The sequence below is a fragment of the Caloenas nicobarica genome, chromosome Z (assembly GCF_036013445.1).
Source record: "Caloenas nicobarica isolate bCalNic1 chromosome Z, bCalNic1.hap1, whole genome shotgun sequence".
In the NCBI taxonomy this organism is placed as follows: Eukaryota; Metazoa; Chordata; class Aves; order Columbiformes; family Columbidae; genus Caloenas; species Caloenas nicobarica.
The window spans coordinates 43,164,551-43,308,729 of NC_088284.1; the positions used below are offsets into that span (position 1 = coordinate 43,164,551).

General features: G+C 45.2%; 1 protein-coding gene and 1 pseudogene across 1 annotated transcript; one reads left to right on the top strand and one right to left on the bottom strand.

The window, feature by feature from the left end:
- The first annotated feature begins 10,984 nt into the window (after positions 1 to 10,984).
- Positions 10,985 to 22,274, top strand: LOC136002234 (neuronal acetylcholine receptor subunit alpha-7-like). Its single transcript, XM_065657107.1, has 5 exons — positions 10,985 to 11,054; positions 14,065 to 14,259; positions 15,527 to 15,613; positions 17,525 to 17,634; positions 21,753 to 22,274. Exons 1-5 carry the CDS (start codon positions 11,000 to 11,002, stop codon positions 22,272 to 22,274), a joined length of 969 nt encoding a protein of 322 aa, XP_065513179.1. The 5' UTR covers positions 10,985 to 10,999.
- A 3,268-nt stretch (positions 22,275 to 25,542) lies between these two features.
- LOC136002076 (metalloprotease TIKI1-like) lies at positions 25,543 to 94,916 on the bottom strand (annotated as a pseudogene).
- Between the last annotated feature and the right edge of the window lie 49,263 nt (positions 94,917 to 144,179).

Here is a 144,179-nt window from a genome sequence, read left to right on the forward strand (position 1 = left end):
ATAACTGGGCAGGAATTGAACAGGACTCATGGCACGGGGGGAGAGAAAATGCAGGTGGTCACTGGGAGGATAGGAGTACAGGTGTTGGAAAGCAGGGACTGGCACTGGAAAGAGAGAAGAAAAGAGGCTTCTGCGGTTACTCCTGTTTCCACCTCCAAGTACTCAGGGCAGAGCTGTCCCCTGGAAGGAGGAGGCAGCGGCAGCAGCAACTGCCCCAGCTGATGCTCAGGAGGGCCAAAAGCATGAGTGCTAAGTGAAAGGTGAAAGAGGGTGGAGGTGGTTCCTCTCTGGCCTCTGAAGCAGCCAGGGCCCATGTTTCAAGGCAATCACAGAATAAGGTGAAGCTGACAATCACCTTGCCTTTCCAAGCGGTGGCTTTTTGGCCTTGCTGCAAGCTTGTGTAAAGTGTCTCAGCATTCAGACCAAGACATCTGCTCCATGCCTGTAACCTGAAGACACACAGAATGAAAGCACTGACACTGGCATTGCCAGGGGCCCCAGGGGACACAGCTTGCCCTCCACCATCACTGCCCAGAAAAGGGGAGAACAAGCCCACCTGGCTGAATGGAACAGAAGTGCTTCCTCAGAAGCACTGGAGCTGGGCAGGCACCACCCAAGCATCCCCAGCTGTCAACGACAGCTCCAAGACCCACAGAGGATGTTCCTGGTGGGGCCAAAAGCCTTCCAGTGCCTCCTGACCCCTCAAACCAAGGAAGCTCAGTCCACAGTTACCCCTGAGACGGAAGGACAAGAGCTTAAGCCGTCTGTCCTCTTTCACAGCTACAACTGTCTCCACATTCAGCTCCTCAGTCTTCCAACTCCTCCCTCCTTCATGGCCAGATCCGGCTCCTCTGAATGGCTCTAGAGGCCGTCCCATCCACCTACCTTCACAGATCTTTTGTCTGCAAGATGCTTGGTCCTGAGCCAGTGCTGCTCACAGTGCTCCCAGGAGGTGGCTGAGAGGATCACTTCACCTTCCTTCACAAGCCCAAGGGCCTCATCAATGTCATGCACATCTTGGCTGCAGACTCAGAAGTAATGCCGCGAGCCGTCCCCAACACTCAGGAGGCTCGTGGCCTTGGCAGAGACCACTGGTGAGAGAGGGAGGGAGAAGCAGAACTGACACAAGGAACCTTTTCTGCTTTACAGGATCTCAGCTGTTCAGAAGTTAATCAGAAGCCCAGTGGGGACACGGGTCCTGAAACACATCTAGAAATACGCAAAGTTGACATTCACAGTGTGTTGAGAGTGCCGGGCATCTGACACAGCTGCCTGCCCCAGAAGCCCAGCAAGGCAAGGGGCTTGATCACCGCCTGCTCCATTGACATGCAGGCAGGTTGTAGCTGTCTGCTTGAAAAGACACGACAGCCTGCAAAAGCCTTTCTCACAGCTGTGAGCAAAACAGTTCCCCTTTGCCAAAGGCAGGAGAGAATGCAGCAGGGGAAAGGAGACCAAGCTGCTCCCACCTGAAAAAAAGGATTGCTGCCTCCTGCAGACATTCAAAGGCCCTAACACTTGATCTGACACCCACTTTGCCTTTAAGCTTCCTCTGCATCTGCAAACGCACACAAAGCCAGCAGTGCTGGTGTCCCATCCCCACTCTGACTGCAGTTGGCCACTAGAATGCTCACAGGAGATGCTTTCCTTTGGCACTAGCCCCGATGGGGATCCCCTCATTCCCCACCGCTGAGAAGCACCCTGTGGCAGGGGAAGGTGCCACAGATCTGCGCCTGGCACAGCACCCATACCTATCTTCAGGCCGAGGTTCTGACCCACACTGCTTCCATCCGTATACAGCTCCCAAACTGGGTTTTCTAAGGGAATATTCCTTAGATCTGCAGATGTGGCCTTTCTTCCTTTTCCAGCATGATTCCTTCTGCTGCTGCAGCAATATGACAGACTAACTTGTCATCCCCAGCATCCCCCTGCCCACTGCAGCAGAAGGAGTGCATAGCACAGAGCTGGACAACTGCTGTCCAGTATGCCTGGACAGCTGGGAGGAGGTCAGCTATGTGATGACATGCCTCCACCAGTTCTGTTACATATGTATCCTGCGGTTGGCTGAGAGCAAGCCCCAGTGCCCTTTCTGTAAAAGGAGGGTTAGCTCAATTTTGCACTTTGTGCAGGGTAATGATGACTTTGAGGAGCATGTCATCCTTCCACCTGTGGCACCATCACTTGTCATCTATCACCCTCCAACACCCTGGCCAGCAGCAGCTGCCGATGGCTCCAGTGGGTAGCTTCCATGCCTACATCTGGGCATTCCTCCTCCACGTCTACCCCTCTGTCCTCCATTCCCTGCTGCCCTGGCCATATCAGGAGCTGGGACAGGTCTTTGGGGATGCTAAGGAAACAGCAGCAGCACAGAGCTTCATCACATTCAGCCTGCCGTACTTTGGCCTGGATGAGGAGGCTCTGATCCAGCTGCTGCAGGCCTCCCTGGGCAGGTACATGAGGAGCTTTGTCCACCAGCTGATTGACACTGTCGTGCACTGGTGCAGTGGGGAGGGCCAACTCTGGATGGGCCTGGGGGATGGCCATGCTGCTGGAAGGTGAGAGAACAGTCCCATGGCTGCCCGTGGCCAGGCTGCCTCCCAAGGAGGGTCTTCTGCTTCCAGCTCAGCCCTTTGCGGGGGTCCCAGCAGCTCCCCCTCTGTGCCCGTTCCCACATACAGGGAGCAAGAAGAGCCAGAGGAGGCTGTGCCAGGGCCCTTGACACAGCCAGAACAGCAAACGTTCACCTGGATGGCCCTGGTGAGCCCCTAAGAGGATGGCCAGCAAGCTCCAAGAACACTTCCCAGCCCCCCAGGAAGCCACCCTCTCATCCTTGACATTGGGAGGGTACCTGAGGGACCAGCTAATCCAGGGCCAGGCCACAGCTGGGGTACACACCACCCCTTGTGGACCTGGCCCCGCAGATATATTTATTTAGCATTTAATAAAAGAAAATTAAAGCATGAAAACTGCAGAAAAAGTATCAGTATTACCATCAATCTCATTGGTATTGCTATCCTCACCTGTGCTGCTTTTCCTCTCTTTTCCTGGAGTTACAGCCACTGTTTCCTCACGTCTGCTGCATCCTACAGCCACTGGGGTCAGCCTGGCAGGAGAGGGCTTGCAACAGTGCATCCTTTGGCTGGGAGTTGAGACTTTGTTGTTGATAAGTCCTTCTACATGTGCCAAGTACTATTTTGTTGTATCTCCCTGAAGTCAAGTGCTGCCCAGTTCCAGATCTGCATTTCTGCAATTGGGCAGATGTTTCCAGCCAGGGGGTCTCCAAGGCCAGCCCATGCCCCACTGCTCATCACTCCAAGCCTCTCCTCCTCCTCATTGCACCCTCTGCCCCCCCATCTTGGGGCTCTGCTCTCCTACCAGCCTGCAATGCCCGGTGCAGCCTCACTATGGCAGCGCCCAGGTCCCTCCTGTGCGAAGTTACAATTTGGTGCTGCTCTCTGTGTCAGCTTAGGGTTGTACCATGCCAAGGCAGGAGATCAAAGAAGTTCATCAGGGGAAAATGCAAAGTCTTGCACCCATTTTCATTGAAACAGAAGTGGGTGAGTGTGCAGAAGAGGCAAAAGAGTAAAAAAAAGGCTCAAATGATGAATGTCATGAAATATGTTCAAGCCTTTGCTTTGCCTTTACCTTTGCCTCGATGGTGAATAATATGGAGTGGGCAGGTAGAGGAGCTGTCCCAGGGGAGCCAGGCAAAATTCCACAGTGGGGAGCCAGCAGCAGTGGGCAGCTGGGAAAGAGGGCACTCAGGGCAGTTCCCTGCTTCTGGTGGAAGTGATTGCAGGAAGGAGTGCATCAAAAAGGACAGGGTCTCCTGGCTAGTTTCACCTTCCCCAGCTTCTGCACTATTGAATCTCCCCAGTCACTTCTGCTGCAAGAAAGGGCAGGTACATGACAGAAGGACAATGTCACAGGTGCTTGCTGCAAGTTTCACTGGCAGCTGAGACAAAGCAGAGAGGGACACAAACTCATTTCTTCTGGGAAACAGCTCTAGAGGCACTAGAGTGCAATCACTGGAAGCACTGCAGACATGCTGTCTCAAGTTAGGTACAATCTGTGGGGATGTGAGAAGCATCTCCCAGGCAGCATGCTCCCCCTCCTTACTGTACACTCTCAGCTGTGTGTGGGGATCACAAGCATTTGCTTTGGACCAAGAAAAGGCTCAGAGTGCCTGGGAATGTGAGCCCCCAGCAAAGTAACCAGCCACTTCGTGTTTGGATTTACTGACCCAGCACTGAGCTGATTTGGCTCCTGGGGGACTGGAGAAGCACACAAGCGAATGCACTTCTCTCTCCTGGTGGGAAGCTAGTTTGATGCCTTGTTACTCTAATTGCCAAATCCATCAGTCATTGCAGGCTGTCTTTAAGATTTCATCCTCTTTCATCTTCTGCTTAGGAAGGATAGCCAGCCTATTTTTACAATGCTCACAGAAAAGTCTTTGGGGTTTGTTTATTCTGGACTATGTCTCTGGGAAACCTTGTTCCTGTCTTTCTTTAAAGGTAAGCTCATCTGTCACTATCCAGGTATTTTTGTTTGTGGTGGTGATGGTGATTTGGTTTGCTTTTCTTTTTTCTAAACGCCTGTCACATCCTACCCCAGTTCTATTTTCAGAAGGACTTGTATCTGCTTTTAGTAGAGTCCAGTTCTGGTCCCACTGAGTTTTGTAAACAATTTGAATAAGTTTGTGGAACTTAGAGTTCTGGGCACTTTTTTTTTTTCAGAAGATAAGGTGTGTTTTGTTTTGTTTTGTTTTGATGAAAAGTGAGTCTTTTCCACTTTCAGAAATGAATGGAAATGATTGTGTTTCAAAAGGAAGGTGTTCGTGCTCTCCTTTAAAAATTTAACCTGTGGTTTTTTTGAGGAATGGCAAAATATAACTACAGGCTGGACAGGATTGCTGTGAGAATCCTGTAGATGTATTAGTGAAATGGTATTCTACAAAGAAAAATGATCAGAAGAAAATTCTTATCTTTTTATGGGAATTTGGGAAGATTTATATTTGCATAATTACCCAGATTTACTCTTTCTTGGTTTGTTTTTTCTCTTCCAGCTTTTAGTATGTGTAACAAAAATCCTTCCAGACAGTGATGGGTGTAAGTTGGAAACATATAACATAAATAATAATGGGCTTCTGTAGTCTAAGCTGTCACCTGTGACCAAACTGTCTTCTGAAGTTTCAGCATGTTACAAACAAAAGTGGGAACTGTGTGATTCTTCCAAAACATGGAGGATTGCAAGACTGAAAATAAAGAACTTTTAAATGAGAAGGGAGGTTGAAATGGCCACTGCCCAGAAAGATGTTCAAGATTCTGCATGAAATGTGCTTTTATTGCTTCCTAATTGAAAATAAACTGCAACTAGATATTCAAAACCCAGCATATTCCATGTGTGAGGGACCATGTCATGTTACTTATGACTTATGCACAGAGAAAGGAGGATTGTCTTTTAAAAAGAAGAGGAAGTGGTCCCTCTATTTCAAAAGTGCAGGGGCATGGGAAACTTATTTATGTGTTGTTGCACTGGACTATTCATGCCACAGAGAGAATTCCTCATTATTTTATCTGAGTCTGCAAAACATCCATACATTTCAGTATTAGAGCTCCGCATTTCAGCTGCCTAATGTAGCAGTGGTATTGCAGAAAAATATTTACCCACCTTGCTAAATTAAGAACCTTGCTATCTTTGTAATACATTTCTGTGCTCCTTCAGTAGCTGAACTAACAGGCAGGTGGTGGCAGCTAGTTATTATATAACTCACTTTGTGTGAAGTCTCATCATGAGTAGTTGTGTACCCTGTAAATACTGCCTTTTAAATACTGAGTAATCACTAATTCTTCAGGGCAGATGCTTAGTTTCTCTGAGCAGCAAATGAAGACACAAACTGCTTCTATAAATAGTTCAGAGGATTTTTTGTTAGATGCTTTTACCAGCAGTTTAGAAGTATGCGGTTTTACAGACAACTGCTGATGCAGAATAAGATGAACCTCTGATTAAGGTGGTCTGTATTTGACCTCTGCTTTGTGTTTATTTTTTGTTATAGGAAAAGGAAGGGAAGGGAAGGAAAAAGAAAAACAAACCACCGAATTGTACAGTTGCTGCAGAAAGGAAAAAACTCAAAATAATCTTAGCATGTTATCATTAGCAGACTCTTTTAACAGTAAGCTGGACTGTCTCAGGATTCCTCAGTGCACTCATGGAAGTCATAGCAAGTCCATCATCATGAACAACACTCTCACATAGTGCTGAGTTATTTCAACAGAATATATAAAAATTTCTCAACTACTGAAAACTCCTGCAGGGCTGCTTGACAGGAAAGTTGTGACAATGACTAGGTAAAACAAAACAAACAAAACCAAAAAATATACAAACAAAACCAAAAAATATACAAACAAAACCAAAAATATACAAACAAAACCAAACAAACATACAAACAAAAAAACAAACAACAACAAAACATGAAGAAGTCGGTCATTTTTTCCAGTCCTTTCCACAACTTTTTGCTTCAACTTGACTCTGCTTGCACTAGTGCTAGGAGCCCCGATAGACATGTCAGTCATGTGAGATAATTACAGCCCTCCTTCCTGAAGAGCCTGGCGCTAGTGATGCTTTCCTGGGACATAGGACCTGGTTCTCAGCCTCCGTGGATCCCAGATGAAATCTCTCAGAGCCAAACATCCCCTTCCAGGCCAGATGCAATTCCTGAAGGAGCACCCAGAGTACGGAAGGACCCTGTGAGTCCCAGCAGCTACATAAGAACCTTAGGTGAAGCAGCTTGAAAATCTTGCTGCAGGGAGAGATAGGAAGGGAGCAATCAGACCCTTGCCTGCTCCTTTCCCTGAGCATGGCACAGTATGGGAGCCAGAGGGCAGATCACCCTGCAAGGGAATTTTCTCCTGAGAAACATGTCCTATTGACCACATGGGCACCTAGCCTTTCTGAGGAGGGTTACTTTCAGCTCAGTGCACAGGCACATGCTGGCTTTGAACACCCAACAAAGTTAAACATGCATTCTGATAGTTTCCAGTCAACCCATGCATTCCTGTTGCTGTGGTTTTGTGTCCTTTTTTTTAAACGAGGTCACTAGTGCCACACACGTCACACAGAACAGAGTCAGACCTCTTAATTTCTTTGCTCTGTGCAGCCAGATACCAGGGTCGTAGTCTGGCCATGTAGCTTTGAAAAGCCCAACAAAGGCATAGGCAACTCAGGACAGAGCCCTTCATCTGCAATCTGGTGGGAATGTAAGTGCTCAGCAGTATGGGACAAATCTTATTGGCAGAGGACACTGCAAGTGAGCTAAACAGCTAAAAGAAGTAAATTACGCGGTAACCCAGCCTGTCTTGATGTACCCAGTCTGTACAAAGTAGCTTTTCTTTGGCTCACTCACAATACAGAGTTGAATTCCTGTGCTACACTCATTTCATGCTTTCTCATAACTTTGCTGATTTAGGTGAACTTTAGTGATCACATCAGAAGAAAACTGGTGATCTCTAGGAGCAAATCCTCGCAAAGATACAGTTGTTGGTTCACTTCCATGCAAGCAGGTACTGCTACCACAGCAGTAGCATTGGCAAGACAGTCTCAAAAGGCCAGATTCTGCTGAAATGCTACAGTTTCACTCATGTGAGTTAGTTAGACTGAGGTGATACAAGTTTAGAGATCTGTGTAGCACAACGAACCAAGGCCGGTACTGAAATACCTGTATATGGAGTCTAAACTTCAGGCTCCATCTGGGTAGGACTGATGGAAGTGTGGTGAGCTGTGTTAATCAAACTGGTTTACTTCAAAGAGATACTTGTATTGATGTGGAGTGTACAATGTAATGCCTTTGGTAATTTATGTGGTTGGTGATTGAGCTCCACCTTTAGATCTCATAAATGTTACTAGACTAGAACTATATGTTAAAGTTAGATCATTTAGAATCTTTCATACTCTTAATTTGAGGTCTGAAGGTCACATTCGCCTCAGTTCTCTACATTGTCTATGTTGATGCTCTGAGTTGTATCACCCCACTGTGTGATACACAGTTTCAAAAATAACAATGCAGCTGATGCAAGTTTAAAATAGAAAATGTATGAGGACAACCTTCGCTTGTACAGCAGGTCTTTTCTTCCATATTGGCTAAAACTTCTAGTCAGCATGATGTCGTGGTTTGACAATAAAACTGTGGTCGATGTATTGTTAACCTCCTCTCCCCCCACTTTCCCCTTCAGCCCCTTCCTCTCCCCCCTTTCCACTAAGGACAGGCAATTGGGAGGGAAAGAATGCCAGTTAATTTCTTCCCAAGGGACCCTCTGGTGCAAGCCCGCAGGCCTGCTCCCTTGAAGAATTCTTGTTCTTGCCCGGCTTTTTGCTCCCTTGTTGTTCTCAGAATTGCTGGAATCCTAAAGAAGTTATCTTTTTTTGGTCCCTTTCACTTAGTTTCTGCTCTTAGAGTCTCAATGAATCTCCTCCTACAAACCCCAAATCTTGAACAACTTCTCCCATGCGCCTTCCTCTGTAGCTTTAAGCAAACCCTTGGACTGTCTGCATCACAATGAGATTGAAGAATTTTTTCACTGAGGCCACCATTACTCTTAAAATAGGTATATGGCTGACAGATAAATTGTGAGCTGCCTGATTCTGACAGCAGCCCCAGAAAAGCCTCATCAATTGCCACTGTTCCATCTTTGCATACTGTGCAAACTGCACATACTGCAAACTGTGACAGTTTTGCTCATGTCACTTCTGTCTTTCCTTTGAGACAAACAGCAGCTCTGCTTCTCACTTCTTTGAAAACATTGCAGCTTGCAAACAACATGTCTGGGTGCAAGCCAACAGTGTCTTTGAAAATCCAAGATAAAGATTGAGAGAAGAATCTTCATCCAGGTGTAGGACATTAATTCAGACATTCGGTGCATTAAATTCAGCCAAAAGATTATTTTTGTTTTGACAGTTACTACATCTTAACTTAAATATCAGCTTGCCTTTTCTTTGGTTTTTTTGTCATAGTGCGGATGAAAGACTTGATGCGACATTTCACACAAATGTGCTGGTGAATTACTCTGGATCCTGTCAATATATCCCTCCAGGTAGGGCACAGAAAGCATTTGTTTGCTTTAAGTGAATGTGTTGCTTTGAATAAGTACAAGCAGTTTTCCTTCATGAATGAAACCAAGATGTTTAGAAGCAGTCTGCGGAAATTTCACGAGCTGTGTAATTATGGGACTGAGCCATTTAAATAATTGATATCCTTTATTAGTGGTGTATTTCCACTTCACAAATCAAAAAATCACTGTCCTGAGCAGTTCTCATAGAACATTCAGTGACCTAACTGATGTGTGGTCTAAAGCAAGGAGGTATGCACCCTCACATCACGTTTTCAAGTGCAATCCAATTAGCTCTTTCTTGAGAGTGGACAGGCATAATCACAGGAGACCATGAGAGCAGCAGTACCTCTGCAATGAAGTACTCTTTGCTAAGTTGAGGCTACAACTTCAGCTGAAAAGACAAACTGAGACTGGTCTCAGCCAGGCAGGCTCGAATCTCAGCCTGCATTCCATCTGTATTGCTGCTTCAGTGCCTGTACTATCCAACAGCCAGGGCCTACCAGAAAATGGCTGTCCCCACAGTTACTCGCTCTAGTGGAGGAGAAATGCCCAAACTTTTTGTCATAGCTGGTGGCAGACTGACACCAAGCATGTCCAGAGGGCTCATCGGGGAACACCTGGGTCCTCCCTGATAGGTGGCCCTACGTTGATCTCTACCTCTGAGACACCTTAAAGCCTCCCTATAGTTTCTCTGTGACAAAGTAAGCCTGGGTAAGTTTGCTCTCCAGGGAGCCAAAAATGGCCAGAATGTAAACGGACAAATGAAGGGACATCCCAGAATGTAAACGGAAAAATGAAGGGAACCCAGCCATCCCAGAGCAGTAGTGGTTTTGCACATATGACTGTGCCACCATGCCCTCAGCATTTGCAGCAACAGGCAAAGATAGTTATCAAGGATCTCTGTTTTGGGGATTTTATCTTCAAGTGGCGTTACTGCAAAACACCAAATTCTGCTCAGTTAGTTAACCCAGACCTGGAGATCACATTAGTTGGTGTTTTTGGAAATACACAGAAACAATTACTGCAAATAGTTTGTCTAACTGTAGCACTGGAGATAGTTTTCCAACGAAGCAGAACCTACCTCTCCTTCACATGGTGCATCTGAACTGGCCAGCACGCACTGAGCGTATGAGGGAAGGTGAAGGCCTCAAAGTGCAGACCCAAAGGCGTGAGGGTTTGCAGGGATGACCCAGAGGCTTTGCCACCAGCTGCCAGCAATGCAGTCTGTGCAGATCGTCTTCCCCACTCTTCACGCCCTCCATGCTGCTGGACAGCTGGGGAAGTCTCATAGCCACACGTATGACCCTAAGAATGAAGTTTAGATCATCTATTAGTTTTTCGTGGTGGGGGGGTTTTCTAGCTGTTGGTGGTTTTCTTTTTCCCTCTCTCTCTGCTGAATAAACAAAAAAATGTATTGCAATAATATACAAGTATTAATCTCCTAAGCTGCTTAAAAGGTCACATCAAATAATAATAGTGGACTAGATATGTCGAGAGTAAAATTCAAGGCCCAGTTTAAAAACCAGCACCAAGCAAGCTTTAGCATAACAATGTATTTTCAAGGACCAGTGTACCTATTTGAGGGCCTGAGAAGGAACTCCTTGCAAAAAGCTTGTCACAGTAATTTCAGCCACACTGTGTAGTTATCTATGCAGTCCTTGCTCCTGCCAGGCCCTCCATGGTTATGTCAGATAGACTTTTGGAGAAGAAAGTTGCTCACAAACAGATAAGAGTAGAAATTATTTGCACCCTGCACACACTTGATTCTGATTGATTTCTATCCACAGGCATTTTGAAGAGCACGTTACATTGATGTCCTCTGGTTTCCCTTTGATGTGCAGAAGTGTGATTTAAAATTTGGCTCCTGGACTCACAGTGGCTGGTTGATTGACATCCAGATGCTTGAGGCTGATATTTCCAACTATATCTCAAATGGAGAGTGGGATTTAGTGGGTAAACAGGCTGGCCAAAATTTTTCAGTAGTCTAATTTTCGAAGTCAAATTCCAAATATACAGAAATAATACATATCAATGGGGCATAAAATAGACATACTAAAATTTTCTATGTTAAGAGGCAAAAATAAAAAATATTTTTAAATCACAGATCAGAGACAAACTTTCAGCTTCAGTCACTGAACAATGTCTGAAAAGACTGTGTTCAGGAGTAATTTCCTGCAACTGAGTACATAAATGAAACCTACAAGACCTGATGCATCTGAGCAATTTCTCAAATACAAAACTTGGATGGGTCTCATGTAGGTGCATGGAAGGCTACTATCAGATCTACTCTAACATGTCAGCCAAAAACTGATTGGTTTAAAACCCACTGTTTTGGCAAAATTGGAATGAGCTTTTACAGAAATGAATCTCTCTCACCCAGAAAACCATCGAAGTGTCTACCAGTTCACAAAGACTGCAAATAAATACAGGTCAGTATGCCTCTCTTCCCTTCTATGCTTTGGAAGATATTTTTATTTTTGAAAGAGGAATCTATGCCCAGACTGTTATGGAAACATAGGATGTCCTGCTTTGGAAGGGACCCACAAGGATCATCGCGTCCAACTCCCGGCCCCACATAGGACTTCTCCACAGTTCACACCAAATATCTGGGGTGTTTTCCAGACTCTTCTTGAATACTGTCAGGCTTGGGGCTGTGGCTACCTCCCTAGGGAGCCTATTCCAGTGCTCCACCAACCCCTAGGTGAAGAATCTTTTCCTAATATCCAAGCTAAACCTCCCTGGCACATCTTCCTGACATTCCCTCGAGTTCTGTCATTGGTTGCTAGAGAGAAGAGCTCAACGCCTACCTTTACTCCTCCCCTTGTGAGGAAGCTGTAGACCACAATGAAGTCTCCCCTCAGTCTCCTCTTCTCCAGGCTGAACAAACCAAGCTACTTCCTCATCCAGCTTCCTCTCCAAACCCTTCAACAACTTTGTAGCCCTCTTCTGGACACTCTCCAGTAGCTAAATATCCTCTTTATCCTGTGGTGCCCATAACTGCACACAGTGCTCCAGGTGAGGCTGCACCAGTGTGGAGCAGAGTGGGACAATCACCTCCCTCGCCTGGCTGGCAATGCTGTGCTTGATGCACTCCAGGACACGGTTGGTCTCTTGGGTGCCAGGGCACACTGTTGGCTCATGTTGAACTTGCTGTTGACCAGAACCCCGAGATCCGTCTCCTTGGAGCTGCTCGCCAGCATGTTGTCCTCCAGTCTGTATGTACAGCCAGGCTTGCCGTGTCCCAAGTGCAAAAATCTGGCACTTGCCCTTGTTGAACGTCATGCCGTTGGTGACTGCCCAGTTCTCCAATTTGACCAGATCCCTCTGCAGGGCCTCTCTGCCCTCAGGAGTGTCAACGGCTCGTCCCAATTTAGTGTCATTGTGGAAGTACTTAGTATTCCCTGAAGTCCTGTGTCCAAATCATTTATAAGGACATTGAAGAGTGCTGGTAGTATGATGGATCCCTGCGGAAGCCTGCTAGTGTCTGGATAATTATTCAGAGTGATATCCTAATGAGTTATTTTGAACTCATTTAGGTAGCTGTAAGTCAGAAGCAATGCTATGGAAACTACTAGAACTTAGAACTTGGAGCCCCCAGAAGGAGAGCTAGAACAAGGGACATTCCATCTTCCAGTCTGGATATAGAGACAAGGAAATAACTGGCAGTGAAGAACTGCAGAGAGTAGTTTTAGAGTTCAGAGCATTTGAGAAATATAACAATAAGAAACATACTCCTTATTCAGTTTCATGACAAGATGAAGGACTCCATTGTGAAGTCTTCCTCAAGCCCATCCATTTCAGTGCTCCTTTGTTGTGGTTATTTCTGTCCAAAAACTTTGCATATCTGATTAAGACACTTGTCTGTACTTTCACTGTCTTCATCCCTGACATGTCCTTATCTAGCTCATACAGCAAAAGCATTAAGTAGTACCTCAGCAAACCATGGCTATATCCTTTATGGAGACTTTGCCACGTTCCTGCCAAAATGTACACATTGCCACATCTTCTGTCACGTGCACAGAAACAAAAAAGTGGTGAGAATATTGGCACGAAAGATACAAGGTGCTGAGTTCTTCCTGCTCCTCTGACTTTTCCTGTGCTTCTGCAGTCCCGGCCACGCAGCATCTAAGACAGACTATTTCAGCTGGGCAACCATGGCAAACCCTGCCATACAGATATATTGTAGAGCTACATCTCTTAACTTGCAGATATGACAGACCTGAAACTTAATTTGACACCCCTTTCGAAAACTAAGCCGTGTCCTCATCGTTTTTCCTGACAAAAAAAGCAAATGTTTTTAAGAGATCGACAGAGAGATAAGAACCAGAAAATCTGCTGTATGGGCTAGTAAGCGTGACGTCAGCTGTTTGTCACCATTTTCTGTAGGCAGGAAGGCAGAATGCACATTTTACTGTGTAAATCTTTGGCCACTGCTAGCATATCTTTCCTTGTTGAGGTGGTATGCTCAGAGTTTTTTTCACATCTGGCCCAGATGATCTTTCCTCATTTAGCCATGTTCTAGTGACTCAGAAGACAGGATAACAAACCCTAGAAAACACGGAAGGGTACTAGGAACAGTAGATATCTTACACTGTTCCTTCAGATGTTTCTGAAGACACTGACACACTAAATGACCTTTGCTCATTTAACCCTGTAGCAAAGTATTGAAGCTTTCAAACGACACTGAACAGAGGAACATTATAATTTGTCCCCTTCAGTCTGTTCCTTCATGTGTGCATCATTGGCCGCAAGGGTTAGAGAATTATTTTTGCCTGGTAAATGGTTTGGGGTGTCTTTTTTTTCCTTGATCAATTGCCACAGAGCTTTTTCAAGCACTCTTCAATGGAAAACGTGTGGTGGAGGTGCCACATGTTGGATCATAAACAATTACTTCTCAGCTCATGCAAAGGGATATGCAGGATACCCATAACTCTCCTCTCTTCTCTGATATCCCTCTCTATAGGTGTCCCAGGAAAGAGGAATGAGAAGTACTATGAATGCTGTGAAGAACCATATCCAGACGTGACGTACACCATCACTGTGCGCCGACACACCCTCTACTATGGTTTGAACCTTCTAATTCCATGCGTTCTCGTATCTGGTTTGGCACTGCTTGTTTTCCTTTTGCCAGCTGATTCAGGGGAGATAATTTCTTTGGGTAAGTGCTAAAGAATTCATTTCCTTAATGTGCGCTTCCTATAAAATAGAAATTAGACACCTAGTGGTGCTTGATGAATTAAGGTTTCTCTCCAGGAGAAACAGAAGCACTTGTTTGGTTGCATAAACGAGGCTAACAACTTTCTGTATGGCATTCACACATCCTGCACAAAATACTTCTAAAATATTTTGGATTTTACCTTGATATGAGGCATAACTTGCCACTGGCACAGGCAGCAGTGATAGTACTATGTCATCTCTGTTCTGTTCAATAGTACGTCTCAATGCATTTCACAGTGACTAATTCTGTTTTTCAGATAGGACGTACTACGACATTGAGTGAAATGTTGTGAGCTGCAGCAACTGGACAGTGGATTTTCAACTTCCAAGTTCAGTTCTCAAACCACCAAGCCATGAGTCCCCCATAAATGCAAAGCAGTGACAGCAAAGGAAAGGCTAAATGAGATTTTGTGGTTTGTGTGTTGATAAAGACAGCAGGGCTGCTCCCAATATAAGAGGCAAAGCTGGAAAAACACGGGACGAGTCCAGGCAAGACCTAAAGAGTTAATCGTGCACAATTCCAGTCAGGATAGAGAGCTTTAAAAACACATGAAGATCCTTCAGTGTTAGCAGAAAAATCAGGGATGTGAGCAGACTTTGTTACAAGAAGTAAAACACAAGCAATTGGGTGTGCGAACACTGGCTATTAAAGACCAGGTGGAGATAAGAAAAATAATTATTTGAGCTGAAATACAATGTTGGCACAAAACCAGGAGATAAAGTTCATGCACCGACTTTGTGATTTCTCAATACCAGGGAAGTTAGGTTTTCAAACGCCTTCCCAGAGAACTTATTTTAAAAGAGGCTGCAGCCCTTGGGAAAGTGCTGAATAATATGCGATAGCCAAAACCTAGATGCATGTCTGTGAAAGTCTCTGTGGGTTCTGTTTGCAGAATGTTTTAGAAAAGCAATGTTGTGTTCAGCAATGTGTTGTGTTCAGCAAGCTTCATTTCACTTGAGAGGAAAGATTTCTACATTACTTTAAGAAAAGCAAGAATTTGGGTGTAATTGAGAAAAGATAACAAATAACATTGCAGCCAGAAATGCTCTCACTTTGTGGAAGTTCTCATCTACTTTCACAGACAAGAAGTCACAGGCTTGGCACAGCCACAGTTCAGGACAAGGTTATATTTAACAGCAAATACATCAGAAGAGCAGCTGCAGAGTTCATGTTCCTCATCCTTCCCCTCCACGTTCACTCCCTGCAGGTATCACTGTCCTACTTTCCCTGACCGTATTCATGCTGCTTGTGGCTGAGATCATGCCTGCAACTTCTGACTCAGTCCCACTAATAGGTAAGTTGATTTTCTCTGATCTGTGCACAAGGAATGATGCTTCTCAATAGTTGTTCAAAGATTATTTGAGGATTGACTCTTTTTGTTAATTTCAACAATGTCAGGAGTAAATCTCTTATTGGGCTTTACTGTTTGCACGTATGAAAAGAGCATAAATGAGGATTACAAAAACGCTCTGGAAACATCAGATAAACTGGTAAATGCAAGGATTGAGGGGACACAGAATCAACACACAACATAGGCTAAGCACCAAGCTGAAGTACACCAGTGCTCAGGCATGAGTGGGATAATGGAATTTTACTCAGCCCTGGCTCTAGATTCATTGCATCTGTCCATAAGGTCCCCTCCCCTCCTCTTCTGCATTCAGGATAATACAATCAAAATCCAGATCTATCACTTTAACAATTTAAAACAATTTTAAAATATACTGAAAAATATGGGATAGATTTTCACATTGGGAATGTGGGCCAGACAGTTGTTACATCCTCTGTTTTCATAGGATCATCCGTTTACTTCGCATGTTGTCTTAGTTTCTCAGCTGCGAACTGGAGAAAACATTATTCATTGGCTTTATAGTAGGACAGAGATCTTGGTTTACAAAATGAAGTATGAACACTGTATGAAAACTCAGAACTTTTAAAATTATCATCTCCCGAGCTGAGGTCTATGTTTGCAAACTACAAGCATGTTTGCGTAATACAAGCCTCCAAATCTCCAAATAACTTGGACATCTTCTTGAATGTCAACAAGACTCTTACATGTGACGCAGAGAGGAGCTTCCAAAACAACTAACAGAAATTCTCACTGAATATATACCTGAGATTCCACAGAGGCAGTTACAATTTTAAAAGCCCAAGCCTCTTTGGACTCAAAAGCAGAGTGTTTCTTTGCTGTCCCTTTCACTCTATTCTATGCTATGGAAAGCTAAGGTCAAGGGGATCCTTTTAACACTGAAAAATTCATTACTATGAACAAACTTTTTGCTGCTGAGGCAGTGGAAATTTGCATTAAGAAAAGGAGATGGAACGAAACTTGCTTGGAGGTTTATATTGAATTTTCGGGTTTTCTTGCAAGCTGTAGGAAGGAGTGCTGGGAGTGGAAAGTCTCTACCATTTGAGTCAGTGTTACATGCTTCACCACTTCACCCCGTTATACCACCCAAAGGTAATGCGCCCTGGTATTTTGTCACAGCAGCCTTCAAAAGTCACTATCCCTGTGAATAATTGCCCTTTAAAGTCCAGTGCATCAGCTTCAGTCCTGGCATGAGGAAGCCGTACTGACACTAAGGAGATACGGTTTTGATCTTCAGGTCTGACTTTCAAGATCTTGATTTCTTTTCTGTACGGCAGGTTTAAATTTAGCACTCAGAAAAAGTGTAGCTTGCTTTCATAGGAACCAAAAGTCTTGAAGGTTGAGGAGGGTACAGAAAAATATGCCTAACCCCGTGTGAGCAATGGCGGGGCAAAGGAGGATGTCTAGTGCCACTTACTGAGGGGGTCCATTGACACCATGAGGACAACATTTCCCTTCATCATCTCTGCTGGTACCGTGAGGCAGCCCAGGACTGGAAATGCTGGTATTCATTGGGTCTGGTCAGCTCAGGTTCTCACTGTTTTGGCAGAAGGCAGGAAACGGGTCCTTAGCAGGTTGCCCTACATTCCTCTCTGGGAAAAAAACCCAGCAGTTAATGACTTTCACTGCTTCTAAGCCCTTCCCTTGCTGGAGGGATCTGAGCAGATAAACTGAAATCTTTCAAGACCTCAAATGCTCCAGTGTGGAAGATCAGAGAAAAGGATGTTTGCATGAGAAGCAGTGCTTCTCAAATTTATGTGTCGAGACATGGCCAAGGAATGTTATTTGACTTTTGCTTGTTTTTTCCCCCTCCTAACCTACTCCTCCTTTTACTTGCAGCTCAGTATTTTGCTAGCATCATGGTAATTGTTGGTCTGTCTTTGGTGGTAACAGTGCTGGTTCTGCAGTTTCACCATCATGACCCGCAAGCGGGAAAGATGCCCAAATGGGTAAGTAACTTTGGTAGCAAATATTCAACAGCCTACTGAAAGAAAAAAATAATCTAAAAGCTATAGTAAACTACTTCAAGATGGGCAGAAGCAGTTCTCCATTAATCCGAAAAGTCAGATACAAACACTATGTTTGACAGTTAAGTTTGCTTTTGGAGGGAAGGAGCAAACATACTAAATTTGGTTAAAAGCAGAATATGTTATTTGATTTTTCTATTTAAACTTACAAGAAGGTGGTTTAGTCATGGCAGAGTAATCTTTCCCAGAACCAGCTTTGCAAGCGCTAACACCAAGGGCAACACATTTAGTATTTTTTCCAGCAGACAACGCTACTGATAAAATGTGATATTTCAAAGCACATTTGGTCAAAACGCTGGTCTCTGCTTGGCAGTTTGTCTGCTTTGTTCCTTACAAAGGTTATCACTGCATTTTGTGAAAGAGCTGTAATCTCCCAGAACAAAGGAGGTGAGGCCAATTTCTTCTGTTTTGCAGTTGTTCCAGTTATGAGCTGCCTCCCTGAGCTACTGGAAGATTAGGAACACAATACCTTAGTGTAGTGAGGGTGTTGAATACTGAACCCAGCTATACTTCTCACAGCTTGGAGCTTGCTGTTACTGCACTACCAGAAGAAACAGAAAGGAAATGCTGTTGGGCTCAGACTGAGCGTACTGAGGAGATGCCTGGAATTCTCTGGCATGGAAATGTGCCTTCTGCTGATCGCACATCCATTTCTCTTTGTGGAAAAAGTATTTTGCTGCCATCTCATCAGTTCTCAGTGCGTGAGCATGTGGATCCCCTTTTCTCTACAGCAGAAAACTCTATTAGCCCAGTGAGGTCTGACTCAAACACCAGCTGGCTTTCAAAAGGAATGTTTCCTTTAGATTTTCAAGTTGAAAGAAAATTATGCTTCTTTTCTGTCTCCTTTTCCCAAGAACAGATTTCCAATAATAGGTAAGCAAGCTAGGCTTTCTGTTTAGAAAAAGAATGAAAGCAGAGGAAGATACAAGTAGTCACAGCCAACTATCCATGCTGTTTTCACAGAAATCTGGTTGTACAGCATCCCCTTTTATTTCATTCACCACATTTGTCATGCTAGGCAATTATCCGGACATGATGTTGTGTCACATGGTTACAAATGTCAGCCTAAGTACAGAACAGCTTTCTAATTTAGCGTCTCTCAAAATAAATTACAGCATCAATGCAAATTAAAAAAATTAAAAATAACATCAAAAATTTCAAAAGCAATTAAGCATACTAACAATTATTACTTAAAGTGCTGTATCATTTTAAATCATCTTACTTTCAAGACAGTAGAGCATGCAAATTCTCGATGAACCTGTACGCTGCATGTAAGCAAGTTCTGAGGGCACGTATCTGGGTAAACATTCTTCAGATGTCTACGTGGACGGGGTCTGCAAGCAGCATAACAGCCCCAACGGACAATTTTACTCTTTTGTCTGCTTTTTTGAGAAGCCTAGACAAAACGGCTCATGTTAAATTTGCTCACGCACCCTGCAAGTCAGTTCTTTCTTACAGTCTCTTCTCCGGAAACACAGCATGCAATGAATTTTCACTGTTGAGGAAGCTTGTTCAATGACCTGACAACTAACTGGCATAGAGTTTAAAAATGCCATCAGAAAGCAAAGACTGTGGAAAGCATTACTCTGAAGCACAGATGACAGACTCCGAAATCTGTAGACCAGGCAAGCTGACAGGGCTAACACCTTAAGAGAAAAAAGGTGAATGAGGAGTTTGAGAGTGGATAACGTCAACCTGCTTCTGCTGAAAACCGAGAGTGTGGCATAAGAGAGGGATAGGGAAGACTAAGCAGAGAGAAGAAAGTGTTTTATGGGAAAAGGCAGGAGCACTCTGGCTCTTCGCTTTGTCTAAACAAGTTTTGTTAGGTTTCAGGCTTCTCTTTTGATATCTAAATCTTGAATGTGCACAGATTTGCTCAGGTGCTGATGCCCTTTATCAGGAGATCTTTAACTGGAGACTCTCTCCCTGGGACAAGGCTAGGCAGGTGGCTGTAACATGAGCTGTACTATGGGTAGCATAGTACATACATACATACCTTGATGGAGAGTGTCACAACAGGGATAAGCTGCTGACCTCTGCAGGCAGCTGTTACTTGTGTTCTTCCTTCATGGAAATCCAGATATGATAATGCAGGTAAGAACATACATTGATACTGTCATGACTGGGCTGCTTTCCAACAACCCACATGCTGCAGCTGTCTCTTGAATCAATTACTATGACAAGAACAGACCGATGCCTGAGTGTCTGTGTTTTCAAGGAAACAGAGCATTTGGAAGTTCAAGCTGTGTTGCTGTCATATGTGTATTTATTTTTCAAGGGAAATGGGTTATGTTCTACCTATAAATGCAATTTCCCTAACAAGTAAATACTTTGTATTGAAATAAAATGTAGTATTCCTGTAGAACGGGGCTTTTTCACCTCACATCTCCTTCTAGATCTAAGGCAGACATATTAACATTTTCTAATAAGAAAGTTTGTCTGTTTAATATTTTGGAATTTCACAGTACTGGAGGATAAATTTTTTCTTTTCCCTTTGCCACTGCCGTTGTTCCTAGCAATTAAGACTTTGTTTTTTGCCATGTGTCCATAAGCATTCAGAGGACATTGTTATTAAGTTAAATTAAATGTAGGATTGATTGTTTAAACTGCTGCATTATTTTTTCTCTTTGTCTATTCTGACCATGAAGGAAATAATGGAATATTTAAAGCCTAAGTGAAAGCAGGATAATATGAATCACAGCAAAATAGTTTTTAAGGATGAGGAATAAAAGATCCACTAGTGGAAGAGAAGCAGAAAAGCTCACAGAAAATGACACGGGTCACAGAAATGCTCAAAGTGCAGAGTTTAATAATTGTATAATCATCTTCCGGTCATCGATTTTGGCTTTTAATGTGATTATTCCCTCTTGTGGTAATTAGTGCCTCCTCCTTTCTGAAGCTATGCTTGTCATTAAAGCAGCAACTCAAAGTACTAGATGTAATTTCCCCATTCCTACATCTATACTGTGCAATCACAGGAGACAATTCATCCTGCATCTAAAAAAACCTTGGAGGCAAAGTGTGGTCCTGAGTCAAACATGGCCGAATTGACTGAAGCTGGATCCCACGGGGTGTCCTAAGCCGATGCTCAGAAGTTAAACCGGAGATCATGTCTGATCTCATTAAAGAGGCCCACATGTCTTCCTGAAAGGACACTCACAAGCACATTGCAAATGTCCATTTTGGATCCACAATATTTGCTGCCTTTTGCACAAGATGTTACTGATTTCCCAGCCTTTTTACTCCCCTTCACAGCAAAGTTTACAATAGGAATCACTCCAAGCTCAGATTTCAAACAAGATATCTGAATATCAGTCCACTGGGAAAATACAACATCCCATGTACATGGTAGAGCACTCTCACAATATGTCAGTGCACTTGTGCACAAGAATATAGGTGAATTACAGCAGTTAATAGCAGCATTCAGATTTTGAACTGCCCAAAATAATTGATTTATTTTTCTGTTGAAAAAAGCCTTGCTGTATTATGTGGCTGAACTCTTCAAAGAAGTACCAAAATGGATATCAAATACTTAAAAAAAAACCAGCCAAGGCAATTTAGATAGACATAATAGAGATGGTGGTGGGGAATGTGCTAAAAACAGCTGTTAGTCTGGCACATAGAGAGTTTTTTTCAGCAGAATCTAAACTTTGTCCTCCCCCACACCCCACAAATATTTACGTGTCTCTCGTTCCATACTATATGAGAAATGGTTGAAAACCATGCAGTCAATCTCCTCTGTTACAGATACCTTGATTTGTTATCTAAAAATACGACTTCATGTGTTGTCTTGTAAAGTGAGATTTTTTAATCTCTTTTTCTTTATAAGCTAAGTGGGCACTGAACACCTCTATGATCAAGACATGTCCGGAAAAAAAGTCATTATTGGGAAGAAAGAAAAAAACTAATTTGAAAGCAGATAGCTGGAGAACAGAGAAAGCAGTTGTGCTTTCTACAGGGCCATACAGAATAACTATACCAGTCACAAAGAAACTTGCAGAAAAGTTCCCTTTATATCTATTATGATAACTCTCTTTTAGGTTCGTGTCATCCTGCTGAATTGGTGTACTTGGTTTTTAAGAATGAAAAAATCTGGGGAAAATATAAAGCCCCTCTCTTGCAAATACAAGTATCCGAAGCACCATCTCAGCATAAGCAGCACAGAGACGAATGTGCTACCTGGGCACCAGTCCAGCAATGCCAACATGATCTATAGCTACCATGCAACAGATAATCCATGCTGCTCTCAGAAGAATGATGTGGGTAGCAAGCGTGGCAAGACTACTTTCCCCTTACCAGAAGATATTGAGCGTGTTCAAAAGAAAGCTTTGATGGATATTATTCCAGTAATTATGAATATCCTGGAGGAAGTTCAGTTCATAGCAACGCACTTCAGGAAACAAGGTGAGGGTGAAGAGATCTGCAGTGAGTGGAAGTTTGCAGCTGCTGTCATAGACCGTTTATGCCTGGTTGCATTTACCCTTTTTGCCATCATTTGCACATTTGCAATACTGATGTCTGCTCCAAATTTTATAGAAGCTGTTTCAAAGGATTTTGCATAAGGACTTCAAAGATGAGCACGATGATTTAAAAGTTAATTTTACCACTTATTTTACTATGTAGTTTAACTCAATAGAGAAGTGTACTTATATGTGCTAACATACACAGAAAATAATTTCACGAGGTAATTATTCCTTATGTTAGTGTTTGTAGTTACTGAATAGTAAACATATTAAGATCTGTTACTTTCTTCATAGACTAGTGCCACCTGTAATTTTGTCATGATCTGTGAAGAATAAGAATATCTGTGATAAGAATTCAAATCTAAAATATATTTATTATAAATTAACACTAGTATCAATGTGTTACTGTGAATTTGTGTACTTTTAGGTATTGTTAATAATTTAAATGAGCATTGATGACTATAAACTTTACAATATTTTGTTCTTTTCAGTATATTTGTGTTTTATCATTTTTGTTTGGTGTGCCTCTGACATTCACTTCTCAGATTTGACAAACATATCTCCACAGCTTTATGATGCTGCGTAGTGTATCCACGAGAATAATGTATCACCATGCTAGGTCTTACTAGTGCAGTGACTGGAGTGATTCCTCAGTAAATACGTTAACAGAATGTATTTTTCACAGAATATTACTTTTTTTTAATTAGAAAATGCTGGTCTCAAAGATGAAAAAAATGCATTGTCAATGCGGACAGTCATGTATGTCATTAACACCTACTTCTTAGCTGTCCCCCTGCTCAGCTGTTGCTGTCGTGTTGAAACTCTCCTTAATTTGAAATATCTCTGATCTCTCGGGACATGGTTGCCAACCTAATACTGAATAACTGTGTGTAAAAAGGGCAAAAATCTTGGCCTTATATATAACCTGTGGGAAATTTGCCACTGATTTCATTTGGCTCAGATTTCCTGTTTAGACTAAACTGAAGTAGTATTTTTTTTTAATTCTTTTACTATCGTATACAACTATTTTCAATACCACCTTCTTTCGTCTCACTACTGTGAATGGGAATGAAACTTCTGTTAGAATGATTTTTTTTTTGCCTGCCGATCACAGCAGAGCTACAAAAGGACTTGGTCTGATGGAGACACCTTTGCTCTTTGGGCTAACGCAGCACTTCTCTGAATGTTCACTAAAAGAAAACAACAACCTATTATCTGTGAGGATTGCATTAGACATATTGCCAGGCCACAGGATGCTGGTCTGCAGGGCACCCGGTTTGATCCACACCAACCACCTTTCAGTGGATGAGGAAAAGGCTGCAGACGTTCTGTACTTCAGCAAAGCCCTTGACGGTGTTTCCCACAGCACTCACCTTGAGAAATCAGCAGCTAAGGGACTCGATGGGTGTACTCTTTGCTGGGTAAAAAACTGGTTGGGTGGCTGGTTCCAAAGAGTTGTGGTGAATGGAGTCACATCCAGGTGGCAGCTGGTCATGAGTGGTGTTCCCCAGGGCTCAGTATTGGGGCCAGTTCTGTTTAATCTCTTTATCAATGATCTGGATGAGGGGATTGAGTGTACCCTCAGTCAGTTTGCAGATGACACCAACTTGGTTGGGAGTGTTGATCTGCTCAGTGGTAGGAAGGCCATACAGAAGGAGCTGGACTGGCTAGATCATTGGACTGAGGCCAGTTGTATGAGGTTTAACAAGGCCAAGTGCCAGGTCCTGCACTTGGGCCATAATAGCCCCAGGCCACACTACAGGCTTGGAGAAGAGTGGCTGGAAAGCTGCCTGGATATGGGGGTGTTGGTTGACAGCCAGCTGAATATGAGCCAGCAATGTGCCCAGGTGGTCAAAAGTGCCAAGAGCATCCTGGCTTGTATCAGGAATAGTGTGGCCATCAGGACCAGGGAAGTGAACGTCGCTCTGTACTTGCCACTGGTGGGGCCCCACCTTGACTATTGTGCTCAGTTTTGGGCACCTCACTACAAGACATTGAGATACAGGAGTGAGTTCACAGAAGGATGGTAAAGCTGGTGAAGGATCTAGAGAACAAGCCTTATAAGGAGCATCTGAAGGAACGGGGCTATTCAACCTGCAGAAAAGCAAGTTAAGGGGAGAGCCTTATCAACCCCCACAAATACCTGATATTGGTAGGTATTGGTCTCTTCTTCCAAGTAGCAAGTGATAGGATGATAGGAAATGGCTTCAATTTGCACCAGCGGAGGTTTAGATTTGGTGTGAGGAAAAATTTCTTTACAGAGTCACCATCCCTGGAGTTGTTTAAAACATGTATAGATGAAGTTCTTAAGGACATGGTTTAGTGCCAGAGTCAGGTTAATGATTGGACTCAATGATCTTGAGGGTGTCTTCCAACCAAAATGCTTCTATGATCTTCTCTGGTTCACTTTCATCTTCCCGTTCATGATTTAGGAAGAGAGATGAAACCTGCATCTGCACGTTTCAAATCACCTCTTGGGAATTTTGAAAGCATCCAGCAGTATGATTGTGAAGGTCTCCAGGCATTTTTTTTCTTAAATGTAGACTAGTTTGTGCTTATGAAACTTAAAATCATAGAATCATTTTGGTTGGAAGAGACCCTTAAGATCATGAAGTCCAACCAAAACCTATAAATCTAGCACTTAAACCATCTGCCTAAGAACCTCATCTATACCTCTTTTAAACGCTCCAGGGATGGTGACTCCACCACTTCCCTTGGCAGCCTGTTCTAGTGCTTCACAACGCTTCCCATAAAGAAATGTTTCCTAATGTCCAATTTGAACCTTCCCCGGTACAACCTGAGGCCATTGGACATTCAGGTGTATCCACTTTACAACACAATCAAACAGGTGGCAGAAACATTCAGTTCACAAGTCTTTACTCTTTTATTCCACTGTAGCAGGTATTGCCATTAACCTTATATATAATCTGGAGCCTGAAAAGGCAAAAACTAGAATCATTACCAGTACCAACCTCTCTTTCTCAGCTGTGCTCATATGACCAAAATAGTTTGTTCTAATACACAAGTTAGTGGTGTGTAAAACTTCTTACAAGGCACTGAAGGTGAATATATGTAATTTAGTTGGCCTCATACAGCTAAAAAACAGCTATGTCATAGTGACATAATCTCCCCAAAATATTATGCACTTACATGACATCATTCTTCTGCAAGAGAAGGATAAGTAACATCTTGATTAAAATATCTTCTCCTGTATTGGGCAATCCAGTTAATAGTGTCAGTAATCCAGATTCAGGAAAAGGAGGCAGTTTAAGAAAACGCAAAATAAGAAGTGTCTTCTATTTTTGTTTTTTTTCACATAAGTTCCTTTTCTGCTTTTTAAGGCCTGCAACTTGGCTCCCCCTGTGTTTCAATGCAGCCTTGTCATATGCAAAGTCGAAGTCAGTAGTGGAAGGAAAAGAGAACAGGAAAGCTGGTGAGCGCCGCCGGAATGTGTGTGAGTGTGATTTGACCATCTGTGGCCCCAGGTCTGGGGTTCAACTGTGATGTAGCCATTAATTATGCGGATCTGGGGAGGAGGGTCAGTAGCACTGCAAGGCAAAAGAAGAATGTCAGTCCAGACCCAGCCCGGAACTGCCCGACGCTCACAGAGCAGGAGGTAGTCAGCCTCTGTGCCATTGTCAGTCTTCTGGAATCTCAGGAATGGTCGCTCATACAGGTTCCATGCTCACCAAAGGACTGTATCCCCTCATAGGAGACTGCTGCCTTGTTCCTTTCTCACAGGTGTGGGCACCTCCAACACCAGCCCACATGGACAAGAGCTAAACAGTGAAGCAGTCTTAAGGGGGAACAGGAACACTGAAGAACCCGCTCTGTACTCAGGTCTACGCAGCCAGCCTGCCCATTGCTCACATGTAGTCAGGTGGGTAAGACAAACACATTTCTAGCACCTTTCAGCTAAGCAGAAAATATGCAAGAACAAAACAAGCTTTGTTGGAGAGGAGTGCTACTGCAGTGAGACTTGCTGAACACAACAGGAGTGAGGCACCTGATTTCAGCTCAATGTATCTTCTCCAGTCTTGCTTCTGTACGTGCATCTTAGCATGGATCAGACTTGTTCATATACTGCATGTTCTCTTCCACAGGTCAGGAATTACATTACATGACATATTTAAGGAGAGGAAAAGCCACTTCCAGAAATGCATCCTTGAGGCACTGGGAAAAGATCCCCATATCCCACAGTATCTCCCAGTGGTAACAAGGATTCCAGCGTGGTGATGAACAAGAACCGAATTAGAGCCTACATGACGCTGAACTTCGATTATAGCAACATGTGATGGAGGAAAGAAATATGTGCTCCAGGCTGCTAATACCAACTGCCCTGAATTGGGGGAGCTTCCACATCACAGCAAGTGAAGAGTCAGGAGTGTAAAATACTATACACGAGGTGTTCTCTTTGGAAGTGGATTGAAAGCCATGCTTGACCCCACAACTGTAAGGCGGACATACACCCCCCAGAACCTCACAGTGCTGTGTGGAACCAGAAGAAAAATTTGGACAAAATTCAAAGCAAGTCAACCTGCCAAATATAAAAAGAAAGTCATTTCTCCTACACCCCCTCCCCAGCTGCTGTGCACTGTTCTCGCCTTATTTTGGCCAGATGCATTAACACTTTTGGATAGTGAAGGGAATTAGTATGCTTTCTTAAAACACTTAACTTTCCATACCCAAAGGACCCCACAAGAGTTTCGAAGAGTAACTGGGGAGAAACCAGGTGCCAGCACATGAAAGAAATACAGCTGAGAGCTGATGCATATAGGAGCACAAACCAAAGCAAGTCTGCCAAGCTCACTACAAGACTGTATTGAATCACTTTAGCTGTGCCTTTTCTGGACATTTTACAGACATTTACAAGCACTTACAAGAGAACCATATGATGAGGCCAAGTCAACATGGGTTTATGAAAGGCAGGTTCTGTTTGACCAACCTGATCTCCTTCTATGACAAGGTGACACAACTAGTAGTTGAGGGAAAGGCTGTGGATGTTGTGTACTTAGAGTTCAGTAAGGCCTTTGACACTGTATCCCACAGCATTCTCCTGGAGAAGCTGGCAGCTCATGGCCTGGATTGTTGTACTCTGCGTTGGATAAAGCACTGGCTGAAGGCCGGGGCCAAAGTGTTGTGGTGAACAGAGACAAATCCAGTTGGCGGCTAGTCACGAGTGGTGTTCCCCAGGGCTCAGTATTGGGGCCAGTTCTGTTTAATCTCTTTATCAATGATCTGGATGAGGGGATTGAGTGCACCCTCAGTCAGTTTGCTGATGACACCAACTTGGGTGGGAGTGTTGATCTGCTCAGTGGTAGGAAGGCCATACAGAAGGAGCTGTACTGGCTGGATCAATGGGCTGAGGCCAATTGTATGAGGTTTAACAAGGTCAAGTGCCAGGTCCTGCACTTGGGTCATAACAACCCCAGGCCGCGCTACAGGCTTGGGGAAGAGTGGCTGGAAAGCTGCCTGGCAGAAAGGGATATGGGGGTGTTGATTGACAAACAGCTGAATATGAGACAGCAATGTGCCCAGGTGGTCAAAAGTGCCAAGAGCATCCTGGCTTGTATCAGGAATAGTGTGGCCATCAGAACCAGGGAAGTGAATGTCCCTCTGTAATTGCCACCGGTGAGGCCACACCTCGAATCCTGTGCCCAGTTTTGGGTACCCCACTACAAGAAAGACATTGAGACACTGGAGTGAGTTCAGAGAAGGGTGATGAAGCCAGTGAAGGAACAATGAGGAGCACCTGAAAGAACTGAGGCTGTTTAGCCTGGAGAATAGCACCCTCTACAACTACATGGAATGGGTAGGTGTTGGTCTCTTCTCCCAAGTAGCAAGTGATAGGACAAGACAAAATGGCCTCAAGTTGTGCCAGGGGAAGTTCAGATTAGGTATTAGGAAAAAATTCTTCACAGAAAGGGTTGTCAGGCATTGGAACAGGCTGCAAGTGTCCAGTCACCATACCTGGAAGTATTTGAAAGGCCTTAAGACAAGGTTCTTAGGGACATTGTTTAGTGCTAGATTTTAGGTTAGGTTATGGTAGGTGTTGATGATCCTGAGGGTCTTTTCTGACTGAAATGGTTCTATGATTCTATGATTAATTTCAGAGGAGTGGTCCATAAAGTAACAGAATGATATCTGTGTGTCCTATCAAAGGATGGGAAGGGTTGTGGTGGGTAATGACAATGTATAGGATAGTGTGAGACCTGAGTATGATGTGAATGGTACATGGAACAAGGGGTGGAAAATGTGCCGGTTTGGGCTTGAACGCTTTTAATTTTTCATCGTAGTACCTAGTATATGGGTATGTTCTGGATTTGTGTTGGAAAGAGTTAATAATACAGGGATGTTTTAATTATTGCTGAGCAGTGTCTTTCACAGCGTCAAGGCCTTTCGTGCTTCTCACACCAGTCCACCAGCATGTAGGCTAGTGACACAGAGAGAGGTCGGGAGGAGGAAAACAGGGACAGCAGACCCCAGATGACCACAAGGACATTCCATACCATATAATGCCATGGTCTGCATAGAAAGATGAGGGAAAAAAGACAGGTAGGACATTTGGAGTTATGGCAATTGTCTTCTCAAGTAACTTTAATGTATGATGGAGCCCTGATTTCCTGGAGCTGGATGAAAACTTGCCTGCTGTGGTCAAGTAGCGAATGAATTCCTTATTTAAATTTGTTTGCATGCACAGCTTTTAGTTTACTTATTAAACTAGCAGGGTTCTGCAGGGATCCATTTTAGGGTCAGTACTCTTCAATATCTTCATAAATGACTTGAACACAGGACTTCAGGGAATACTGAGTAAGTTTGCTGATGATGTAAAATTGGGAGGAGCTGTTGACACTCTTGAGGGCAGAGAGGCCCTGCAGAGGGATCTGGTCAAATTGGAGAACTGGGCAGTCACCCACCGCATGAAGTTCAGCAAGGGCAAGTGCCAGATTTTGCACCTGGGACACAGCAAGCCTGGCTGTACATACAGACTGGAGGACGAGATGCTGGAGAGCTGCTCTGTGGAGATGGATCTGGGGTTCTGGTCAATGGCACGTTCAATATGAGCCAACAGTGTGCCCTGGCAGCCAAGAGGGCCACTCCTGTCCTGGGGCACAGCAAGCACAGCATTGCCAGCTGGGCAATGGAGGTGATTATCCTGCTCTGCACTGGTGCGGCCTCACCTGGAGCACTGTGTGCAGTTCTGGGCACCACAGGATAAAAGGATATTTAGCTACTGGAGAGTGTCCAGAAGAGGGCTACAAAGCTGCTGAAGGGTTTGGAGAGGAAGCTGGATGAGGAGCAGCTAACTTGTGCTAACTGAACTTGGTTTGTTCAGCTAACTGAACTTGTTCAGCTAACTGAACTTGGTTTGTTCAGCCTGGAGAAGAGGAGACTGAGAGGAGACCTCAGGCTACAGCTTCTTCACAAGAGGAGGAGGAAGGGTAGGCACTGATCTCTTCTCTCTGGCAACCAGTGACAGAACCTGAGGGAATGGCAGGAAGATGTGCCAGGGAAGGCTTAGATTGGACATTAGGAATAAGTTACTCATCCAGATGGTAGTGGAGCACTGGAACAGGCTCCCCAGGGAGGCAGTCATGGCCCCAAGCCTGTCAGTGTTCAAGAGGAGACTAGTCAACACCCTCAGACACAGGGTGTGAACTGTGGGGTTGTCCTATGCAGGGACAGAAGTTGGACTTGATGATCCTTGTGGGTCCGTTCCAACTCAGGACATTATATGATTATAAACTTCCTTTATCTCACTCCATGAGTTTCCTCAGTCTCCTGATTCTCTCCCCTATCCCACCAAGGGGCAGAGGGAGTGAGTAGCTGGGTGCTCTTAGTTGCTGACTGGAGTTATACCACAATTGACTAAGACAGGACCTGCAGAGGTGAGAGCTTAAACCCAGGAAGGCTGGATTTCCCTAGGAACACATCGTGTCTGTGCCACAAGGTGGGGCTGTCAGCTCAGCCCACACCTGTCCAGGCAGCCCGCAGCGGTACTGTGTTCTTGTACATGTGGGCATTGGGGCAGAGAATGTGGTGGTTCCCCCTGCTTTACAAAGAAAACCCAAAGCACAGCTGGGGGCTCTGCATGAATGGCAGCTGCCTCTCTAACTTTCGCGGCTTTCCCTCTGCAGTGGAGGGTGCAGCAATCTTCCAGGCAGCAAGATGTCCAGTAATGCCATGGGGCTCACATGCTTTTTATGACTGGAAGAATACAGAGACTGGAAACACTGCATAAATATTGTCCAAATGTGAGGATCACATATGCCAGATATGACAGTTTCCTTATATGCAGAAGCTCTTGTATAAAGCTGCAAGGCTTTAATCTGTACCATTTACTACTGTATCCAGTTTTTCGTGATAAAAAGGACTACCATGTACTCACAATCTCTCAAGCCTAAATGCAAAATGTCTACATAATGCTTCCACTTGTATTATGCTTAATTTTCCACAAACCTAACCAAGCAGAAGAAGCTATTTTGTCACTGAAAGCACAAGCAGCCTTGAGTAAATGTTTCAGCAAGACTCATCGTGAGAGAGAAGGCCAGATCCTGCACTCAGCATGTGTCTAGCCCCTGCAGAAGCCTGGTGTACTAGATTAATCAGTTTAAGTTAAAGTCCAGTTTGCACAACAAACCCTCCTCTCTCCCCATCTATTGGCTATCTTTCTTCGAGATGAACCCAGAGGTCGTTGAACTGTCCCAGTCTTTGCTTCTTCTGATGCTTCTTTTTTCTGTACTTCCTGTCTACCTTCTCCAGCATGTCAATGTTTTCAGGGAGCAGCAGGTGAGGTGGGAGCCCTTCCTCCTCCTCTGTGTTCTCAGGGTGCGATGGCAGTGGGTGCTCCCGAAATGTGACATAGGGGCTGTGTGCTGGTGATGATGATGAAAAGGCTAATAAGGTATTGTGGGGTTTTCTGTTGGAAGAAGGAGGGAACATAGATAATATTTGAAAGGGCTTTGAGGCAGAATCCTTGTACAGATCCCATTAAGGCACATAAAAAACAGGTGTTTCTCCCTGACATGTTGGCTGGATGCTTATTTCTCTGCCTGGTGTTCCTGCCTCCTCTTTCTTAAGACAATATTCTGATCAAAATAGTTCTCTATAATGAAAAAAAGCCTTGGAAAAGAGGTAATTTGAAACTAAGGAAAGATAGTAGTAGTAATCTGGCTCAGGGTGGAATAACTCTTGGGAAAAGCCTTGCATATCTAGAAACAGACAAAAAGGAATTACCCTCAAAGACAGAGGAAGTCAAACCACACTCCTCCAGCCTGATGCACTGCAGAACACAGACCACACTATTCCCTTCAGCAATTCCTGTCAAAGCCAACTGACATGAGGGGCAGGAGGATGGGAAGGGGACAGGACGCCTAAGGTACACTAGCTGAAGGAGCCAGTCCTAGATCAACAGCTCTCACTGGTGGAGAAGGTAAGTAATAAACTAGTCCACAGACTGCAGCCGTGGATTCAGAAATACACCTTGCAAATTAACATCTTTGAAGGGAATAGCTCAATATACCAATAAGCAATAGTTGGGGCCATCCCATCTGCAGAAACTGGAAGAAGACTAAATGTGGCAATGCCAAGTTCACCAGCATCTCATTTTCTCTTTCATGAAACCAGATGCACAGACCAGCGAATGCACATCCTTTAAAAAACTTCACGTCAGGGGACATGTCTGACACATAAGAGACCAGAGCTAAAATTCCTACAGTGGCACTAACTTCTAGTGTAAGCATTTACTGTCTCCACACTAATCTGCAAAAGGAGACAATGCTGTCCTGACAGTCAGAGCGGCACACCAAGGAAGAGGAAATGGTAGTTATAAAGGGTTATATCAGAGGAGTATGGAGGGCAGAAGGCTGAGAAACTGCAGCTCTCCCACAGCGCAAAGAGAGCTTTGCACACACATTTATAACAAGTAATGTATAGCAAGCAGGAGTGGGCACCAGCCCTCCCATGAAGATTAGAGTGCCTTGCTGCCTGCAGCCTCCTCTACCAAACTAATGACCATACCATGCTGGAACTCAACATTGATACAAGCACAGCCAGAACGATCTCCATCCTGTATGGCCTGCCATTTATTTTGATACCTGCAGCGTCAGAACACTATTAACAACAGACACTCATATACATAACCCCCTTTACAACACTTCATGAAGATAATTCTTCCAGGGACAGACTGAGCAACTACAAGAAAAGCCACACAGATGCAAAAGCACATACTTCTTCCCCAAGGCCAGTTCCCTCTCCCAGCACAGCAGCTATGGCAGGAGTCAGGAAGTATCTTAATTACAGCTGTGATTATGTGACAAATATTTTTATATATATATGCATTCTAAAACCAGGAACAACAGCTAAAGCCTAAAATAAGGCAGTCGAGACTGAATGAACTTATGGTAATGTTTATAAACTCTTCTTCACACTCCTGCATGGGTAGAGCATCACTTTTGCTTTCCTTGCTTTGCCTCCACACTGCACTATGGGCATTCATCCCCTTCCTCCTGCAGATGGGCAGACCACGTCAGGAAGCCCTGCCTGCAGCTGAAACTGTGTGACTACTGACTGCACCCAGTAGTTCGCCTGTTAAAGGAAACATGCGCAATGACCCTGGGTCTTTCTGTGTTCCTACACACAGACATTTACAATATACCTCAGAAGGGACCTCCTGTTTAGCCAGAGCACAGGAAGCAGCAGACTGGGCTTTTCCATGTCAGACTACCTGCCCATTGCTGACAATTAGGAGTTGCATTCATGTACTTATGTGGATGAATCTTGGCTCAGTTTGTTTCAGTGTATGTAGTATTAATGATGTAGGACTGTGTCAAGAATCATAGCAAAAATACGACCTGCCAGGGTTTGAATCCCATGGTCTGAAAAAAGCAGCAGAAGTAGTGCAAAGACAAATGTGAAGCAACCAGAGCATGAGAAAAAGATCTAGTACTATTATTTTGCACCACACGGGGGAGCCCCTGGCACAGACCAAGACTCTGCACTTTGCCTCCTGCACAAAAAGGGATTGTCCTGCCTGAGAGCTCCGTATCAGAAATGCTGGGGGGGAACAGAGATGTAAGCAGTGAACAACAGCATGCATTGCACAGAGGATAAAGGGGAACAGAACCATAATTGGGATCAAACCTTTTTTCCATTGTGGTTTTTGTAACAGTGACTATAAGGAAGTTTGGGGATAGTTGGAGACACAAGAGCACATATTTTGCAAGAGTCTGGAGAAGGGGCGACAAAGATTGCAGATCCTAAGCTGGTGGCAAGAAGTCCAGGAAGAGGTGAGTCAAGAGCACATGTAATTTTCAGCAGAGTGTGGAGGAAGAGATTATTTGGCACTCTGTTGTTACTGAAACCATGGAGGTGCATAAAAGCCCCCATTGAGAGATAAAGGAGGCAGTAAGAGTATATCCCCAAGGATATGCAAGATGAATCAGAACAGCAAGTACCTTGGCTTAAAAATGCAGATGAGAGCAGGGGACATGAGAGCAATCAGTCGCGAGGACAAGCTTGCAAAGAGGCTGGTTGGATTCTGGACAGTCAGATCCCAGGCTGAGTGAGAATAATTACAGAGAATCAGAAATAGCAGTGTAAGAGAAGGAGAGTGTTAAAAGGCAGGGCAGTCAAACACTTAGAAGTGAGGAAAGAGGAGGCTGGAATCCTATGTGGCTTCCAGAGACAGGATATAGATTTGATGAACCAAGCATACATAGTTTATGACAATTTACGAAATAAACACTTACAGGGTGGGAAATACTTCTATTTTATTTTTAAAAATCCCCAAACAAAACACCAAAAAACCAAACCCAAACCAAATAAAATCCTGTTTCCAAACTGGCTCATGGAAGCGAAAAGCAAACTGGTGGGGAGAAGAGAGGGAGCTCAGCTTACTGTTGGGTATAGTTCTAGCTGCCACTACCTCTTCATGATTGTTTACAAACCCATGCTCTCAATGGCTGCTCAGCTAGATAAAAGCATGCATTACTTGTCGATGGCTTGTCCAGCTGGAGTGTGTTCTACCTCGTACCGTTCTCTCCTCAAAACATCAATCACTGTGTTGTTACCCATGAAGTGACCTGCGATTAAGAGAAAAATGATATCAGAACTCCATGAGCACAGGGAAAGAGAAAGAAGAAAAAAAACCGAAGTGTTTCCTCATCACATGAGGTGTTTCACACTCAGAGTAGGCAGTGCTTTATCACTCCCTGTCAGCATGCACCAGAAACACAGGATGTGTAACAAATTAACTTTCCCAAGGTCACTTCAATTACCACATGCTGCCTTTCAGAATGCGGATGTGACTGAAATCATTCTGGTCTTGCAGGCTGCCACATTATCAGGCCACTGCGGATTTCTTGGGGCAATAAGAGATCACAGAATCACAGAATATTTTGGGTTGGAAGGGACAGGGGTAGTGTCTATAGCAAGTTCAGACTAGGTATCCATCTCATGTGGACAATGTTGGATGATCTGTGTCCCAGTCTCAGCAACGAAAAGCAGTGCCAAGGCGGTCAACACACGCTTTCCTAATCGAAGTCCTTTAGGAGGAAAGTCACAAGACATAATAATAAACAACCTCTAAGGTGATCTATACTGTTAAAATAATTTTCCTCGTGCCAGTTTAAGAGCTTACAGCCTCACACATTTCCAGAGTGAGCTACTGAATAAGCTGCTCACATCACACCATCAAACACACTACCTCCCATCAATCTTCAGTTACCCTTACTCAGAGCAGTGATTTAGGCTGGTATGTGGGAAATTACTGTAGCACATGGACAAATCCCACTTCAGTCAATCTGCTTAAGTGATTTATTGAGGCTGTTTTAATAATCTTTTTAATTTGATGGAGTAATAAGAATATAATTTATATCACAGTCATGTGTACATGACTTCACAGGGAGCCTTTGCTCATTGTCACCAGATGCAATGAGTTACATCTGCATGTGGAAGAAAAATGTGCTAATATTGTGCAAAACAGAGCAGACCAAATGAATAGTTATGTGTAAAACAGATGCATACAAATATACAAATAGGCATGTGATATTAGATTGTTCACAAGACACAATCAATCAGGAGGTGCTTAGGCTAGGTACATAAAAAGATTAGGAGATGTCAATGTTTGCTATCCAAGAGGTGGGCTGCTCGTGTTCCATGAGGCGGATCTGGTCTGAGGTCCAGAGGGCATACAGGCTCAACCTGAACTAGGTACAAAATGAAAGACTTGTGAAGGCTTGAGGCACAGGACACCCCCAGGAGCCTCTCTAAGTCTGCACTTCTTCTTCTTTTCTAGGAACTGTCACAGAAAAAGCTTGGTCGTGCATAAGAGACCTAATGGCCAAAAGTAAAAGTAAAAAACATGGGAAAGATTTACTCTCCAAGGTTTAACATCAAATAGCTATGCTGCAAAAGAGACTTAGACCAAAGTCACATGAGAGGGAGTAGACTTCTATCACCTGTTTTCTATTTTAGCGTAACACACTTTAATGCCCCCCAAAAGAAAAGCCCTAAGCCCTGTCCCATCAGAAAGCCTGCTCTTTTCTTTCTGTACATAGCCATGCATTATCATCACACCATTAGGTGAAGAGGTGCCTCTGAGAGGTCAATTTACTCTGGCAGTAGCAAGAGAGCCATGAATCTCAACTTTTCTGTGTTCAAAGAGAAACTGAGAAGCTGATGTATGCACCAGACCAGCCATGCACTCTACTGGAGATTAAATAAGACCCACGCCTTTAACCTGCACTGAAAGGAGATGGCATGCATGAAACACAAAAGGTGATGTGCTCAAATGACAATGCTGTTAGATGAATGTGCACATGCAGATTAGTCCATGCACTTAGAGATGCATTTAGCACTCCTGACCTTTCTCAGTAGCAACCTTGCAGAACACAGGCTACTAGTATTGCCGTGAAATCCATGTTTCCTGCTTGCAGCTTTCACCACTATCACACAGAGGTGTTTTCACTCTGCTAGGACTGTGGGTTTCAGCAGAGGCTCCTGAATCCAAACTCAAGCAATAGCAAGCCTACATTTTCTGCATCTAGCAAAATGAACAAGGAAATACTGCACAACAGAAGTTCTGTTTTTGTAGCTGAGTTTTTATTCTTCACATAAAGCGAGATTGTAGGACTAAAGAAAACTATGTTAATCTCTGAATTTCAACAAAATTCATGATTCCAAGCTGATACACAAATTTCCCTGACTTTCTCTTAGAGAAATGTAAAAAGAACACCCCCAGCCTCCACTATTCTTTATGTCTGTTGTGTTTTCTTTAGTAGAAAGACAGCACTTCCCCTCTGCCCTGGAAACAAGCCAAGACCTCACCATCTACAGATATCTTAAGACAACGGATGTACATGTAAAGAAACAAAACTGTTTGTTAGAAAGGCTGATCCGGACTGCTGACCTGGGAACAGGTACAGCACATGATCATAACAGTGCCGCCACAAAACAGCACAAATAGTTCTAGCCACTGGGGACCTCATAAAGAAGGGTGTTTATCTCTTACCGGGCCAGGAGTGCTCAGATGGGTTTTTGATGCCTTGGACTTTATGGATCACTGAAACCAATATTTTCAAGAATGTTTTAGAGGTACAGATCTTATGGTTATTTAAAAACTTCCTGGAACTGCCCATGCTCTTCTTAGACTGCTTCCAAGAATTATAAATTCATATAATGTGCCCCAGAAGGGTGAATGGGACACCTGTAGGTGACTGGGTTAGAGTTACAGGCCTGTAAAAAAAGTATGACATAAGGCTGCTGTCTATGCTACCCACAAACAAAAAAAGAGAAACTTCAGCAAAAATTATCACTTAACTAGGAGGCACAAAGGACAGCTCATCCCTCTCTATCTGCCTCTCATGGCAGGGTTCTTCTACTACTCTTCAGTAATCAAAGTATCCTCCAGTAGCCGTCTGTGGGCCAATAAACTCCTGGAGAAGGGTTCAAAACTGCCAGTGCTCCCGCAAAGGATGCAAACACAAGCAGAGGAGAACTCCTAATAGCTTAGAGAGCAGGGACATGCATGGCACAAGTCAGCCCCACAGGTATCTTCAGTGTGTGGCAGATCCAGCCAATGACATAGAGGGCCTGATTACTTTAGTGTCCATCAACTCATGAAGTGGACAAAGTGATCGTTATTGACATCAGGTACCTGACAAAGCTAAAATGAGTTCCCAGAAAACACAGCTCTTAGGACACAATAACTAAGAATGGAGACACAGAAAGTACTCATCTTGTACCCCCACTCACAGTGTCTCCACAGGCAAGAATCTTTACAGAGGAATTCTCTTCATCCTACTTCACGGTCTGTTACTCCCTGAAAGGAGCTGAAATGAGTGAAACAGAAGCAAACCTGTGGAAATGAAAGGATGCTCTTTCCTATCCCCAAATATCTACTTAGTTTAACCTTTTGGCACAATGACAAGGGACAGCTCATGCTCTGTGAGTGACAGGCAAAGTCACACATACCACAAAATGGCATTGCTCTTCTACCATATAGTATTCGGTGACCGGAGAAAGATAACCCTAACCATGTCTTACGGGCAGAGTTTAGCAAGACATATTAGAGACAGTGATACAATAGAAAGCACAAATTCAACTCCCAGCTTTATGTAACATCAAGTTACTACCTATTAGTTTTTCACAAAAGGTCCTGTGCAAAACTGCAAGGGACTGCTGACAACACCAGCAGTTACAAACATTTCCAAATGAGCGCCATTGAAGAAACCTGTACTTGGTGCTCAGAAATACAAGGGCAAATGTCATGACTTTGTCTCACGCATAGACACAGTTATATTTTTAAAGTACATGTTGGGATGCAGAACATGGAGTCATTTCAACCCAGTTAGTGAAATTATGGAGAAAAAATTCTATACAAAATATCTAATATTATCCAGAGCAAAAGAGGGAAAGTGGGTGATGCAATCAACTAAGTTACAGATTAGTTTCCTTTAGATGCATGCTTTCTGTACAGATTGTTCAAGAGGAAGACACTACCCCACCTAGAGTACTGCTTTCCGCTCTGGAGCCCTCATAATAAAAAGGACATGGACCTGTTGGAGCGACTCCATAGGAGGGCCAGGAGGTGATCAAAGGGCTGGAGCACCTCTCTTGTGAAGACAGGCTGAGAGAGAGGGCATTGTTCAGGCCAGAGAAGGCTCCAGAGAGACTTTATAGCAACCTTCCGGTACCTAAGGGGGCCTACAAGAAAGCTGGAAAGGGACATTTTACAAAGGTATGCAGTGCTAGGACAAGGTGTAGTGGCTTAAAACTGAAAGAAGGTAGATTTAGATTAGATATAAGGAAGACATTCTTCACTATGAGGGTGGTGAGACCTTGGAACAGGCTGCCCAGAGAAGTTGAGGATGCCCCATGCCTAGAAGTGTCCAAGGCCAGGCTGGATGGGGCTTTGAGCAACCTGGTCTAGTGTAAAGTGTTCCTTTGATGAGCAGTGGTGTTGGAACCAGAAACCATTCTATGATTCTATGCTTTCAAGCATGAACACTGTGCGCCGAGGTGAAGTGAGATCACACTTCACTTCTCCCAGAATCAGAGGGAGGAAGTCCTGTGGAGTTACACTAGATGATCCAAACAACATATGGAAAACAAGGGTCATCGATGAAGTAGTTGGGATTCCCAATTTGCCAACTAAGTTAAAAGTTTCTCAAACAGAAAACATGCAATACTAAATCTAATGAAATCTTCTTACTTCTAAAAGTATTTCCAAGTCAGGGAAAGCTCAGGTACGAGAACATAAACCAAAGGACCAAGAGCATGGTACTCTCACAAAATTAATGCTACCAGTAGAAAGAAAGGACAAAAATTGAAGGAGATGAGGGTGGCCCTAGGGGTATTATAAGTCCATTTAAAGATTTCCCAAATTCACATTAAGTGCAGGAGTAGAAGGATGTTGCATTACAAGACTTCTGCATGCAAGTAGGCCAAATCCCCTGTGAGCAGCCCTCCTATGCCCTCCGATCATTTTGAGACTGCAGACTTCCAAATGTACTGCTTCCTGTGATTAACTGTAAGATAAAATATTAATGAAATATTACTCCATAAACATTGAACTTGAGGTTTTACTTCACTGAGGCCAGGACAAGTACTTGTCTTAAAAAAACCAATATTTTCCTCAACTCTCTCTTTTAATATAAAGTGCTAGTGTTTCACCGCTCTCAAACCAAAGGGGAAAATCTGGCAGCAGGACTGTGGAACAGTGGCATTCTCTATGTCCAACAAAATAATTTCACTAGACATGGAGAGACTTAATGACAGTGCCTCAGACCTGGATTAACTCAGGAGGAAGCAAAAAATAACATTCCATTTATTTAAAAGCTATGTGCCTTGCTAATTAACTCACGGATATGGAATTAAAATTATTCATTTTCCACATTTGTTTGTAACAGAATCATGTAAACATGAAATCCTTCTCAAAACAGTTGATGACAAAGGCCTTGCAGAACACGGGAAAAATTGCCTAGTACCACAGAAAAGAACCATATGAATTTACAATTTGCATAAGCCAAAATTAAAGTATTTTTTGTGGAAGACAATACGACACTCTTATCTACCAGGTTCTGTCAAAAACCAGGTCTCTTAAACGTATGACCTCAGGTATTTTTGCTCCTGGGGATTCCCATTTTTACCTTTGGACCAAATAAAACCTCCTGATAACTTCACAAATTGAAGCTAGAAAAAGCATTTCCACTGATTATAAGGCCAAAGTTATAGCAAAGTTAACATAAGGAAAATATTTACAACCCCATATCCCTTGTTTTGTAAAAATGGAGTTAAAAGAAACAGCTTCTGTTCAGGCAGCCTTAGCCACAGGGGCCCTGTCTGCACTGGCATTTACTGAGAGTTTTCCACTGTTGAAGTCCTAGGTTCATTAGGCAGGGAGACCCTCATGTAGGTGATTATGCTAGCAGCCAGCATTATGTTACCAGTAAGGGAAGGAAATACCAGTGCTATGTCTGAGCTGCAGTATTCACAGCCACCTCTGCTGCTGAGTCCACTCCTATTCCACACCACTGCTTGCTTTCCAAAAGAAAGGTATTAAAGATTTTAAATCCCACTAGCTTAAAACATACAAGACTAAAGTTTTCCTACTGTAGCTGCCCAATAAAGGTAGTGGGTAATGGGTAAATCCAGGCATCAATAGGAAGCTGATGGTCACCAGGCTGTCAGTACCTGAACAGAAACAGTACACATTTGACCTGGCTGATTTTGACTTTTGCACGAATATGTTGGAACAGAGATTTCTTCCTCTAATGCCGAAATGCAAAGCTTTCCTCATTTCCTGTATCAGAGATGTCAGGAGGAATGCCCTTCATGTGACCCCTGGGGCTTTGGAAGTGGATCCTGCCTCCACACAACCCCTTTGGGGGTTGTTGTTCTAATAAACCCTCTCATTAGCATTCCGCAGACTCAAAGAGGCTACTAAGATAAACAGTCTCAAAGCTGCTGGGTTGTATCTGGCATTCTCAGATTACACAGGTACAGGCACACCTTCAGGGACTCAGCCCTCCTCCCACCCAAAGAGGCTAAAATGATGCTGCATTCCAGAGACAGAAGAAACAAGTAGGCAATCAGCAATCCCTCTGTGCCCAGGGAGTCTTGCCCCATAAGATTTATTAAATCATTAATCTGTTTTATCATTATCATCCCGCCACCTGCTCCTCCCCCCAATTCTTGTCCTCTTCCAGGATCTGCCAAGATTCAGCTTTTTACGTATTTTCATTAACTTCCTCATTACACTTAAAATACCTTAATAAGGCATAGATAAATTTACATTCCCTGTGCACACCCTTATCTCCAGTCCCCAATGTGCTGATGGCAGATTCAAAGTTTCCATGCTGGATTATGAATTCCTGCTGAATTTCAATGGCAAACTGATATCCCATTTACCTGGGCAACTTTCATACTCTGATGGTGGGTTATACAGTTATAAACATGTACACAAGATGGACAGAGACATCCTGGGCTTAGCACTGTTTATTATTTTTACAAACATTGGTGACAGGCCCTTTTGCCAATCTTTCTCTTCCTCTACATGGAAACAGCACTACCTAACACACCATTTAGGACAGAGACTCAGCACAATTCCAGTTTCCTCTGGAAATCTGTTTGGTTTTTTGTTTGGTTGTTTTCTGGTTTTTTTGTGGTTTTTTGGGTTGGTTCGCTGGATTTTGTTGTTTTCTTTTTATGATGGAAGAGGCAAGGGAAAAGGCATCAGATATGCCAGTGGATCCAATGCACTTGGCATCTAAGTCTGACACATAACTGACCAGTGCCCCACATCCCAAGGACTGCCTCAAAACCTAGAGAAGTTGGAGGAAGCCATTTGGTGGACTATGGAAGACTCTGGGGTAACCACACGTGGTAGCATGTTCTCTATTTCCCTTGTCCAGGTGGCTAAGACACACCCATCCTCAGCTCAGACAGGGTCAATTACCCATCTACAATGACGTCCGAATCCTTCTTCTTCATGTTGTTAGATCACACGATCTGAGAGTTAATTTTAGTTCAGCAAGTATCAGTTGACTCCGCTGCTAGGACAAAGACAACTAAGATCTGGAGCTCTGAACTGGATTGCTAATTTGGATATTGGTTCATCAGCCTGATCATAACAATTCTTTCTGAGAGGTCTTGCAGGGGGGCAGGGAAGTAAAGCATGGGAGGGAAAAACAAAAACAAAAAACCCACACACCCCCCCAAAAAAACCCCCCACCAGACAAACACCAAAACAGCCAGTCCGTAGAGGTTTGAATCCATTCAGTCTGAGTAAATAAACACATTCATTATTTCCTTTAGGAGTTAGAAGAAATGGTAGCTGAAGAAGTTTTCACCATCATCTTTCTTCTCTTAGTGTTAATGGTGGCTTGCCAACATCCACTATACTTTAAAGCCTCAGAATGATGTTTTTTTCAGGAGAAGCAAAGAAAAAAGAGCTTTGAGAGAAAAGAGAATTTGCCCATGTTTACATGGTTAAGACGAACATCTTCTGAAGTTGTCACATCAGCCAGTGTCTCTCAGTGAAGCCAGTCATTTCATCCACAGGGGTATAAGGCATCTTAGATCCCTCTGTACTTCTCATTCATGATCTGGCACTTCTGGAGTTTCTTAGCTGTTCAAAGACACAGGAGAGACTGGAGGGAATTTAAACTTGTCTCCTAGAAACTCTGGCTTCACCTGAGGCTTTGCCTGTCACAATAAAGTCAGGATCTCTTGTCACTAAGTATGCTTCCTCCTGCATAATGGATAAAAACAAAACAAAACAAACAAAACCCCCCACAAAACAAAAACAAACAAAAACTCCAAGACAAACAAACAAAAACCCCAAGACAAAACAAACAAAAACCCCACCACTGTGATATTTTTTCTTTTCTCTCTTATTCTTTAGACCCTTCAACAGAAACCATAATAAAGCTAAAGCAAACAAGCCATGCTTATCCTGGAATAAAAGTGGCCATGCAGAAGGAAGCCCATCTAGAGTTGAATCTGTTGTGAGAAACATCAAAATAAAAAAGGAATGCTTCTACTGGTACCTCAGCAGTAAAATGTAGACTAGACAAATGTCATCCCAGTGCTGAACCAGGCAGAAGACCTGATGGCAAAGGATATGGAAAAGGCCAAGGTACTCAATGCCATTATCACCTTCTTTACTGGTAAAATCAGCCTTCAGGAATCTCAGGTTCCTATGACTAAAGGGAAAGTCAAGGGCCAAGAAAGTTCACCATGAGTGGAGAAGGATCAGATTAAAGAATATCCAAAGAGATCAGACATGTACAAGTTCCATTAGGATAGAACCAGAGGAACTGTGGGAGCTTGCCAATGCCACTGTGAAGCCACACTTGATCATCTTTAAAAGGTCATGGCAATTGGGGAAGGTCCTGGAAGAAAGCACGTATCACTCCTATCTTCAAGAAGTGCACAAAGAAGCATCTGGGGAACTACAAACTGATCAGCCACACCTCTATTCCTGGGGAAGATGATGGAGCAAATTATCCTGCAAATAATTTCCAAATAGGTTGGGGATAAGCAGATGATTTGGTCTGGTCTGTATGGGTTTATGATGAGGAAATCTTGGCTCATGAAGTTCAAGAAACCAAGTCTTGCACCTGGGCAGGATTAGCTCCAGGCACCAGGACAGGCTGGGCACCAACTGGCTGAAGAGCAGCTTGGCAGAAAAGGATGTGGTGTCCTGGTGGTCATCAAGTTGACCTTGATCAACAATGTGACTTTGTGGCAAAGAGGCCACTGACCTCCTGAAGAAGAAAAGGCTCACAGAGGTGTTGACCAAGGGAAGCCTGTTGATGTGATCTTTTTGGATTTCAGTAAAGCCTTTGATACTGTCTCTCACAGTATCCTCCTGGACAAGATGTCCAGCATACAGCTGGATAAACACACAATGCAGTGGGTAAGCAATTGGCTGACTAGCCGGGCTCAAAGGGTTCTAGTAAATGTGGTTATGTCGGGCTGATGACCAGTCACTAGCAGGGTTCCACAGGGATTCATCTTAGGGGCAGTGCTCTTCAATATCTTCATAAATGACTTGGACACAGGACTTCAGGGAATACTGAGTAAGTTTGCTGATGATGTAAAATTGGGAGGAGCTGTTGACACTCTTGAGGGCAGAGAGGCCCTGCAGAGGGATCTGGTCAAATTGGAGAACTGGGCAGTCACCAACCGCATGAAGTTCAACAAAGGCAAGTGCCAGATTTTGCACCTGGGACACAGCAAGCCTGGCTGTACATACAGACTGGAGGACGAGATGCTGGAGAGCAGCTCTGTGGAGAGAGATCTGGGGTTCTGGTCAATGGCAAGTTCAATATGAGCCAACAGTGTGCCCTGGCAGCCAAGAGGGCCACTCCTGTCCTGGGGTTCATCAAGCCATTGCCAGCTGGGCAACGGAGGTGATTATCCTGCTCTGCTCTGCACTGGTGCGGCCTCACCTGGAGCACTGTGTGCAGTTCTGGGCACCACAGGATAAAAGGATATTTAGCTACTGGAGAGTGTCCAGAAGAGGGCTACAAAGCTGCTGAAGGGCTTGGAGGGGAAGCTGGATGAGGAGCAGCTAAAGTAACTTGGTTTGTTCAGCCTGGAGAAGAGGAGACTGAGAGGAGACCTCAGGCTACAGCTTCTTCACAAGGGGAGGAGGAAGGGTAGGCACTGATCTCTTCTCTCTGGCAACCAGTGACAGAACCTGAGGGAATGGCAGGAAGATGTGCCAGGGAAGGCTTAGATTGGACATTAGGAATAAGTTACTCATCCAGATGGTAGTGGAGCACTGGAACAGGCTCCCCAGGGAGGCAGTCATGGCCCCAAGCCTGTCAGTGTTCAAGAGGAAACTAGTCAACACCCTCAGACACAGGGTGTGAACTGTGGGGTTGTCCTATGCAGGGACAGAAGTTGGACTTGATGATCCTTGTGGGTCCGTTCCAACTCAGGACATTCTATGATTATAAACTTCCTTTATCTCACTCCATGAGTTTCATCAGTCTCCTGATTCTCTCCCCTATCCCACCAAGGGGCAGAGGGAGTGAGTGGCTGGGTGCTCTTCGTTGGTGACTGAAGTTAAACACAAATTGATATATAGGAAATCCCATTTAAGAAAAAGCTTCTTTACTGTGAGTGTGGTTAAACACTAGAACAGATTACCCGGAAGGGTTCTGGAGTCTCCATCCTTGCAGCTACTCAGAACCTGGCCAGATTCAGTCCTAGCAGAAATGCTCTATATGATCCTGCTCTGACCAGGGGATGGACCAGATGATCTCTAGAGGTGCCTATAGACTCAACTATCCTGTGATTCTGTGAATGTTTAGGCAGAAGGCAGCAGCATTGTAAGACCTGTAAAAGTGGTAAAACTCCACAGCACAGGAAGAAAATGCAGCCCTCTCTATGTCAATGTGCACCTCCCAGACAAACAAGAAACCTAGTGTTTTCTACCTGGATGACTACAGAATCACATGTGCCATCATCCACTTCAGCTTAGCATTCAGATCCTAAACACTCCACTGACAGTTCAGAGAAATTAAAAATGCCTATAGAAGGAAGAGGGCTTGTGAAAAATTACATCTGGCTTTGATTCACAAGTTCTTCCACAGGCAACAGAAAGTTTTGCTTGTAACTGTAGTGCTGCCATACAAAAAGGCCTATCCACAATTCAGATAAAATTCTTATTGAAGCTACTGGAACACTACTGGCATTACCATCTTTCTATTCCCAAACTTCCCTCTAATTCCCTCAAACAGACCTATTTTAGGTTGAAATTTGCCATGAAATTTGAAATTTGCTTCTGCCACATTGGCCAGAAGCAAAGCTTTTGGATGGTGTCAGCAAAATCTGTTATTTTTTAGCTCTCCACTTTTGTGCAAGCTTAAATTACTTCCAAACAAAAATAGTTCCAGAAATGAGTTCTGACTGTGAAATGTTTTCAGTGGAATATACAGGGAGTTTTTCTGATTTGTTAAAATGCACTAAAAAGATATAACATGCTGGATCTAATGATCACATCTATTACAGTCCAAATTACCAGATGTAATTCCATGTAAGAAATGAACATCTATAGCCACATAACACTGTAAGCTACCTGGAAAGAGTAGCTTAAGACCTGGAAAGAGACAGGGTGCTCTCTTCTGCACAATGTATTGCATATCACTCCACTTGGAATATAAAATAAAACAATCTTTTCTGATTTTCCCACATCTAAAATAGAAATACAGAAGGTACTTTAAATAACAAGAGTGTGTATTTGTAATACTGCAATGACTCACAAATCATGACCTTGTTCAGATATAATTATAAAAGTGTTTTTTTCAGTTGTGTTTGGTTAATGGAAAAAACTGAACTTTCCTTACAAAAAGCATAGCCCTTTTAAAAATAAACAACACAGAGTGAAAAAAATATGGAAAGAAACAAGTAAAAGTTTTCTCCATCTTCTAATCTGCAGATCCTTTGATATCCTACTATCATTTCAACACAGCCTCATCCTGCAGTTTATCAGCCACTGCTGGATTTTCACTTTTTTCACTGGTGGCCAGAAGAAGGAAAAACACAATGCAGTGATGATTTAGTCCCATTTCTATAGCCTGTCTTTTTCTCTTCTTCCTCTATAGCTCATGCTAACCTGTCTTGTGTGAGCACTTTCCTGGAACCCTCTGCCAATAATTAGAGCAGTACAATACTCAAGCAATGTGCAAAACTGAACACAGGACTTCCGTTCATCTTCACTGCTTGCCTGCATAAAATAAATCTTACCATAATTATCTATCACATACCGCAAAAGGCTGAATTACCTTGCTGGAAAATAAAAGCCTGCACTCATATTTGTAATGGGTACTCAGAAAACCTCAGAACTGTGTAGAAATTTATTTGTTTTCTGCTTTATATCCTGTGATGTTACTTCTCATTTAGACAATTAATATGAAACAAACAAAACAAAAACAAAACCCCAAAACCAAACCAAACCAAACAAAAAAAAATGCAGTCAAACAGGCGGATAATGAGAAATTGTGCTGCTAGAAGTAGAAGGCTGGTGCACTGTCCTTTGAGCAGTGCTATTTGGAAGAGCAAATGAGAACAGAGGCTGGACTTGGTATCAGAGCCGGAGTATAATTAGAGATTTCAAAGTCAATGTAGAGTCCCTGAAGAAGACAGGGAACCTGTCTGGATTCAAAAGTATGATTGAAAAGCACATTTCGTTCTTGGAGATCAAGCCATGTCCATAAAGGCAGAGATCAAGGATGTTCTTATGCACCCAAGGCTGCAGGCAGTGCTGTAGTATAGCAGTGTTGGGTGAATCCTAACTCTGCTGTACTGGAAGAGACAATCAGGGGATAAATGAGAAAAGGAAAATAAGAGGAAGGAGGAAAGCAAGAATCTAGAAAGCCTGGGAAGGTCTTTAGGACTGACATGAAGATTGAGAAAAAGAGAGATTGGGAAGGACAGAGATCTGTCCTGCTCCTGCAGTGCTCTGTGTTCTGGGGCAGAGCTGTGCACACAAATGACAATGAAGACAGCCTGGGGCAGAAGAGTGGGAGGAGAAGGAAATGGATGGGAGAGGAGATAAATAATACAAAAGCATCTCAAAGACACATGAATTCTCCAGTGCAGCTGCTGGGATGCAGGTATGTGTGCAAGCAGGGGAAGAGGCTCTTTTCTCTCAGAGGATCCTGCTTCTGGGACAGGGCAGACTCAGAATGACACTTGCATCCACACCCATCCATTTGCACAGGCTGCTAATTGCTCACTTGTGACCCAGTTACTAGAGCCCCAACATCTGTGATTAGCCTTTTGACAAAAGACTAGTTACCTGCAACTGATGCAACTGGCACTCAGGTCTGACATACACGCTAGTCAGGAACATCAGTCCAGCAGCAAAAAACTGCAATCAGAACAACATCGGGAGTGGAGTGCGGCAATGTTCTGGTCTCAGTTTACATGACATGACCAAAATCTACATAACCTGCACCTGCGTCACTGTCCTTCATGACAGGGAGTTGCACAGAGCAGGAAGATAGCACATTACAGTCTTCATACATGCCTGAATGGACATTATCAGCCACCTTACATTACCCCCGTCCTCACACACAGGATCCTTGTTGTGATAAGTTTGTTCTCACAGACTTTGAATACCAGAGTGTTTAAGTAAATATTTTCCTTGCCTTGTTTCTATCTTCCATCTTCACAAAAGCAGTGGCCACTGAGACTGGAAAACATCACAGGGATCCTGACACTAGTTTCAGTTCCCTTCCTTTCCCAAGGCTCATATGGTTCAAGGCGGAGGGGATGCAATACCTGTCTGGGAATTAGTGCCTGTCTTTTCAAACATCACCTCTTCCCTTCCCTGGAGCTAGAACAAAGGATGGGAGTCATGGCAAACCAATCCTGTTTACTTTCTCCACCCAGCCCTAGTCTGATGTGTGGGTGTTAACCTCACTGAGTTGGATATGCCTATATCCATATGCCTATATCCATGATTACTCCTGGTTGCTAAGAGGCAGAAAATTGAGTAGGTTTTCCCCAATTGGGCCAAATTCTCTGCTCCAATATAGTGGCAGACACAATTTCTTTGTAGTTGTGGAAGTGCAGTGAAAGAGGTAAGAAGCTGCAGCAGGAAGAGAAAGACGAAAGTGTGCCTTCTCTCTCCCCTTACATTTATTGACCCTCTTAGGTTCACACAATCTGGCATGCTGTTCTTTTGGATGTGTTCTTGAAAAGTTTATTCAAGCGCTGGTGCAATCTCTAACTTGCTGCCTTTCATATCAGCTCCCTATTTCTCCTGTCGTTCTGCCTTGGTTGCTCCGACCGTAAACACATATTTTTAAGAGCTGTTCCTTTCGTGTATGCACTGTAGTTGGTTCAGTATCTTTGGCTATGCATATCAGTGTGTAACTAATAAATATTACAATCAATGTATACACTGTGAGCTCCTTGCATACTGAAGAAAAACAGTCTCCTACACTGAGAAAGTTTTCCTACTAGTGTACAACTATCAGGGCAAAGCTGTGTTCTGTGCCCACCATAGTAAAAGTACTGACCTTTCTTTAGCCTGAGGCAAGCATTTTTAAAAAGCTTCAAATGGATGTGGGAAGAATGTGTTCAGGTTGAAGGGCACTTCAATCACATACCAGCTCCAAATGCAAAAAAGAAAGACTTGTCTGGGTACTCTTCCAGTAGGTCCTTCACCCTCCTGCCCATTCGCTCATTTCACTTGTAGACGAGCTCCTGGAGGAAGTAGGTGTCTATCTCTTGGGCAGTAACACCTTCAGGGGCCGGAAGTGTAACATTAATGAAATTTGGAACCTATGGTAGGAAAAAAACAGTCTTAATGAAAGGGGCATTTATTTCCCAGGCAGCCATCATACACAGGCACTTTGCTCCATCTTTGAATGTGGCAATCACTTTGTCCCTCAAGGCACATCCAGTGGGACAAAACCCAAAGCAAGCTAGAAAATGACTCAGCAAACTTCTGACAATGCACAGTGCTTCATTTCTCTCAACACACCATTTTGTAAGCCAGCCAGCTGAATTTTTTTTGATGCAAAGTCAACAAATACTCTATTTGCCAGACTATAGATCCCAAATCCCAATTGCTTGGCTGAAGAAAGTAAGTATTTGCTCCTGGCTGTCTTTAGCTACATACCTCTTCCTTAAATTACTATAAGTATGACGTAACTATAATGATAATTACGCCCTTCTAAGAGAGTTTGACTGGTATCAGAGACCTCAGGCTGTCAAAGAACAACCGTGCAATTTGAACTATTTTTTTTGTTAACAAAAAAAATCCCCAAACTTTCCAAATGAAACAGGGGCGGATTTTGTCAGAAAAGAAAGTATTATCACCTCCAGTTCTCCTGTCCTCAAGGTATCTTTTAAAATACTAGCTTTCTCCCTTGGGGACCCCAGGGCAGCTCTGGCTGTACACTATTCTGACCTCTTGCTAGTGGAAAGAAATATGGGTCTGGAGCTGCAGCCATCCTGGCTTTTCAACAGGCTTTGGGCATTGCAGATATGGGCACTGCTAAGACAAGGGCCTGCAAGTGGTGGTATCTGGGGAGCAGAGCCACTGATCCAGGTGCATTCCCTTGCAAGGCTGCAGCAGCTGAGGAATCTCTGGCGTGACTGTTTCCAAAGGGTTGTTATCCCACAGTGATAACACAGTGATATCTACTGGGCATGCATGGGGTCAAATACAATTTACAGAGAAGTTCTGCTTAAAAACATAAGCTGACAGTGTTGCAGACTATTACTAGTCAGCTCTGCTGTGAGGGAGACTGCCCATTGGTGGAGCCTCTCATGTAAGTAAAGGGCAGTTGCTTCCTCAGAGGCATGCATGTCTCAGCGAGAGATGTTCTCTCCAAGGACCTCAAGGCAACACTCGGTGTCTGCAGTCTGTATCATCTCAGCAGAATAGTGATGCAGCATTTGTATGCTCCGACAGTGCTGGCCTCCTTTGAGAAGCCCTTTGAAAAGTATCAATGAAGTGCACTGTGTAAGACCTAAGCAGTGTTAATGACTAGGTTGCCTGCAACTGCAGGCTGAAGGATGTGCAGGACAGGAAGGTAACAACACATACACAAGGCTCAGTGCTGGAGAAGCAAGGGTTAGTTTGACAGTATTTCCAGATCTGCAACACTGAACCGCATATATCAAAAGCCCATAGAAAAATGGTTACTCAGCAGGAGAAAATCAGGTACCAACACCCACTTGTTCAGCACTGTGAGGCTAGAGCCTAATTTCTCATTGATGTGCATGAATTGCTAGGCAGTACCTCACAAACAAGAATAGAGAGGCCTGATGTCTTGGTCTGAGGTTAGCTAATCTAACAGCCAGGCCAAATTGGTCCCTGCTGGGCATTTTCTTGCCTTACACAAGCATCCACATCATGAGTGCATTTTTGTGTCACTGTTTGCACAAAAGAGTCTGCTGCTGCTCTCTGTTGGTGCTAAGTACATTCATACCTAAGATAGCATAATTTCACAGGATCCTTAAGAAAATAAAGGATTAACTCATAGAGGTTCACACTAAAGCGAACATGGCACCCATCTAAAAATGAAGGCCACGTGCACCTTCACTGCTTGCATGCAGAAAGACAGGGATGAGGTGGTGCAGATTCCTGGGATAAGAGGTGCAGGGAAGCAGATGTGCCAGGGAGCCAGCAATGTGCCTTTGGCCCTTGCCTGCAAAGGGCCTGCCTGAGGAGAGACTAGTGTGAGTGAGACAGAGGTTAGTGCCATGGGGACATCTGCGTAGTACAAGGGCTGTGGTGGCAAGACTCACTTGAGAAGTGTCATGGTTGAAGATGATGGAGCTGAGGTCCCCACAGCTGTAATGCTTGACAAGGTCTTCTGTCGTATAGGGGATCTGGAAAATGCCTGCTCAGAGGCTCTCCTGCTGCAAGAGAGTCTGATTCAAAGCAAAGACCACCTGAGGGAGAGGGAGAGGGAGGAAAAGAGAGTATCTGGTGAGTTCTTGTTTTGTCCCTTGAGAAGGTCATACATGTAGCTGCCGGCTGAGGGCCCTCTGAAGATGCTCCCGCTCAGAGTGCACCAGTTGACATGTCGCCAATCCACACCTCCTTCAGGTCTGCAGATACTCACACCTCAGGTCTCACACACCTACTCACAGGGAGCTGACTCACCACACATAACTCCAGGAGGTTTTGCCCATGATATGATTAATATACAAGATGCAAATGTGCAGACTGAAATTGAGGCAATCTTACTACCCTAGGTAACAGTTTGCCCAACCACCATAAAGCCCTATGGCCTGACAGGCTCCTAATCCCACAGCTTCTCAGCCACCTACCTAAATTAAGCATAACTCTCCTGTTTGCCCTCCCTTCCTCATCCACAAGGAACATTTACAGTGTTTCTTGTTTCCTGTCTTCTTCTGCCACACATCCCATTTATTTCAGGCAGGAATGGCTCTCCGGAGCAGGTCAGGGAAGTATGGCAGCTGCCTGGGGATGCAGGGCAGCCACCATCCTCACAAGTGAGTCTGAGGGCAGACTCTGCCACCATCCCTTCTCTTCCTTCTTGGCATTCACCTGGGAATGCAAACACTCCCATCCCCTTCAGCTCAAACTGAACCAGCGTGGCTGCCATAGCTCCTGCCCCCAGGCAGCCTCTCCCTTGACCAGCAGAGGTCCCCTCCAGGTATTGCTGCTTCCCCACCTGCAGCACAGCATGGCTCTCTCAGGGTGGTAGTGCCTCAGGGCCTGACCCAGACAGCTGCCTCTCTGCTGGTGCAATGCACACCCCATGAAGATGACCACCACTTAGAATCATAGAATCATTTCAGTTTGAAGAGACCCTCAAGGTCATTGAGTCCAACCATAACCTAATCTAACTCTAGCACTAAACCCTGTCCCTAAGAACCTCATCTAAATGCCTTTTAAACACCTCCAGGGATGGTGACACTACCACTTCCCTGGGCAGCCTGTTCCAATGCCGGACAACCCCTTCTGTGAAGAATTTTTTCCTAATATCCAATCTGAACCTCCCCTGGTGCAACTTGACTCCATTTCCTCTTGTCCTATCACTTGCTACTTGGGAGAAGAGACCAACACCCTCCACGCTACAACCTCCTTTCAGATAGTTGTAGACAGAAATAAGGTCTCCCCTCAGCCTCATTTTCTCCAGGCTAAACAGCCTCAGCTCTCTCAACCACTCCTCATCAGACTTGTGCTCCAGGCCCCTCACCAGCTTTGTCACCCTCCTCTGCATTCTCTCTAGTATTTCAATGTCCTTCTTATGATGAGGGGCCCAAAACTGAACACAGTATTCAGGGTGCAGCACAAGAGAGCAGTTTGGAGCAACACTTTGACAGGGGCAGCAAAGAGACAATGCAGCACCTCAGTACCTCTCCCTCACTGCTCCGGCCACTGCAGTAACCAGCCACTGAGCCCCGAGAAGTCAGCGAGGACTTGGAGCAGAAATTCCCCAGGCTGAGCATAGGATGCTAGCAGGCACACTGGTGGGGTGCGGAGCTGGCTATTTGCCCATGCAGGCAGCAGCTCTCCATCAGCATGAGGCAAGTAAAACACTGCCATTTCCCCTGAACACAGCATGTACTCAAACTACCACTGGTTTGCACACCAAGACTAGAGAATTTTTACCAGCCTCTACTACCTACTGGCTTATTTTTTTATTTCTAAAGGAAGTAAACTGAGAGATATTGCTGGGGTCTTGAAATACATTTCAAAAGTTACTCTTGAGAGGGTTATTTTCCAGACTCTGGTGACTCTCTGCAGCCTGATGAGGGCTCTGTGTAATTTACTCCTCCTGGATATTTACCTCCATCAAAAGCACTCTGGAACTGGAGGTATTCACCAACACCATGAAACTCACATATGAGTAAGTATACTCTTAATGTACTGAGATTATGTGAACCAAATTTTGGGATTACAGGACAGGGCAGATGTGGGAATGAACAGGTACAATTTGCCCTTCCCCAGCACAACAATCCATCTTCTACAGATTGGTGCAGGTCCACACTGTTCCCACTAGAGCTAGAGCTGCCCATTTGGATCTAGACCACTGTGTATTTAAATGAATATGAAATTGTATCACTTAGCCATGTTGCTGAGTTTTACAGGACTTTGGTCATCCGAATGTGAACAACCCAGTGTTTCAAAAATAGTCATTGTGTACTGTAAGCCAGGCGTGTGAGAAACAGCAGGAGGAGAGAAACTCCCTCACGCAGGTGCAGGGAGGAAAGCACCCAGTTCTTTATAATCGCAATTATGTATCTGCAAGTCGCATCCTGAACCATTTGCTTCTGTCAAATAGATAAGATTCTGCTTTCTTGTGACTGATAATAATAATAACTAAGTAATGCTGTTTTCTTGTTCAAATAGAAAAATAGATGTATTATGTAACCTTGTAACCTAAAAATAGTATGTAGAAGAAGTATAAATATTTCTGTGTGACTAACAATAAATGGCTCATGATGATCATATTCGTCGTGTCATGAAGTCCATAGAACCCTCGCATCATTTGGTGCCTGAACAGGGACCCTCAGATGATTCAGTCCTGGGAGACAGCGCTCGTCTAGGTGATCAAGGAAGCCGGCCATAATCCTCACTGCCCCGGTGGGAAGCCTCACCTCGGCTGGACGCTGTCAGAGGTGGGATGATGTGGCGGAGCTCTACACTGCTGGCAGTGAGAAGATTTGCTTAACGGTGGAACGAGAAGCTACCGTGGAAGAGAAAAAAGGTGCGCACCTAATCATCCGTTTTCGTTCAAGAAAGCGAAGCCGTTCAAAAGAACAAAGTCGCCCTCGGAACGCGTCCCCGGGGAGCAAAAAAGAAAAGAAGAAGAATCTCACCTATGTATTTCAGGTGAGCGGTTGGGGAGGAGATGGGGTTGAACAAAGAGCAGGAATCGGTTCTAAAACCTCCTCCAACATACTCTCTCTAAGAGAGGAATTAACATAGATTTCTCTGTTTTAAGAGATTTTTTTATTATGGGTCTGGAAAAAAGGCCTGATTTCTGGTGTCAGTGTGGCTTTTGAACTGACTGCTTGGGACACGATTGGGAAATCATTATGGGAGACAATTAGTTTTGGTGACAAAGAAGCCCGAGAGGCGTTTAAGTATGCGAGCGTTTGGCGGCAGTTGTTTAACACGCTGCAAACCATGAAAGAAGAACAAAAAGCTGCTTCAGCTATGTGTGCCGCTCTTAATCCTGAGCAAAAACGTTCAGTTATGTGTGCTGCTCTTAATCCTGAGCAAAAACCTCTTCTAGCATGTCCTGTTACTACATCCATTTTTGCGACTGATTTAAATCTCCCTCCACTCGGGCCAGCCCCTCTATCGAAAGTTAAAAAGGAGGGTGATTCGCAAGGAGGTGAGAAATGCCCGCCGCCCAAAACTGTGATACTATCTGTGCTGCCAAAGATAGAGGCTGGGGCAGCAGGGGAGGGGAGAATGAGAATGTTGAGTCTGTAAAAAGTAAAGACTTGCCTGTTGCAGTTGCACGAGAGGCAAAGTTTGTGTTGGAGACAGAAAAGAATTCGAAAGGAGTATCAGATGAATTGCTGAGAGAATTAGTGTATACTTTACAAAATATGACTTTGAGGGCTTCAGGTGGTACTGGGAAACAAATCGCTAAGTTGTATTCATTTGAACCACCACAATTAAGACCGCAGCTGTCTATAACTTCCCCTGCGGTACCCTCAGCGCCTGTAATTGAGACTTTGGAGAAGCCAGCAGAAGCTGCTCCTGAATCGAATATGTCTTCTAATCGATGGAAAGGAGTTATTAAGGAAGCTTTAATTGAAGGGACAATGTTACCGCAGGCATTTCCAGTATCGTTACAACAAGACGATGCTGGTGCTGTCTGGAAACCTAAAGAACCATTTTCTGAATTTGTTGATCGCTTACATAAAGCCATCTATGACCATCCTGATTTGGATACTGAGATGAAAGAAAGACTATTTAAAATGATAGCTTTTGACAATGCTAATGATAAGACCAGAGCACAACTTGGAATTTTACCGAAAGATGCCGGTGTAGCTGACAGGGCTAGTTGGTGTTATCTTCAAGAGGCCATCAATAAGCAGATTGAAAGCTTAGAAGCTAAGGAAGTACTGATATTGAAATTAGCAACAGAGAATGCTAATGTTTCCTATCAACGTGTTATCTGCGAGTTTTACAGTACATATTACGTGCTTCTGTGTATTGCCTCTCTAAAAATCAAGCAGCCCTGTGCCTCCCGCCCTCCCTCCCTCTCCTCATGTTTTTTTTTTTTACTTATGAGATGGGGTCAGAAATGACTGTTTTCAGTCGTGTTCCTAAGAAATCGGTACTGGGAAGTGTTTTAGAACATAGGAAAGCACTTGGAAATATGAGGAAGGAAGATCTTGTGAATTATTATAATCAGTGGTGGTTGCTGTGTAAGTTAGATGAATGGGAAAAGTGGCCAGAGAATACCACCTTGAAGTATAATACTTTGTTGCAATTAATGTTGTTTTTAAAGCAAGAAGAGCAGGATAAAAAAAATCCCAAACAAACAAAAAAACTAAAAATACAAAAAAACAAACAAACACACCCCCCCCCCCAACACTCTACAAGAGATCATTAAATCATTTCAGACAGCTTTACAGGTGGAATGGTTTGAACTTCAACAAGCTGGGAGAGAATTAACTGATAACACACAAGTCGCAGAAAACTTATTGAGGTCTTCAAGATGTTTTCCTTATTAACCTGTTTTCTTTGTAAGTATCTGTTTAAGCATATTACAGTTTAATAAGTCTTTGCCTGTTGTATAATATAGCAAGTTCACAGAATCATGAGAATCCGTTGACTCAAAATATGCATTTTGTGATTGTACAGAAGATCGTGAGTAATTCAGGTTTGTTTTTTTTTTTACTGTGTGAATGTGATGATAAGATTTTGTGTGTAACAGTTGTTACTTTTCTTTCTACCATGCTAGCTTTATTCCAACATCCAGACTTGCGCAACTCTGTGATAGGCTGTGTCTCATCTCGGTGTACTAAATTTGTCTTTTTTGTATGCACACCAAGTAAAGAATCCTGTTTTGGGATAACAGCTGTAGCACCTCAGATGAGACGCATATAAAAGTCTTGCCCAGTTCAGCTTGCTAGGGCAGCGGGGGGGCAGCTGCCGATTGGGCTCCAGCGCGCACTGACCTGTTTTGTCAGGGAGATCCACCACTGGCAACCTCTGCCTTGCTGAGCTGCAAGCAGTCCAAAGGTGCAATGCTAAAATTGAAATATTGTCTTGAGTAAGTGTAACTGTGATCCATCTGCATATTTGAACTTAGTGTTTGGTTTTCATATCTGAGCTCAGTATTTTAGTTTGTATATATATATATACTTGGTATCAAAATAACTTTGTTTGGGGAGATAATTACAAAATGGGAACCGGTTCCGCTACTAAAATACAACCTTGATCCCCCTTAGGATGCATCCTTACACATTAGAGTAACTTTTTGGGGAAATACTCTGATAAAAGGAAAATGTAGTTTGACTGTGGAATTCTGGGTTTTAGTACTATATGGCAGTTAATGTTGTTTTACATAAGAAATAAGTAAATAGAGCAAAATATCCCAGGCCTGTGCTGTGTCAAGCTGCAAGATAAACTCAGCTCATTGTAACCCAGCAGTCTGGCAACTCCTCCTTAGCACCAGCAATTACACCACCTGCGTGGCCTTGACTACGCTGCTAAGCAGAGAAAGGGGGGCTTTATTCCCCCTCCTTGTTGTGGCACTGCGTTGCTTTTTGGCTTTGAATCAGGGGTTGTCAGTGCTGTTTCTTTTTGCTTCTGTCTTGTTTCTTAGGTTCTGGCACATCTGGGGAAAGAGCTCATCATTTTACCTCCTTGCTGAAGTCAGTCTTTTCACACTGCTCAGCTTTGGCGGATCAGAGTGCTGAGTGCTTCTCTGGGTCAGGTGGGTACTAATTTGGGTGTGGAGTTGAGCCAGGCTGGTTTGACTGATTTGTTTTCATGCTAGGTTAGAGATCTTGCCATCTCAGACGGGATGAGAGGGAGGTTTTATTCCCCCTCGCATCCTCCCCCCTACAGCAATGTTACTGTTTGAGAACTGTAATACGGAATGAAGCAGTCTGAGGGTGAAATTTAAAAGCATCTCCAGCAGATCCCTAGTTCTAATGAAGCTGGGAAATTAAACAAAAAACTTTTTTAATAGACTTTCTCTGTGGTAACGAGTTGTAAGAGACTTCTTATTAAATTCACCGTGATAATTTTTGAAATTGTGAGAAAGAAAGAAAGGCCATTTTTTGAAACCAATAGAATGCCAAAATTGGAAAAAGTTTTAACAGATGAATTCTCGTATTTGACAGAAAGCCCTATACCTTTCTTGGGTCAAGATTTGTTAAGTAAATTGTAAACTCAGAGAACGTTTTCTGAGAATTCTGTTCAGTTGCATGTCCCATAAGAAGATGTTTGGATGGTGCAGATCTGCTTGCTTCAAGTGAGAAATCTCCAAGGAAATTCTAGATGCTGTATTTCCACTAGTATCCATAGCTGAAGTATCGGTAAAGCCAACACTACACTGATAAAACTTAAACAGGACTTCAATCTGGTAAGGAAAAAAAATATCCAACAAATATGAAAGCCAAAATTGAGTTAGAGGCTTTGATGAACAAATTTATGACAACCTTACAAGCTAACTGCATTAGATCGGACTTGCATATTTGTCTATTTATAGTTACAACACAAAACCAACCTGTGGCTATTGTGCGACAGTATGATGAGAATGTTAATAGACTAATATACTGATTGTTACTAATCCAAATGCAGGGAATTAATTTAAGTCTTAATGAACCATGATCCTTTTGTCATATATGTACCATTTGTGAAATCTAATTTTGATCTTTTTTATTATTTGCAACTTATGTCCTTTTGAATTAAATTAGCTGATTTTCTTAACGGCATAGCTTTTGGCATGCCTAAATGTAAATTGCTGTAGAATCTGCATGTCTTTGATGTCAAGCTACATTTCTTATAGCAAAGAGGTGTTTTGCTTGTCACAGGTATTCCACATTCTCCCCCTGGATAGGCTATTATTGAACAGGCGCATTTTACACTGAAACAGATGTTATTAAAACAACAAAAAAAGGAGGAATATGAGGCCTCAGGAACAATTAGACAATGCAATATATACACTTTTAAAAAAAACCAAAAAACACACCAAAAAAACCCCCAAACCAAACTTTCAGTGCATTTGTTTTCCTTAATTATTGTAATTTGTATTATTCTATTTTATTGTAAGTTGATTCGTAATGATAATTTATAACAGGGAAATGGCACATAGGGTATGATGATCCACAATGGACATTGAAACTCACCAACAGAATGCCCCCTTTTGACTTTGGAGGCAAGAGGTGACTGCACCACCACTCCAAAGTAGCCTGTCAGATCATGACTGTGGTTGCAGGGTGGATTGTGTGGCAGTTGCACATTCCCCTAAGATCTAGAGCCTTCAATGGGGCCGTTGATGACTCTTTATTACCTGTCCTAAGGTCACATCCTCCCCGGTCCCGGGGAAGGGTGACTTCACCTCTACCAGGTGGTGGGACAGAAGGGGTGGGACCCTCGGTCAATTGACAAGGTCCTCAATAAGATGTGCCCAGAGTTATGTTGTAATGCCCACAGCCACATCTGACTAGACTAGAAAACGAGGTTCCTGCCGAAGACGCCCCTTGAGTGATCTTCTCGGAGCTGTGGGTCTGTAAACTAGAGTCCTTCCCTTAGACAGGAACACCATCTAAGGAGATTTCCTGGGATTGAGAGCACCTCACCGTCTCATTTGGGTGAGCGATTATTTACTAGATATATCCTTGAATGAGCCCTTGCCTAATTTAGGCAAGTGATTGTTTATTGTGAGTACCCTAAAGTGAGAGGCCTCTAGTTTTGTTTCTTGTGAGTGACTACATGCACGTTGTGGGTCCTCATTATTCTTGTGTTATTGTATTCAAATAATCTCCTTAATTGATATCTGAACCTGTATTTTATGTTATCAGAGTGCTAAATATACGTTATACCATTGAAATTGAATTCTAGTGCGTATGAGCAAAATCAAGTAAAACAACACTTCCAAAGAACAGTCTCAGCTAATGTACAAGGCCTGATTTAGGATTTAGCCAGTGCCCTGAAAAACAAGTGCATAATTTAAGAATTAGCACTGTAAGATATAGTGGTTAACATTATCTAATATCATAAAATGATTAGACCCAAAAACTTGGTTTTCAGGCCTCAATCTGCACATACGGATTTCTGTGGGAATTAGGATGGCTGAGAAATCTACTTTTACATGGATTAATAATAATGTCTGTGATTGTTGCTATATCATTAATTGTGTGCTTGGTTTGCGCAAAAACAAAAAGGGGGAATTCTGGGAGATTTGAAGGATTTTTTAAGGATTTTCTTGAAAAGAATGGACATTATATGGAACTGAACCGAACAGGCCTGTGAGGCCTATGTGAACAAGAGCAAAACAGCCTACGTGCTTTACGTGGCTCCTCCACAGCCTTGAGCGAGAACAAGATAAAGTGTGTCCAGTGAAGAAATCAAGAGTCAGCAAATCAACAATTTTGTATTGAAGTAATGCTGAATTTTAGAGTTCATGCTAACTGTTAAGATCCAATCCCTTGTTAGTTTGCGGTGCGTGAACAATAGCTATTAACCAATTACAGCCTATATATTCCCTGAAACCTCTTTTGGGGGGAAAAGCAATTTAATCTTACATCTGAAGATATTGGTACTCTTGATCACGGTACCCTGTATTATACAAGTATTACGCAAGTCAGTTATGAACATGGTGAATTTGGCCTGGGTTGTTCAAAAACTAAAAGGGGGAAATGTTGCTGAGTTTTACAGGACTTTGGTCATCCGAATGTGAACAACCCAGTGTTTCAAAAATAGTCATTGTGTACTGTAAGCCAGGCATGTGGGAAACAGCAGGAGGAGAGAAACTCCCTCACGCAGGTGCAGGGAGGAAAGCGCCCAGTTCTCTATAATCGCAATTAGGTAACTGCAAGTCGCATCCTGAACCATTTGCTTCTGCCAAATAGATAAGATTCTGCTTTCTCGTGACTGATAATAATAAGTAAATCTGTTTTCTTGTTCAAATAGAAAAATAGATGTATTATGTAACCTTGTAAGTTGTAACCTAAAAATAGTATGTAGAAGTACATATATATCTGTGTGACTAACAATAAATGGCTCATGATGATCATATTGGTCGTGTCATGAAGTCCATAGAACCCTCGCGTCATAGCCTCAGTTCTGGAAGGGTGTTCATAAACAGCAACATTCACTCCCATCTCATGTTTTTAAAAAGGGCAAAAATTCACTTTGCTAGTACAAACTGCACCTGATTAAAAGAATATCTGAAGACAGGCACTCAGGAAAGTTACATCAAACTAACCAGCAGCCATATTGCAAAGGACTTCTGTTTAATTTGAAAGTAAATGAAACAAAAACAAGTTGAAACCACTTTATGTCTGAACAAAAGTTTGTATGCAGGCTGGGGTTTATTGCACTCTGAAGCCATCATTTTCCATTTGTTTAGCTTCTCTTCCCACAGAGAGAAGCCCTAATGGATGTTAATGACCAGACAAGATTCACTGAGAGACGAGCCAAAGCCATGCTGAAAATGTGGGGTCTCTACTGCCAGGACTGCTGGGCCATGCCAGGAAAAATATCATATGTACAATTAGTCAAGCCAAATGCACTTCCATGGGAATGGCTTATTTTGTAAGTTATTTGACTACCATTGCAGCCTCTGCTTGGACAGTTTATCATTAAAACAATATGGCCCTTTCTAGACTCTGCAGCCTCTGAAACAATGTCCAGATAGTCCCTGTCCATAGAGCAGGAATAAGACCTGTGATGGTCTCCTGAGCTGGTCAGGTAGCCCTGCCACAAAGTAGAGTAAGCACATCAAAGAGGCTTTAGATCTTTATTGTTTGATTTTCATCTGAACACAAATCAGTGGAGGGTAACCAGCTTATGTGGAGAAAACACCAGCCTGCTGGTGAGACATGACAACAAAGCAAATCTTCCTCTCTCTGCTGTCCTCCCACAGCCTGCACTATTGCGGTCACCTGCTCTCCATGCATCTCTCTCCACTTCTCCCTTGCAGTGTGCCTCAGGCAAACAACATTCAGTCCCTTCTCCAAACAGACCTGGCCTGGACTGTAACAGCCAGGTCAAGCCACACAGGCATCTTCCTTCCACATGCCCACCCACTAGCCATAAGAAACTAGCACACAGTAAACGTGAAGAAGTAAATAAATGTCTCAAGAGCACAGTTTAAAACCACAATGACTACCTGCACTTTATAGAGGATTACCACACACATTTACACAGGAAGAGAGGCAATTTACCCTACCTACCTTCATACCTTACTACCTTCTAACCTTACTGCTGGCATGACACAAAGTTGTCCTGGTGAGGCAGCTTTAGCAGCTCTGTGCATTTTGTTAAGAGTACATCTTTCTGGTGTGGAGATGGGAGAGTTGATACTGGACATATGAAGAGATCTCAGGATGGCAGCAGCCGAAGGGCTTGCCTGCCCAGCTAGGGAAGCACAAAAGACCTTTCACAATGAGGTGGTTCATGTTTCTCCTCAAAAAACAAAGCGTCCAAGTGCACTGCCCAGGACTCCCAGATCCCATCCCAACCATGACTGCCTCGGGACGGAGCATCCAGCAGGCTGCCATGGACCCCATAGCATGGTTGGTGCGTTTGTGTGGCACTACATGGGCTGATTTTCTTTGGCATGGGAGGTATACAGAGGGCTGTTCCCTGCCAGGTCTGACTCCCTCATGAGCAACATCTTTTCCCATGTGGATCTGCACCTGCATTGTACCACTGTGTATAGCACCTGAGTGAGAGGTCACACAAGAACCACCTGAAGCCCACCCAGAGGGGTGACTTTCACCCTGATGTTGTGAGGAACAGAGGTGGTCTCAGATTGTTTTATGACAGCAGGAGCAGCTCAAGTCCCTCTGCACCATTCTCAACGACAGCCCAAGCCCTGGGAGTAAGAAGAGTCAAGATATGACAAATGGGCAGAAATCCAAAAAGCAACAGTGTCCTTGACAATCAGGCTTTGCCAACAAGCTACAGTAACTTATGTCATCAGGCTTTGCACAGTTGGAGGGCGGGAGATGCTATTGCCAAAAATACTGTCCACATCAGCTGGTCTGAACAGAATGGTGGCATCTGCTGGAGGAGGATCATGGCACACATACTGAACAACTGCGCAGTATTAGGATTTGGCATCAGTGTGTGTGTAGAGCATCTCAAAGGAATGTGACAGCTACTCTCAATTTTTGTATCATTTATACCTTCTTGGGGCAATTGTAACTCCCCTGTTGAAAGAGACAGTGTCTGGGGTAAAGAGGGAGGAGCTGTTTGCAGTATCTGGTGTTTCTTAAAGCTGTGCCCTGGTGAGAAGGTTATCTTCAGTAAACAGAAAATGGTTAAAAAGTCAGGATCATAAGGAAAATTCCTGAACCTACTGTTCTTAAAGGATTTAATTTGCTGAGGTGGGTCTTGCTCAGATGTTGATACCTCTTATCTGTCATTATTTCTCAAAGAAACATTAGACTAGGTGCAAAGTCACACTTCAGGAAGACCGCAGCCATCCAACTCTGCAGATTGAATCCCTGTCTTGCTTACCAGATGTGACAAGCTGAAGAAAGTCAACAGAACATGAGAAGCAGGGACCAGATCAACAACTGATCTAAAACTGCTGTATTTGCTTTGCACAAATGCTTCTTGCTTTCCCAGCTCCCCATTCAATCCTGCAGTCCCTTCATTTCTATTAAGTCCAAGAAATTAAGACAACAGAAAAGAAAGAAAGGTTGAAGAGAAATTTTCAATTTTGCTTAGAAATAGAAACCAAGAATTTGTGCTGAGCTCCTCCAACAGGTGGTACAGAAAGTATGCATCTGTCTTTCAGGTATCTCATGCATTGCATTGTTAGTATTAATTCTAAAATCCTTCCAGTGTTGGAATCTGGAGAAATGACTCCATATTCACCCTCCTTGCAAAACTATTCTTCTTTACTTCACATCTCCCCTCCCCCGCCCCCAGCAACTCTACCCTACTCTGTTCCCTTAAGTGTATTCATACTAGCATCAAAGCATCTCCTGAAAAGACGTATTTGGAGAACAAAAGTAACAAGTTTATTAGAAAAGGATTTTTTTCCTCCCACCTCCCATTTCCACAGTGATCTCTGTGTATTTCCCCAACCATTTCCCTTTTTGTACTGTGGAAAAAATCAATTAAGCTCTCTGGTATACATGTTGCTGCAAGTCTTATTCTTCTCCTGGAGATTTCTTCAGCTGTCAGGAGACACTTGTCCCCTTTGCTAGCATTGTTGGAGTGGCCTGCTAGGCTACGGGGTTGGGGAGAAAGGGGTCAGAACGCGGCAGATGCCTTTTTTGTCAAAGACAAAAGACCCCCTGCCGTCCTCTCCACTTTTCAGCACTTTTCACCACACTAGATCAAAGTGCTATTCTGCATATGAAAGGAACATGGCATTATGCACCTCAAATTAGACTATCCAAGTCTTTCCAACAAAAGCGTTCAGATCTGTTGCATCATTTGCCTCATCTTCTGTTTCTTTTCTCTCTCTGCTCAGTTTTTGAGGGCCATTCAGCCTCTTGAATTAGAGTCTGGGGAAGCATCTTCCTTGCTCTGGGATCGCTCAGCTGGACAATTTGCTTTCAGTTGTCTTAAGGAATCATGGGCTGCTTCTGAGCCATTCCCAGTGATTAACTGCATCCATTACAGCTTCCATTCAGCACCTTCAGCCAAATTTTTCCCTCTTCCTCCTCCTTCTCAAAAGTGTGATTCTCTCCTTGCTCTTCACCTGGAAGAGACTATTGCATCTGTGGGCCAGAGACCAAATCAAAGGCATCACGACTATGGAAGTAAGTAATCCTCCTTTGTCATGTTAATGGTCCAGCAGGCCAAGTGCTGAGAAGAAACTGGGATTCCTCATTCCCATGTGATGCAGCTCATTACGTCTGCTGCCCACACCTCAGCTGCCTTCAAGGCAGAAAGATGGGACTCATGAGGAGCCATGCAAACATCTGTCTGCACACACAGGCAGGATGAGTCTGATTATGGCAGGGGCTGAGGATACCAATAGGAGATGTAGCCCACAATCTGCAGCCTTGAGAGGAGCCTAAGTTACTTTCAGGGCTGTTGTACCAGATAAAATGTGGTACATGATGTGACCCCTGCAAAAAGCTTTTGTAAAGAGAAACAAAAGGAAGCAAATTCCCAAACTTGGACCACTTTTGTGAGAAAAATTGCGTTCAGGTGACCAGAAGAGACAGGTTATCCAGGAACCCACCCAAAGGACAAGACACAAACAGCACAGGTCACTGATACAAAAGGAAATGGAAACCATTCTAGGTCACCTATGAGCTATAAGTTTCCCGAAGGCTTGGTTTTATTTATGTCTTTTGTTCTCAAAAGCCAGCATGGCAAACAGAGGGAGAATCTCTTCTCTACCACGATCATCTACGGCACTTTGATGACACCCTGTTTGCCTCAAATCAGACACAAAGATGCTGGCAGAGGTAACGGCAGTGAAGAACTTCATTTTTGGTCTGCTGACAACAAACTCACTCTGGCACATACAGTGCCAGATTCTTGCAGTGTGACTTTCCAGAATCAAACAAAAAGACACTCTAAAGTTTTAGGTTGTTATCAGAGATTTATATGTGAATATACAAGCCAACCCTTCTCCAACTAACAGCTATAAAAACAAGGGACTTCAAATACTTTATGAGGCACTTCTGAAGTACTGAATGAATTTATCATCCTCCTCTTTATGCAGGAGGATGGTAGATCATGCTGAACCAGAGGAGCACCCCTTACAGCTCTGCTGGAAGAAGTGCAACTCATTTACTTGTAACAGACTGCATTAATGCATAGACTTTTGCCTGACTCATTTACACTGATTCACAGGCTTTTATATTTCCACTGGCAGCAGGAGAAATAAACACCCCACTATGTGCTGAATGTGGATCAGCAGTGGAACAGACTGTTCCCATTTCACAGGTCAGCTTGCAATTCACAGCTGGACACCTCCATGAACTTGCAGGGACTTGCGCCCACCTTTCTATAGGTCTAATAGTGTGGCTATGAACCTGCTGCAGCACCTGGTCCCTGAGAGATCTCCATCCAGTGCTCACTGGGGTTCCTCCTCATGCAACAGGAATATCTCAAGCTTTTGTCAAGTTCAACCTTGTGGAGAAAATCTTCGCTCTGTGCTGGAAACGAACTGGTGATGCATGTTTGCATGTTACTAGAGAAGGATTAAACTTTTTAAATTGTATCTTTGTTACGGATTGTGTAAACATTAGCAAAGTTTGTTTTTAAAAACCTTCACAAATCATACCTTCATCAGATACATTTTTACCTCATCAAACAGAACTAGGGACTAGCCTTTTGTATAATTTCCAGTTTTCTACAGTCCTGAAACAAAGTTCAAAGATAAAAACTGTACTTAGAACTCCTGCCTGTCTCCTACTCAGCATGTTTTCAGTTAACAATGCTCAGCTTGTTTCGGATTAGCATTGCCATGTAGCTCTGAAAGTCAAGTCAAGATCATACTTGGGAACAATTAACCAAATTAAAAAGAATTACTAGCAATCCAGATTTCTCCTAGGGTATGCCAGCTTTCCAATTTAGAGGACTGCCTAACCAGTATGCTAGTAGTAAGAGTTCCATTCTTCTGCATAACTATTTATTTAACAAGACACTTAACACAGCCACCTCAAAATTGTATTAAAAGAAATACAGACTTTCAAAGCAAAAAATCTGCAACTAGGGCTCCTTGGGCTGAGATTCGGTATATATTTAAAATTCAGCACCTGCAATTAATGTTTTACTTCTGTTTTGTTGTTGTTGTTTGTTTTGGTTTTGCTTTCTATTAAAATGGGAGTTGCTTTAGTCCACTTCCTTTTCCTTCTTTTTCACTGGTTAATCTTAAATTTAGTTGAAGAAAAATTAAAATACTGAGGTTAACAAATCAGACTGGTCTTTCTAAAAAAAACTTTTAAACAACTTTACAGGAAAATTCCCTTAGCAAGGAAACTGTTTGGCTTTCCAAACTGTAGAAATTATGTAAAAAAGAAGTGTAAAAATGATGAAGACATCACTGTGTCTACCACTGTGAGCAGTATACTACTAACACAGCCAAAGCCCAAGTTATCTCCACAGGTTCAAGGACATCATATAGCAGAACTTTTTATCTTCCAAAAATGCAATCACTGAAACTAAACAAACTTGGTATTGATAACCTGTGATTTGGCCTCCAGCTTTCTTTCACTTATCCACAGATGCTCTTTGGAGTACTGCTAGATGAAGGAAAAGTTTTACAAGTCCCCTCTTGCCTGCATTGATTATTTTTTCACTTGTTCTCTCCACCACAGGCCATGCATAGCTTAGGACTAAACTTGACAGCAGTTTGGAAGATTGCTAGAAATAGCATGTGTTAGAAATGCAGAATACTGAAGTTTAAAATAAATCCCACCAGTTCTTCTGCACCTTTTTTTGGGGAATGGAATAATTCAGAAAATGAACTTTTCATTAGCTAGAGTGCTTTCCCCTCTTTCTGTAAAATCAATGTACATTACTTGCATAATTCATGTAAGCATGAGCAAATCAAGACGATAAAGTTAATAGAGTAAATAATCTAGTCTTGCAATGTAATGAACAAGCTCAGACAGTTATCCCATGCCTTCTGGTGACCATGCAATGAGATACTTTGGATTTTCTTGAAGTTCCGCGAGCTGAGGAAGCATGTTACATATAAAACACTCAGCACTGATGAAACATTTTTCCACTAACCAGAACAGTTAGGCCAGGACTCTGGCTGCTCTTCCAAACAGAACAATTTTGAAGCAGTGTTTATGTTAAAAGCAACTCTGAGCATGTTTAAGAGAAGCTTCTGGCTTCCAAATGGAGCACAGGAGAGAAAGATGACCTTTGCAAAGTACAGGAGTGAAAGGGAGAGTTTATATTAGTGGTAGACTTGCCAAGAAAAACCTCAAACAAGAACTGCTGAAATGGTCCCTAGCTGGTTTCAGGCAGATCAGAGGCTGGAAGTTCCCAGTGCAAAAGCTTTCCAAGAAGAATAGCTAACAAAATTTTCACATAATGGAACACAGACCAAAAGCTGTGCTTTTCATATTAACTGGGAGCTCAGCCATATAAAAAAATTAGTGTAACTCAAGGTAGGGGGGGAATTTACAAGCCACCAGCTGTGCTGTGTGAACCCCCTGAGAGGACATTCCTGGAATGAGCCAGCTGGCTCCACTGCTAGATGGTACCTCCCATTGCCTTCCTGGCTGTCCACATTAGGACATGACCAGGGGTCCCACTTTAGCCAACACAAAGCTGCCTTTGCAGAAAAATCTAAAATACTCGGATTTTCAGACTCAGGAAAACCCACCTGCTGCCAATGCAATCAGGGAACTGCTGGGTATTTGGCACTTCTGAAAGATAGGGTATTTATTTTTTAAAAGTATCTGGGTTTTGGCGGGTTTGTGTTCTCTTTCAGTTTTATTCTGGAAAGAGATTTGTGCATGCCAACAAGACCCTAGGAATTTTAAGTGACTTGCAAGAAATCTCACAGATCAGGTAAGCTATTGCTTTCAAAGCATTCAAAATTTTAACCTGTGAACTTCTGTGCCAATTTCAATATATCCAAAAGCCAGAATAAAGGATTCTTATTTCCCCTTGTCATGGAGGCACCCCAAAATAAGTTTAGGTGGACAACAAGGTCCAAAACAAAGCTTTATTCTGGCCAGATAAGTACCACCGATAAACCAATTAGAAATGGGGTTTATACAATTAGTTAGCACTCCAGTAACATAAAATACAGGTTCGGATATTAGGTTAGGAGATAATTTGGGGTGCAGCGAAATAAGAATAATGAGGATCCACAGCATGCATATACGCACTCAGAAGAAAACAAACCAGAGCCCTCTCTGCCCCGTTTTGCCCATAGGAGATAAACACAAGCCTACTGCGGCCAGGACTTTACACTCATCTGTCCCAGAAAAGGAATTTACGCGTGCCTACCAGGCAAGGAAGTTACACTCGTCTGTCCCAGACAAGGAATTTACACTCGTCTGTCCCAGATGAGGACTTATTAAAGCATATATTCAGTAATTTATCACTCACCCACACGCGGAGATGAGGCGCTTCCCATCACGGGAGGTTACCTTAGACGGCTTCCCTGTCTAAGGGGACGGACTCCGGCAGCATGGCAGACCCACAGCTCCAAGGAGACCACACAAAGGGGGTCTCCGGCGGGAACGCCATTTATAGTCTGCTCAGATCTGACTGTGGGCATTCCAGAAGTTTCTTGGCTTCTCTATGCCCTGCCCCCCGAGTGTGGGCATTTGAGAAGCTTCTCAGCTTCTCTGGGCTGTGGGCACGCTTGGCCCCTCCTCTGCTGACGACCCTGCCTACCAACTCTGGGTGTACAGAAAGAGAGCCATTAGCTGCCCCATTGAAGGCCCCAGTTCTGAGAGGGGGATGGGCAGCTACCAGTGCAACTGCCACACCAGTTCTCAGAGCATTGGGGGGGAAAGTGCAACTGTCACACCCCTGCTAACCCAAAGACTTATCTGCTTTGTTATTTTCCTTTCCTTGCTGACTACATTTGAAAATAAAATTGTTAAATCACAAAAAAGTAACTGCAGTTCGTCAAAATATGAAGTCAGAAGGATGTTAGCTCAAATTGGATCACAGTAGCTTTCTAACAGGCATCTATCAACAGTGCCACTTGGCATGGATTGGAACAAAAAGCATCAGAGAAAAATTATCTGAAGATTTTGTAAGCCAACAAATCCATGGAATATCTCTTAACTTACACCCTTCAGACCAACTGAACAGAGATAGCTTCATCACTTCAGTGAACAGAGCAGCCAGCAGCCCCAACAATGAGCTAACTCGGTCTTCTTCAGCACTTTTGAGCCCTAGATAGACAAATAATTTTGTTAAAGACCAGAGAAGGTCACCTTCCCCACAACAGTTCCAGCACACGGTTACACACACTCACTGTCAGGGTGTTGTGGATAAATATTTGCTCAAGGACCCCTGAGAAAAGCGGAGGTATCTGCTAAGAGCTCATCATCTTCACAAAGTCATCAGGATTACAGAAGTCTGACTGTTAAGATTAAAATGGCCTAAGATAAGCAGGAAGGCTCTGGGGTGTGGAGAAATGTGGTGGTAAAACAAGAACCAAGCATGGCAAGATTTATCTCATGGGTATGTTATATTTTAGCCTTGGAAGGAAACACTTGGGTAGTGTTCCTGGGCTTAGGAAGGGCAATGCTTTTTCAGGCTCTGTGGAAAAGTTGCAGTGCAACTGATAGCAATTCAAATAGCAACTCCAGCTATGGAAAAATGCAAGAATGTATTGGCTTAAGGTCTGTAACTTTCAGCACCAAAGCAAAAAGTCCTGGTGCACTCAGAACTGTGCAGAAGATTTTAAAGGCATAATGGGAAGTGAATAATCATTCTCCAAATCGAGTTTTGGAAATAACAGACAAACAACATTGTACAACAGCAGTTGCTTGGTGAATATCTGCTAAAACTGTGATAGTAACCAAACTGGTGGTCATTTGTGCTTCGAAGCAGCCCATACTCCAAACCTCCCCTTCCTTTTTAGTAGCTACTCTTTTCCCAGGGCCATTAGCTCACTTTTTCACTCAAGCTCATCTTTGAGGTTTTTTGCCTCCTTACACATAAGCAGGACAGGGAACTTACGGAAGACAGACAAATATCAATATCACCACTTCCCTAATTTTTTGAGACATGGCAGTATTTCAGCTTGGAAGAAAAGTCCACAAAAGCCCTGTCAGTGTGGGAACCTTCCTAGACATTGCCCTAAGAAACACTAATTTCAAAACAGTCATCAACCAATATCAGATATGAGTTGCTCTCACTGATGTTCAGTTTCTCAAGCTCTGCACCATTTCTGATTATTAATACATTTATGATTATTAATAAATACAACTAAATACAAAGCTCCCAGGGCAAGCAGAGATTTCCTGTTCAGAAAAGGTCATACGCATTATGTTGTTAAACACACTTGGTGTTGAAATATTGGGGAGAGGCTGAGGGAGCTGGGCCTCTTTACTTTGGAGAAGAGGAGACTGAGGGGAGTCCTCATTAATGTTTATAAATACATAACGGGTGAGTGTCACGAGGATGGAGCCAGGCTCTTCTTGGTGACAACCAATGATAGGACAAGGGGCAATGGGTTCAAACTGGAACACAAGAGATTCCACCTAAATTTGAGAAGAAAGTTCTTCTCAGTGAGGGTAACAGAACACTGGAACAGGCTGCCCAGGGAGGTTGTGGAGTCTCCTTCTCTGGAGGCATTCAAAACACGCCTGGACGCCTTCCTGCGTAGCCTCATCTACGTGTTCCTGCTCCGGCAGGGGGATTGGACTAGATGATCTTTCGAGGTCCCTTCCAATCCCTAACATTCTGTGATTCTGTGACAAGTAAATTCACATCAAACATATATTTTGTTAGGGAACTGTGTTGGCCGTTGCACTCCCCACCCCCCGCAAGATACCTTACACAGACCAAGACTTAAACTGAAGGACTGGAGCACTGTACAAATAAGTATTTGAAGGTTTCAGCTTTCTTCTCTGCACTCAGTGTTTTATATCCAAATGTTTAAGTTCTAAGCATGAAAGCAGAGGAAACACTAATGAACTCTATGCATGACATCGCATAGGCTCCTTAAACAGAATGACTGTCCAAAGCCAGGCCATATTACACTTGATCCTATTGAAGGAAAGGTGTATACCGGAAGCTGTGTCTACATCCTGAGCATCTGGGTGCCATTACAAGAACCACTACAAGGACAAATAACAGAGGACACAGGCACAATTGTTGCCATACTGGGGACCAACTGGTTTGTTTCTGGACTCAGGGCAATTGTTGCTATACTGGTGACCAACTGATAAGAACTTTCACTGTATTTGTTTTCCTTATCAGGATGGCTAACCAGCCTCCTCCAATATTTGTTAATAACTGTAATTGTTATAATTTGCACTATTGTATTGTTTATTAGCAGATTGATTTGTGATGATAATGATAACAAGGAGATGACACATAAGGTATGGTGATCCACAGTGGTCATTAAAACTCACCAACAGAATGCTCCCTTTTGACTTTGGAGGCAAGAGGTGACTGCACCACCACTCCAAAGTGGTCTGTCAGATCATGACTGTGGTCGCGGGGCGGATTGTGTTGGCAGTTGCACTTTCCTCCCCCACACGCCCTAAGAACGGGTGTGGCAGTTGCACATCCTCCTCTCAGAACTGGGGCCTTCAATGGCGCAGTTAATAGGCTCTCTTTCTGGAGACCCAGAGTCAGTAGACTGGGTCATCAGCAGCGGAGGGGCCAAGAGCGCCCACAGCCCAGAGAAGCTGAGAAGCTTCTCGAATGCCCACAGTTGGGGGAGGGGCACAGAGAAGCCAAGAAGCTTCTGGAATGCCCACAGTCAGATCTAAACAGACTATAAATGAGGTTCCCACCAGAGACCCACTTTGTGTGGTCTTCTCGGAGCTGCGGGTCTGCCACGCTATCTGAGTCCCTCCCCTTAGAAGCCATCTAAGGTGACTTCCTGGGACGGTGAGCGCCTCACCTCTGCGTGTGGGTGAGTGATAAATTATTGAATATATGCTTTAATAAGTCCTTGTCTGCGACAGACGAGTGTAAATTCCTCGTCTGGGACAGACGAGTGCAACTTCCTTGCCTGGTAGGTAAGCATAAATTTCTTGTCTGGGACAGGCAAGTGTTTATCTTTTATGGGCAAAACAGGGCAGAGAGGGCTCTGGTTTGTTTTCTTCTGAGTGCGTATATGCACGCTGTGGATCCTAATTATTCTTATTTTGCTGTACCCCAAATAATCTCCTAACCTAATATCCAAACCTGTATCTTATGTTATCAGAGTGCTAAGTAATTGTATAAACCCCATTTCTAATTGGTTTATCGGCGGTACTTATCTGGCCAGAATAAAGTTTGTTTTGGACCTTGTTGCCTGCCTAAACTTATTTTGGGGTGCCTCTGTGACAGGAACAGATGTATAAATCCAATAAACTGGCAGATGTGACAAGGAATGAAATCACCATCCCTCAGAAAAGCATTTCACACTCTTGTATAAATCCAATAAACTGAAATGGGCTCAAACCTTCCAAACCTGCTGAGCAATTCGGAATTAATGTAAGAAGTAAATTAAAGTTTCCCAAGAGGTTTCAGAAGTCCCTGGAAGTTTTGCACATCAAGGCCACTCTAATCTCTGTGAGCCCAGTGGAGATCTACAAAGTACTGTGAGTATACATGTGAATTCCAAAGATAGAGTACATTAAAACCTTTTGTCATGTGCATGCACATTGCTGTCCAAAAAATTCAGTCCTTACCAGCCACAGTCTTCCAGCTGAGCAGTACTGCAAATTAAGTGTAACACTCTTGCTAACATCTCACTTGATTGTTTCTACTCTTCTTGCACTCAGAAACAGGATTTCGCACTATATGAGCACATTGAGCTGGTTCTGATAGATTGGTTGAAGCACTTCTTCCTACTGCACAAACCTGAGCTCTACATAAATTCCCCTCCTTTAACCATTAAAAAGCCCCCTCTTCCAGACTTAACCTAACACCCTCTTACAAACTGTGTCACTGAAAAGAACACGGGACAGCCCTAATGAGCATATGTTCTGCCTTCACACTACAGGAAGTCTATAGGAAAATGCTGAGGAATTTTGGAAGCACTTTCTAGTTACTTCTCAGGTGATCCCTGCACTGAATTGACACTGGTGTTCAGCACACATTGGCAGATGCTCCTCTCTTCAACTTTGTTATCTGCTACAGTGCAGCAGTAATTGAGCATTCACTCCCTGCGCTAAGCACAAACCCACCAACATGATACATATGCTTGAATTAAAAGTTAACACGAGGCAGCATCACTCATTAAACCATGGGATACAAAGCACTCTGGCTGAGGCCATATAGGAGCATCTGCCAGAACACCCTCTAATCTGAAGGGACTTACCCTCCAGCTGTTTTTCAACATGCCCATTTGTGACAAAAATGTGAAATACTGTTCCAGTCTCCAAAATAATGCCATTTACACTGATGAGAGCCCTGAAAATAGAAGAAATCCTGAAATATAATTTACCCACACTTCCCCTCCCAGAAGCATGTGGAGAGTCACTTTGGTGCAGCACTACATTCTAAAGTAACTATATTTTAGAAGACAATCTTATCAAGCATGACAATCTAATTCCTGCTAGAGGAACAGAGATCTATTAAGAGGCAAACCACAGTAAACACAGGCTATAGTTGGGTCTCTGCAATGCTGGGCCACTGTCAATCCTAATAAAATCTGTTAAAATAAAATTAAACAAACATAAATTAACAAAATCCACCTTTATAAATCATTTACTGGGAAAACATTTTTTTAAATAGAAAACATCACAAAAAAGAGCAGTATCACCCAAGGTTACCAAACACATTAACAGAGTAGTACAGAAAACAAGGAAAAGAACCCTAATCTGGTACTTCCTTTTCTCCTAGGCAATTATTTAGTTATTACTTACAGAATAGATTTTGAATCCATCCACAAAAACACATCTGATGTTATTCTGATGCATGTTTTCTACTTTTCGCCATTCCAAAAAGACATTCTTTGCACTTAAATAAAACATTTGAAATCTATTTTATTAACATAGCCCCACTGCATGTGAAAAATCTACTCTTATTGATGGGCTAAATCCACGTTCATTCAAAGCAGTCTCACTATCTCATACATCTCTCCTCAGCTTGCTTTGCAGGAACAACCCCAGTTCCAGCTCTCCAAAAGCCTACTGAAATGGCTTGTCACTACTCAGGAAACTGGATTCTCAAGTAAGGAAAGGATCAGCTTCTCAGGAGTCCATAAAAAAACCTGAATCTAGAATAAAGCATGTGGATAGACTACATTCATTTTTGGAAAGCCAACAGCAGAAGCAGCATCTGCTTCCCCTCTAGCCCATAGGACCTGTTTGCAGAAACTTGCCTCCAGCCACCACTTGCAAGTAAGGCTCTCCGTCTCCTTGTCCTGATTACCAAGGCCTACCTCTACTCTAGACCTTGTCTTGCAAGCTCTGCTTGGTGTCCTTGGACATGTCGTCTGAGCTCAGCCTCCTTTCATTTTTATCTGCTGGCAACTCTCTGGCATGTGTCAGAACTAACCACTCAGACGAGACAAACACAGAGGTAAAGGCGAAGAGACTATGCAACCAGATGTCCTAACACTTAGCGTATGTGTTTGGAGCATCCAATCCTTCCTCTCCCACTTTACATACCCCAGTTCTACAAGAGCATGGGTAGGGCACTTGCAAAATACGCTACACTGCAGTGTGGAGCCCAGGCCAGTTTAGATTGTACATAAATAGTTAAAGTGAGTATGTCAGCATGCTGTTCCTCTGAACCTATTACAGTGAGCTCATTATCCAATAGCATTTGTTACATTCTGATTCACTCCTTTATGGTACTGCATCTCGTTCAACTTCCCCTCCCATCTAGCCAAGTCTTGGCTGGATGTACCAGTTATGCTACCAGCTCTCCTGCTGCTGGGAGTTCAAAGCCTACTTGCTGCTGCTGTGCAACTACATTGCATCCCAGCTGCCTAGTGAAACTCTACACTGCTTGCCAACAGCAGACAAAGTAATATCTCGAAAACAGTGACCACTGAGGATACTAAACCTAGAAGATATCTAAGAAAAGGCCAACACTTATTTAATCCAGTTGACCTAATTCACATGCTTTGACATGTTTGAACAAGTAACACTATCAGCAGGTCCAGATCAGCAGCCAGAAAAATCACATTACAAGGAACATGGCTGAATGGATACTCTTCTCTTGTAGATATAGTCGCAAACCAGCCCCTTTTCCTGGGCTGGTTTCTCATTTCTAGTGAAGTTTCCCAAGTTGAAAGATTAATGAAGGGCACAGTCTGTTACACAACTCATTCTCCTGTAGAAGATACGATCATCCATTTTAACAGTACACCACTGATAAAAGTGTATCTGGCTCTTCCTCTCATCCCTTCTTCCTTCCTTGCACCCAACTGCATTTTCCTGCAGACATTTTCCACCATGCTCTCTGTCACCACTGGACCCTTCTCTGGTTTGTGAACCACTGAAGTGTGGCTATTTACACGAGCAGCAGCAGGGCTGGAAGGCTGCAAAGTTTTCTGAGTAATGCAATCCCTAGATTTGGGAATGACAAGGCAGCAAGGACTTCAAGGCCATAACTGCTAGACTATCCTGCAACCCAGTGGTATGCTGCATCCATAGTTTTCTGCTGTGCCCACATACTGTCTTCTGTCTATGACCTCCTGTCAGTTCTCCAGCTAAAAACTCCACTGCACGTTTTGTACCTCCAAGCACAGAGTACTTTTGATGCATGGGTCCAGAAACATTATCTGTTCCTGCCTTGCTAATGTAGCTTATCTTCCTCTAATTCTTATTACAAGGCAGTGAAACAAAGCAACTCCTCCATCTCTTGCCTACCTGGTCAGCATCTTCTCAGTGCTAGCCAATTTCAGCAGAACAGCTGTAATGCACTCACCATCTCTCAGCAATAATGCACCTCTAGTTCAGGAGCTCCTTATGCCTGGTAACCAGAAAGTGGGAGATCAAGCAGAGCAAAATAAATTTATTTATGTTGTGTTTCTTATGCTCATCCTTTAAGTACCATACAGGTGAAATCTAGCTGAAACCATGACTCCTAATTTTTATAGTTAAGCAGTGAATGCAAAGCTCTTATTAAAAAGTCAGGCTGAGCTGGGACAGTGGGTACTGCTATGTTCACTCTTTGCCCGGGAATTTTGGAGGAGGAGTTAGAGGAGGAATGGAGGAGTTAGAAACCTGCGTTCAGTCAGGAGATTATGATCTGGTGGCATTAACAGAGACATGGTGGGACAGCTCACATGACTGGAATGTGGTCATGGATGGCTATGTCCTTTTCAGGAAAGACAGGCCAGCCAAGCGTGGTGGTGGAGTTGCTCTTTATGTGAGAGAGCAACTACAATGTATAGAGTACTGTCCAGGTGCGGTTGAGGAGCAAGTTGAGAGTCTGTGGGTGAGAATTAAGGGGCAGGCTGGCAGGGGTGACACTGTTGTGGGAGTCTATTACAGGCCACCAGATCAGAGTGAGGATGTTGATGAGGCCTTCTACGGGCAGCTGAGCGTGGCCTCACAGTCACAGGCTCTGGTTGTTATGGGGGACTTTAACTACCCTGATGTTTGCTGGAAGGACTACTCAGCCAGCCAGCCTCAGTCTAGGAGGTTCCTCCAGTGCATTGACGATAACTTTCTGATGCAAATGGTGGAGGAGCTGACTAGGAGAGGTGCGCTGCTGGATCTCGTCCTCGCTAACAAGGAGGGTCTGGTTGAAGCAGTAAAGGTGGGGGGCTGCCTTGGTTGCAGTGACCATGAGATGGTGGAGTTCAGAATCTCCTGTGGTGGGAGCAGAATACCGAGCAGAATTGCAACCCTGGACTTCAGCAGGGCCGACTTTGGCCTTTTCAAACAATTGCTGGAGGAAATCCCGTGGGCAAGGCTGCTTGAAGGTAAAGGGGCCCAAGATAGTTGGTTAACATTCAGGGACTGCTTCTACCAAGCTCAAGATCAGTGCATCCCGACGCGCAGGAAGTCAAGGAGGGGAGCCAGGAGACCTGCGTGGTTAAACAGGGAACTGCTGGGCAAACTCAAGTGGAAGAGGAGGGTTTACAAATCATGGAAGGAGGGGTTGGCCACTTGGGAAGAATATAAGGCTGTTGTTAGAGGATGTAGAGAGGCAGCTAGGAAAGCTAAGGCCTCCTTAGAGTTAAACCTCACGAGAGGGGTCAAGGACAACAGGAAGAGCTTCTTCAAATACATGGCAGATAAAACTAACACCAGAGGCAATGTAGGCCCACTGATGAATGGGGTGGGTGCCCTGGTGACAGAAGATACAGAGAAGGCAGAATTACTGAATGCCTTCTTTGTCTCTGTCTACTCTGCCAGAGGCTGTCCTGAGGAGCCCCGTACCCTTGAGGCCCCAGAGGAAGGCAGGGCAATGGAGGAGTTTGCCTCAGTTGATGAGGACTGGGTTAGGGACCAGTTAAGCAATCTGGACATCCATAAATCCATGGGTCCAGATGGGATGCACGCGCGGGTGCTCAGGGAGCTGGCTGAAGTCATTGCTGGACCACTCTCCATCATCTTTGCCAAGTCTTGGGAAACGGGAGAGGTGCCTGAGGACTGGAGGAAAGCAAATGTCACTCCGGTCTTCAAAAAGGGCAAGAAGGAGGACCCGGGCAACTATAGACCTGTCAGCCTCACCTCCATCCCTGGGAAAGTGATGGAACACCTTATCCTTGGTGCCATCTTAAGACATATCAAGGATAAGAGGGTCATCAGGGACAGTCAACAGGGCTTCACCAAGGGGAAGTCGTGTTTGACCAACCTCATAGCCTTTTATGAAGACATAACAAGGCGGATTGATGATGGCAGAGCAGTGGATGTGGTCTACCTTGACTTCAGCAAAGCATTTGACACCGTCTCCCACAGCATCCTCACGGCAAAACTGAGGAAGTGTGGACTGGATGATCGAGTAGTGAGGTGGACTGCAAACTGGCTGAAGGAGAGAAGCCAGAGAGTCGTGGTCGATGGGGCGGAGTCTGGTTGGAGGCCTGTATCTAGTGGAGTGCCTCATGGGTCAGTTCTGGGACCAATACTGTTCAATATATTCATCAATGACTTGGATGAGGGAATTGAGTGTACTATCAGCAAGTTTGCTGATGACACCAAGCTGGGAGGAGTGGCTGACACGCCAGAGGGCTGTGCTGCCATCCAGCGAGATCTGGACAGGCTAGAGAGTTGTGCGGGGAAAAATTTAATGAAATATAACAAGGGAAAATGTAGAGTCTTGCATCTGGGCAGGAACAACCCCAGGTTCCAGTACAGGTTGGGGAATGACCTATTAGAGAGCAGTGTAGGGGAAAGGGACCTGGGGGTCCTGGTGGACAGCAGGATGACCATGAGCCAGCACTGTGCCCTTGTGGCCAAGAAGGCCAATGGCATCCTGGGGTGTATTAGAAGGGGGGTGGTTAGTAGGTCAAGAGAAGTTCTCCTTCGCCTCTACTCTGCCCTGGTGAGACCTCATCTGGAATATTGTCTCCAGTTCTGGGCCCCTCAGTTCAAGAAGGACGGGGAACTGCTGGAGAGAGTCCAGCGCAGGGCCACAAAGATGATTAAGGGAGTGGAGCATCTCCCTTATGAGGAAAGGCTGAGGGAGCTGGGTCTCTTTAGCTTGGAGAAGAGGAGACTGAGGGGTGACCTTATTAATGTTTATAAATATATAAAGGGTGGGTGTCACAAGGATGGAGCCAGGCCCTTCTCGGTGACAACCAACAGACAAGGGGTAATGGGTTCAAGCTGGAACACAAGAGGTTCCACATAAATTTGAGAAGAAACTTCTTCTCAGTGAGGGTGACGGAACACTGGAACAGGCTGCCCAGGGAGGTTGTGGATTCTCCTTCTCTGGAGACATTCAAAACCCGCCTGGACGCCTTCCTGTGTAACCTCACCTAGGTGTTCCTGCAGGGGGATTGGACTAGATGATCTTTCGAGGTCCCTTCCAATCCCTAACATTCTGTGATTCTGTGATTCTGTAATTTTACGTTTCACTGCTCACTGTAAAGAACATAAGTGAATAAAATTTGTCTTCTTGCACAATTTGGAGATGTAAACACTCCTTCCTTAGGAGAGAACTGATAAAGTGGAACAGAAACATCCCATGCCACATCTGAGGCACAGAACTGCACATTAAATGCAGCAGAGTTCACACAGTAACAGGCAGTAACATCAGGACAAGTTGTTCGAGCGCAAAACAAGAGAATGAAAAGGTGACAAAGACTCACCAGTTATAAAGAAAGAGGTCTCTCTGCTGTCATCAGCCACACCACTAAAAATTACTGATGCAATGTGAGGCAATCTTTAGCATGCTTCTCCAGCCAGCTTGCTGTACAGCATTATGAGCTTGCACTCAAATACAAACCATCGTGGGCCACTCCCATGTCTGTTTCTGCTATATGCCCCATCCCTGTCTCTCAGCACTGCAACTGCACTGCTTCTTGCCAATACACACCTCTCCTGATGCACTGAACCTACAAAGCCCTGCCTAGCTACAAATTAGCACAGGGAGCCACTGGCTAGCAAAGCCACATGGTGTCCTCACTATCTCACTAGGACAAGTTGTGAGGCTCTTCTCAAAGGCCCTCGAAAGACACAGACATCTGAAACCTTAAGGGATATATGAAGAGTGATGGAGAACATGAAGCACCCTTCTCATAAGTTGTACCCCATGTCTTTAATCCTGCAGTTAACCATTGCCGTCTCTAGTTGCCACTCCATTTGCCAGATGATGTACAGCACAACAAGTGACTCACCTTTACAACATTTCCGTGTCAGAGCCTGGTGTAAGTCAAGATCAATCACCTTGAAAAGCCTTGGAGCCAAATTCTGCAAGGTTACACATTGCTTGAAAATCAGATGAAAACAGTTTGAGCAGATATGCATGAAGTGTAAAGGCTGAAGAACAACCAGACCTCTACAGGACATGCTAAGTGACCACCAGTGGTACAGCCTGGAGAGGTAGAGAGGAAAGCAGTGATGCCAAAACTAGCAGATGATCTCTTTTGCTATTTTCCCTGTACACTCTCTCACTTACTCGATGAGTCTGTAATACCCCTGAGGCTTAACAGTCTCTGTCCTTGAGAAATTTGACTTCGGCCTTCTCCACTCCTGAACCAACCATTTCACAACCCATCTTCCCATGGCTGCTCATGCTGTCCAGTTTCAACGCCTAACCATGGAACCCCCTTGCTGTTTGACTAATGCTGGGACAGAGCTGTTTCCTATCACAATTCTATCACTCCTCAGTAAATAAGACAGCATGTGAAAATAAGATCATCTTCCTGGTAGGAGGTAAGGCTGACAAATGGATTGGCTTCAGGCACCACAATCTGAGACCTAGAGATTTTACTCAGTTTTTATTTCTGTTAGTCTTAGCAACAAGACAGGACCTTAACTGTCCCCTGCCATTCTTATTAGAAATCACAGCAGAGATAAGGGACGACTTCTTCTACTCAAATCAGTCTGAGGAAGTACAGTTTCAGTCCTCATTAAAAGTAAATGCAGCACAGCTTTCAGAAAGATGCTTTCCCAACAGCTCTAACTCTCAGCTATGAAAGCCCATCAGTAATATCCTCTGCTGGAACCTTCTGTGGTCAAGATAAAGTTCTTATTATCTGGTAACTAATATGCAATTACTCTCCTCTAGGGATTGAAGTGGACGGAGGAAAACACCTGGAAGGAAGGGAGGGAGGGAGGAAGGAAGGCAGGAAGGCCGGAAGGCAGGAAGGAAAGGAAGGCAGGGAGGAAGGAAGGAAGTTAGTTCCTCTTCATCAAAAACTTACTGCCAGGCTCTGAACAGAAGCACTGTGGACAACCTCTGGCTCATTGTGGAGGTCCTTGAGAAAGGCAGGTGAGCACAGAAACGAAGAACCCCCTTATCTGGGGAGGAAACGCAGCAGCACCACAGCAAATGCCTTGTTCCCAGTGTTGCAACAAGTTACATTTTTGTTACCTCTACCAGGTAGAAGTTGATAGGTGTCTGTGCAGATCCCACCACTGCAGAGCCTGGGAAGCTCTTTTACCCTCTGTGCCACGGCATGGTATTGTCTATATGGACAGCACATGCCCTGGTGAACCTGTTTCACCAGCTCATGCTCTGTCCTCTGTTTCCCAGCTAGAGGAAAAAGCATTCCTTTTTACCTCGCAAGGGGCTATCACTGAGTGGAAGTCTGAGCCTTATCTCACTCTTCCCATATGCTCTGCCCCCCTGCAGCTCTGGCTGTGCAACCTGCAGAGTATGCAGATGCATGGACCAGGGCAGGAACCATTCCTGCCCAGGGGGCGTTTTCCATGTAGTGTGTTAGAAGGTCATGGGAGACAGGCAGTTGGACTGGCAGAGATCTGGTCAGCTCCCAGCGATACAAGGTAAATCTCTCTTCCTCCCTGGGGACCCTCGTCTCAGCTGTGGAGAAACTGCCAGACATGCTAGCTGAAAAATTATCCTAAGAGTTTGAGCGTTACAAAGACAAGTTCCACTCCCACCTGTATGGCCCAGGGTCTCAGCTACTTGGAGTGAGCATGTCTCCAATCAAGAGAGAGCGTATACAGCGTATATACAAAATGGGCCACCCTGTGTTTTTTCCTGTGTGACCATGAGTAGGTGGAATGGGAAACCTACCTCAGTCCTAGAGGCACAGGTACATGAGTTGCAAGGGAAGACAAACACGTGAGGGGATTCTGCCAGAAAAATGTTGCTCCAGTTTCCAGCAGGCAGTTCCCCAGACAGAGTAGAAGAGCTGATCTTGTTCCGAACCTCTTGAACAGGCTTCTGATTCATTCTTGCAAAAAAGGAAGCAAAAAGTACTATTGTGATAAATACAAGGAATTTGTTCATTAAAGTCCCTTTGTTGAAATGTTTTGTTATTTGTTGTACTTGATGAGCAGTTTGGAAAGTTGTTTTAAAACTAAGGGTGGTGGGTCGTTTGGCGGGAGAGGAGTGTCAAGGTTATTGCAAAGTCACAACGACGACCACCTAGCAACAGAAGACACATGCGCAGGAGGGACGGCCCAAGGATATAAAAACTGAAAGAACCCGCCACGTGTTGCGCGCCACTGCCACTATTAAGGGGGGCGCCCAGCGCTGTCTTTGCTTATTGCAGCCTGCTACTATTTGGCAATAAAACCTTAATTGTTTAAGTTAATTGGAGTCGAAATTTATTACACTATGACCTGGACTAGAGTGGCCCTGCCTCCAGCCAGATGGAGGACACAGATAACTGGCTTAATTGGACTCTGGATTCGATGACGTGGAACCTCAGCTGGAGGTCTGAGCGACTGACTCCAGTGCTTGATGTCAGCAGTGGCAGCTAATGTATGGCTACAAAGCCTTTTATCTTCTGGAAGCCCAGATGCTGCCAGGAGTGAGATCTGCGTTCTTATACGGTATTGCAACAAGGGAGGCACTACCCATGGAAGAAGGTGGCATGGGAGAAAAATAGTCTTTAAGAAAAATTAGCATGGAAACAGTATGAAACAGGAAAGTAAACACCATGGCCCTGGCATGGAGACAGGCTAATCTTTCCGTACTCCCTGAAGTTGCATAGATCTTGGAACAAAAGACGGGCATTGAGAAGGCAGTAAAGTATTTCACAGACTGCGTACACAGCATTGCATACCACATAGAAGCGATACTTTTATGGCCTGGCTATGTAGGCAGCCGGCCTGAGCTGAGCAAGAACAGAGAAATTTGGCAGGTAAAATAACAGAGTCATAAACCAGAAGATAAAGAGGAAACTGGAATAAATACAGCCAAAGAAAAAGAAACTATGCCAGGCAGTGTTAGCGGTTGTATGTGGGGGAGCTCTTTATTTTTTTCCTCTTCTCAAATGACGAAGGAAGTCTCTAGCTTGGCTTTGTTTGCACTCTGCAGTTACTGAGCATTGTGCAACCCCAGCGAGACAATCAATTATAAACTGTTCCAGACCTTTACCTGCAATAATGTACCCACACCAACCAGACCTTGTCCAGTAGTATGGATCAAAAGAGAGACCTAGCTAATAAAAATGGATTGCTTTTAAGTGGCCTGGGAGTCCTCCTCACAAGCTAGTACAACCATGTCGTAAATGAAAGAGCAAACTCAATGCAGAAACTTAAACTAAGAGCGCTAAACTTGCTTCCCTGCCAAGTAAATAATCTCTCTGTGACTCTGCTGCAACCAAAAAAGGCATTTCTTGCACAGAATTAGACGATTCCTTATGGGTTTGTGTCCCCACTTTCCCCAGCAGAAGTTCATAAGTTGTCTGTGTGTGCCCATTCAACGTGAAAAGCAGACACACAGAAGTGGTCTGATACTGGGGGTTCCCAGAGAGCAGCACAATATCAAAGGAAATCATTTTGAAAGAGCCTATTTCAAAGTCTTTCTTTGGGTTATATTAAACACATAATTAACTCAACTGGCCGAACAAACTGAGGATAGAGCTCTGAAATCAAAGATTTACAGAATTGCCAACCATGAGAGTTCACAAGTCAGGTTCTGAAACAACCATGCAATTGGCCTAGAAACATGAAAATAATCTGCCACTGCTTCTCCCTTTCCTCAACATGCCTGTATTGGAAATCCAGTAGCAGGCAGAAGTGAGGGTGTGAATTTGCAGTGCAGTAGCTGCTCCGGACTTGCTCCCACAAGCAACTGCTTGCGCCTTGCCCATGTAAGTGAGCAGGCACAGGAGGAGCCACTGCTCACATGATGCACACGCGCATTTTCATCCACCATGAGGTAATTACAAGCTGTGACTTTCCCAACTAGAGCTAAGTTTCTCCCGCAGTTCTGGTTATCCTGACACCCTTAACCGGGCTTTCACAATAAATGTCACCAGGTTGGCAACTCCGGGTATTGCAGCCCAGAGGTGTGTCCTCACCCCATGCAGCTTCCCAGTTCATGTGGTATTTATTCCACTTGAAAACCATCACAGCAACAGCCACTCTTTAAAGACAGCTGTGTGAAGGCCCTAAAGCAAGTGTCAACAGTTGCATGAGCTTAACAGTGACGTGATTTGCAAGCTGTATTTCTCAGCCTCCCTGCCACTGTCTTACAAGGCGGTGGAGAAAGCACATGCCCGAGTCCCCAAGCTTCTATCATGCTAAATCAGAGGGGCAGTATCAGCAAAAGGAAAACACTGGCAATCATGTGAATAAAGCCTCGACCAGATAAGAGGTAGAGGAGATGCAACCTCCGAGCTCATTTCTAGGGTGGCTGCGAGCAGTGACAGCACGAGGATTCAAAGCACAGTTAAGCAAAAGACTGGCGATGACAATGAGGCTGTCCAGGTCCAGACAAGGAAAGACAAGGGTGCAGATGCCCTGCGTGCAGTTAAGGACTACACAAGTGATGCACCCTGGGCTGCCATGCTATTTCATGCACCATGGTCTCCTGCCCAGATTGACCTGGGTAGCAGCATTTCTGACCCAAATGCTGTCCCTGCTCTTACTGGGCTGCACCTCCCTTTCTCCTCTTTCCTTCCAGCACGGGAAACCACGCTACACTGATGGGACAGGCTTCAGGATGACAGGGAAAGTGTCAGCTATCAGTCGAAACTGCCCAGCCCCATGACCAAAGTTCTTCCTGCCTTGGGCTGCCAAGGCGTGCTGCAACAGCAGGTCTCACCTGTTCCTAAGCAAACAGAATCACAGAATCATAGAATCACAGAATGGTTGGGGTCGGAAGGGACCTCTGGAGATCATCTAGTCCAACGCACCTGCTAAAGCAGGTTCACCTAGAGCAGATTGCACAGGAATGCAGTCCAGGTGGGTTTTGAATGTCTCCAGAGAAGGAGACTCCACGACCTCTCTCGGCAGCCTGTTCCAGTGCTCTGGCACCCTCAAAGTAAAGAAGTTTCTCCTCATATTCAGATGGAATCTCCTGCGTTTCAGTCTATGTCCATTACCCCTCGTCCTATGGTTGGGCACCACTGAAAAGAGTCTACTCCCATCCTCTTGACACCCACCTTTGAGATATTTATAAGCATAAATAGGATCCCCTCTCGGCCTTCACTTCTCCAGGATGAACAGATCCACTTCTCTGAGTCTTTCCTCATAAGAAACACACTCCAGACCCCTAATCATCTTTGTAGTCCTCTGCCGGACTCTGTCGCATAATTCCTGGTCCTTCTTAAACTTGGGAGCCCAGAACTGGACACAGTACTCCAGGTGCAGCCTCATCAGGGCGGAGTAGAGGGGGAGGATAACCTCTGTCGACTTGCTGGCCACATTCTTCCTAACGCACCCCAGGAAACCATTGGCCTTCTTGGCAACAAGGGCACAGTGTTGGCTCATGGACCAGGACTCCCAGGTCCTCCTCCGCAATGCTGCTTTCCAGCAGGTCAACCCCTAACCTGTACTGGTGCATGAGGTTGTTCCTCCCCAGGTGCAGGACCTTACACTTGCCTTTGTTGAATTTCATTTGGTTCTTCTCCGTCCGGTCCTCCAGCCTGTCCAGATCACGCTGAATGGCAGCACAGCCTTCTGCTGTATTAACCACTCCTCCCAGTTATGTATCATCAGGAAACTTGCTGAGGGTGCACTCAGTCTCTTCATCCAGGTCATTGATGTACAGGTTGAACAAGACTGGACCCAGTACTGGCTGCTGAGGAACACCATTAGCTACACGCCTCCAGCTGGACTCTGCACCATGGATCACAACCCTCTGAGCTCTGCCAGTCAGCCAGTTCTCAATCCACCTCACTGTGCATTCATCCAACCCACACTTCCTGAGCTTACCTATGAGGATGTTGTGGGACACACTTTCAAAAGCGTTGCTGAAGTCAAGGTAGACAACATCCACTGCTCTCCCTTTGTCTACCCAGCCAGTCACACCATCATAGAAGGCTATCAGGTTGGTCAGACGTGATTTTCCCCTGGTGAATCCATGTTGACTACTCCTGATAACCTTCTTTTCCTCCACATGCTTGGAGATGACATCCCAAATGAGTTGTTCCATCACACTTCCAGAGACAGAGGTAAGGCTGACTGGCCTGGAATTTCCCAGGTCATCTCCTTGCCCTTTTTGAATGCCACTTCCTCTCCCCAAACTAGCACATCGCTGGAGCAAAAGTACCCCAGGTCAGAGAGCAAGCTTATGCCTGTTTGTGGCAGTCAGTCAGTGACAGATGCTGCTCCCTGTTCTATTCAGTTCAGAGATGAGAGCCCATGACCACCCCATCCAACACGTGGACAACACAGAGGTCATTCTACTTGCCTGGTGTGACACTGCATGAACAACAGTGCTAAACTCCCGCTGGTTTGCAAACACAAAGGCACTTGCACATGGGCCTGCACTAGCCTGTCGAGCTTCCTGCAGGAAGCTGTGCTGTGCTGACCCTCACCTGGTCTCGAAGAAAGGAGAAAAGGGGAATAACAAAACAAAACACACTTTTCCCAATGCAGAGGACAGGCCCCTATTTCTGAGGGCACTGGGGGGTCCACTAGGATACTTTTCCAATCAGTGCTTACTTCTCAGCGTTACTCACAGCATCCCTGCTTCCCACAAGCGATCACGCCTTTCTTCTTAACTAACCAGCTATTACAAAAGCAAGTTTAGACACTGAGCCCCAGCCTTCCCTGGCCTCCTTGCAGGGCAGCCCAGCCAGGGTCAGAGAGCAGACATCCAAAGGTCTCTTAGGCTGGAGCCTGCCCAAGGCTGCCCAGGGAAGAGGAGAGAGGTCTCCCCAGGCCAGGTCTAAATGAATTTAGGACACGGCCTGAACTCCTACAGCTAGCAAACTCTCCTGAGGGCACAGACAAAGGCACAGGCTGCAGGGAGCAAATGCAAGTCTCTAGGAGAAAGCACTTACCCCACACCCCAGCCCATGCACTTGCTGCTGGGATACGCAGCCAGTCTGGCACCCTGCACGCCACTCCATCTCACCTGGGAGAAGTTCAGCCCATTGAGCGGGTGGCACTGCTCCTCCACTTTCTCCACAGCACCCGTTTGCTTACTCAGCCGCTCCGCTTCCTGGGCCAGGTACAGATCCAGGACGGGTATGCCTCGTGACTTGATGTCTACCTCTGTCAGAGAGTTCACCATCAGCATCACCCACACAGGCCTCTTCCGCTCCCAGTTACCAGCAATGGCATTGAAGAGGTAGTCTGCATACAGCCCTTTGCCCCGCTGGTCTGGGGTCATCCGGGATGGTATCATGAGTTTGACGTACTCCAGGTGCTGCTTGAGCCGGCGGTAGATGTCACGGGGCAGCACATCCTGGAGGTTCTCCCCATGTGGAAGGAGCTGGCAGCTGGTGAGAGCCGAGATGGTGTAAGGGTCAGTGAGGTCCAGCTCAAAGTACACGATGTGGCTCTGCTGGAAGGCCTTCTTTTTTCAATTTTTATCCATTAAAAACACAGTAAGATTTGTCTTAGCTTTCTCCTTCTGAAAGGCAACACTGGGTCTTTTCAGCAGTAAAGCCACCCAGCTCATCACCTGGTATCTGCCAACACCATCAGCAGAGCACAGCCCCAGCAGGCCGTGCTCCAGGCGAGAAAGACACTTACCCAGCTTTCACCTTTTACCGAGCCAAAAGCTGGCATCACTTTGCTGAAGCAGCGCAGGACAGCAGGGTTTCAATCACCTTCAACTTGATGCATCTCACTTCAGCACAGCAAGGCATCTTTCATCAAAGAAACTGCTGTAACACTTAGAGAGTGCCACAGCATCTCAGGAGAACTTTCCATTCTGAGCAAGACACCAAACAAACAAGTAATACAAAACACAGCTGGCAGGCAGACTTTCTGGAGCAGGTAGAAATATGGTTTGACAGAGAGGTAGCAGATGGCAGACAAACACAGTCAAGATCCCTCACGGCCCAGTTCTCCTCGTTCTTAAGCAGAGAAGCACATGAAGTACCTTGGAAAATAAAGGAAGAAACTCCACAGGCCAAACTCAACCTATGGTTGAAGGTATACTCTTTTAAACATGGAGGAGGAAAAAGCTCTTTCTTTAAATTAGCTTTCAGAATCTCTCAAAAACCACAGCCACCAGGAAGTCACAATCAAGACTTTTAAGTTTGTTCTGCTGCAAAATATGCCTTGCAGAATCCTCAGGAAGACCAAAGTACAAAGCTGTGCTCACGCCCTAAGCAACCCTGCAGGACAGGAGAGCAGATGGGGCAAAATGGATCCTGCTTGGATCCCGCCAAGTCACTTTACACCAGCAGGAGGCACGACCTCTGTCACTTACAGCATGCATGCCACTGGTGCAGCGGTCCTTACTGGAGCAATAGACACAAACACTTTCTATCTCTCTGCACAGTCAGTAAGAGGTAGCTTTTGCATGTCTAAGAGAACAGACTTCCAGATGCACGCAAACATTGGGTGAGCCTTTAGCCAGCAGATAACTCTAACCTCAGCTCTGAGGCTAAGCGTGCACATCTGCTGACCTAAGCAGTCTGCCTCACTGCCAAATACAGAACAGGCTGCTTGGAGGAATTTATTGGAAGTGCCCATAAATTTCTGATGCTAAAGACCCGGAGTCAGAAAGGTGAATCTTAAAGACTGCTCTGCAACAGGTCGTCCCAGGAAACCTTCTCCAGCAGCTCTCTACATCAAATCCAGGCCACAGATCGGGTAACACTTCAGCGAAGTACTACCGCTAGCCCAGCTTGCCAGCATGGACCAACAAACTGAGTATGGTCCAGTGAGATTTTCAGACACTTCTGCAGCATGTCAAGTCTGAAGGATACCTCAGACCTCATAACACCATGCTAAAACTCCAGATCCTATAGAACACTCCTGAATTACAGACCATAAAAACTCTCATGAAGTCTATGGGAAGAAGGGAGAACAAACATGATGCAGCACAGAGACATAAAGAAGATACAGGGCCACAGGTTAGCATGAAGAGAGTCAGGAAGAAAATGGGAAAATGAATATGCAAAGTAAAACAAGAGGGAAAATGAGACAGGGTTCTCTCCTGTCATTAGTCAGGAGGGAAAAATGGAAGGACACGCCACTGTGGTGAGAAATGAACTCGAAGTAGTCATCAGTTAGAAAAGAGAAAGGACCAGAAATGCTCATTTCTATCTATGAGCAAGTGAAAAGATAGACGAGGCACTTGGGACAGGCACAAGGTGATGAGGTCAACACTCCTTCACTTTGCACAAGTCTGATCATGTACGTGGCGGTGCAGAAGATCAACCACAACTTCAAGAAACCAATAAGGAAAAAATGCTCATCAGCCAGCCTAACACTTCAGTTCAGCTCCCGAATAAACCCAGCCAGAAGGCCCAAGACCAGAAGGATGGTACCAGGCTTTAATGTGGACCATCAGCACTGCTCTGGACTACTGCACACAGCCCAGCTAGAAGGGTGTTTGGCATTGCTCTCTCACTTTTTTTTTGCCCTGCAAATCCCCTCAGCTTTCACAACCGGATACTGAAAGCAGAGCGGTATTGTCAGCTATTAGTGGTACCACTGACAAAATCACACAGGCCATCAGGCATAGAGTAAATAAAGTCTTATTTTACAGAGCCTGCATCACAGGCAGAAGAAAGCAGGTTGAGACCTAGCAAAACTTCCCACACAGTCCTAGAGACTAAGACCTTAGAAAGAAGAGTGGCTGGTCACTCTTGCTGGCACTGCCATGCCAACAAGGAGAAGTCATGAACTTGGCAACACACCCCAAGCGCCATTCACACCTCCCTTCTCAGAGCTGCTTGGAGCCGGTTTTAGGTGCTGGAGAACAGGCCTCAGTTTCCCAACACTGACAGGAAACCTCCCCAGACCCTGCAGAGCCAGCTTCCAGGCACCAGCGCTTGGGTATCATCACCAGGTGATGCTATAATACAACGGAAGCTCACAAAGCTCATTTTGCCTCCAAAAGGCAGCCTTACAGCTGCTCAAGACACACTAGTGACTCACACTCCTTTGGCATCTCCTTTTCCTTCAGGAGCTGGCGACTGGAGTCCCAGCACTGCTCTGCCTCGGTGTCGGACCCCTGAAAACAGCCCACTACTGCTTTGCATCAGATGGGATGGGGCTAAGTCTTTGGTGCGCAGGTCTGTGCTTCCCCTGCTCTGCCTTCTGGCACTCTCGCAATCCCTGTGCACTTCTGGAGCTTGCACATGTTTCACTGCGGCTTCAGAGAGTGAAAAGCAAGGGTTATTATCTCTCCCCAAGACCATAGCAGGGGAGCCATTAAACAACACTCTAGGTGGCTGTGAGATAGCACAGCAGCAGTGCCAAGGCTTGTTCAGCATCACAGTATACACTTGTCACTGGCAGCCTCTCACCTATGCAGAAGATAAAGGTGCTACAAACCACTTTTCCTCTGCAGTAGGATCTTTCACAGCTGATATATCAAAAAGGAGTGCTTTAAAACCAGCATAAAGTACAGTCAAAGTAGTGTCCTGCAGGCTTAAGAGCTGGGTTGTATAGGTTCACTTATAGATCAAGATGCGTATTTTTGTCTCCACTTTCCAATTTATGGGTGGTACTCAATGCATTACTCATGATGGGAAACAAACAGGAGCAAAGGGAAAAAATACAGGGAAAGCCTAAGGAAGAGAGTGGCTGTCTCACATGAGAACACAAATCTCCCGCATTGCTGCCACGCCAAGATTTGAGGCAGCATCACACTAGCCATACCACCCCTCCTCTGTGCCTCAAGCTTAATCTCACACTACATAGTCCCAGATCAAGGTATCTCTGATGCTCAGCACTATGGCACAATGCCTTGTCCCCTACCTCACCCCTCCAGGTGAAAAACAGCTGGCTGTGAACTGATTCAGGGTACCAGTTCAGCCAAAAAATTGCTTGAAACAAAAAAGAAGAGAAAGGCTCAGCCTGCAGCAGAATGAGGGAGAAAGAAAAGGAGTTGCTCAAGCTGACTGTCACAGAGACAGCACACTGGGACTATAGGATCCACTCCTACTGCGAGACTGTGAAAGCCTCCGTTTCCTACCAGGGTCACATGGGAGACAAACTCCACTGCCCACCATCACATGCAATGGGGCCACATAAGGCCAGACAATGCTCTCCCAAAATGAGGGGGCAACAGTGTCAAGCATTGCAGAAATCCTGGAAAAGCGTGGTGCACATCAAGGGTTTTTCTTCGGGAGCTGAGGAAGGATCTAGGCAAGAACAAAAAGCCTTGAAGAAAGGGAGAGTAAGGCAATGTACTGCAGATCAGTAGCTGAAATCAGAGCATGCTAGTGCCATATTCCAACATCTGCCCTCTAATCAGATAGCTGGTAGTCCACAAGTGGCACTGGAAACTCCCACAACCTCTTGCCTTCCTTCTATCTGCTTCAGCAGAACACAGGCTCCGACTGAGAGGTATTTTCATTATCTTTCCAACAGATTTCTTTCATGATTTAAAAAAAGCCCCACGCCTCACATTCTCTTCATTTTAACAGCTACCCCCAGTAGCTTGCTTTTCCAGCAGTACTTATAGGTCCAAGGCCTACCATAGTATACAACCTGTAGTCTTCAAATACACAAATGCTGCTGCATTTGTCAGGCATCATTTCAGGTGAGGCAGTGATGATTCTGATGGAAGAGCGGTGTCAGAGAAGGTGTATCTCTCTTCCGAGAAACTAGCTCACATTGGACCTAATGATGCACTGATTGGCAAGAGTAAAATTATGGTCAACATACAGAAAACGATGCAGCAAAATCAGGAGGAACAAAGAACGTATCTAGTGGCAGAACGCTGAATGTCTAGAAAAAAAGAGTGTGGGTGTTTAAAAAAAAAATCCAGACGGAAGGTAGTGGTGATACGGGGAAGGGAGGCTCAGAGGGGAAAGAAAACTGCTGTCCAGAGACTGAGGAACTGGATCAGAACTCCAGACATGGGAAACCTACACCTGACCTTCTTCCTTGTACATCACTTCAGCTTCCTTCCATCTTCTGTCTGTCTCATCTATGTAGACTACACATTTTCCAGCACAAACTGTATAACTTGCTGTGGAGGCAGGTGCATGTTGTGGCTTGTCTTTCAGGGCCTCTAACCCTCATACTCATCACTGTGCCCTAAAGACACATCTTCCAGACCTCAGCCCAGGATCGCACTGTTTCTCAGTCCACAATACTCTCAATTTTTTTTGCTTGCCACAGAAGCCAGAGCATGTGCCATGCAATATTCCACCCAGGGAGGCAGCCCTTTAACCTTCCCTATAGGGCTTTCTCCCTCCCTCTTATCTATGCTGGTATCATATCTTGTCATGCTCATTTATACCTAATTGAGGCAAAGATTGTGCCTTTACTCACCACATAAAATGCCCCATGCATCTACAGTAACGCACACAAAATGCTAGGCACAATTTTAACAGTCACTGTCTTGAGCTTTTGCCCACATGAACTACTGACACTCTAAAACCCAGCTTAAGACTGTAAGCAGAACTTGCCTGGGGATAAGCACTGCACTGGCTACAATTATTAAAAGAACATACATTCAGTCTCCATTTGCCAGAAATGAAAAATAAAAATCAAATTTCTAACTAAAAAGCCAAGAATTGAGAGCAGACAGATGACTTGCTCTGCTGAAGTGCATATGTGGGGAAAGGCAGCCATTGAAAGTAATTTGCCCCCAGTCAGGAACAACACATAAAATACTAACAAGCTACAACCACATTATTCTGCTGTTAATCCCTGGATTCTGTTTTTAAATTTACCAATACACTCCAAAGTTAAGCAAAAAGACAGTACCAGACCACAATAATTAGTAACTGGAATATAACCCAAAGCATTCCAGCATACTTTATTTTAGATTAGCTGATTTCAAAGCCTTTCATTTTTCCTATTAAAAAGAATGATGGGGCACTTTATTGTTGCAGCTTTAACTATAATTTGGAGTGGTGAAGTATTCTATGTCCATTCCTTAAAATAGCAGCTTCCCTCTTTCAGGCGTTGATGCACACATTTTTTTCATTACAGAAGCTTTAGGCAATCTGACAAAAAGAAGAAAGGTATACCTGTAATCTAGAGAGGTAAAAAAATAGATCCCATAAAGAATTAAGAAAAACAAAAACACCATAAAAAACAACAACAAAAACCCAAAAAAACCAAAACCAACCAAACAAACAAAAACCAAAAAAAAGCCTTCCCTGACGTTGCAGAGACAAGAGGAATATTTTTTTTCCCAATATTTTTTTCCCAATGGTTTAGTATCATAAGGATACACTCAAAAGCTTTGCAAATAAGGCAGGCTGCCATTCCTAAACAGTGGTTTCCACCACTGTCCTAGGAAACAGCCTGTCAATAGCAGAACTACAGGTGGTCTCACATTTTAAAGACAGACTGATCAGCAGATAATGAGATACCATTAACACATCTCATGTCCAGTTTTGCTGGTAACTGGCAGAAGTCCAGTCAATGGCTCCCGAGGAAAACTCCCTGTGTGTACAAGTACAACTTCTGGTGCTCCGGCTCTCAGGGTCTGTCGCCCTCCTTCTTCATGCTCTTATTAGCTTCTTGCAGTAGATTCATGCCAAGCCCACAGCTTTTGCACGTCAAGCCCTCAAGATGAAGGAGGCACACACTCCAGAGGCTTGACCTGGTTTATGATAGTGTCACGGCTGGCCACCTATCAATCCAGCTGACAAACTGGCTCCAGGCACAAGCAAATTAGTAAGGCACCCTCCCCCAAGGTAGGGTTAAGCTCTGTCTAACCCAGCCTCAGGCGCACACCTACAGTGGGGCATATGGTTGAATCGGCAGTGCCATAGTAAATCCTAGGAGGAGACATTTCAGCCTTTATGGCTGCAGGGAGCCAGAATGCTCAGCTGGAGGCAGCATGGCCGCTAGACCAGGGTCTACATGTAGGTGCATGTGCAGGTGAGAGAGTGAAAAAAGGTTACAGAACATACCTTCTTCTTAGTCGCAAAGCTTTCTCACACCTAACCCTGTAGTGAGACTGCTGTGGCTTTGACACATCCTCAGTGCAGCAGGTCTGCACTTACTAAGGACTTCCATTTCCCTTAACAGCTGTGCTGGAGGAAATAACGCTGCCTGGGGCAGGAGATGAACACAACTGGCAAGACACATGTCCCAGGAGCATCTTGGGTGCACAGCACCTCCAGCCAGGTGCTTCCAGGCCCATGCAGATGCAAAGAGACAGCACAGGTAGTCTATTAATGGTAACAGACGGATTAACATAAAGTTCAGAAAGGCTCTCCCTATATGATTTTTGGTACTTTTATCTCAGAAAATTCAGTAAGAACTGCTTTTTCTCACTGTCTGATTTTCAATGGAAATGACCCCCTGCTTGCAAGCTTCGCACTAGCCAGAACATCACCCCCCACTTGCAACCCAGCCCCTCAGCTACGTTTACCACTCCCTGGCATCAGGTCAGACCATGCCGCTCGGGTTATCACAGTCCAGCTGATGAGGTTAGAGGACGAGCAAAACAGAACACAAGTTGTAACAGTATTTCCACTTGAGGTGCACGCTCATTTGCTGTTCCGAACCTGCTCCTCCAGGCTCGGTGTTCCGTAGAAAGACGGGCTACCCCCGGCAAGGGATGCTGGCAACAAGCCACTCCAGGCGACTCTGTCCTGTTGAGAACGGCGTAGCTCGTCACGCACGGCACAGGGAAATGTATTGCTGGGGATCACGCCAGGGTCTTCCTCCTCCGTCAGCACCCGCTGGTGGTCGTCCCACCTGGCGCACAGCTCCGCGAAACTTCCTCTCCGCTCCGCTCCCTTGCCCCGCTCCCGCCAGCCACCCGAGTCTGGGCGGGCACCCCGCGCCCCCGCGCACCCCACGCTCTCGCCACCGCCCTCCGAAGGAAAGAGACCGCTGCACCGTGTCCGCCACTCCGCCTCCCGGAACTCCCGCAGGGCCGCGGCAGCCCCGCGCTGCTGGCCCCGGCAGCCGGTGCGATGCGGCACAGCGGGCGGCTGAGTCCCCTGCGCTTACCTTTCCGCGGGCGGGGCAGGCGACGGCTGAGGCGTCGCCCTGCCGCGCTGTGGCCAGCAGGAGGCGGGAGCCCTGCAACAGCCAAAGCCATCCGGGGTGCACCATCCCTGCGCGCTCCATCCCTGCGCGCTCGCAGACTTGGCTCAAATCGGGGACGGCTTCCCTTTTTTTTCCTCTGTTTTTTTCCACCTCTTCTCCCGATTCCACACATCCTTTTTTTCTCTTTTGCTTTTTCTTAATGCTCAATCTTTTGCCTTTTTTTTCTCCCCCCGCCCCGTTTTTTTTTTGCCGGTCGACCCAATCCTAGAGCCTCTGCAGAAGCCACCCCGTCCCCTAGCCAAGCCCTTTAGCTGCTGCCCCCTCCTCTTAAAGGGTCCCGTGCCGAGCTGGGGCGGGCGGGCAGAACGGGAGGATGCGAGGCCAGCTGCACAGGGGCGGGCGATGGGGTGGCAGCGGGGGCGCCCACTCGGGCCCAGTCGCCTGGCCGAGGTAGATCGCGGCGGGGCCGGGAAGCGCCGTGCGTAGCAAGGAGAGCCCGGGCTGGCCCCAGGGTCTGGGGCCCCTGCGACCCTCGCACCAGCAGCCCCCGGGGCCGCAGGGAGTGCAGTGCGCTGACCCTGGCCGTCCCCTGCCTTGCCCCGCCTGCACTATGCTTCGCCAGGCTTTGCCGTTCCCACTCTAGCGCTGCCATGTGGAACCCTGCCTGTCGCTTCTTTTGTGCTCCTGCTTTCCCTGGTCCCACCTGCCTGTCTCTGCCCAGCCTGCAGCTTCTCCCGAAGTTAATATGAAATTGAATACTGTAATTCTTCCCAAGTCATTATTATCCGTCATTTTGAGATTGAGGAACTATTTTGACTTATTCTCGCTGTCTTGTTTCAGCATGATTTCAATAGGACTTCGGCATGTGCTCGTGTGCGTCATACAGAAAGAGTAAACTGAAGTACGCACTTAAATGCTTTTCTGAATCAGGGCCTTAGACCACGGAGAGTCTGCCACCTGAGTTGTCTTGTTGGTAGTTAATGCAAGGTAAATGAAAGGGTAGGCTCCACAGCCAAGTCTCTTAAAACAGCAGAGTTTAAGCAGCTGTCATGCACAGGCACTTGCTCACACGTCCCATGCTTTTAGGTGTGCCTACAGGTATGGCCATTGAGTGACCTGGGCTGCATGTAAAGAGTTGCTACTCTTTTTTGTCGGCTGGTATCTTAACTTGAGTCAGTTTTCCAGACCACAGGAGCAGCAATATGGAAATGACTGAGAGGCTGTCAGAGGCATAAGTCTCCTCAAGTGCATGTTAACTGCTGACAGATTTGCAGAGGATCACAGTCCAGAAGCCATGCACATGCTACTTTGGGTGTCACGTTTCCATGTGCAACGTGCAGCACAGTGTGTGGACAGCGCACATGCTCCTCACAAGACTCTTCCAGCTTGTGCATGTGCCTTTGCTACCCAACATTATTCTGCAATTGGAGTGAAAGCCACGTCATACAGCCAAACACAGTAAGCCTTGAGTGAAAGAAGCCGCCACAGATCTGCACCGACTTCAGGACAATTTTGTTCACACTACATTTACAAGCAGGTCAGCTGTGATTCACCCACTATCAAGCATGATTCAGCTGGTTTTGAATCAACATAGATTTTAACCACCATGAAAATTAAGCATGAGGTTTTCTCACCATACTAAAATTATGAAACTGATATCATAAAACAGATAATAAAGAAGGCAAATGAGCTTTCTTCATCAATTTGAGAAAAAGTAGTCTATCTGCATTTGAAAGGAAGTTTGCTTAGAAGAACTGGTGTGAACTTCAGCGATTCAGGAACACAGAGCCCCAGTTATACCTCAACATAAAAAGGGTTAGTGAACTTTGTAGTATGTTACTGTATGAAAATGTCAGGTCAGTTGGAAGGGAAATATGGGGAATATACTACAGCCTGGAGGGGTTACATCAAGCACAGTCAGCCAGAAGCCAAAAATAAAGAGTGAAGAGTGGAATTCTGTTCTCTAAACGAGTCTTAGTAATATCAATTTGAATGGACAAAGCTAAACAAAAATAAATCTCTTGGCAATTGAAAAGAGGTGGAGAAAAAGTACATGACCAGAGCGGGGAGCTCCGAATTGTGCTAGGCCCTGCACTTTAGACAGAAAGAAGAGGGTTGTTTGAAGCCAGGCTTGAAAGAGCACAGCTTACAAAACCCTTTCCTCAATCTGAAAGTATTCTTTACAAGACTGCAATCAAAACCCAAGCTGCTTAAAAGATGAGAATATAGTGCTAACGAAATAGTAAAAATAGTGCGAGTTAATCAGCTATTCATTCATAACCTTAGGAGGAGAAAACGCAAAGTAAATATTATTAACGCATCATTTTATTAAATTCGGTAAATAGGGACCCCACATCTCATGCAGATAGAAAATACGGTATATCTTGATGTGTTTTAAAGGGGCGGTTGAGTTGCGCTGTCTTCGTACTGCAACTGGAGAAGCAGAAACAGACCACAACTCCACCAAAAGGGATGTTGCATCCTGATCAGCCCACGGCTCACCCTCTTACCTCATGCTTTGGTGCTCATCTGCATTGAGCATGGCTGCGTCATGAAATGGCATGCTGGACAGTAAGCACATTGGCCACACCTGCTCTGCAGGGCTGGAAGGGAAATGTAGGTCCCAGAAGGCTAGTTCATCTCTCTCTCTGGGAACTGTGACCTCATCGCTAACCTATACATGGCCTTCAGCCCTGCTGCCTGAAAAAGAGCAGCTTAGGCAGTGGAAAGGAGGAATGCAACAATCCCTCTTCTCTTCCCACTTTCTTCTCAGACCCTTCACTAGGCTGGAGGAAAGGTGCAGGAAAGATGCAGTCTTGGAAACCCAGGTGGATTCTGGTTGTGTGCACAAACGTGTCCATCCAGGAAAGCTGGAAAGCCTGAGCCTTCCAGGAGAGATTCACAATGCGTAAAACCTTCAGTTTACATAGGTAGATTTTTCTGTAGAACAGATTAATACGTGGTAAACATCTCCCTACATACAGTTACAAAGGCAGAAACAGACCCATGGAGTGAATCATGGAAGCGAAGCTCCAGCGCAAGGGAAACTGCATAGTTTTGATACTGTGGGGTGGGTTTTTTCCTCGGGGCAGTGGAGCTCGGGTCAGGTGTTTGTGGCACCACAGAATTGCCAAGCATATGCCAACCCATTCAGACCCGATGTCTAAGAAGCACTTGAACGTGTCCTTGCATGGCAGGAAGCCAGTACGGTGAGTGACAATAAAAAGGGCTTTTAAAAATATGTTAATTGCAAAGGCAAGGCAGAAAAAACATTGACCTGTTGATGAACATGGTCACCTCATAAACAGAGACATAATCAAAGCCGAGACATGTAATGCTTCCTTTGCCTCTGTCTTCAACGCTGAAGATGGGCTCTGGGCCAGAGAACCAAAGCTGCGAGAATGATAAACTCCCAAACAATCCCGAACTTGTGCAGGATTTCCTGCTCCAGCTGGATGAGTCAATGGGGCCTGAAGGGATTCATCCAACGGTACTTAAAGAGCTGTCTGATGTCATAGCGAATCCTCTCTCTGTGATCTTTTTTCAATGCTCCTGGGAATCTGGAGAGTATCCAGTTGGCTGGAGCTGGCAAACGTTGACCTAGTCTTCAAGAAGGGCAACATGGATGATCCCAGCAACTACAGGCCTGTCAGTCTCACTCCTGTTCCTGGCAAAATTATGGAACTGATTATTCTGGGGGTTATTGAAAAACACCTGAATGACAACGCCAGTCATGGGTCCCAGCCAGCACGGGTCCACAAGGGGAATGTCTTGCTTGAGCAACTTAATTTCTTTCTACGACAAGGCTACCCGCCTAGTTGACCAAGAGAAGCCAGTTGATGTGATCTTTTGGGATTTCAATAAGCTTTCAGTACTGTCTCTCACGCTATCCTCCTGGACAAAATGTCCAGCGTACAACTGGATAAACAGATAATGCAGTGGATGAAAAATTGGCTTACAGGTCAGGCACAAAGGATTCCAGTAAATGGAGTTATGTTGAGCTGGTGACCAGTCATGAGTGGGATTCCATGAGGAATCCATCTTAGGGCCAGTACTCTTCAATGTCTTCATAAATGACTTGAACACAGGACTTGAGGGAATACTAAGTTAGTTAGCCAATGACACAAAATTGGGAGGAGCTGTTGACACTCTCGAGGGTCAAGAGGCCCTGCAGAGGCATCTAGACAAATTGCAGGATGGGGCAACCACCACCCGTTGAAGTTTAACGAGGACAAGAACCAGATTTTGCACCTGGGTCATGGCAGCCATGGCTATACATGCAGACTGGGGAACGAGATGCAGGAAAGCAGCTCTGTGGAGAGGGATCTAGGAGTTCTGGACACTAAAGAAAGACCTCGTTGTGGCCTACAGTTTACTCTCAAAGGAGAGGAGGAGGGGCACGTGCTGATCTCTTCTCTGTGGCGACCAATGACAGAACCCGAGGGAATGGCAGGAAGATGTGCCAGGAGAGGTTTGGGTTGAACAGTAGGAAAAAGTTCTTCACTCAGAGAGTGGTGGAGCACTGGAACAGGCTCCCCAGGCAGGTAGTTACAGCCACGAGCCTGACAGTGTTCAAGAAGAGACTGGACAAGGCCCTCAGACACATGATATGAATTTGGGTGTTGTCTTATGCAGGGACAGGAGTTGGATTGATAATCCTTGTGGGTCTCTTCCAACTCAGGACATTCTATGATTCTGTGATATCCATCCTGCATTTTGGGACTAGGGTGCAAGAGTCTTTCTGCATGTCACGAAACCTGTTGCACCAGAACCTGTTCACCACCTTTTGTACCCCCTGACTACTGTGCACACCGGTGCTGTATCTGCTGTGCCTGCAGTCTTTGTATTGCCGTGTTATTTTCACATCAGCCATATGATTGCTTTCCTGGACCTATCTGGCAAAGGAGAAGTTTTCTGCCTCTGTGCGCTTAGCACACCCCAAGACACTCTGTTAATAAGGACTTCTTTCTCCCAGCCTCTAACTCCTTCATCCTGCCTCGCAACACTTGTGAATTTGGACTCAGTGCCCTGCACACACAACAAAATCTCTTCCAGTCCCAGGCTGGCCGTGCGGGGCCCCCTGAAGTGACTACTCACTGGTAGGGTTTAGCTGCAGTGAATACTGGAGCATCAGGAATGGGTCTTCCTTGCCATAAGGTTGTATCAGGTCAACCTTTCCATCTAAGATAAAAACTTTTAAAAACATCGTTTAAAGGATAGACTTCTGATGGGGGCGGCAGGTAGGGCACAAACAGTGAGGCTGGTGTCTTGGGAGGGGAGCAAAGGAAGATGCCACTGCTCTGGTTTTGATGGTGAATCCTAGGTGTGTCAGAATAGCCAAAGGTAACTGTCTATCCCTTGCATCCCTCATGATGAATTCACCTGCAAGGTGGTGAAGTTAGAAACGCAAGGGCTAACTCAGTGGTAGCAATCCCAGGGTTGTGCTAAAAATAATCCTGCAAAGAGACTCCCTCCACTTGCTCATCAGGAGCAGCTGATATAACTGTAGCTGAGACCACCACCAAGGCTTCAGTTTTGCCTGGACGTGTTCTTCCTGTGCTGGCACAGGACAAGCTCCTGGCCAGTTCTAAAAGTGGTCTGCAGCCTGTAATCCTAAACGCAGGGAGGAGATCGCACTTCCTCATGAAGTGTTCTCCCAGGCCCCCATAAATTACAGAGAGACCCTCAGTAACGGCTGGACGGCTGGCTATTTGTTTTTCCTGCACAGCCTGAGCTGGGGGTGGTTCATGATGCTTGCTTAGAAATGCTTTTTTGGTGCATTTGCACGAGGCAGCAGCAGTAGATTTGCAGGTATTAAAAGCACCACAGGACCTCTTCTAAGCAAACAAAGGTGTTAATCCTTGGCCAGACCCCAGCAGAGGAAACAAGGTAATTTACACCCCAGTTCCTGGGATTCTCCCTGGTGCTCCTGGGGACACAATTATACCTTATCACTTCCTGCCCGGGGGTCAAGTCCTCCTGGCTTTTAGCCTCCTGGCTTCTTGCTCCCCAGCACCTACTCAGAGGTCTGTTTCTGGCCAGACTCTCTCAGATTTCCATGGGCCTGTCCTCTCTGATCCCCTTCAAGAAAATTTGCAGTGTAGGGATGGGAGACTTAGCATGGGTTTGCCCCTTATTTGCTACCAGTAAGGCAGTGCCGGCACACTCCAGAGCAGGCTCTGGCCTCCAGAAGCATTTTGACAGTAACTTAGCCCAGATATCTGTCCTGACAAGCCTGTTCAAGCTTCTTAAGGCAGGTCTTGTTGCAGAGAGTGAAAAGGTGAGGCAATGAGTGATGTGTCTGATGTGTCTCAACAGTCTAACTAGCTTTTGGGATTGGTTATTTCACACCCTGTGAAAGAAATCACAGAATCATTTTGGTTAGAAAAGACCCTCAAGATCATTCAGTCAACTGTTACCCAACCCTGGCACTAACCCATGTCCTTAAAAACCTCATCTCCGTGTCCCGTTAAACCCCTCAGGGATGGTGACTCCGCCACTGCCCTGGGCAGCATGTTCCAATGCCTGACAGCCTTTTCAGGAAATAAATTCTTACCCAAATCCAACCTAAACCTACCCTGGAGCAACCTAAGGCCATTTCCTCTCATCCTGTTCCTTGGGAGCAGAACCGGACCACCTGTCGCTCCAACGGCCTTTCAGGTAGTTGTAGAGATCTCCCTTCAGCCTCCTTTTCTCCAGGCTGAACCCCACCAAGTCCCTCACCCACTCCCCATCAGACCTGTGCTCCAGCCCCTTCAGCAGCTGCATTCCCCTTCTCTGAACTTGCTCCAGCACCTCAAGGTCTTTCTCGTCATGAAGGGCCCAAAACTGGCCCCAGGATTCCAGGTTTGGCCTCACCAGGGCGCAGTACAGGGTGACGGTCAGTGGCCTGGTGCTGCTGGCCACACTACTACTGGTACCAGCCAGGATGCTGGTGGCAACTTCGGCCACCTGGGCACATGATGGCTCATGTTCAGCCATTGTTGACCAACACCCCCAAGTCCTTTCTACTAGGCAGCTTTCCAGCCACTCTTCCCGAGCCTGTAGCATTATCTGGGGTCGTCGTGACCCAAGGGCAGGACTCTGCATGTTCAGGAGCCCCAGAAGAGCCAGAGTAACGCTGCTCTCCTGAGTGCAACGTTAACCACGCTACTCTATGCACCACACTCCCCCATCCACCTGCCTCGAAGTGGAAAACATCATCCATATTCACGCAACACACGGAAAGGTCCTGCCAGCTGCTGCCACAGAAGCCTTCCTTGATGGATGCAGCATTAAAGAGGTTTGTTTTCAACGTTTGTGTTTTCAGACAACTCGAGGGATGCTGTTCGACATACTGGTGTTCAAGTTTGCTTGAGGGGTGTAGGGTCCTTGATACATATTGGGGTGACTATGCTATTACACGTAGTGTTGTGCTGAGATAGCAAACTTAGTTCTAAGGCTAGTAGCAAAGCTCAATCCTGCAGCATATGCAGGGACCAGGTTGTGTGGCACGTCCAGGTGGCACTGTGCTGAAGCAGCTAATGCTACTTCTGGACCTCTCTTTGTGATGCGTGCTCTGCTTTGATGGCCAGGGTCATGGACCCATGCTAAGTGAAGATTAAAAGCGCTCCAAGATAAAGTGTTGCAATCAAGCATCCTGATAGATTTATGGCAGCCATCACTTCCACAAACATTGCTCAATGTTGGTTGAAAGCAGAACCAAGAGTTTAGGACTAAGAATTTCTTTCAGTAGGTGCCTTACAGGCCTAACAGAGACAAGCTGCCCTCAAAACTGGGGAACCTGACAGAAAGGATAGGTATGTTTCCTTGAGGCTTTAGGATTGAATCCAAGACCTGTCTGTGTTTAACTTACTGTTTCTGTAGTAAACTCACTAAAATAGTAGCAAGAGAGCATCTTCTGGTTACAGCTAATAGTAAGAAATATGCAGAAACTCTCTGTACTAGTTTTCCTGTATGTTCCAGTAAAAAAGCCATGTTTGCTCTTAATAACTAGATCAAAACGCTGAGCAACTACACGTTTGCCTTTTACCCTGGCTGCATCACCAGATGTAATAGAAGAGAACACCTCTCCCTGTAAATATTACACATGATGTTTACATTGCTGAATTACTACCTGATCTAAATCTATATTGAGGTCTTTCTCACAAATGGCTTCAGCTTACATTAAGATGTCCTCTTGAACTGATTACACAAAGACAAGAGAGAAACTGAGGCTAGAAGGTTGGTTTTACTGGACTTAAATAAAACAAGACTAAATCCGGGAAAGTAAATCCATTTAGCCTGTCCTGAATACCCTTCTGCTCCTTTATGCAAAAGTTCTTCAGTGTTCTGGCTGTGCTATGCCTCGTTTGCCTTGTAAATTAGTTCCTGCTCTAAAGGCACATCGCTCCTGCGCCCTGCACGAAGATGAGCCAATGCTGTTGGAAATCACACGGCAATTGCACTTTCTGAGCTGTTCGTGTGCACTGAAGTCAGGAGAATCCTTGCATGTCTTCAATTTTCCTGAGTCTTTTTCCCAAAGGAACTGAAGAAAGCTGCTGCTTTCAAGGTCCTTGAGGACAGAAGGCCTACCACCTCCCTTTTTGTGACAACTGCTTCAACAAAAGGATCGTGCGTGATTTTTCATTCAGGTGAGACATTGTGCAGAGCTGCTTGCAGACTCCTTGTTCATTTTCTCTGAAGCTGGATTTCACTACTGAGTTTTTACCATCCCTGATAACAATTCAGAGAATATATACTTACAACAAAGGTTTTCCCCCAGAGACAGCCTGAAACTTCCTTCCCACACACACGACAAAACTCTGCCCTAATCTAAGCAGTCCTTCAAACAAACCTAGCTAGGAAGAGGAGGTGGCGGGCCTGTTGGAGCTCACATCATTTTCACTGGAGCCCATTTCATTTAGCAAGGACAAGGACTGAAAAGAAATTCCTCTAGTTTCAGGAATAAATCTCTGACGGAGAGAAATATTCTTCTGGCACTCTCTCTGCCAGTGCTGTGTACAAAGAAGCCCAGAAACTCACAGTAGTTCACACAAGAAGAGTGACTTCCACTTGGCAAAAGTTGGGCAAAACAAACTCTCTTGCCTTATGACACTAAGTATTCCACTGTTTTATTATCATCCCCCCAGGTAATAACTACCGTACCAAAAAGTTTCCTGCCTCACTAAAACCTATAGCTGCACCTCCACAAGCATAAATAACATGGTTGAGTAGAGCAGAGGTCAGTCACCACAAAAACCACTGGAAACACAGGACTGCAATGCTGCAATGGTCAGCTCGGAAAAAAAAGAGGCCTTCTCTTCAGCCAAAGTCACCACACTGCTCCATGTGCACAGTGGCATGTCATCTAGCCATACAGCATCTGCTAATTCTGGGACATGATTATCTTAAAGGTAGTCTGCAAATACCAGCAGTGAGAATATAGTACCTCAGACAGTGTCTTGCTACGCAACTGATTATGCGCATCCCAAAATAGCTCTACTATGGCAGCAGAAGGGAGAAGACTCCTCCAAAATGGCATTGGTATCTCACATTACCTGAGCTCCGCGGCAAAATTAATTTCTGGATCAGACTGAGAATCTCCATGTCTTTAGATGCTTTGGACTGTTCTTCTCAGTGACTGTGTTCTTGGTTTTGCTGGAGAAGATCTCAAAATCTTTTACAGATCCAGGGCTGACTTCCACAGGCAGCAAACTGTCTCGGCAGTAATGTTGCTCTTCTTCATTTCCAGTGCTGCATGCTCAAAACAGTGAGTAGAATTTATATGAGGCAGGTACTAGAAAATTGCCCCTATGTCTACCAGTAGACATGAATCATTCAATCATTCAACAATATGTGCTGGTTTGGGGTCTGGCATCCAAAACTTCCCCCCAAATGAAACACAGTGAGAAGAACCGCGAAGGCGCGGACTAGTAGCTTCCCTTTGTTATTTTCACCTAGCCAGTTACTGGGCATTTTTTCGTTACTTATTCTTTAGATCAGTTAAAGGCGTCATTTCAAAATCTGTCTGGTCCATCACACTGCTGTTCTGGAGCACGTTTCTGCCGCGAAGTGGAAGGGAAACATTCTTGCTGGCTTTTCGTTTTGTTTATACGGCAGCTTTACTTAGTTCTGAAGCAAAACTGACCAAAACGTGGCTTGTGTCTCCAAGTTTAATAGATGGTAACAGGTCGTTACTACTCCTGATAATCCAGGACATTTCAAGTTCCACTACTTCGATGAGATTTATTAGATTAGAGCCAGGCACACTTTCAGTAAAGTCAGCTTTGTCAAGTACCAGTCGAACTCTCTCCAGGCATAAAGAGCAGAAGCAAAAAGATGTTTCAGCGTTTTACTGAGAGAAAATGCTGGAATGCATGTCCAACAGTGCCACTTAGAGCCAGTTGCCCAGGACAGCGTCCAGGTGTCTTTTGAGTATCTCCAAAAGATGGGGATCCACCACCTCTCTGGGCAGTGTGTGCCAGTGCTCAGTCACCCTCACAAGTGAAAAAGTGTTTCGTGATGTTCAGAGGAAGCCTACTGTGTTTCAGTTTGTGCCCAAAGCTTCTGGACCTGTCACTCAGTACCACTGAAAAGAGAGTGCCTCTAACTTAATTGAACCCTCCCTTCAGATATTCATACACATTGATGGCATCCATGCATTTCTCCCCATGACCCAGAAGATCAACACCTGGGTGCGAGACCAGTGTCACCAGCACAATTTTGGGTTTTTTGATCATGGGTCAGTTTACAATGACACCTGGCCTGCTGGCCATGAATGGGACGCACCTGTCTCAAAGAGCAAAAAGAATCCTTGGGCAGAAGTTACCAGGGCTCACTGAAAGACTTTGAAACTAGATTCGAAGCGGGAAGGGGTGAAAAAACCGAAGGTCGAGTTGCCGTCCTTAGAGGGATGCGATTCTAGCGAGACCCTTCAGTCTGCTGTCCCAGTGGAGGTAGGAGATGGAGTGCCACGTCGTAGAGGAGACACAAAGGTTATAGATATGTGAGAAACCATGGACAATACCTTCAAATGGCCACAAAGGAATTACGGTTTCTCATGGGAAGAAGCCAGATAAGTACGAAAAGAAACGGTCCATACGATGAAGCCCGTGAACAGTGACATAACCTGAACAAAGCAAGGCATGAGCTGGGGAGCAAAAAATAGCAATATCCATTGAAATCAGCATGCAAATGGTGACCGTGCTGAATTTCAGCAGTTACTAACAAGGCTGTTCACTGATCAGAAAACCCTTAGAGTGTGTTGCGATGCAGGCCCCCAAGACACAAAAAGGTAGACGGCCCTGAAAGGAACCATGACTGTACATTAAGATGTGTTTGGCACAGCTGTGACATGAAGGGGCATAGGTGTGCTAGGATTGAAACGACAGGCCTCCCATAATGTAAAAGGGAGTTATAGCTGCCTTTAGAGATACACAGGTCTGGGAAAACTCCGGCTCCATTTGCCACTGCAGAAAGGGTAATTGAACAGACCAGCAGAGCAGATTTGGGACTCACCAGGACTTCAAGGCTTTAAGATGATACTAGAGAGTTCTTTAGAACAAATGGCTGTAAACTAGCCTCTAAGGAAAATGCTAATGATGGAAGTATTTTTTCTGGATGTTTACCAGGCAAGGACATAGAGCAAACACATTTGCCTCTGCTGCCCAGTGTGGTATAGACAAACGTTGACACTGTACTTGGAGGCCTGGTGGTAACCATAGGTAAGGAATTGGATCATGTCATATGCCACTAATGTTCTATTAAAACTTCCTTGCAGAAGACTTCAAAATTTCCTGGTGGGGGAAAGTCAGACAAGAACTGGACTTAATAAGATGCTTCTCTGTACTTGGAGAGGTTCTTAATGGTCTTTCAAACTACCAAAAGAGACCTGAGCTCTTTCACTTGGGAAAGGGAAGTAATTTTCTTCCTTCTGACCTGTTTAAAAGCGATGTTTTGCGTATATGTCCAGAAATTCGCACCAGCCTTTTGTTTCTGATAAGCCAGGATCATACAACTCTTTGGAGTAAAAATTATCATGGTCGATGTTGGAGAATTTTTATGTTACCTCTTGAGACGAACTAAACAAACGCTTCTGCTTTAATAGAAAAAACCTAATGGGCAATGCACTGGGCAGAGTCCTACCGCAAAAACCTTTTCAACATGGAGTCTCCAAAGATGCATTCACAAGCAGATTCCTTATATACACTTGTACCAGCACCAATCCCGAGAGTGGTTGCATTTGCCCACTTCAGCACAGCTGTGGGTCCATACCCCAGGCCAGCTCTGCTGCCTAAATACGGCCCTTGAACTTGGGTCATTAACCTCTCCCACCCCAGGATGGCTATAGAACAGTGTTGAGCTGTTTCTTATCTCAACACTGTTGGAATCTTCACTCCCTTGCAAGGAGTCCTTCTGTATCTGGCAATCCAGACAGTTTAACTACTTCTTCGTTGTTGGGCCTTCTTGCCCTTCCTGCCATATCATTCTTCAGTCAAAATTACCACTGCTGAGCAGTTACAATTAATTTTTCCCCTTCATAGAACAAACTGGCTAATGAATGGGTCTTGTTAGAATTTTTAATAGTATTCCTAAGTGGGATTTTAAATAATGGGGCAGAGACACCGAAGTGGGATTTGTGTCAAGAGATTTGTGTCAAAGTATGATTTTTTTCGGACCAGGTGGGCTGCAAATCATTCACTATTTCAGACCTGCATTGAAATGGGAAGCCAAGGACAGACTTCTTTCCGTTGTTTAGGAGGCATGTGCAAATCAGCACATGTACAGATGGGCTTGTGGTGTGACATGTCTGACCGACCCCTATGGTGTAAAAAGGCACTGTCATAAGCCTCAGAGATGCTGGGTAAATTGCCCAATGTCACACAAAATGTGCGTGTGTGCTGAAAAGGCTACCCTAGGCTCCTGAGACACTGCAACTCAACAATACCAGCCTTCCTGCTACCCTTAGCCTGACTTTCCTCTGACTAAACACAAGTGCATATTGCCATTTCCCCTGTAATTAATTAGCAAGAAAGAATTTCTTCTCTGAGAGAAAAACTATCTTTCTCAGCCTGCTGTGTATTTAGACAACTGTCAGTCCCCTGAATAAATTGATAGAATGACTATGCCAAATTTTTCGAATCCTTATGGAAAATAACCATGACAGTTTCTACATGCATGTGTGTCTATTAACTCAACACCTCCCCAGGGAAGATGGGAGCTGTCATCTGGACTTACAAGAGTTACAGACAGGGTAGATGGTGCCTTGCTAGCATCAAGCATTTTTCCAGCATGGAAAATGCTGTCTTGCCCTGCTTGCTGCATTACCTCATCTCCCCATGGGAAGGAGAAATGCAGCCCACGGCAACCCCAGCAACTAACTGATCTGCAAGTGGTGCGTTTGAAGCTCAAAGGACAAAGTCACTGTCCCTGCAGCTATCCCTGCAGTACACGGAATACAGTTGCCGTTACATGCCATTATCTTCTTTATGGCTACGCTATTTGAAAAACAGGTGCTACTACGTTCCTTCCAAGGTGTGTTGATCCGGGTTTGCTGTGCTATCACCCGAGTCTCCAGTAAAGGCCAGAGCTGATGGTTTCTATGACCAATAAGCTCTTGCTCCGCAGGCTCATTTGGCTGTAGGCTGCTGTCGCACTAACTACAAAAAAATCAGTGAAAGAGTGCCATCTACCGGGAATAGAAATTTTTACTTCTGTTTGATTCACAGACAAAACCCTGGTATCTAATCTAATGCCATTAGACTCCTTCCAGGCTTTATCTGGTGTCTTTGCAACAAGTCCTTCATGGGTAAGATGCAGAAACTATTTCCACTGGTACCATTACCAGACAAGGATCTGAATTTAGTCTGTCTGCATCAAAATTAACGTAAGGATCCGCTGTGACATCTCCCCACCACAAATTACTGATGCGAGATCACATAAAAGAGCCAGAAAGATCTGCTTATGGATTTTTGACCTGGAGGGAGAACTTATGCATCCTTCCGTGGCAGAGTGTAGATTAAATGCCCTGCATCTGTGATGGACAGATGCGGCATGTTATGGAGGGCTGAGACCAAGGGGAATTACTGAGCTTTTAAAAGAGCTTTTGGAAAGATTCTCGGTTATGTTTTTACCCAAGGTGTTTTCCAAAAAGCTTGAGAGAGCACCCTTATAAAACAGGGTATAATTTTGTCACTAACCTCTGCCTCAGTGCCTAAATAAGGAAACCATATTCAAAATTTCATAACTCAAAATCCCAGTCTCAAATACTACTGTTCCTGGAAGAAGAAAAAATATTGCCTTTGGATCTCTTTTGCAACTGTCTGATGTGAAAGGTTGCTTAATGTGCAGAAGGTAACATGTCCTGATTTCCATGCTGCCAAACTTTTCTGACAGCTTTAGGGATTTTTACAGCTAAGACTGCTTTTAGTCAAAAATACTGGGACACTTATCCCCACTCTTGGGAACATCCAAACGCATACTCCTGTGTGCATAAACCCTCCCAGTATTCTTCCCATTCATCTTCGACTTTGAGACGGAAGTGCCCCCTTAAAAGGAAGAGTTGAGAAAAATTATTGATTTAGAGAAAAAATTTAATGCTCTTAGGAAGCAGAAATATACTGCTCTTCTGAAAATAATTAAGAGTGGACAGGGGCGAGAGGAAGTCAATTCGGTGAGAAAGTTGGGGAGAGTAAGTGGGGACATGACATATAAAATTACTTCCTATTTCTTGGTGTCAGTCTGTGTGTCACAAAGACTGTTCAGACAGAATTAAAATGAAACCATGTCTGAATGATTTGTGCACGTCCTTTCAAGAGGACATATGTAACCTCAGAATTTTTTTTCTAGAATAGTTTTATTTTCAAGTTGTAAGTCCTGATGCCATTCAGAGCAGAGTTGGACTTTTCTGACTTGCCTCACGGAGGCAGTGGTCATACTTACCCGCTGACATCGGTTTTCTCCTGTGTATCTCTGCTGGATTCGCTGGGAAGGAGAGGGATATTGTCTCCTCCTTGCCCTCTTCGAGTAAAAATTTTTACTAAAGTTTGCTGGAGGGGAGTGGATCAGCTCCGAAAAACATGGTATAGGTATTGGATCTAATGAAGAGGCTTGTGCTGGTTTCAAGTGCTTTCGGGGCAAGGACGTTATTCAGCCCACCACAGGCTGGATTTTGCATGTGTGCTGAAGCTTTGCCAGTGTGGCATGCAATAGTGCTTTCAGCAGCATCCTGTTATAAGCATGTGCTAAAAAAGCCCCTGTGCCTTAATTTGAACGAATGATTAACTTCGTATTCCTTCAGCCCATGCAGACCATATGACCTCGCTGGCTAGTGCTTGCCTGCTCTGGAAGCACAGCCTTAATCTCCTCTACCTCTCCTAACTCTGTCAGAGATGTGACTTTCGATGAATCTTTCATGATGTCTTTTGCTGAAGACTGCCTTTATGGAGAGTGAACTTTGCTCTGCCACAAATCAAGCTCACCAGGAGCTGCTCTCACTTGAACAAACCAGGTTTTTCACACAGGAGCCTCCTCATCTGATGACACAGTGAGAGCATGACTTTCTGTTTCTACAAAATATTTTGTCAGAGTAAATGACGGCAGAGGTTGCACACTCTCCTGCTACTGACTTTGGGTGGCATCTATGCTCTCTCTGACAGACAAGGCTTCTCTGGAAATGGCTCGCTGTCGGCACCACTTCAGTGAAAATGTGATTAAATTAGAATGTAACAACAACATAAAGCGAATATTTGTCTTGCACATAAAAGGACATGCAAGACTTGTGTGATCAGAGGAGCAGTAACCTGACAAGTAATATAATACACACCTCGGAAGTGTTCCCCCTTGTGGTACAACAGGGAGGAAGGGAGGCCAGTGACTTTATCAGCTGTCCTTCCCCAAGTACACTTTCCTTGAACCAGAAACACCAGTCAGCAAGCCTACATGAAGCTCTGTCAGACTAGCACTGTTTCCATGCTGTACCTGTAAATTATGATGTGCCTTCTGGTACTTCTGCACAGTAAGTATTTGCATAACCTTCCCTACCCCTTCTGCACATTACATCTTTTTGTGGAGCCTCATGCAGTCTGGCCCATTCTCCAGCTGGAAATGCTTGGAGCACCCAGGAGAGCTCGGGATGTGATCTCTGGCAGAACTGCGTGAGCTGGGCACCTTGGAAAATGAAATTCAGGTTAGCAGAATTATGGGACCAATTTGTAAGAATTGTGTTTAAGTGGAAAATAAGCCTTCTTTCAAAAGCAATGGCTTATGGTTTGTTTTGGCTGTGAAGGTGCTGGGTTATGAAACTTCACCTTTTTATGAAGGTTCTCCTCTTCCACTGAGTCTGGTGGTCCTGTCTCCGTGCGCACCAACGTCTCTGCAGCCCCTACATCTTCAGGCCAGCTGCTGATCCTTCATGCTCTCCAGTGTTGCTGGGGGCAAGAGGGAGCTAGATATAGCTGTAAAGATGCCGAGGCTCCAGACGCATCCCACGCTTCCTTCGTGCAGCTGCTACTGCCTGCAGCAACTCGATCTTCTGAGAGTTTTCCTGGGAACAGTCTGTCCCTTAAACGGGCAAACCAGCTGCTTCCCCTTGTTCCCTTGCCCTCCCTGTTTAACGTTTAGCAGCCTAGTTTGGTAGTAGGATTCCTGATGAACCCAGTGATGTGAGACTGCAGGGTCAAGAGTTGTGTTTCAGTGAGGACCAACAATGTCTGCTCTTCCCCTTGCAAGCCAGGAAGGGCAAGTATTGATTTCAGAACTTTCTGAGTCTGCTGTGTGAATGCCAGGGTTTGAGGAATGCCCGCAGCCTAGTCCTCGGAAAGTACAAGTGGTATAAGATTGCAGGATTTTATAGTTCACATGGAACTAAATAGAACATCTGTTACTTAATCCACTTATTGTTTTCCGAAGCCGACAGTCACATGGTGAAAACCAGTTTTCATAAAACTGGTGATCACAAAGAAGTATGTGAAAACTGGACTCGCCGAGTAGTCAAAAAATTAAAAATATTCCACCTCAACTCTTCTGATAGATTTTTCAGGAACCAAAACTGATAGTGCAGATATTCTCAGTGCTAAGCTAAAGAATATAGTTGTTTTAGTACTGCTGTCAGACTAGTGCTATGACTAGTGTCACCCCGTCTGCAGCTCTGAATGTAGCTGCTCCTTGACGACAAAGCCCCATGGACATGATCTCGAACAGGCTGGTTGAACGTCCTCACTGAATGACGAATCCGGTTTAGCAGCAATGACTTTAATTAACACAGCTCTCAGTGCTGGACAGAGCAAAAGGTGCCTTTTGAACAGCAAGAACATAGTTCACCGTGCTTCAGAAAAGGATTCAGGAATTTTTCTTTCAAAGGAGCGACACCGACAACAGCAAAAACCCACCACCCTAGCCATGAGTCTCACTTTGCTTTCCAAAGGAGACTGCTTCTTTAGCTGACCAAGATTAAAATTTATTTGCGCTAGATGGAACAATTACTTTCTCTTTGCAATGAATGATCGGCATCAGGGTTCTATCTGATTGCTAGAAAGAAACAAAATCCAAGTTGAAATATACATGCGTCAAATATGCGTCACTGCCAACCCAACTGCAAAACCCATCAGGTATCAGTTGAATGACTTGCATTGGGCTGCCTAAGTAACCAGTAGGAAAAGAGAAATACATAGCAGAGTGAGAGCTGTTCTTCCTCACCCCTTACTTTGAGCTCCACATTTTTGTCCCTCTGTTAATGTTTTTGCAGTCTTTTTCTTACATTGTGCAGTTATGGTGTCAAATACAAATAAGAGGGTGAAAGCTCACATTTTTAAAAAACAGAAACACAGCTGTCCCTGGCAAAAACAGCCGGACTACAGGAGAGAGTATTGAGTGTGTTTCTGTAGCAGAGATTTGAATATTCTGGGGCGTCTTACACTTTGGCTTTTAAATCACAGAGAACGAAACAAGAGTTGTGCTACTAGAATTTGTCGTTCCAAGCTGAAGTAGCATTTTCTGTCTTGGTCAGATTTATATTGGTCATGCCCAGTCCTCGTTGCTTCCTACTGCTCACTTCCTTGGGTCACATGCAGGTACAGTTGTCGTGGTCTTCATCAGAAATAGCCTTGCTCTTCTGGCTGCTTTTTTAGTGACCTCTGGAAGCGTAGATATGCATACTGATGATTAAGACCCTCATTGTTAGTTTTTTAATGTGACGTGCAAAGCGACATGGCCTGGCTTATGACCTTGGATATCTGTCGTAGTAACCACTGTATCACTCCGTACTGCAAAGTCATCCTGGACTTGGGGCTTATCTCTAACCCTTCCAGCAATTAGTGATGGATTCAGTCATACTCATTTCAGTAGCAGGTCTTCCTACAGTGTCTGTGAGCAAAATAAAAATCTGGTTCACTCACCTCTACATTGCTACTGTTTCACTGTGGAAAGTGATAGCAACATGTTGCTGCTGAGGTCTTCAGGCAGACGTGATCATCCAGACATGATACAGGCAGCAAGTAGTAAATTAGAGTGTGACAGCTTTAAGCAGACATTTTTCTGACCAACTGCTGTTTATGGGCCACATCTGGACAGCCAGGAACCAAATCCTCTGCTGAGATATAACATATTCTTGTTCCTTGTGCTGTTCTGAGAGCGATGGGAACAAAGTCTTTTTGCGCAGGCAGCATTTTTAAAACTCCAAAATTTCTGAGACAGAGAGAGATGAAGGCTTTAATGACCTCGTGGCACTCTGTAGCTCACAGAGGGGATCTGCCACAGAGTTTAAAATCAGAGTCATCATGCCTTTAATGATCTTCCCTCTGCAATTCAAGGATAGTTTGTTAGCACAGTATGACTGCGACGTCTGGGTAAGTGTATTACAGACTGCCTTTAATCCGGGTAGGTGAACGGCAACTATTTAGCACCTGGCCTAGCAGACGAATCCTCTCTTCTGTAGGCATCCCCTGCATGAGATCACAGATGTATACATGGGAAAAGAAAATCTTCTCATCAAAGGCTGTGGCTCAGGTAAATGTGCATGATCTCTTCTATTTCTATCATGTCAGCTGGAGGAAGGAATCGCCTTTGGAGGAAAGGATTTTCTGCATAAAAAAACCAGAATCTTACAGGAAATCATAAGTCATAGAATCACTTGGTTGAAAGAGACCCTAAGACCAAGTCCAACCATCAACCTAACTCTGGCACTAAACCATATCACTAAGAACTTCATCCTATACCTCTTATAAGCACTTCCAGGCATTGTGACCCCCACCATTTCCCTGGGCAGCCTGTTGCACTGCTTGACAACCCGCTCCTTGAAGAAATTTTTTCCTCATACCCAACCTGAACTTCCCCTGGTGCAACTTGAGTCCATCTCCTCTTGTCCTGTAACGTGCTACTTCAGAGAAGAGACCAACACTCTCCATGCTACACCCTCCTTTCGCGTAGTTGTAGAGAGCAAGAAGTGCTCCTCTGAGCCTCTTTTTCTTCAGGCTAAACAGCCTCAGAACCCTCACCTGCTCCAGAGGCTTCGTCAGCCTCATTGCCTTTCTCTGAACTCTCTCCAGTATCTCATTGTCTTTCTTATAGCGAGGAGCCCAAAACTGAACACAATATTCTAGGTGCGGCCACACCCGAACCGTGTACAGAGGGAAGATCACTTCCCTAGTCCTGCTGGCCACGCTATTACTGATACAAGCCAGGAACCTGTTGGCCTTTTTGGCCAGCTGGGCACACTGCTGGCTCATGCTTAGCTGGCTGTTGGCCAAGACCCCCCAGGTCCTTTTCCACCAAGCAGCTTTCCAGCCACTCTTCCCCATTGTCGTAGCATTGCATGGGGTTGTTGTGGCCCAAGTGCAGGACCCAGCACTTGGCCTTGTTGATACCCACACAACTGGCCTCAGCCCAATGACCCAGCTAGTCTAGATCCCGCTGTAGAGCCTTCCCACCACTGAGCAGATCAACACTCCCACCCAACATGGTATTTTTCATAAACTGACCAAGGGTGCACTCAGTCCCCTCATCCAGATAATTGATAAAGATATTAAAGAGAACTGGCCCCAATAGCGAGCCCTGGGGAACACTACAAATGACAAGCAACCAACTGGCTTTGACTCTGTTCACCACATTTCTTTCGGTCTAGCCATCCAGCCAGCTTTTTACCCAGCGAAGAATATGCTGATCTAATCCATGAGCTGTCAGCTTCTCCAGGCAAATGCCGTGGGAAAGTGTGTCAAACATTTTACTGAAGTCCAGGTACACAACATCCACAGCCTTTCCCTCATCCACTAAGCGAGTCACAGTGTCATAAGGGGAGATCAGGCAGGTCAAGCAGAACCTGCCTTTCACGAGTTCTGCTTTTACTCCTGAGTTCCAGCCAAAGCTCTCTATTTTAGCCAGGCTGGTCTTGTTCCCTGCCAGGTCGTCTTTCGGCACACGGGCACAGTTTGTTCCTGCGCCTCTTAAGATGCCCTTCTTGAGGACCAGCCATACTTTTTGGACTCATTTGCCCTTCGGGATTGCCCCCCCAGGGGTCTCTGGCAACCTCTCTCCTAAACAGATCATAGAGTGCCATTCGGAAGTGCAATGCAGCAGTTCTGCTGACTGCTCTCCTCGCTTCTCCAAGAGTAGAAAACTTGATCACTTCATGATCACTACGCCCAAGGCGACATCCAACCAACGTGTTACCCTCAAGTATTAACAAACAGGTCCAGTGGAACGGGTTGTGTCAGGAAGTTGTCTTCCATGCACTTCAGGAGCCTCCTAGACTGTTTATCCTCTGCTGTGTTGTATTTCCAGTAGACATCAGGTCAGTTGATTTCCCCCACAAGAACAACGGCTAGCAATCGAGAAGCTTCACCCAGCTGCCTGCAGAATATTTTGTCTGATCTTCAAACTCGTTGGGTGCTCTGAAACACACTCCCACCTTGTTGGACTTCCCACTGATTCTTATCCATAAACACTCAACACTATCACCCAACTCATCAAACTCCAGACAATCAAAACATTTCCAACATACAGGGCTACCCCACCTCTTCTCTCTCGTTGTGTAAGTCTTCTGAAGAGTTTATAGCCATCCAATGCAGCACTCCAGTTGTGTCAGTCATACCACCATATTTCCGTGGTGGCAAATAAATCATAGTTTTTCTGCTGCACAGTGGCTTCCAGTTCCTCCCGTTTGTGGCCTATGCTGGGAGCATTCATGCATATGTACATCAGCCGTGCTATTGATCCCCGCACCTTTTTGCAGTGAGAAACCGTAATTCCTTTGTGGTCATCTGAAGGTATTGTCCATGGTTTCTCACATATCTATAACCTTTTGTCTCTTCTACCACGTGGCACTCCATCTCCTACCTCCACTGGGACAGCAGACTGAAGAGCCTCGCTAGAATCGCATCCCTCTAAGGACGGCAGCTCGACTTTTCAGTGAGCCCTGGTAACTTCTGCCCAAGGATTCTTTTTGCTCTTTGAGACAGGTGCGTCCCATTCATGGCCAGCAGGCCAGGTGTCATTGTGAACTGACCCATGATCAAAAAACCCAAAATTGTGCTGGTGACACTGGTCTCGCACCCAGGTGTTGATCTTCTGGGTCATGGGGAGAAATGCATGGATGCCATCAATGTGTATGAATATCTGAAGGGAGGGTTCAATTAAGTTAGAGGCACTCTCTTTTCAGTGGTACTGAGTGACAGGTCCAGAAGCTTTGGGCACAAACTGAAACACAGTAGGCCTCCTCTGAACATCACGAAACACTTTTTCACTTGTGAGGGTGACTGAGCACTGGCACACACTGCCCAGAGAGGTGGTGGATCCCCATCTTTTGGAGATACTCAAAAGACACCTGGACGCTGTCCTGGGCAACTGGCTCTAAGTGGCACTGTTGGACATGCATTCCAGCAAAAACGCTGAAACATCTTTTTGCTTCTGCCCTTTATGCCTGGAGAGAGTTCGACTGGTACTTGACAAAGCTGACTTTACTGAAAGTGTGCCTGGCTCTAATCTAATAAATCTCATCGAAGTAGTGGAACTTGAAATGTCCTGGATTATCAGGAGTAGTAACGACCTGTTACCATCTATTAAACTTGGAGACACAAGCCACGTTTTGGTCAGTTTTGCTTCAGAACTAAGTAAAGCTGCCGTATAAACAAAACGAAAAGCCAGCAAGAATGTTTCCCTTCCACTTCGCGGCAGAAACGTGCTCCAGAACAGCAGCGTGATGGACCAGACAGATTTTGAAATGACGCCTTTAACTGATCTAAAGAATAAGTAAAGAAAAAATGCCCAGTAACTGGCTAGGTGAAAATAACAAAGGGAAGCTACTAGTCCGGGCCTTCGCGGTTCTTCTCACTGTGTTTCATTTGGGGGGAAGTTTTGGATGCCAGACCCTAAACCAGCACATATTGTTGAATGATTGAATGATTCATGTCTACTGGTAGACATAGGGGCAATTTTCTAGTACCTGCCTCATATAAATTCTACTCACTGTTTTGAGCATGCAGCACTGGAAATGAAGAAGAGCAACATTACTGCCGAGACAGTTTGCTGCCTGTGGAAGTCAGCCCTGGATCTGTAAAAGATTTTGAGATCTTCTCCAGCAAAACCAGTCTACTCCTGAGGAAGAACACAGTCACTGAGAAGAACAGTCCAAAGCGTCTAAAGACATGGAGATTCTCAGTCTGATCCAGAAATTAATTTTGCCTCGGAGCTCAGGTAATGTGAGATACCAATGCCATTTTGGAGGAGTCTTCTCCCTTCTGCTGCCATAGTAGAGCTATTTTGGGATGCGCATAATCAGTTGCGTAGCAAGACACTGTCTGAGGTACTATATTCTCACTGCTGGTATTTGCAGACTACCTTTAAGATAATCATGTCCCAGAATTAGCAGATGCTGTATGGCTAGATGACATGCCACTGTGCACATGGAGCAGTGTGGTGACTTTGGCTGAAGAGAAGGCCTCTTTTTTTTCCGAGCTGACCATTGCAGCATTGCAGTCCTGTGTTTCCAGTGGTTTTTGTGGTGACTGACCTCTGCTCTACTCAACCATGTTATTTATGCTTGTGGAGGTGCAGCTATAGGTTTTAGTGAGGCAGGAAACTTTTTGGTACGGTAGTTATTACCTGGGGGGATGATAATAAAACAGTGGAATACTTAGTGTCATAAGGCAAGAGAGTTTGTTTTGCCCAACTTTTGCCAAGTGGAAGTCACTCTTCTTGTGTGAACTACTGTGAGTTTCTGGGCTTCTTTGTACACAGCACTGGCAGAGAGAGTGCCAGAAGAATATTTCTCTCCGTCAGAGATTTATTCCTGAAACTAGAGGAATTTCTTTTCAGTCCTTGTCCTTGCTAAATGAAATGGGCTCCAGTGAAAATGATGTGAGCTCCAACAGGCCCGCCACCTCCTCTTCCTAGCTAAGTTTGTTTGAAGGACTGCTTAGATTAGGGCAGAGTTTTGTCGTGTGTGTGGGAAGGAAGTTTCAGGCTGTCTCTGGGGGAAAACCTTTGTTGTAAGTATATATTCTCTGAATTGTTATCAGGGATGGTAAAAACTCAGTAGTGAAATCCAGCTTCAGAGAAAATGAACAAGGAGTCTGCAAGCAGCTCTGCACAATGTCTCACCTGAATGAAAAATCACGCACGATCCTTTTGTTGAAGCAGTTGTCACAAAAAGGGAGGTGGTAGGCCTTCTGTCCTCAAGGACCTTGAAAGCAGCAGCTTTCTTCAGTTCCTTTGGGAAAAAGACTCAGGAAAATTGAAGACATGCAAGGATTCTCCTGACTTCAGTGCACACGAACAGCTCAGAAAGTGCAATTGCCGTGTGATTTCCAACAGCATTGGCTCATCTTCGTGCAGGGCGCAGGAGCGATGTGCCTTTAGAGCAGGAACTAATTTACAAGGCAAACGAGGCATAGCACAGCCAGAACACTGAAGAACTTTTGTATAAAGGAGCAGAAGGGTATTCAGGACAGGCTAAATGGATTTACTTTCCCGGATTTAGTCTTGTTTTATTTAAGTCCAGTAAAACCAACCTTCTAGCCTCATTTTCTCTCTTGTCTTTGTGTAATCAGTTCAAGAGGACATCTTAATGTAAGCTGAAGCCATTTGTGAGAAAGACCTCAATATAGATTTAGATCAGGTAGTAATTCAGCAATGTAAACATCATGTGTAATATTTACAGGGAGAGGTGTTCTCTTCTATTACATCTGGTGATGCAGCCAGGGTAAAAGGCAAACGTGTAGTTGCTCAGCGTTTTGATCTAGTTATTAAGAGCAAACATGGCTTTTTTACTGGAACATACAGGAAAACTAGTACAGAGAGTTTCTGCATATTTCTTACTATTAGCTGTAACCAGAAGATGCTCTCTTGCTACTATTTTAGTGAGTTTACTACAGAAACAGTAAGTTAAACACAGACAGGTCTTGGATTCAATCCTAAAGCCTCAAGGAAACATACCTATCCTTTCTGTCAGGTTCCCCAGTTTTGAGGGCAGCTTGTCTCTGTTAGGCCTGTAAGGCACCTACTGAAAGAAATTCTTAGTCCTAAACTCTTGGTTCTGCTTTCAACCAACATTGAGCAATGTTTGTGGAAGTGATGGCTGCCATAAATCTATCAGGATGCTTGATTGCAACACTTTATCTTGGAGCGCTTTTAATCTTCACTTAGCATGGGTCCATGACCCTGGCCATCAAAGCAGAGCACGCATCACAAAGAGAGGTCCAGAAGTAGCATTAGCTGCTTCAGCACAGTGCCACCTGGACGTGCCACACAACCTGGTCCCTGCATATGCTGCAGGATTGAGCTTTGCTACTAGCCTTAGAACTAAGTTTGCTATCTCAGCACAACACTACGTGTAATAGCATAGTCACCCCAATATGTATCAAGGACCCTACACCCCTCAAGCAAACTTGAACACCAGTATGTCGAACAGCATCCCTCGAGTTGTCTGAAAACACAAACGTTGAAAACAAACCTCTTTAATGCTGCATCCATCAAGGAAGGCTTCTGTGGCAGCAGCTGGCAGGACCTTTCCGTGTGTTGCGTGAATATGGATGATGTTTTCCACTTCGAGGCAGGTGGATGGGGGAGTGTGGTGCATAGAGTAGCGTGGTTAACGTTGCACTCAGGAGAGCAGCGTTACTCTGGCTCTTCTGGGGCTCCTGAACATGCAGAGTCCTGCCCTTGGGTCACGACAACCCCAGATAATGCTACAGGCTCGGGAAGAGTGGCTGGAAAGCTGCCTAGTAGAAAGGACTTGGGGGTGTTGGTCAACAATGGCTGAACATGAGCCATCATGTGCCCAGGTGGCCGAAGTTGCCACCAGCATCCTGGCTGGTACCAGTAGTAGTGTGGCCAGCAGCACCAGGCCACTGACCGTCACCCTGTACTGCGCCCTGGTGAGGCCAAACCTGGAATCCTGGGGCCAGTTTTGGGCCCTTCATGACGAGAAAGACCTTGAGGTGCTGGAGCAAGTTCAGAGAAGGGGAATGCAGCTGCTGAAGGGGCTGGAGCACAAGTCTGATGGGGAGTGGGTGAGGGACTTGGTGGGGTTCAGCCTGGAGAAAAGGAGGCTGAAGGGAGATCTCTACAACTACCTGAAAGGCCGTTGGAGCGACAGGTGGTCCGGTTCTGCTCCCAAGGAACTGGATGAGAGGAAATGGCCTTAGGTTGCTCCAGGGTAGGTTTAGGTTGGATTTGGGTAAGAATTTATTTCCTGAAAAGGCTGTCAGGCATTGGAACAGGCTGCCCAGGGCAGTGGCGGAGTCACCATCCCTGAGGGGTTTAACGGGACACGGAGATGAGGTTTTTAAGGACATGGGTTAGTGCCAGGGTTGGGTAACAGTTGACTGAATGATCTTGAGGGTCTTTTCTAACCAAAATGATTCTGTGATTTCTTTCACAGGGTGTGAAATAACCAATCCCAAAAGCTAGTTAGACTGTTGAGACACATCAGACACATCACTCATTGCCTCACCTTTTCACTCTCTGCAACAAGACCTGCCTTAAGAAGCTTGAACAGGCTTGTCAGGACAGATATCTGGGCTAAGTTACTGTCAAAATGCTTCTGGAGGCCAGAGCCTGCTCTGGAGTGTGCCGGCACTGCCTTACTGGTAGCAAATAAGGGGCAAACCCATGCTAAGTCTCCCATCCCTACACTGCAAATTTTCTTGAAGGGGATCAGAGAGGACAGGCCCATGGAAATCTGAGAGAGTCTGGCCAGAAACAGACCTCTGAGTAGGTGCTGGGGAGCAAGAAGCCAGGAGGCTAAAAGCCAGGAGGACTTGACCCCCGGGCAGGAAGTGATAAGGTATAATTGTGTCCCCAGGAGCACCAGGGAGAATCCCAGGAACTGGGGTGTAAATTACCTTGTTTCCTCTGCTGGGGTCTGGCCAAGGATTAACACCTTTGTTTGCTTAGAAGAGGTCCTGTGGTGCTTTTAATACCTGCAAATCTACTGCTGCTGCCTCGTGCAAATGCACCAAAAAAGCATTTCTAAGCAAGCATCATGAATCACCCCCAGCTCAGGCTGTGCAGGAAAAACAAATAGCCAGCCGTCCAGCCGTTACTGAGGGTCTCTCTGTAATTTATGGGGGCCTGGGAGAACACTTCATGAGGAAGTGCGATCTCCTCCCTGCGTTTAGGATTACAGGCTGCAGACCACTTTTAGAACTGGCCAGGAGCTTGTCCTGTGCCAGCACAGGAAGAACACGTCCAGGCAAAACTGAAGCCTTGGTGGTGGTCTCAGCTACAGTTATATCAGCTGCTCCTGATGAGCAAGTGGAGGGAGTCTCTTTGCAGGATTATTTTTAGCACAACCCTGGGATTGCTACCACTGAGTTAGCCCTTGCGTTTCTAACTTCACCACCTTGCAGGTGAATTCATCATGAGGGATGCAAGGGATAGACAGTTACTTTTGGCTATTCTGACACACCTAGGATTCACCATCAAAACCAGAGCAGTGGCATCTTCCTTTGCTCCCCTCCCAAGACACCAGCCTCACTGTTTGTGCCCTACCTGCCGCCCCCATCAGAAGTCTATCCTTTAAACGATGTTTTTAAAAGTTTTTATCTTAGATGGAAAGGTTGACCTGATACAACCTTATGGCAAGGAAGACCCATTCCTGATGCTCCAGTATTCACTGCAGCTAAACCCTACCAGTGAGTAGTCACTTCAGGGGGCCCCGCACGGCCAGCCTGGGACTGGAAGAGATTTTGTTGTGTGTGCAGGGCACTGAGTCCAAATTCACAAGTGTTGCGAGGCAGGATGAAGGAGTTAGAGGCTGGGAGAAAGAAGTCCTTATTAACAGAGTGTCTTGGGGTGTGCTAAGCGCACAGAGGCAGAAAACTTCTCCTTTGCCAGATAGGTCCAGGAAAGCAATCATATGGCTGATGTGAAAATAACACGGCAATACAAAGACTGCAGGCACAGCAGATACAGCACCGGTGTGCACAGTAGTCAGGGGGTACAAAAGGTGGTGAACAGGTTCTGGTGCAACAGGTTTCGTGACATGCAGAAAGACTCTTGCACCCTAGTCCCAAAATGCAGGATGGATATCACAGAATCATAGAATGTCCTGAGTTGGAAGAGACCCACAAGGATTATCAATCCAACTCCTGTCCCTGCATAAGACAACACCCAAATTCATATCATGTGTCTGAGGGCCTTGTCCAGTCTCTTCTTGAACACTGTCAGGCTCGTGGCTGTAACTACCTGCCTGGGGAGCCTGTTCCAGTGCTCCACCACTCTCTGAGTGAAGAACTTTTTCCTACTGTTCAACCCAAACCTCTCCTGGCACATCTTCCTGCCATTCCCTCGGGTTCTGTCATTGGTCGCCACAGAGAAGAGATCAGCACGTGCCCCTCCTCCTCTCCTTTGAGAGTAAACTGTAGGCCACAACGAGGTCTTTCTTTAGTGTCCAGAACTCCTAGATCCCTCTCCACAGAGCTGCTTTCCTGCATCTCGTTCCCCAGTCTGCATGTATAGCCATGGCTGCCATGACCCAGGTGCAAAATCTGGTTCTTGTCCTCGTTAAACTTCAACGGGTGGTGGTTGCCCCATCCTGCAATTTGTCTAGATGCCTCTGCAGGGCCTCTTGACCCTCGAGAGTGTCAACAGCTCCTCCCAATTTTGTGTCATTGGCTAACTAACTTAGTATTCCCTCAAGTCCTGTGTTCAAGTCATTTATGAAGACATTGAAGAGTACTGGCCCTAAGATGGATTCCTCATGGAATCCCACTCATGACTGGTCACCAGCTCAACATAACTCCATTTACTGGAATCCTTTGTGCCTGACCTGTAAGCCAATTTTTCATCCACTGCATTATCTGTTTATCCAGTTGTACGCTGGACATTTTGTCCAGGAGGATAGCGTGAGAGACAGTACTGAAAGCTTATTGAAATCCCAAAAGATCACATCAACTGGCTTCTCTTGGTCAACTAGGCGGGTAGCCTTGTCGTAGAAAGAAATTAAGTTGCTCAAGCAAGACATTCCCCTTGTGGACCCGTGCTGGCTGGGACCCATGACTGGCGTTGTCATTCAGGTGTTTTTCAATAACCCCCAGAATAATCAGTTCCATAATTTTGCCAGGAACAGGAGTGAGACTGACAGGCCTGTAGTTGCTGGGATCATCCATGTTGCCCTTCTTGAAGACTAGGTCAACGTTTGCCAGCTCCAGCCAACTGGATACTCTCCAGATTCCCAGGAGCATTGAAAAAAGATCACAGAGAGAGGATTCGCTATGACATCAGACAGCTCTTTAAGTACCGTTGGATGAATCCCTTCAGGCCCCATTGACTCATCCAGCTGGAGCAGGAAATCCTGCACAAGTTCGGGATTGTTTGGGAGTTTATCATTCTCGCAGCTTTGGTTCTCTGGCCCAGAGCCCACCTTCAGCGTTGAAGACAGAGGCAAAGGAAGCATTACATGTCTCGGCTTTGATTATGTCTCTGTTTATGAGGTGACCATGTTCATCAACAGGTCAATGTTTTTTCTGCCTTGCCTTTGCAATTAACATATTTTTAAAAGCCCTTTTTATTGTCACTCACCGTACTGGCTTCCTGCCATGCAAGGACACGTTCAAGTGCTTCTTAGACATCGGGTCTGAATGGGTTGGCATATGCTTGGCAATTCTGTGGTGCCACAAACACCTGACCCGAGCTCCACTGCCCCGAGGAAAAAACCCACCCCACAGTATCAAAACTATGCAGTTTCCCTTGCGCTGGAGCTTCGCTTCCATGATTCACTCCATGGGTCTGTTTCTGCCTTTGTAACTGTATGTAGGGAGATGTTTACCACGTATTAATCTGTTCTACAGAAAAATCTACCTATGTAAACTGAAGGTTTTACGCATTGTGAATCTCTCCTGGAAGGCTCAGGCTTTCCAGCTTTCCTGGATGGACACGTTTGTGCACACAACCAGAATCCACCTGGGTTTCCAAGACTGCATCTTTCCTGCACCTTTCCTCCAGCCTAGTGAAGGGTCTGAGAAGAAAGTGGGAAGAGAAGAGGGATTGTTGCATTCCTCCTTTCCACTGCCTAAGCTGCTCTTTTTCAGGCAGCAGGGCTGAAGGCCATGTATAGGTTAGCGATGAGGTCACAGTTCCCAGAGAGAGAGATGAACTAGCCTTCTGGGACCTACATTTCCCTTCCAGCCCTGCAGAGCAGGTGTGGCCAATGTGCTTACTGTCCAGCATGCCATTTCATGACGCAGCCATGCTCAATGCAGATGAGCACCAAAGCATGAGGTAAGAGGGTGAGCCGTGGGCTGATCAGGATGCAACATCCCTTTTGGTGGAGTTGTGGTCTGTTTCTGCTTCTCCAGTTGCAGTACGAAGACAGCGCAACTCAACCGCCCCTTTAAAACACATCAAGATATACCGTATTTTCTATCTGCATGAGATGTGGGGTCCCTATTTACCGAATTTAATAAAATGATGCGTTAATAATATTTACTTTGCGTTTTCTCCTCCTAAGGTTATGAATGAATAGCTGATTAACTCGCACTATTTTTACTATTTCGTTAGCACTATATTCTCATCTTTTAAGCAGCTTGGGTTTTGATTGCAGTCTTGTAAAGAATACTTTCAGATTGAGGAAAGGGTTTTGTAAGCTGTGCTCTTTCAAGCCTGGCTTCAAACAACCCTCTTCTTTCTGTCTAAAGTGCAGGGCCTAGCACAATTCGGAGCTCCCCGCTCTGGTCATGTACTTTTTCTCCACCTCTTTTCAATTGCCAAGAGATTTATTTTTGTTTAGCTTTGTCCATTCAAATTGATATTACTAAGACTCGTTTAGAGAACAGAATTCCACTCTTCACTCTTTATTTTTGGCTTCTGGCTGACTGTGCTTGATGTAACCCCTCCAGGCTGTAGTATATTCCCCATATTTCCCTTCCAACTGACCTGACATTTTCATACAGTAACATACTACAAAGTTCACTAACCCTTTTTATGTTGAGGTATAACTGGGGCTCTGTGTTCCTGAATCGCTGAAGTTCACACCAGTTCTTCTAAGCAAACTTCCTTTCAAATGCAGATAGACTACTTTTTCTCAAATTGATGAAGAAAGCTCATTTGCCTTCTTTATTATCTGTTTTATGATATCAGTTTCATAATTTTAGTATGGTGAGAAAACCTCATGCTTAATTTTCATGGTGGTTAAAATCTATGTTGATTCAAAACCAGCTGAATCATGCTTGATAGTGGGTGAATCACAGCTGACCTGCTTGTAAATGTAGTGTGAACAAAATTGTCCTGAAGTCGGTGCAGATCTGTGGCGGCTTCTTTCACTCAAGGCTTACTGTGTTTGGCTGTATGACGTGGCTTTCACTCCAATTGCAGAATAATGTTGGGTAGCAAAGGCACATGCACAAGCTGGAAGAGTCTTGTGAGGAGCATGTGCGCTGTCCACACACTGTGCTGCACGTTGCACATGGAAACGTGACACCCAAAGTAGCATGTGCATGACTTCTGGACTGTGATCCTCTGCAAATCTGTCAGCAGTTAACATGCACTTGAGGAGACTTATGCCTCTGACAGCCTCTCAGTCATTTCCATATTGCTGCTCCTGTGGTCTGGAAAACTGACTCAAGTTAAGATACCAGCCGACAAAAAAGAGTAGCAACTCTTTACATGCAGCCCAGGTCACTCAATGGCCATACCTGTAGGCACACCTAAAAGCATGGGACGTGTGAGCAAGTGCCTGTGCATGACAGCTGCTTAAACTCTGCTGTTTTAAGAGACTTGGCTGTGGAGCCTACCCTTTCATTTACCTTGCATTAACTACCAACAAGACAACTCAGGTGGCAGACTCTCCGTGGTCTAAGGCCCTGATTCAGAAAAGCATTTAAGTGCGTACTTCAGTTTACTCTTTCTGTATGACGCACACGAGCACATGCCGAAGTCCTATTCAAATCATGCTGAAACAAGACAGCGAGAATAAGTCAAAATAGTTCCTCAATCTCAAAATGACGGATAATAATGACTTGGGAAGAATTACAGTATTCAATTTCATATTAACTTCGGGAGAAGCTGCAGGCTGGGCAGAGACAGGCAGGTGGGACCAGGGGAAGCAGGAGCACAAAAGAAGCGACAGGCAGGGTTCCACATGGCAGCGCTAGAGTGGGAACGGCAAAGCCTGGCGAAGCATAGTGCAGGCGGGGCAAGGCAGGGGACGGCCAGGGTCAGCGCACTGCACTCCCTGCGGCCCCGGGGGCTGCTGGTGCGAGGGTCGCAGGGGCCCCAGACCCTGGGGCCAGCCCGGGCTCTCCTTGCTACGCACGGCGCTTCCCGGCCCCGCCGCGATCTACCTCGGCCAGGCGACTGGGCCCGAGTGGGCGCCCCCGCTGCCACCCTATCGCCCGCCCCTGTGCAGCTGGCCTCGCATCCTCCCGTTCTGCCCGCCCGCCCCAGCTCGGCACGGGACCCTTTAAGAGGAGGGGGCAGCAGCTAAAGGGCTTGGCTAGGGGACGGGGTGGCTTCTGCAGAGGCTCTAGGATTGGGTCGACCGGCAAAAAAAAAACGGGGCGGGGGGAGAAAAAAAAGGCAAAAGATTGAGCATTAAGAAAAAGCAAAAGAGAAAAAAAGGATGTGTGGAATCGGGAGAAGAGGTGGAAAAAAACAGAGGAAAAAAAAGGGAAGCCGTCCCCGATTTGAGCCAAGTCTGCGAGCGCGCAGGGATGGAGCGCGCAGGGATGGTGCACCCCGGATGGCTTTGGCTGTTGCAGGGCTCCCGCCTCCTGCTGGCCACAGCGCGGCAGGGCGACGCCTCAGCCGTCGCCTGCCCCGCCCGCGGAAAGGTAAGCGCAGGGGACTCAGCCGCCCGCTGTGCCGCATCGCACCGGCTGCCGGGGCCAGCAGCGCGGGGCTGCCGCGGCCCTGCGGGAGTTCCGGGAGGCGGAGTGGCGGACACGGTGCAGCGGTCTCTTTCCTTCGGAGGGCGGTGGCGAGAGCGTGGGGTGCGCGGGGGCGCGGGGTGCCCGCCCAGACTCGGGTGGCTGGCGGGAGCGGGGCAAGGGAGCGGAGCGGAGAGGAAGTTTCGCGGAGCTGTGCGCCAGGTGGGACGACCACCAGCGGGTGCTGACGGAGGAGGAAGACCCTGGCGTGATCCCCAGCAATACATTTCCCTGTGCCGTGCGTGACGAGCTACGCCGTTCTCAACAGGACAGAGTCGCCTGGAGTGGCTTGTTGCCAGCATCCCTTGCCGGGGGTAGCCCGTCTTTCTACGGAACACCGAGCCTGGAGGAGCAGGTTCGGAACAGCAAATGAGCGTGCACCTCAAGTGGAAATACTGTTACAACTTGTGTTCTGTTTTGCTCGTCCTCTAACCTCATCAGCTGGACTGTGATAACCCGAGCGGCATGGTCTGACCTGATGCCAGGGAGTGGTAAACGTAGCTGAGGGGCTGGGTTGCAAGTGGGGGGTGATGTTCTGGCTAGTGCGAAGCTTGCAAGCAGGGGGTCATTTCCATTGAAAATCAGACAGTGAGAAAAAGCAGTTCTTACTGAATTTTCTGAGATAAAAGTACCAAAAATCATATAGGGAGAGCCTTTCTGAACTTTATGTTAATCCGTCTGTTACCATTAATAGACTACCTGTGCTGTCTCTTTGCATCTGCATGGGCCTGGAAGCACCTGGCTGGAGGTGCTGTGCACCCAAGATGCTCCTGGGACATGTGTCTTGCCAGTTGTGTTCATCTCCTGCCCCAGGCAGCGTTATTTCCTCCAGCACAGCTGTTAAGGGAAATGGAAGTCCTTAGTAAGTGCAGACCTGCTGCACTGAGGATGTGTCAAAGCCACAGCAGTCTCACTACAGGGTTAGGTGTGAGAAAGCTTTGCGACTAAGAAGAAGGTATGTTCTGTAACCTTTTTTCACTCTCTCACCTGCACATGCACCTACATGTAGACCCTGGTCTAGCGGCCATGCTGCCTCCAGCTGAGCATTCTGGCTCCCTGCAGCCATAAAGGCTGAAATGTCTCCTCCTAGGATTTACTATGGCACTGCCGATTCAACCATATGCCCCACTGTAGGTGTGCGCCTGAGGCTGGGTTAGACAGAGCTTAACCCTACCTTGGGGGAGGGTGCCTTACTAATTTGCTTGTGCCTGGAGCCAGTTTGTCAGCTGGATTGATAGGTGGCCAGCCGTGACACTATCATAAACCAGGTCAAGCCTCTGGAGTGTGTGCCTCCTTCATCTTGAGGGCTTGACGTGCAAAAGCTGTGGGCTTGGCATGAATCTACTGCAAGAAGCTAATAAGAGCATGAAGAAGGAGGGCGACAGACCCTGAGAGCCGGAGCACCAGAAGTTGTACTTGTACACACAGGGAGTTTTCCTCGGGAGCCATTGACTGGACTTCTGCCAGTTACCAGCAAAACTGGACATGAGATGTGTTAATGGTATCTCATTATCTGCTGATCAGTCTGTCTTTAAAATGTGAGACCACCTGTAGTTCTGCTATTGACAGGCTGTTTCCTAGGACAGTGGTGGAAACCACTGTTTAGGAATGGCAGCCTGCCTTATTTGCAAAGCTTTTGAGTGTATCCTTATGATACTAAACCATTGGGAAAAAAATATTGGGAAAAAAAATATTCCTCTTGTCTCTGCAACGTCAGGGAAGGCTTTTTTTTGGTTTTTGTTTGTTTGGTTGGTTTTGGTTTTTTTGGGTTTTTGTTGTTGTTTTTTATGGTGTTTTTGTTTTTCTTAATTCTTTATGGGATCTATTTTTTTACCTCTCTAGATTACAGGTATACCTTTCTTCTTTTTGTCAGATTGCCTAAAGCTTCTGTAATGAAAAAAATGTGTGCATCAACGCCTGAAAGAGGGAAGCTGCTATTTTAAGGAATGGACATAGAATACTTCACCACTCCAAATTATAGTTAAAGCTGCAACAATAAAGTGCCCCATCATTCTTTTTAATAGGAAAAATGAAAGGCTTTGAAATCAGCTAATCTAAAATAAAGTATGCTGGAATGCTTTGGGTTATATTCCAGTTACTAATTATTGTGGTCTGGTACTGTCTTTTTGCTTAACTTTGGAGTGTATTGGTAAATTTAAAAACAGAATCCAGGGATTAACAGCAGAATAATGTGGTTGTAGCTTGTTAGTATTTTATGTGTTGTTCCTGACTGGGGGCAAATTACTTTCAATGGCTGCCTTTCCCCACATATGCACTTCAGCAGAGCAAGTCATCTGTCTGCTCTCAATTCTTGGCTTTTTAGTTAGAAATTTGATTTTTATTTTTCATTTCTGGCAAATGGAGACTGAATGTATGTTCTTTTAATAATTGTAGCCAGTGCAGTGCTTATCCCCAGGCAAGTTCTGCTTACAGTCTTAAGCTGGGTTTTAGAGTGTCAGTAGTTCATGTGGGCAAAAGCTCAAGACAGTGACTGTTAAAATTGTGCCTAGCATTTTGTGTGCGTTACTGTAGATGCATGGGGCATTTTATGTGGTGAGTAAAGGCACAATCTTTGCCTCAATTAGGTATAAATGAGCATGACAAGATATGATACCAGCATAGATAAGAGGGAGGGAGAAAGCCCTATAGGGAAGGTTAAAGGGCTGCCTCCCTGGGTGGAATATTGCATGGCACATGCTCTGGCTTCTGTGGCAAGCAAAAAAAATTGAGAGTATTGTGGACTGAGAAACAGTGCGATCCTGGGCTGAGGTCTGGAAGATGTGTCTTTAGGGCACAGTGATGAGTATGAGGGTTAGAGGCCCTGAAAGACAAGCCACAACATGCACCTGCCTCCACAGCAAGTTATACAGTTTGTGCTGGAAAATGTGTAGTCTACATAGATGAGACAGACAGAAGATGGAAGGAAGCTGAAGTGATGTACAAGGAAGAAGGTCAGGTGTAGGTTTCCCATGTCTGGAGTTCTGATCCAGTTCCTCAGTCTCTGGACAGCAGTTTTCTTTCCCCTCTGAGCCTCCCTTCCCCGTATCACCACTACCTTCCGTCTGGATTTTTTTTTTAAACACCCACACTCTTTTTTTCTAGACATTCAGCGTTCTGCCACTAGATACGTTCTTTGTTCCTCCTGATTTTGCTGCATCGTTTTCTGTATGTTGACCATAATTTTACTCTTGCCAATCAGTGCATCATTAGGTCCAATGTGAGCTAGTTTCTCGGAAGAGAGATACACCTTCTCTGACACCGCTCTTCCATCAGAATCATCACTGCCTCACCTGAAATGATGCCTGACAAATGCAGCAGCATTTGTGTATTTGAAGACTACAGGTTGTATACTATGGTAGGCCTTGGACCTATAAGTACTGCTGGAAAAGCAAGCTACTGGGGGTAGCTGTTAAAATGAAGAGAATGTGAGGCGTGGGGCTTTTTTTAAATCATGAAAGAAATCTGTTGGAAAGATAATGAAAATACCTCTCAGTCGGAGCCTGTGTTCTGCTGAAGCAGATAGAAGGAAGGCAAGAGGTTGTGGGAGTTTCCAGTGCCACTTGTGGACTACCAGCTATCTGATTAGAGGGCAGATGTTGGAATATGGCACTAGCATGCTCTGATTTCAGCTACTGATCTGCAGTACATTGCCTTACTCTCCCTTTCTTCAAGGCTTTTTGTTCTTGCCTAGATCCTTCCTCAGCTCCCGAAGAAAAACCCTTGATGTGCACCACGCTTTTCCAGGATTTCTGCAATGCTTGACACTGTTGCCCCCTCATTTTGGGAGAGCATTGTCTGGCCTTATGTGGCCCCATTGCATGTGATGGTGGGCAGTGGAGTTTGTCTCCCATGTGACCCTGGTAGGAAACGGAGGCTTTCACAGTCTCGCGGTAGGAGTGGATCCTATAGTCCCAGTGTGCTGTCTCTGTGACAGTCAGCTTGAGCAACTCCTTTTCTTTCTCCCTCATTCTGCTGCAGGCTGAGCCTTTCTCTTCTTTTTTGTTTCAAGCAATTTTTTGGCTGAACTGGTACCCTGAATCAGTTCACAGCCAGCTGTTTTTCACCTGGAGGGGTGAGGTAGGGGACAAGGCATTGTGCCATAGTGCTGAGCATCAGAGATACCTTGATCTGGGACTATGTAGTGTGAGATTAAGCTTGAGGCACAGAGGAGGGGTGGTATGGCTAGTGTGATGCTGCCTCAAATCTTGGCGTGGCAGCAATGCGGGAGATTTGTGTTCTCATGTGAGACAGCCACTCTCTTCCTTAGGCTTTCCCTGTATTTTTTCCCTTTGCTCCTGTTTGTTTCCCATCATGAGTAATGCATTGAGTACCACCCATAAATTGGAAAGTGGAGACAAAAATACGCATCTTGATCTATAAGTGAACCTATACAACCCAGCTCTTAAGCCTGCAGGACACTACTTTGACTGTACTTTATGCTGGTTTTAAAGCACTCCTTTTTGATATATCAGCTGTGAAAGATCCTACTGCAGAGGAAAAGTGGTTTGTAGCACCTTTATCTTCTGCATAGGTGAGAGGCTGCCAGTGACAAGTGTATACTGTGATGCTGAACAAGCCTTGGCACTGCTGCTGTGCTATCTCACAGCCACCTAGAGTGTTGTTTAATGGCTCCCCTGCTATGGTCTTGGGGAGAGATAATAACCCTTGCTTTTCACTCTCTGAAGCCGCAGTGAAACATGTGCAAGCTCCAGAAGTGCACAGGGATTGCGAGAGTGCCAGAAGGCAGAGCAGGGGAAGCACAGACCTGCGCACCAAAGACTTAGCCCCATCCCATCTGATGCAAAGCAGTAGTGGGCTGTTTTCAGGGGTCCGACACCGAGGCAGAGCAGTGCTGGGACTCCAGTCGCCAGCTCCTGAAGGAAAAGGAGATGCCAAAGGAGTGTGAGTCACTAGTGTGTCTTGAGCAGCTGTAAGGCTGCCTTTTGGAGGCAAAATGAGCTTTGTGAGCTTCCTTTGTATTATAGCATCACCTGGTGATGATACCCAAGCGCTGGTGCCTGGAAGCTGGCTCTGCAGGGTCTGGGGAGGTTTCCTGTCAGTGTTGGGAAACTGAGGCCTGTTCTCCAGCACCTAAAACCGGCTCCAAGCAGCTCTGAGAAGGGAGGTGTGAATGGCGCTTGGGGTGTGTTGCCAAGTTCATGACTTCTCCTTGTTGGCATGGCAGTGCCAGCAAGAGTGACCAGCCACTCTTCTTTCTAAGGTCTTAGTCTCTAGGACTGTGTGGGAAGTTTTGCTAGGTCTCAACCTGCTTTCTTCTGCCTGTGATGCAGGCTCTGTAAAATAAGACTTTATTTACTCTATGCCTGATGGCCTGTGTGATTTTGTCAGTGGTACCACTAATAGCTGACAATACCGCTCTGCTTTCAGTATCCGGTTGTGAAAGCTGAGGGGATTTGCAGGGCAAAAAAAAAGTGAGAGAGCAATGCCAAACACCCTTCTAGCTGGGCTGTGTGCAGTAGTCCAGAGCAGTGCTGATGGTCCACATTAAAGCCTGGTACCATCCTTCTGGTCTTGGGCCTTCTGGCTGGGTTTATTCGGGAGCTGAACTGAAGTGTTAGGCTGGCTGATGAGCATTTTTTCCTTATTGGTTTCTTGAAGTTGTGGTTGATCTTCTGCACCGCCACGTACATGATCAGACTTGTGCAAAGTGAAGGAGTGTTGACCTCATCACCTTGTGCCTGTCCCAAGTGCCTCGTCTATCTTTTCACTTGCTCATAGATAGAAATGAGCATTTCTGGTCCTTTCTCTTTTCTAACTGATGACTACTTCGAGTTCATTTCTCACCACAGTGGCGTGTCCTTCCATTTTTCCCTCCTGACTAATGACAGGAGAGAACCCTGTCTCATTTTCCCTCTTGTTTTACTTTGCATATTCATTTTCCCATTTTCTTCCTGACTCTCTTCATGCTAACCTGTGGCCCTGTATCTTCTTTATGTCTCTGTGCTGCATCATGTTTGTTCTCCCTTCTTCCCATAGACTTCATGAGAGTTTTTATGGTCTGTAATTCAGGAGTGTTCTATAGGATCTGGAGTTTTAGCATGGTGTTATGAGGTCTGAGGTATCCTTCAGACTTGACATGCTGCAGAAGTGTCTGAAAATCTCACTGGACCATACTCAGTTTGTTGGTCCATGCTGGCAAGCTGGGCTAGCGGTAGTACTTCGCTGAAGTGTTACCCGATCTGTGGCCTGGATTTGATGTAGAGAGCTGCTGGAGAAGGTTTCCTGGGACGACCTGTTGCAGAGCAGTCTTTAAGATTCACCTTTCTGACTCCGGGTCTTTAGCATCAGAAATTTATGGGCACTTCCAATAAATTCCTCCAAGCAGCCTGTTCTGTATTTGGCAGTGAGGCAGACTGCTTAGGTCAGCAGATGTGCACGCTTAGCCTCAGAGCTGAGGTTAGAGTTATCTGCTGGCTAAAGGCTCACCCAATGTTTGCGTGCATCTGGAAGTCTGTTCTCTTAGACATGCAAAAGCTACCTCTTACTGACTGTGCAGAGAGATAGAAAGTGTTTGTGTCTATTGCTCCAGTAAGGACCGCTGCACCAGTGGCATGCATGCTGTAAGTGACAGAGGTCGTGCCTCCTGCTGGTGTAAAGTGACTTGGCGGGATCCAAGCAGGATCCATTTTGCCCCATCTGCTCTCCTGTCCTGCAGGGTTGCTTAGGGCGTGAGCACAGCTTTGTACTTTGGTCTTCCTGAGGATTCTGCAAGGCATATTTTGCAGCAGAACAAACTTAAAAGTCTTGATTGTGACTTCCTGGTGGCTGTGGTTTTTGAGAGATTCTGAAAGCTAATTTAAAGAAAGAGCTTTTTCCTCCTCCATGTTTAAAAGAGTATACCTTCAACCATAGGTTGAGTTTGGCCTGTGGAGTTTCTTCCTTTATTTTCCAAGGTACTTCATGTGCTTCTCTGCTTAAGAACGAGGAGAACTGGGCCGTGAGGGATCTTGACTGTGTTTGTCTGCCATCTGCTACCTCTCTGTCAAACCATATTTCTACCTGCTCCAGAAAGTCTGCCTGCCAGCTGTGTTTTGTATTACTTGTTTGTTTGGTGTCTTGCTCAGAATGGAAAGTTCTCCTGAGATGCTGTGGCACTCTCTAAGTGTTACAGCAGTTTCTTTGATGAAAGATGCCTTGCTGTGCTGAAGTGAGATGCATCAAGTTGAAGGTGATTGAAACCCTGCTGTCCTGCGCTGCTTCAGCAAAGTGATGCCAGCTTTTGGCTCGGTAAAAGGTGAAAGCTGGGTAAGTGTCTTTCTCGCCTGGAGCACGGCCTGCTGGGGCTGTGCTCTGCTGATGGTGTTGGCAGATACCAGGTGATGAGCTGGGTGGCTTTACTGCTGAAAAGACCCAGTGTTGCCTTTCAGAAGGAGAAAGCTAAGACAAATCTTACTGTGTTTTTAATGGATAAAAATTGAAAAAAGAAGGCCTTCCAGCAGAGCCACATCGTGTACTTTGAGCTGGACCTCACTGACCCTTACACCATCTCGGCTCTCACCAGCTGCCAGCTCCTTCCACATGGGGAGAACCTCCAGGATGTGCTGCCCCGTGACATCTACCGCCGGCTCAAGCAGCACCTGGAGTACGTCAAACTCATGATACCATCCCGGATGACCCCAGACCAGCGGGGCAAAGGGCTGTATGCAGACTACCTCTTCAATGCCATTGCTGGTAACTGGGAGCGGAAGAGGCCTGTGTGGGTGATGCTGATGGTGAACTCTCTGACAGAGGTAGACATCAAGTCACGAGGCATACCCGTCCTGGATCTGTACCTGGCCCAGGAAGCGGAGCGGCTGAGTAAGCAAACGGGTGCTGTGGAGAAAGTGGAGGAGCAGTGCCACCCGCTCAATGGGCTGAACTTCTCCCAGGTGAGATGGAGTGGCGTGCAGGGTGCCAGACTGGCTGCGTATCCCAGCAGCAAGTGCATGGGCTGGGGTGTGGGGTAAGTGCTTTCTCCTAGAGACTTGCATTTGCTCCCTGCAGCCTGTGCCTTTGTCTGTGCCCTCAGGAGAGTTTGCTAGCTGTAGGAGTTCAGGCCGTGTCCTAAATTCATTTAGACCTGGCCTGGGGAGACCTCTCTCCTCTTCCCTGGGCAGCCTTGGGCAGGCTCCAGCCTAAGAGACCTTTGGATGTCTGCTCTCTGACCCTGGCTGGGCTGCCCTGCAAGGAGGCCAGGGAAGGCTGGGGCTCAGTGTCTAAACTTGCTTTTGTAATAGCTGGTTAGTTAAGAAGAAAGGCGTGATCGCTTGTGGGAAGCAGGGATGCTGTGAGTAACGCTGAGAAGTAAGCACTGATTGGAAAAGTATCCTAGTGGACCCCCCAGTGCCCTCAGAAATAGGGGCCTGTCCTCTGCATTGGGAAAAGTGTGTTTTGTTTTGTTATTCCCCTTTTCTCCTTTCTTCGAGACCAGGTGAGGGTCAGCACAGCACAGCTTCCTGCAGGAAGCTCGACAGGCTAGTGCAGGCCCATGTGCAAGTGCCTTTGTGTTTGCAAACCAGCGGGAGTTTAGCACTGTTGTTCATGCAGTGTCACACCAGGCAAGTAGAATGACCTCTGTGTTGTCCACGTGTTGGATGGGGTGGTCATGGGCTCTCATCTCTGAACTGAATAGAACAGGGAGCAGCATCTGTCACTGACTGACTGCCACAAACAGGCATAAGCTTGCTCTCTGACCTGGGGTACTTTTGCTCCAGCGATGTGCTAGTTTGGGGAGAGGAAGTGGCATTCAAAAAGGGCAAGGAGATGACCTGGGAAATTCCAGGCCAGTCAGCCTTACCTCTGTTTCTGGAAGTGTGATGGAACAACTCATTTGGGATGTCATCTCCAAGCATGTGGAGGAAAAGAAGGTTATCAGGAGTAGTCAACATGGATTCACCAGGGGAAAATCACGTCTGACCAACCTGATAGCCTTCTATGATGGTGTGACTGGCTGGGTAGACAAAGGGAGAGCAGTGGATGTTGTCTACCTTGACTTCAGCAACGCTTTTGAAAGTGTGTCCCACAACATCCTCATAGGTAAGCTCAGGAAGTGTGGGTTGGATGAATGCACAGTGAGGTGGATTGAGAACTGGCTGACTGGCAGAGCTCAGAGGGTTGTGATCCATGGTGCAGAGTCCAGCTGGAGGCGTGTAGCTAATGGTGTTCCTCAGCAGCCAGTACTGGGTCCAGTCTTGTTCAACCTGTACATCAATGACCTGGATGAAGAGACTGAGTGCACCCTCAGCAAGTTTCCTGATGATACATAACTGGGAGGAGTGGTTAATACAGCAGAAGGCTGTGCTGCCATTCAGCGTGATCTGGACAGGCTGGAGGACCGGACGGAGAAGAACCAAATGAAATTCAACAAAGGCAAGTGTAAGGTCCTGCACCTGGGGAGGAACAACCTCATGCACCAGTACAGGTTAGGGGTTGACCTGCTGGAAAGCAGCATTGCGGAGGAGGACCTGGGAGTCCTGGTCCATGAGCCAACACTGTGCCCTTGTTGCCAAGAAGGCCAATGGTTTCCTGGGGTGCGTTAGGAAGAATGTGGCCAGCAAGTCGACAGAGGTTATCCTCCCCCTCTACTCCGCCCTGATGAGGCTGCACCTGGAGTACTGTGTCCAGTTCTGGGCTCCCAAGTTTAAGAAGGACCAGGAATTACGCGACAGAGTCCGGCAGAGGACTACAAAGATGATTAGGGGTCTGGAGTGTGTTTCTTATGAGGAAAGACTCAGAGAAGTGGATCTGTTCATCCTGGAGAAGTGAAGGCCGAGAGGGGATCCTATTTATGCTTATAAATATCTCAAAGGTGGGTGTCAAGAGGATGGGAGTAGACTCTTTTCAGTGGTGCCCAACCATAGGACGAGGGGTAATGGACATAGACTGAAACGCAGGAGATTCCATCTGAATATGAGGAGAAACTTCTTTACTTTGAGGGTGCCAGAGCACTGGAACAGGCTGCCGAGAGAGGTCGTGGAGTCTCCTTCTCTGGAGACATTCAAAACCCACCTGGACTGCATTCCTGTGCAATCTGCTCTAGGTGAACCTGCTTTAGCAGGTGCGTTGGACTAGATGATCTCCAGAGGTCCCTTCCGACCCCAACCATTCTGTGATTCTATGATTCTGTGATTCTGTTTGCTTAGGAACAGGTGAGACCTGCTGTTGCAGCACGCCTTGGCAGCCCAAGGCAGGAAGAACTTTGGTCATGGGGCTGGGCAGTTTCGACTGATAGCTGACACTTTCCCTGTCATCCTGAAGCCTGTCCCATCAGTGTAGCGTGGTTTCCCGTGCTGGAAGGAAAGAGGAGAAAGGGAGGTGCAGCCCAGTAAGAGCAGGGACAGCATTTGGGTCAGAAATGCTGCTACCCAGGTCAATCTGGGCAGGAGACCATGGTGCATGAAATAGCATGGCAGCCCAGGGTGCATCACTTGTGTAGTCCTTAACTGCACGCAGGGCATCTGCACCCTTGTCTTTCCTTGTCTGGACCTGGACAGCCTCATTGTCATCGCCAGTCTTTTGCTTAACTGTGCTTTGAATCCTCGTGCTGTCACTGCTCGCAGCCACCCTAGAAATGAGCTCGGAGGTTGCATCTCCTCTACCTCTTATCTGGTCGAGGCTTTATTCACATGATTGCCAGTGTTTTCCTTTTGCTGATACTGCCCCTCTGATTTAGCATGATAGAAGCCTGGGGACTCGGGCATGTGCTTTCTCCACCGCCTTGTAAGACAGTGGCAGGGAGGCTGAGAAATACAGCTTGCAAATCACGTCACTGTTAAGCTCATGCAACTGTTGACACTTGCTTTAGGGCCTTCACACAGCTGTCTTTAAAGAGTGGCTGTTGCTGTGATGGTTTTCAAGTGGAATAAATACCACATGAACTGGGAAGCTGCATGGGGTGAGGACACACCTCTGGGCTGCAATACCCGGAGTTGCCAACCTGGTGACATTTATTGTGAAAGCCCGGTTAAGGGTGTCAGGATAACCAGAACTGCGGGAGAAACTTAGCTCTAGTTGGGAAAGTCACAGCTTGTAATTACCTCATGGTGGATGAAAATGCGCGTGTGCATCATGTGAGCAGTGGCTCCTCCTGTGCCTGCTCACTTACATGGGCAAGGCGCAAGCAGTTGCTTGTGGGAGCAAGTCCGGAGCAGCTACTGCACTGCAAATTCACACCCTCACTTCTGCCTGCTACTGGATTTCCAATACAGGCATGTTGAGGAAAGGGAGAAGCAGTGGCAGATTATTTTCATGTTTCTAGGCCAATTGCATGGTTGTTTCAGAACCTGACTTGTGAACTCTCATGGTTGGCAATTCTGTAAATCTTTGATTTCAGAGCTCTATCCTCAGTTTGTTCGGCCAGTTGAGTTAATTATGTGTTTAATATAAACCAAAGAAAGACTTTGAAATAGGCTCTTTCAAAATGATTTCCTTTGATATTGTGCTGCTCTCTGGGAACCCCCAGTATCAGACCACTTCTGTGTGTCTGCTTTTCACGTTGAATGGGCACACACAGACAACTTATGAACTTCTGCTGGGGAAAGTGGGGACACAAACCCATAAGGAATCGTCTAATTCTGTGCAAGAAATGCCTTTTTTGGTTGCAGCAGAGTCACAGAGAGATTATTTACTTGGCAGGGAAGCAAGTTTAGCGCTCTTAGTTTATGTTTCTGCATTGAGTTTGCTCTCATTTACGACATGGTTGTACTAGCTTGTGAGGAGGACTCCCAGGCCACTTAAAAGCAATCCATTTTTATTAGCTAGGTCTCTCTTTTGATCCATACTATTGGACAAGGTCTGGTTGGTGTGGGTACATTATTGCAGGTAAAGGTCTGGAACAGATTGTCTCGCTGGGGTTGCACAATGCTCAGTAACTGCAGAGTGCAAACAAAGCCAAGCTAGAGACTTCCTTCGTCTTGTGAAAAGAGGAAAAAAATAAACAGGCCCCCCCCCATACAATCGCTAACACTGCCTGGCATGGTCTCTTTTTCTTTGGCTGTATTTATTCCAGTTTCCTCTCTATCTTCTGGTTTATGACTCTGTTATTTTACCTGCCAAATTTCTCTATTCTTGCTCAGCTGAGGCCGGCTGCCTACATAGCCAGGCCATAAAAGTATCACTTCTATGTGGTATGCAATGCTGTGTACGCAGTCTGTGAAATACTTTACTGCCTTCTCAATGCCCGTCTTTTGTTCCAAGATCTATGCAACTTCAGGGAGTACGGAAAGATTAGCCTGTCTCCATGCCAGGGCCATGGCGTTTACTTTCCTGTTTCATACTGTTTCCATGCTAATTTTTCTTAAGGACTGTTTTTCTCCCATGCCACCTTCTTCCGTGAGTAGTGCCTCCCTTGTTGCAATACCGTATAAGAACGCAGATCTCACTCCTAGCAGCATCTGGGCTTCCAGAAGATAAAAGGCTTTGTAGCCATACATTAGCTGCCACTGCTGACATCAAGCACTGGAGTCAGTCGCTAAGACCTCCAGCTGAGGTTCCACGTCATCGAATCCAGAGTCCAATTAAGCCAGTTATCTGTGTCCTCCATCTGGCTGGAGGCAGGGCCACTCTAGTCCAGGTCATAGTGTAATAAATTTCGACTCCAATTAACTTAAACAATTAAGGTTTTATTGCCAAATAGTAGCAGGCTGCAATAAGCAAAGACAGCGCTGGGCGGCCCCCCTTAATAGTGGCAGTGGCGCGCAACACGTGGCGGGTTCTTTCAGTTTTTATATCCTCCGGCCGTCCCTCCTGCGCATGTGTCTTCTGTTGCTAGGTGGTCGTCGTTGTGACTTTGCAATAAACTTGACACGCCTCTCCCGCCAAACGACCCACCACCCTTAGTTTTAAAACAACTTTCCAAACTGCTCATCAAGTACAACAAATAACAAAACATTTCAACAAAGGGACTTTAATGAACAAATTCCTTGTATTTATCACAACTCCCCCCTTTTTCTTTTTCTTACTTAATTTGTTCATTAAAGCGTTGTAATTCTTGGCTACTCAGAACAAGTAACCCAGTATTATCTTGACCCGTCAATTGTTCACATTTTGCTTTAATCAGTAATAAACGTGCCACCTCTAACCTACTCTTAACAACAGCTATAACTTTATTAAAAATACACGGCCCAAACATTAAAACTAATGTTAAAAGAATTAATGGTCCTGCTATGGTAGAAAGAAGAGTTGTGAGCCAAGGTGATTGTTTGAACCAGGCTTCATACCAACTTTGATGAGACTCATATTCTTTCTTTCGTTTTTCTATATTTTCCCACAATTTACTCATAGTGTCTCTTACTAAACCCGTATGATCTGCATATACACAACACTCTTCTTTTAAAGCTGCACAAAGGCCCCCTTCTTTAAGTCTAATCCCCGTCGATTTTGCAATACCACTTCTGACAATGATCTGACTGATTTCTCTAAGGCGGTAATGGATTGTTCTATCTTTAAAAGGTCCTCATCAACAGCTAGTCTTAATGCAGTAAATTCCTGATTTTGTCTTACCAAAGAAGCAATTCCGACTCCTGCACCTGCTGTGCTGAGAGCTATTATGGCTCCTAAAGTCAAGGCAGTTATGGGTTCTCTTTTTATTAGTCGATGTGAAAGGATAGTCTCTAATTGATATCTATATTCCTTTGAATGGTACGTGATTTTGGGAATTATTACTACTTGTATACAAAATTCTTTTACAGTCTCTAGATAATTCATAGACACACAGGAGGTAAGTCCTGTTTTTGAACATATCCATTTAGCATTGTCAACTGGTATCACCCATCCTCTAAGTTTCTTAGATCTAAGAGTCTCATTATTTACGCACAAATGCCGTTTTTCAGGGGGTATTCGACCTACACATCTTCCCTGCCCTCGTACTTGTTGCAGCGATATCCCTTGAGTGTTGTTTTCCCATTTACAGGCTTCAGGGTTTAACCCATTGGCAAATTGTGGTCTGTTAACAATTCTGATAGCTTCAAAATACGGTGGTTTGGCATTAAAGCATAACCAACATTCTGTTGTTAGATTCGGGGATGTTTTATTAATTACCCGGTGACTCATATCTAATGAAGTCCATAAAGAGTTGGAATTGACTTCATCTACCTGAGTAAATGCATCTATCTTAGAGTTATTGGCAATTATTTGACTTTCGGTTATATTGGGAGTCTCAGATGTTTCTCTTGCTTTCAAATCCCCTGTAATCACTGCATTGGGGCCTACTGCTTGAGAAGTTTGTTCTGCTATTTCTTTCTTTATAAAGATAAGACCTCCCCTATCTTTCCCAGGTTCCCAGTATCTTATTCCCCACATTTTTCCTAATTACCAGGAGGGATCTGTAGGATTAGATACATTAATATATATATTGGCAATTTCCAAGCGTCGCGGGACTATATCCGCCGCTCCAGTCCTTTTTAGGAGGAACACATTTATAGGGTCCCCTTTCTACATACAGAAACTTATCTTTTCCTCCCCCTGGGGACCACCCTGATGCTATCGTTTTGCATCCCCAGTAAGCACAGTAATACGAGCTAGGATGGTTACAGTACCCTTTTCCTGGGTTTGAACTAGGGCAAAACTAAAAATCTATGTAGTCTAAACATGGGTTTATGGGTACCAGTTGGCACAGTGTTGCCTTAAAGCTGGGGTTCCCCACTACAGTTTCTTCAGCTATAATTTGCTGATCTTCAAACCTTATTATGCTCCATCTATATGGTCTATGTGCAGTTTCTCCATAACCTAACAACAATAGTAACGTTAAAGAAATGTACCAGATTGGGTTGCATTGTTTTCGGCTTTCCCTTATTCCTTTTTTTATTTCTGTCAATTTTTGGGCTTGCTGCTTAACATTGTGGTAGCTCGGCCAGCACTTTGGTGTAATCCCACTCAGGTTTTTGTCTCTACTGCTTTTTATTCTTCTGCCTTGCCCGTCGACTCGGTTGCTTCGAGCCACGGGGTAAACCATCTTCTCGACAGCAAGAATAGTCTTCAAGAGACCCTGAGTGTTTTTACTTTGTACACCTCTGTTTATGTGCTTCCCAGTTATGGTTTTTGATTATCAGAGAGTGATACGGTACTCCCCTTATAGTGGTTCTGCAGCATGCGTACTTCAAGTTGTAGTATTTGGTCTGTGATCTTTTGTTCCTTATCATAACATCAATTACATTTTCCTCTAGGGGAAATACCTCCTGCACAATGCAACCGTCAATCTTCACGGCACAGTATACATTTGAAACATACAAAAGAATAATAATTACAATTTGTATTTATGCATTTGACCCTAAAGTCTTCGCAAAAGGGGGATATGCACAGATTATTGTTATTCTATACTTGCACGATACAATTTGATATGTCCATCTACTGCCTTTGTAATTTAATTTTTAAGGGATCTTCTGTAGGTTCCGCGGTCTGTGCACCAGTCTTGACCAGGCCTTTAACTCGGCTGGCGTGTGTCCATCCCCTTTCGGCGGTTCTGTAGTAAGTAAGAAAACATAAGGTCCCTCCCATCGAGGGGTTAGTGATGTTTCCTTCCATGTTTTTATAAGCACTTTATCTCCTGGCTCTAGATTATATATTTTTATATCTAAGGGTGGGTGTTGTGTTACTAGTCCTTTCTCCCAGAGATATTCTCTCCGTTTTAATAACTGTACTACATAATTTTGCATCTTAGGATCACTTATTTTTGGGTGATCGTGAGGCATTTCTAAATCAAATGGCCCAAAATCTGTCTCTATTATTACTAACAAATGACGATATCATCTGATTTTTGGTAGCTTTGTAAAATCAATTTTTATTTTTGAAAAGGGACGGTGTGCTAGCTCTCTACTGCCAGGAATCCGTGTTCTTAACTGCTGTTTATTCACTTTCTGGCATATTAGACACCCTTCAACAATAATTTTAGCTATATTATATGTCCCTATACAAGCATATTTAGTATGCAAATTGATCAGCTAGTGCCTGTGTTCCCCTATGTGTAATACTGTGCAGCTTGTTCATTATATTGACTGCAGTTACTTTTGGCATTATTTCTCTTCCATCTTTTAGTTTCCATTGCTCACCCCGTTGCTTTGCTCCCAGTTTTATTAATCTTTCCTTTTCTGTGTTATTGCGTACGTGAGGCTTGCATATTCGTGGCTAGGGCATCTTTTGTTTTTAGTTCTTCTAAGGCAGCTATGCTAACCACTATACCACTGATCATTCGGACCTAATCGATTTAGAAGAATATGTGGGTTTGCCACCACAGGGAATCAGCTAACTGTCCTCTTATTTGTCTCTCTCAGATCATGTACTAACCTCCATTTCCCATCTTTTCCTTACAGGTAAAATGGGGGTATTAAAGGAAGACATACATGATTCAAGTAACCCTTTTTTTTAAAATAATCTTTCTATTTCTGGTTTTAGTCCCCTTCGACCTTCCTCAGATATTGGATATTGCTTTACACGAATAGGTACATCTGGACTAGAGATTTCTACCTTAAAGGGTGCCACACTTCAGGATTGATTTTGTCCTCATCCTCTACTCTGAGAGGGCATAGTTTTATTCGAATTTTTCCTCCTATTACTTCTAAATTAATGCCTAATTCAATTATTAAATCTCCCCAAAAGATTATTTTCGGCCTCAGGAACTAAAAGCAAATCTCCCACTCCCATCTTAATGTCTATTTCGATGATTACGTCTTTTATAACAGGGACCCGAAATGGTTCCCCTTTTGCCCCAATTACGATTCAATTTCTTGCTGCTGCGGTCCCACTTTTAATTTTATCAAGGGCTCTGTTCCTTTTTGGGTCCCCAGCAAGAAGAGCCTCTGACACCCCTGTTCTGCTTTGAACATTCTCTCATCCACTTTCTTTTTCCTGCAATCTGGCTTTATATGTCCCTTCTTCCCACAATAGAAACATTCTACTGGTTCACCTCGTTTTACTATAACCCCATCACTAGGATCTCCTGTTTTTGGATTAAACTCTTTCCTCGGGGGTGCTCCCCATCTTGCAGGTTTCCACCCCT

Coding starts and splice junctions, on each gene's coding strand:
- LOC136002234 (XM_065657107.1), top strand. CDS start 11,000: ATGCTTGAGGCTGATATTTCCAACTATATCTCAAATGGAGAGTGGGAT. Junction 14,260..15,526: donor AGGGGAGATAATTTCTTTGG/GTAAGTGCTAAA, acceptor CACTCCCTGCAG/GTATCACTGTCCTACTTTCC. Junction 15,614..17,524: donor TGACTCAGTCCCACTAATAG/GTAAGTTGATTT, acceptor TTTTACTTGCAG/CTCAGTATTTTGCTAGCATC.